The sequence below is a fragment of the Narcine bancroftii genome, chromosome 5, assembly GCF_036971445.1.
Source record: "Narcine bancroftii isolate sNarBan1 chromosome 5, sNarBan1.hap1, whole genome shotgun sequence".
Taxonomy (NCBI): Eukaryota; Metazoa; Chordata; class Chondrichthyes; order Torpediniformes; family Narcinidae; genus Narcine; species Narcine bancroftii.
In genome coordinates this window covers 210568885-210710696 of record NC_091473.1, presented here as the reverse complement: position 1 = coordinate 210710696, position 141812 = coordinate 210568885, and the positions used below count along the sequence as shown (strand labels likewise).

Below are 141812 nucleotides of genomic sequence, written 5' to 3'. Positions count from 1 at the left end.
TACATGAAATTCTTTAGCCTTGTCTACTGTAAGGAAGACAGAGTTACCACTTTGTCCAGTGCCTCCCACAGAAATGAGGCCCCAGCGACGAATGAACTCACGATCCCTAGTTTACAAGACCAGTGCCAGATGTGAAAAATATCTTTAGTCAGTGGAGCCTTTTGCTAGACAATTGTGAAACGAGGTCGTTGGGTATATTTAAGTCAGACATTGACATTTATTTGATTAGTCAGGGCATCAAGGATTACGGGGAGAAAGCCAGGGAGTTGGGCTGAGTAGGAGGATGGATCAGCCCATGATTAGAATGGTGGAGCAGACTTGATGGGACAATGGGCCTACTTCTCCTCCTATATTTTGTGATCTTGTGATTATGTCTTTCTACCATCCCAGCTGATGGTGGATAATAAATGAAAGACAATTTTTATAATTCCCACAATGTACCTGTAGGTTCAATTGCAAAATGAGACCCATTGTCACCACTTAAAGTCTGACACTTCAAACCTTGGCAAAATTCCTTTTGCAAGCTCTTTAGCCACTGTTTTGGTGTCCACATGCACAGTGGGAAATGCTTCAACCCACCTTGAAAACCTGTCAATTATTTTGAAGCAGCAGCATTTTACTTCTGCCCAGTCGACATATCTACGTAGTCCATTTGTAGGCAAGTAAAGACGTCGTGGTGGTCTGGAGCTTGGTGTACAAAACATCAATATAGGAATTCCTTTCTTTGTATTTCAGTTTCTGTGCTTTTCACACCTTAGAATAAATTTCAGGACCATAACCAGGTTAAAGTAACAGTTTATTGTTTTGCAAAACTTTTTTTAATTTTATTTTTCATTTGCCTCAATATATGTAGAGTATTTAATCCATATCATAAGAATAATAAAAACTACAATGCAAAAAGAATCCATTTTTTCCACAGAAAAAGAAAACCTTGTCTAACAAACATATAACTTTTTTAACTAATTAATTGTAAATTTACATAATAGCTTAAACCATTAACTAATTAAGGTGGGTTGGGTGAGGAAGTGGCAGATGCTGTAGGTCAAGTTGTAGCAATAAAATCCATATAGGGTTTCCAAATCTTATCAGATTTTTCTGGTTGGTTGTGTAAATTGTTATTTTCTCTAATGGTATACAATATGGCGAGCTCTCCACTGGCCACCGTGACAGAGGTGCACCAAAGAAAAGGTACAAGGACTGCCTAAAGAAATCTCTTGGTGCCTGCCACATTGACCACCGCCAGTGGGCTGATATCGCCTCAAACCGTGCATCTTGGCGCCTCACAGTTTGGCGCGCAGCAACCTCCTTTGAAGAAGACCGCAGAGCCCACCTCACTGACAAAAGGCAAAGGAGGAAAAACCCAACCCCAACCAACCAATTTTCCCCTGCAGCCGCTGCAACCGTGTCTGCCTGTCCCGCGTCGGACTCGTCAGCCACAAACGAGCCTGCAGCTGACGTGGACATTTACCCCCTCCATAAATCTTCGTCCGCGAAGCCAAGCCAAAGAAATATAATTGATGTAAAAAATTAAATTGTATCAATTGATATCTAACATTAATTGTATTAGTTACACTTTCATAACATAATTTTGACTATACTTCTTCCTGAATCTGAATATTTAAATCTTTTTCTCATTTCAGTTTAGATTTAAATAAATCCTTTTTCTGGATAGTCTCTTGTAATTTTATATACATATTAGTAATGAATCTTTTTTTTTTTTTACCCCCTCCATAAATCTTCGTCCGCGAAGCCAAGCCAAAGAAGAAAGTAATGAATCTTTTAATAAATGTATCTGTTATTAAATATTCAAATGGACTCTGTTCTGGTCGTTTAAAATTCCTCCCTAACTTTCTTTTTAAATATGATTCAAGTTGATAATAGGAGAAAATATTATTATTTGATATATTTGTCCTTCAGTTGGGCAAAAGTAAACAAAAATCAATCCCTTATCCTTTTTATTCCACAATTATACCAAACATCAAAATAGGGATTATTATCCATAAAAGGAATTAAAGAATTTTGATTTAATATAATTTTAGCCAACTGCTAATTCTTCATTCCTCTTTCTATATGTAGTCCATTCCATATCTTAAGCATATGCCTCAAAATTGGTGTATCTAATTGTCCTTTTAATAATCCTTCATGTCATTTATACAAAATATGCTCAAAATTACTTTCTCCTATTTTACTCATTTCAATTTGTACCCACGCTGTCTTTTCATCGGTCTGATAACAAGACAAAATCTAAATTGAGTTGTTTTATAATAATATTTAAAATTAGGCAGTCTAAGTCCCCCCCGATCAAATTTCCATGTTAATTTTTCCAATGCCATTTAAGGCATTGTATCTCGCCAAATAAATATTTTTACACTTTTATTTAAATCTCGAAAAAATATTGTTGGTAATGAAATTGGTGAAGATCGAAAAATATATTGTATTCTAGGAAATATATTCATCTTCACACAATTTATCCTTCCTATTAAAGAAATTGGCAAATCTTTCCATCTTAATAAATCTTCTTTAATTTTCTTCAATAAAGGTATATAATTTAATTTAAATAAATTATTTAAATTCTTATAAACATTAATTCCTAAATATTTAATTTCCCCATTTTGCCATTTAAATTTTGTCCTTTTTCAAACTTGAACATAAACTATCTCAGTCATAGGCATCACTTCACTCTTACCAACATTTACTTAATAACCTGATATCAACCCATACCCTGCCAACTGATCATTTACATTTTTTTTAATGAGACACAAGGGTGTGCAATCACACGTAGTTTTTATTAACACACAATTTGTAGAAGAATGTGGTAAAATGTTTAAAAAGTACACAATTTCTGCTGCTCCTATGTCTTATAAATGTGCTGAATACAATTAGCCTTAGCCTGCCCTTGAAACAGCTGATTGAAATTGGCAGGAAAAACATATCTCATGCATTATTTCAGATTACAATTTGATTTCCTATAATATCAACAATGGAACATTTATAGACACAATATTTGGGGAAAGGCGGCAGGGGGATGAAGAAGAGGGAGTTGTGGGCCAATTAACACCTTTTGTTGGTCTGGACTCCTCTCCCAGCCAGTCTTGTCTTTATTCTGACGTCTTCCTGTTATTTGCTTATACCTTGAAGAAGGGCTGAGGGTCATACGGCTTTTCCTCGTCTGGACGCTGCGAGACCGGCTGACTTGCTCCAACATTCTTATGTGCCTTGCCTGGAATCGCAGCGACTCAATCATTTACATTTTTTAATGAACTTTCAGGGTTTGTAAGCTATAATATTACATCATCTGCAAAAAGGCTAATTTTGTGCTTTCTGTCATTTATCTTAAAGCCCTCAATCTCATTATCTCTTCTAATCACCTCAGCTAAAGGTTCTATAGCCAATGCAAATAAAAAAGGAGATAATGGATAATCTAGTCTAAATGATCTTTCCAACAAGAAAAAAATTTGATATTTGTCTATTTGTAATCACTCTAGCCTTTGGACAATTATATAATGCTCTTATCCAATTTATAAAATTTGTTGGAATCACAAAAATCTTCAAAACTTTAAATAAATAATCCCATTCTAATCTGCCAAACACCTTTACTGCATCTAAAGCTAAAGCCACTGATGGCATTTTTCTTCTCTGTGCCATGTTTAATAAACTTAAAAATGTAATGATATTATCCATGATCTTCTATTTTTATTAAAGCCTGTTTGGTCCATTTTAATCAGTTTAGGTAAACATTTAGCTAATCTGTTAGCTATTAATTTTGACAAAATTTTATAATCTGTATTCAATAATGAAATTGGCTTCTATGAAGATGGAAGCAAAAGGTCCTTCCCTTTTTTTGGAATAACTGTTTTTAGCGCAGTTTTAAATGACTCAGGTAAGTCCCAAGGATCTTCCATTTGATCTAACAATCCCATAAATATCAGGATTAATAACTCTTTAAATTCTTTATAAAATTCTGGAGAGAAATAATCTTCTCCTGGAGCCTTATTGTTTGGTAGAGACATCAATATACAATTAAGCTTTATGTACAGCACAGAATGAACCTTCAGCCCCTGCGCTGACCTATATAAAACTTTATAAGGGACCGTGGGAAAGTGCGAGCAATAAATAGCAAAACCAGATAATTTTTAAACGGTGTGTGAAAATTGGTAGTGCTATCGCAAACAATTTAATAAATACCATGGGAAAGCGATGGTGGACCTGACCTCCCAGAACTCCATGCAGCAAAGATGGAGCATTCGTAGAGGGGTATCTCTGCCACACGGCATTCTGGGAAGTCAGGTCCACCATTGCTTTTTTCCCCACACTCTTTATAAATTGTGCACTTTAGTCCTACCAATTTCCCTATGCTGTTTAAAAATTGTCTGTATTGCTGTTTATTGCTATTTATTTCTGCTCCCCCCCTCTCTTTTTCTGGGTTATTTCAATCCCACGATGCAGTTACCCCTTTCAGACTTACCTCATTGCAACACCAGTGTCTGCAGACACCAGAGATTGTACTAGAGATCGAGGCCATCTATCCCTGGCGTGAGATGACATCATCTGACACCAGCATTGAGGTGATTTTGCTTTCACACTTGCCACTTTAAAGACCGATTGGTGTTTGATTCCTGGGATCAAGCGTGAAAGGGATTTCAGGATCAGCTGCACGATGGAAGCGCACTCTGTATTAACTGTTTTGCAAAACTAATAAACTGACTTTTAACAAGGGTGTGGTCTTGAAATTTGTTCCAAGGTTTGAAAGGTGCAGAAAAGTTAACATCTGCTGCTGCGAGCAGGGTCTCAAGACTAAAGTCACAGAGCAGAAGTGGGCTGAATAAGTGGCCAATGCCAGACTGAGGAGAAAGACCGAGGGCCCACGATGTAAAATTACCTCTGTTATCCTCGGCACAGTGTAGCCCCTCACCCCTATCTAACCCAGGCTTCCTTGACGAGACCCACATTGTAGGAAAAGTTGGGTTCCAGTTCCACCAGGTGTTGATTACAGGAAGGTAAAAGTTAAATAAGGGCAGGTTTCAGTCCTACTGGGTAAAGGTTAAATAAATGTAAATTTCAGTTCTTTTGGGTAAAGGTTAAATAAGAGTAAGTTTCAGTTCTTTCGGGTAAAGGTTAAATCAGGGTAAGTTTCAGTCCTACTGGGTAAAGATTAAATAAGGGTTGATTTCAGTCCTACCAGGTAAAGGTTAAATAGGGCTTAGATGGGGGTTTTAAGAGTTCTTGGAATAAAGAGAATTGGCTCATGTAAAGTCTGAGTCGTTCAATCCTCAGGAAGGGAAACTGCTGATTGGGACCTTACCTGAGTCCAAGGGGAAGCTGTCAAACTGCAGGTTTCTCTGATCGATAATTGGCCAAGTTAGGATAAGGTAAGTAGACGCCTTTTTCATAAAACTCGATGAAGAAGGATCCACGCAGTCTGGCAGCTCCGGATACAGTATCGTGGGGATGGGTGAGGGTAGAAATGAGAATTTAACAAACAGTAGTTGAATTGAGGAGTGAACGGCTGAGAGATATACATTAAAATTTAAGGGGTTTTAAGCATGAAAAGTGGAAGATGTGATGTGGAATGAATGAAGAATAAGAGAACAAGTGAAGGATAAAAAAGAGAAGTTGACAGATGGTAAAAAGTACGAGAAGAGTAGATGGGAAAGGGTGACATTAGAGTTTAAGGGGCCTTGCAGAATCGGCTGTAGGTTCGAGCTGGTGAAATAAGAAACATGCCGGCCAATTGCAGCCATCAGATTGAACGATATTCAGATCAATGTTTTGCTGAACATTTTTCTCTGGTTATTAGATTAATCATGATTACTTTCTTTCATTTGAGGTCATTCTGTACCTAAACAAACTTCTGAATCGAAACATTCTGTTAAACTCGGCAAGATCTGGGCAGAATGTTAGAAAAATGAGAGAAACCATTTTGGACCACGAGAAGTGTGTCAGCAGACATGGAGTTTCCCCAGCATGGGGATGCAGTCAGCTCATTCTCCAACCCAACTGCAGATCCAGAATCTGAATTTATTATCATGAACAAGTCATGAAATTCAGTGTTTTGCAGCAGTATCATCATAGTGCAAACTTTCATATTCTAGCAACAATAAATATATTTAAAAATATATAAATAATCGTGCATGAACAAGTAAGGGAGTGTCTTTGGTTCAGGATTCTGATGACAGGACCATTTGGAATCCTGGCAACTGATTGTGAGGGTGGTCGGGTGAAATGTCTAAAGACTTTTCAAGGGACTCCAGGTAAGTGCGTGAGGAACTCAGGAGGTCTCTCAGAGGAGTGCAGACTCACAGACAAAAGATGATCATTGGATATAGAGAATAGGGCAGGAGAAAGGAAAGGTGAGAATAGATGGGGAGTAAATGAGACAGGGAAAAGGGGAAGGAGAGAAAAACTGGCAGGAAAGGAGACGTAGGGAAAGTTGGGGGAGTGGCATCTAGCAGAAACCAGAAAAGTCTATGTTAATGCCATTCAGTTGGAGGGTGCCGAGATGGAATATGAAGTTTTGTTCCTCCATTTTGAGTCTGTTCTCCATATCCAATTATCACTTCTTTTTCTGTTGGTCTGTACTCCTCTCCCTGCCATTTATTTTATTCAGGTGCCCACCTACTTTTTCTGGTGCCTTGAACATGGGCTCAGGGCCGAAACATTGGTCGCTGTGAGACCTACTGAGTTCTTCCTGTGTTTTTAGTACAATGATTGCGTCTGTAGACTTTGTGTTTTATTCCAGTGGACATGATTAACACAATGTGGGCGATGTCGTGCGGCGAGATCAGTGGTTGTGTGACAGGTGTCTAATGTGACTGTTGGTGGGGCTGGTGGTTGTGATTGGTTGAAAGTTGCCCATCCTACAGACATCAAAATGGAAAGCTGATGCAGTTTACATGTATGCTATTGTGGCTGGTTTGGTAGTGGTTTCTGGATTGTTAAGGATTCTGGGTAATAATGTGGTCATCGATTTCTGAAACAAAAGCTGCATAAAAATCTGAAATATTATCACGTTTACTAAAATGTGGTTCACATCTCCAGTATGGGTCACCTCTCCTTCTTTCCATGAAAACATATCACGTGTTTCTCTGTGCTACATTTCACCCACCGTCTGTCTTTGGTGATCCTCCTCACAGTTTCAGACACTCCTACAGTTTGTCATGTTGCTGGCCATTGCCTCCACAGTATGTCATCCTGGAATATTGGCTGCAGAGAATGCCTTGTTCCCTCTTATTCCACTATCTTCTCTTCACAGGGTTAAGAAACCGGTGCGTTTCCAGGCAGGAAGGATCAGACAATGGCTCATGGTCTGACACTCTGACTGGATTACTCAGGATTGTAGTATCAGCCAGCTTCATCGGTGGATTAGGAGCGCGTGGATCACCACTTGGAGAAACCCTACACCTGTTGAGTGTGTGAACTGGACTTAAGCTGATTGGCCCATAATGCAGCATCAGGTCACCAGTGATGCCACAGATAAAACTCTCCAAAATGAATCGGGCAGTGAGGAGGGACTTTCTTTGGACATGGTGGAGAGACTGTTCCCCTGTTCCAAGTGTGGGGAGAGATTCGCCATCTCTGATGCACTGCTGCAACACCAGTGTGTCCCCACTAGGGGGAGTCCATGCCCCTGCTCTCTCTGTGGGAAGAGCTTCCAAACCTCCAAGGATCTGGAAGAGCACGGGTGTGTTTCCCCTGGGGAGAGTCTGTTCACCTGCCGCGTGTGTGAGAAGGGGTTCACCCAGTCCTCCAGCCTCCTGCAGCACCAGAACAATCACTCCAGGGAGAGGGCCTTTAAATGGTGTGTGCGTGAGAAAGGGTTCTCTCAATCCTCGCAGCTGCGACAAGGCCAGAGAATTCATCCCGGAGAGAGACCATTCAGTTGTTTGCTGTGTGGGAAGGGATTCACTCAGTCCTTCCACCTGCTAAGGCACCAGAGTGTTCACACCAGGGAGAAAAGATTCACCTGCTCCTTGTGCGGGAAGGGGTTTGCTCAGCCTTCTGGCCTTCAGGTACACCAGCGGGTTCACACTGGGGAGAAACCCTTCACCTGCTCCCTGTGCGGGAAGGGGTTCTCTCAGCTCTCCGGCCTGCAGGCACACCAGCCTGTTCACACTGGGGAGAGGCCGTTCACCTGCTCTCTGTGCAGGAAGGGGTTCTCTCGTTCCTCTGCCCTGCTGAGTCACCAGAGAGTTCACACCAGGGAGAAACAATTCTCTTGCAGCAAGTGCGGGAAGGAATTCACCCATTCCTCCTCTCTGCAGGTCCACTGGAGAAGTCATACCGGGCAGACACCATTCACTTGCTCCCTCTGTGCTAAGGGGTTCTCTCAATCTTCTGCCCTGCTAAGGCACCATAGAATTCACACTGGGGAGAAACCATTCACCTGCTCCCTGTGTGGGAAAGGGTTCTCTCAGCCCACCGACCTGCGGGTTCACCAGCGGGTTCACACTGGGGAGAAACCATTCACCTGTTCCCTGTGCGGGAAGGGGTTCTCACAGCCTTCTGGCCTGCGGGCACATCAGCGAGTTCACACCGGGGAGAAACCGTTCTCCTGCTCCATGTGCGGGAAAGAATTCACTCAGCCTTATGGACTGTGGAGACACCAGCGAATTCACACTGGGGAAAAACCATTCACCTGCTCCCTGTGTGGGAAGGGGTTTTCTCAGTCCTCTGCCCTGCTGAGGCACCAGAGAGTTCACACCAGGGAGAAGCAGTTGTCTCACAGCAAGTGCGGAAAGTGATTCACCCATTCTTCCTCTGTGTAGGACCACTGTGAATTCACCAGCTCCCTGTTCACTTAGCCCTCCTGTCTCTGGGGACAACAACAGGTTCACACAGGGAGAGAGAGCATTCACCATGGGCAGTTAGCATCTTTTCTCCCCGGTAAAAGCGCCATTTGCTAAAGGTCATGTGTTTATGGTGATGGGGAGGGAAGAATGTGAAGTGAGATGTTCGGACCAAATATTTTACTCATAGAGTGGTGAACTCCTGGAATGAGCTACCTGCTGATGGTTCTTCACAGACCTATGAATATGGAGGGAGGTGGCTCATGTAAGGCGAGCAGCTTAGTTTAACTTAGGCATCCTGTTCAGTACAGACACATGGGCTGAAGAGTCGATGTTTCAGAGGCCACAGGTTTAAGGATTGTTGTGTTGATGGGATTTTCCTTGTAGCCTGAGCTCCTCCCTGTCTCACTCTCACCACTATTATTTGGGCTTCTGCCCTCTTTCCCTGTTATTCTGAGTGTGAGGTTCCTGCCGTCTATTGCCTTCCATTGATGCTGCCTGACCTACTGTGTTGCTCCAGGATTTTGTGTTTCGCTGCTGTGGTGACCTCTGACCTGGTGCCTTTGATGAGATCATAAACCAGCCAGGAGACGTCAGCATTGTTAACTGCTGGACAAGACATACCTGTGCAAGTTCTCTTTGGTGTTTGCAATTGATTAAGTTTGTAACTCGACACTGCAACCTCTGGATTTTCAGATGATGACGGTGTGCAGATGCTGGGATCTAATGCAGAACACTGGAGAAACTCAGAAGGTCACACAGCATCCACAGTAAAAGGCAGTTGACATTTTAGGTCTGAGCACTTAACCCAGGAGAGCCAAAAATTAGACTGACATCTGAATAAAGATTTGATGGGAAAGTGGGGGGTGCATGGGCTTTCAGCTGGATACTGGACATCGGGTAGAAGAGGGAAACTTAGAAGTGATAGAGGGAGAGGGTTTAGAAGGATCGCTGAGGAGAGAAGGAAGTGAAGAGGTGGGGAGTTGGAGGAGAGGGAACAGGGATAACAAACTGGAGGTTGACATTGATGCCACCTGGTTGGAGAGGGTCGGGACGGAATATAAGATACAATGCACAATAGTGCTGGAGAAACTCAGTAGGACACACAGCGGCCACAGGAAGGGAAAGGTAGTCGGCATTTCGGATTTGGGCCCTTTGTCGGGAATGTGGAAAAACAGGCAGTTGCCCGAAGAGAAAAATAACTGGAGGGGTGGGGGCAGCAGCACTGGTGAACTGGTAGATGTTATAAGTGGATACAGCTGGGAGGGGAGAAGAGAAAGGAACTGAGAAGTGACAGGGGAGAGGGCATGGGGTTTCTCTCTAACTGGAGAAGGCAGGGACATAGGTGGGGAGCTGGAGGAAAGACTCAGAAGGGGTTTGTGTAAATTGGAAGTCAATGTTCATGCCATCTGGTTGGAGACTGAGGGGATGGAAAATAAGATGTTGCCCCTCTGGTTTGCGGGTTGTGTTGACGATTGGGGTCCAGATTGTTCTGATGGGATCTTTCCTTGCAGCTCATGTGTCGGCCTGCTGCACCTGTTCATCGGATTTCACTTTGTACTGGCTGGTATGGACACTGTCTGATCTGTACCTTGATGGACATTGAATAAAAATCGCTGTGTCCAGAAGATTTTGGCCTCGTTCTTGACTTCTGAAACACCTTCTGGTGACATTAACTCTACACCCAACATCATGTCATTCCCTGAATATCCTTTACAATGCCCCAATCTGCAAATATAATGCTGATATTTGGTGTCCTGTGGACTACTACCAGTGATTTATGTCCCCTTAATCTCTATCCAGATTGATTCAACATTCTGCTCCTAAGAAACTATATCATTTCTCTGTCACCTTGATCTCATCCTGAATCAACAGTGCTTCCCTGTCTATCCTTCCAAATTACCTGATACCCCTGGATATTTATTCCCCAATCATCTCCCACCTGCAACCATGTTTGCATCATGGCCACTAAGTCACACCCTTTAGACTGATTTGTGCCAACAGTTTATTACACATGTTTCCAATGCTCTGAGCATTCAGCCCTCACACTTTTCAATCAAGTTACAATTTGGCCTTTTTTTTTAATCTATTGCATTGAAGTTTTTCTGTTTCCACTTTGACTTTCCCCTTTTCTACCTTTTGTCTCTGTCTATATTTTACTTCCTTCTGTCATCCTGCAGATAATACCATTTTCCTGTCACAGTTGTCTCACTCTACCCAACCGCATTGGCAAGCAATCCCCTGGGACATTCACAGTGCAAATATTTATATAAACCACCTTCAAAATAAATAAAAAATAGTGCAAGGAAAAGTCAAAGTGAGGTAGTGTCAGTGGTTAATTATTCATTTACGAATGATGGCAGAGGGGAAGAAGCTGGTCACTGAGAGCTCATCTTCAGGCTCCTGTACCTACTTCCTAATGGTAGTGTGAAGAGAGCATGGCCAAAGGTAATGAGGGTCTTTGAGGATAGAGGCTGCTTTCTTAAGACACCACCTCTTGTAGATGTCCTTGAAATAAAGACTGGTGACTGATGAAACATGCAAAGTTAATAACCCTTTGGAGTTTGTTTCTTGTCCTGTATGTTAACACGTCTGTACCAGACAGTGATGCAACCAGCCAGTGATGCAACCAGCCAGTGTGCTCTCCACAGTACACGTGTAGAGGTTTTCAAGAGTTTTTGGTGATGTACTGAATCTCCTTAAACACCTTACAAAGTATATCTGCTGGTGAGCCTTCTTTGTAATTGCATCATCGTGGAGGCTCCAGAACAGGTTGCATTGGCTCCAGGAATTTGAAATACTTGACCCTCTCCACTGCTGAGCTCTCGATGAGGACTGTATCAAATTCTCCTTTCTTCCTCCTGAAGTCCATATCATCTTGGTTTGCTGATGTTGAGCACAAGGTGGTTGTTGTGACACCACTCAACGAGCTGATCAATCTCCCTCCTGTACGCTTTCTCATTGCCGTTTGTGATTATGCCAGTAACCATGGTGTCATTGCAAATTTGTAGATAGCATTGGAGTTATGCCTGGCCCCACAGTTATGGTGTGTAGTGAATTGAGCAGTGGGCTACGCATGAATCCTTGGGGTGCGTCTGTGTTGATCATCAGCGAGGAGACATCGTTTCCAATTCGTACTGACCAGTCTTGCAATGAGGAAGTCAAGGATCCAGTTGCAGAGGGGTGTGGAGGCCCAGGGTTTGGAGCTTGTCGACTAGCACTGAGGGAATAATGGTATTGAAGGCTGAGCTGTAGTCAATAAAGAGCAACCATATGTATGAGTTGCTGTTTTCGATGTGATCCAGAGCTGAGTGGAGAGCCAGCGATATTGCATCTGCTGTGGAGCAATTGTGACCATAGGCAAATTGCATTGGGTCCAGTCCTCTGCTTCAGTGCGTGTTCCAGCCATGACCAGCCTCTCAAAGTATTAATCACAGTAGATGTTAGTGCTACTGGGCGCTAGTCATTGAGGCAGCTCATTCTGCTCTTAGGCATTGGGATGATTGAAATTGAATCAGGTGGGAACCTCCAACTGCAGCAGTGAGATTGAAAATGTCTGTGAACACTCCTGCTAGCTGGTTGACACAGATTTTCATTATGCCGTCAGGGCCTGGCGCCTTGCGAGGGTTCACCCTCTTGAAAAGTGTTCTGACATTGGCCTCAGAGACAGACATCACATGGTCCTCAGCCTTTGCAGGGATTCTTTCAGGCACTGTTAGGTTCTCCTCAAAGAATGATGAAGCACGGTCCACATCCCGCAGTGCATCGGGACCTCTCAAACTGCAGGTCCCTTGGTGCCTCCTTCTCCTGGTAGCTCTGCTAAAGGAGCGACTCCTCAGTGGTCAGCTCCAGCTGAGAGTCCAAGTCGAGCAGCTCCTCTCCAGCCACTCAAACTCGGACACACAGTCTTTGGTGGATCTTCATGTACACCTGGTGGAACAGACTTTCTTGGCCTTGCCCATGTTCCACTAGAGCCTGAGGGAGGTGAAACTCCCCTGTTCCCACCTCCAATTTGCTCAGGGAAGGGAGAAATGTGGTGAGTTTCCTGCAAGAGACAAGTACTGTTCCAGGAGATAAATCCACCTGGCTTCTGGAGTGATGCAGGGGAGTCGACGTGAGTCGCTCCACTCTACTGGTTGGACGCGACCTTCCAGGCCGAGATCCTGAAGGTTCAGGAACTTGTGCCTGGCCGTCTGCTTCATCTTGCCTTGCGTCTGGATGGCATCCCGTTGCACCTCGTCAACGTTTATCCCCCTGAGACTGGCCCGGTGCAAGTACACCTGTTTCAGGATGTGTCTGTCCTACTGGCTTCCATCAGCCAGGGTGAGTGTGTCATTCTTGGGTGTGATTTCAACTGCACCCTCGAGGACAGGGATCGTTCCAGCCCTCAGGCCATCTGAACCTCAATGAGGGAGCTGGTGAGATTCTTTGATCTGGTCGATGTGTGGCAGAACCTTCATCCAGACTCCTGTGCCTACTGAGGAAGTCCGGAGGAGGGGGGAACCTTGTGGATCAACCGGATGTACATCTGGAGTGTGGACATCTCCCGCCTGTCGGCTGCATCCATGGAGCCAGTGACAGACATGCTCAGACCACTGCCTGGTGTGGGTGGCACTCAGTCCGCTGCCCGCACTGCTGGGGTCCATGTGCTGGCATTTTAACAATGAGCTGCTGGACAAACATCATTCTGGGATTTGTGCTGTCATTTCTGGTTTACTTGGAGGAGGGAACAGGGTCGTTTCACTTCCCTCAGGCTCTGGTAGGATACGGGCAAGGGCCATGAAAGGCTGTTCTGCCAAGAGTTCATGTGAGGGTCCACCAAAGACCATATGTCCAAGATCAAATGGCTGGACAAGAAGCTGCTCAATGGAGTCTCAGCTGGGGCCGACTGCTGAGGACTCGCTCCTTTGGCAAAGCTACCAGGACAGGAAGGAGGCACTGAGGGACCTGCAGTTTGAAAGGTCCAGAGGCTCGTATGAGATTTTGCATGCAGATGCTGCGGGATGTGGAATACCTTTCTTTTCTATTTACTGGAGCAAAGGGCTAGAGCTGCTGGCAGAAGAGGGTTCCTCCATCATGGATCCAGCGAGAATAGTCTGTTCCTTTTACATGACTGTTCTCGCCGGATCTGTCCAGTGCGGACCCAGTTGTACCCTGTGGCAGGACCTGTTGCAGATCAGCCCCGAGTAGCTGGAAGCTCCCCTGTTACTGGAGGAGCTGACCGGTTCCCTCTAGCTCTGGAGAGGTAAGTCTGCAGGGCAGGGTAGGAAGTTTCTGGGATATCATGGGTGCAGACTTTTCCAGAGTCCTCTGTGAGAGCCTGGCAGTAGCAGAGATGCTCCACTCTTGGCTCAGGGCAGTCGTAGTCCTGATGCCGAAGAAGGGAGATATCTGCTGCCTGAGGGATTGGTGCTCAGTCTCTCTCCTCAGTCTGAATGTAAGATCTTTGCCCGGGCGATAGCTAATTGGCTGGGCACTGTGCTGGCCCAAGTGATCCATCCTAACCACTCTTACATGACCCCTGGCTGGTCCATTCAGGACAACATCCTCCTACTCCGGGGTCTAGCTCAACTGTCCTGAGATGTTGCTCTGCCAGTTGCTGTACTCTAGGAGAAGGCCTTCAACGGGTGGTTCATGGTTACTGCCTCGGGTCCCTGAGCCCATTTGAACTGGGGCCCTATTTCACACACCATGTCTGACTGTTCCACTCCACAGCAGAGTGTATCGTCAAGCTCAATGAATCCTTGATGGTGCCTTTTCGCTTCAGCAGGGATGTGCATCTCGGGTGTCTCATGTTAGGGCAGCTGTACTCCGTCTGCACGGAGGCATTCTTGTTCCTGGTCTGGAAGCAGTTGATGGGTCTAGTGCTCTGTGAGCTGGAAAGGAAGGATGTCCTCTCAACTTGCACTGACCACGTCATCCTCATATCAGTGTCCCTGTTGACATGCAGAGGACGTGCAAGTGCCAGATGGTCTTCTCGGTTGCATCATCTGCCAGGGTCAACTGGGCGAAGAGCTCCGGCCTTCTGGTGGGACAGTGGGGGGTGAACACCCTGCCAGTGGAGATGTGACCCTTTGAGTTGAGCACCACCCATCTCCTGAACCTGGGGTCTGTCTACCTGAGTGCCACTGGGAAATTCTGGCTGGCCACTGGAGGGACCTAGAGCTGAAGGTCTATGACTTATTTAGTGTGCTTGTCTGGTCTTCCCCATGCCATCTGCCAGCTGGTGATCCTGATCATCAACTGGTTGGTCACCCTGCTCCTGCCCATGTTTTTTGTCACCACGACCCAGAGGAAATGTTGGTGGACTTCCTCTGAAGAAAAAGGATGCACTGGGTCTCCGCAGCAGTCCTGAGTCTGTGGATAGAGGAGGGCGGTGATTCGCTGCTGTGCGTCCGTACCCACCTGGCAGCCTTCCGACTCAGGATCCTACACAGATACATGTACACAACACCTCCGCGATGGCACGTGCTGGCGACATATTTACTTCACCAGGGATATTGCCTTCAAGAGGGCCCGTGGCTCCCAGCGTCGAATATCAGCCGTGCCGCTCTGCGGGAGCTGCCTACGTTTTATCGCGAGCTGTTGCGGGGTCTGGGGTGTGGTCTCTTCCGGCGATGGGTTGGGGGAGGGGGACTCGGGGTTGGGTGGGGGTGGGAGCGATCCAGGCTGTGCTGAACCCTGATCAGCCGAGGTTGTATGTTGGACCCAATGCCTGACGTACCGTTCCCAGCTGCACTGAAGCGGTTCCTGTACAGGCTATTTCCGCACTTTCCACTTTCTCACCCTTGTCAGCAATCCAGACACGCCCTGCTAGTCATTTACCATCCAGCAATGAAGGGGCACCCCAAGTGGAGGTCTCTACGCTGGAATCCTCCCCCTTTACATCAGGGTCCTGGGATGGAGAGTGTTGCTCATGAAACCACTTTCTGACACCCGGTCAGGAAGGGTTGTTGGACCACGGATATGTGGAGTGCGGTAGGTTGTAGCCCCACTTCGCCTATCTGAAGGGGCCGCACTTCAAGTTCTGGCTGCACTTCAGCCCCACGCTTCTGATCTATGGTCGCCCGGTATGGAAGCCGGGGGGGGGGGGGGGTGGTCAGGTCCTTGAAGGATCAACGTGGGGTGGTTGTTTGGCAGGCCAAGCTGGCTATTCACAGGTCGACGAGGAGGGCAGTCAAGGGTTGAGGGCGAGCTGACTGCCTGCTCCTCTTTCGGGGTTATGTCTGGGCACGTGCGGGATAACGCGGTATCCAAGGGGATGGTGGGTGAGTTCCGGGAACGGTGGGCTCTTCATGGCACTGTTGTTGGTAGTGATAACCAGATTTTAATCTGAACCTGCAAAGTGTACGTAATAGAGGGGCGCTATTGATTTACCTCTTATCGCAAATGTACAATGTAAGCAATGTGTTTAGATGTGGATGGGAGTTCAGGGTGGAGAGAGGGGACCGGACTGAAGACGAGAGAATTCCGGGACAGTGGAGTGAGGGTTCATGCCGGAATCCCATGAGGAAGTTGCTGTTAATATGGGCTGAAACTTGAAATGTAAGGTTCACCGTTACCTTAAGTTTAAATAGTGCCACTGTCAGGGTAAACCTCAGCCCCCGCTCTCTGCGAACCGTTATGTTGTGGGTCTGATAGTTTTGTGGTGGCATTTGCGAGTTCCCTGAGTGGCAGGTAACATGCAACGTTTCACTGTATCTCTGTCCACAAGGCAATAAACAATGCATTCACCTCCTCATGTGTGATATGGATCTGTTTCCACACGTTACTGTTCATTGCCCTGCATACCCAGCTTCCAAGACTCTACAACATGGAACATTACAGCACAGTGCAGGCCCCTCAGCCCATGAAGTTATGTCAACCGATGTAAACCTACTCAACAACAATCTAACCCTTCCCTCCCTCACCACGTAACCCTCAACTTTTCTTTCGACTGCCCCTATTGCATCAACTTCCTCCACCAACCCCAGCAATGCATTCCAGGCACTCACCGCTCTGTATAAAAGAACTTACCTCTGACATCTCCCCTAAACTTCCCTCCAATCGGTTAAATGGATTTTCTCTGGTATTGACCATTGCTCTGCTGGCTGTCCACCCTATCTATGCCCCTTACATTCTTGCATACCTCTGAAGTCTCCTCACCTCTTCAGTCTCCTCCCATCCTTAATCAGTTCAGACAAAAATCCCTTGCTGCCAGTCTTGCTTCTTATGACACGTTAAACAATCAGACAACATTCTGGTAAATCACCTCTGCATCCTCTGAAGCATTGATATCTTTCCATAAATGAGACAATTACAGGTGGTCTAACCACACTTGAACATTATCTCAATCCCCCAACTTATAAAGGTCAGCTCCCCACTCATCTCCGGAGTAAATACGATTGCTTTAACCCTTATCCTGACTCCTGTTCCTCAACACAACACCACATTTACCCAAAGTGACTTCATTCTCTTCCCAATTGAAGTTCAACTTCATTATCATCTGACTGTAGATGTACACCCCGATGAAACTCTGAACCACAGCACTGACACACAGACACATAATGCACAGCACAGAATAATCATGTATAAAAATAAATAGTTTGGAATAATTGTTAAATGAGATCTGTCACAAATTGATACATGGCAAATCTCAATTGGTCAAATGAATTGAATTGTTTTGACATTTTAACAAGAAGGTTAATGAAGAGAATGTAGAGGATTTTTAGAAGGCACTTGACAAAACCCCACTCAGGTGGGAAGTTAACAGAACTGAGCTCCATGGCCCAGGGATCTTCTCAGCTGCTTCGATGATCCTCGTATTGATTTCAGGTTTGAGGTTTTGCAGGTACTGTACCACACAATGATGCCAAATAGGACACTCAGGTAGAATAGGGACATTCAAAAGATTCTTGGACAGGCACATGGATTCAGGAACAATAGTGTTATGGGTATGAGGTTTGGGAGGGTTTGATTGTGGAGTAGGGGTATATAGGTCGGCACAATATTGTGAACCTGGACTGTGCTGGAATGTTCTATATTTGATCTTGTGGAGTCTCACTCAGAGAAACGGGCTCTTTCAGCCCAACGTCAACTTGCCTGCATTCTACCCAGACCCGCCAACCACTTACTATCCATGTACTGGTCTGAATGTCAGTAAAATTCTGTAATTGTCCCCCCAGCATCTGGCAGCTCGTTCCACAGACCCATCACCCCCAGTGTGGAGATCCCTTTCAAATCTTCACCCTCTAACGTCACACATATACCCCCCACCACCATCAGCTCTCTACATCTTGACCTTGAGACTGGGGGCTTGAGTAACAGAGAGGTGGGACAGTTGGCTTTTTTTTATCCCTGTGAGAGGAGGAGACTGAGGGTGCGAAAACTGCACAGGAAATCAGGGGGAAGCTTGGATAAGGAGGGGGGTCACAGTGTTTCCACCGGTGTAGATGATTCTAGAACTCATCCAGGTGCAGGTTGAAGCTGAGAGAATGAAGATTTAAGAGGAACCAGAGCAGCAATATTTTCACCCAGAGGGTGGTCTGCATCTGTATCAGCTGCTAGAGAAGCTGTAGAAGTGGGTCCCTGCCATGATTCCAGGCTGCAACTGTAGTTTTTAATACCACACACCATTCTTTCATCGACATGCCTATGAAAGCTGTCTTAATACTCGCACTGCTGGTGTGGTTATTGTCAGTACAATTTAATAAACAAATATGTACACTAAGAGGTCTTATCTCTCTGCAAGACAAACCTGGAAGGCTAGACTGTAGCTCTGGACTGCTTTATATACAAGGTCACTGGGATGACAAATAGACATCTCGTTCATAGCACAACAAGACACAGTGCACAAGTGAAAAATGCAGAGTTACAGAAGGATCAGTTTATTCGGGACAAAAGCATCATAATTTGGGGATTTGTTCATAAGTCTGATGATGGTGGGAACTGTCCTTGAACCTGGTGGTGGGTGTGATAGTACAGATTCTATCACCAATGTGTATATGTACAGATTGTAGTGTAGGAATCGCGCAAACAGAGGAACCACTGACATGGTCTTTGCCCTCAGACAGCTCCAAGAAAAGTGCAGAGAACAAAACAAAGGACTCTACATCACCTTTGTTGACCTCACCAAAGCCTTCGACACCGTGAGCAGGAAAGGGCTTTGGCAAATACTAGAGCGCATCGGATGTCCCCCAAAGTTCCTCAACATGATTATCCAACTGCACGAAAACCAACAAGGTCGGGTCAGATACAGCAATGAGCTCTCTGAACCCTTCTCCATTAACAATGGCGTGAAGCAAGGCTGTGTTCTCGCACCAACCCTCTTTTCAATCTTCTTCAGCATGATGCTGAACCAAGCCATGAAAGACCCCAACAATGAAGACGCTGTTTACATCCGGTACCGCACGGATGGCAGTCTCTTCAATCTGAGGCGCCTGCAAGCTCACACCAAGACACAAGAGAAACTTGTCCGTGAACTACTCTTTGCAGATGATGCCGCTTTAGTTGCCCATTCAGAGCCAGCTCTTCAGCGCTTGACGTCCTGCTTTGCGGAAACTGCCAAAATGTTTGGCCTGGAAGTCAGCCTGAAGAAAACTGAGGTCCTCCATCAGCCAGCTCCCCACCATGACTACCAGCCCCCCCACATCTCCATCGGGCACACAAAACTCAAAACGGTCAACCAGTTTACCTATCTCGGCTGCACCATTTCATCAGATGCAAGGATCGACAATGAGATAGACAACAGACTCGCCAAGGCAAATAGCGCCTTTGGAAGACTACACAAAAGAGTCTGGAAAAACAACCAACTGAAAAACCTCACAAAGATAAGCGTATACAGAGCCGTTGTCATACCCACACTCCTGTTCGGCTCCGAATCATGGGTCCTCTACCGGCACCACCTACGGCTCCTAGAACGCTTCCACCAGCGTTGTCTCCGCTCCATCCTCAACATCCATTGGAGCGCTCACACCCCTAACGTCGAGGTACTCGAGATGGCAGAGGTCGACAGCATCGAGTCCACGCTGCTGAAGATCCAGCTGCGCTGGATGGGTCACGTCTCCAGAATGGAGGACCATCGCCTTCCCAAGATCGTATTATATGGCGAGCTCTCCACTGGCCACCGTGACAGAGGTGCACCAAAGAAAAGGTACAAGGACTGCCTAAAGAAATCTCTTGGTGCCTGCCACATTGACCACCGCCAGTGGGCTGATAACGCCTCAAACCGTGCATCTTGGCGCCTCACAGTTTGGCGGGCAGCAGCCTCCTTTGAAGAAGACCGCAGAGCCCACCTCACTGACAAAAGGCAAAGGAGGAAAAACCCAACACCCAACCCCAACCAACCAATTTTCCCTTGCAACCGCTGCAATCGTGTCTGCCTGTCCCGCATCGGACTGGTCAGCCACAAACGAGCCTGCAGCTGACGTGGACTTTTTACCCCCTCCATAAATCTTCGTCCGCGAAGCCAAGCCAAAGAAGTGTAGGATGACTGTGATTGGCTGAGTCTGTAGCCACACCTACTGGCAGGTATTTTAGTTAATAAAATTAAAGAGTGCGTCAAAAGAACTAAAGACTTGTTGATCCAAACCAAGGCTTTTATTAACTAAAAGACTGGAGCATATCACATGTAGGTCAACCAGTCCAGAATGACCTGGTCTGGCTAGGAGCAATCCTTTAAGAACTGCCAGTGGTGTGGCTATGCTCTCAGCCAATCACAGTCATCCTACACTACAATCTGTATACACATTGGTGACGGACGTTGTTTTGTGAGGGAGGGTGGATGTCATTGCAGTGAGGATGGGTGTACCTTCCGTGCTCAGCATCTGCCCCGTGATGTCAGGTGCTGCTGCGCAGCGGAGCCCTCACTCTCATTGGATGAGAGCTCTGAGGAAGAATTGTTTGAATGGGAGGGCGGCGATTGGGCTTCACACGAGGCACTGTTTGATGGCAGCCATTTTGGAGTGACAGACTACAGCAAAGTGGCCAATTTTAAGGCACTTCTGGCACCTGGCTTTTCTCGCCAGGCACTGGGACCTGCTGTGCTTGTTCCTCCCGCAGAAATAACATTTTGGGGTTGCATTGGGCAGCGTAGCGGCAGCTGACAGGCCATCGGTGTGCTGGGGGTAGTAGGGTAGAGGGAGGAACCTACTCACATCAGAGTGTGGGGTCCAGCCCTGAGAGTACACGTCCATCCTTAAGGCTGCAGCTTCCATTGACTCTGCTATCTGGATCACGTCCTCTAGGTTTTCTCCCCCGTGCTCTAGCAGGCACTGCCTCACCTCATTTGATCAAACCCTGGCCACATAGGCATCCCGAATGAGATCGTCTATGGTCTCTGCAGCAGTTTTATCTGTGCAGGCACAGTTCCTGCCCATTGCCCTTAGTGCCTGAATATAAGCTCTACAGAACTCACCGGGCAGTTGCCTCCTTATTGCAAGTTTGTACTGAGCATAGACCCTGTTCACCGGATGCTCATAGAGCCCTTTCAGCACCTTCATGGCTGCTGCATAAGTAGTCACGTCCTGGATGCATACCCCCTTCCACGGATCATGGATGTGGTGAATCTGATCGCCCAATACTGCGTATTTTCCACCATTGACTTACGTTCGGCCTATCATCAGCTCCCAATCCGCTGAGTAGACCGACCTTTCACGGTCTTCGAAGCGTATGGATGGCTTTATCAATTCCTCAGGGTGACCTCTGGGGTCGCGGTCTTCCAGCGGGAAATGGACTGGATGGTGGACCAGAACGGGCTAACTGCTACTTTCCCGTATCTGGACAATGTCACCATCTGCGGCCATGACATGGAGGATCATGATCCCAACCTTGAGAATTTTTTTCAGACTGTAATTCGGCTGAACTTGACCTACAATTTTGACAAATGTGTCTTCCGGACCACTTGGCTCACAATTGTAGGTTGTGTGGTGGAGAATGGGGTGGTCATGCGTCCCCTCATGGACTTGGCCCCCCCCTCCAAACCCAGAAGGCACTCAGACGCTGCCCAATGTGTTCCACACTATGCTGACAAGGCACAGCCACTCATCAAAACCACCTCCTTCCCCCTGTCAACTGAAGCCAGAGTGGCCTTTGACCGCATCAAATCAGACATTGCTGTTGCAACACTGCACACCATCAACGAGTCCATCCCATTCCAAGTCGAGAGCGATTCATCCGACTTTGCACTGGCAGCCACTTTGAATCAGGCCGGCCAGCCGGTAGCCTTCTTCTCCAAAACCTTCCAGGGTCCTCTGATGAGAAGGAGGCCCAGGTCAGAATCGAAGCAGTTAATTGCTGGAGACACTACCTCACTGGCAGGTGCTTTACACTGCTGACTGACCAATGCGTGGTCTCCTTCATGTTTAGCAATATCCAGCAAGGTAGGATCAAGAATGACAAAAACGAGCTCTCCACCTTTAATTATGACATACTGTATCAGCCTGGTAAACTCAACGACCTTCCAGATGTGCTCTCCAGGGGACTTGCGCCAACATACAACTGGACAGGCTGCAGAGACTCCACGAGGAGCTCTGTCATCCAGGGGTCACTAGGTTCACGCACTTTGTCAAGGCTTGCACCCTGCCCTACATTGTCGAGGAGATTCGCTCCATGACCTGAGCCTGCCCAGTGTGCGTTGAGTGTAAGCCCCACTTCTTCTGTCCGGAGAACACCCACGTCATCAAAGCCACCCGCCCCTTTGAGCGTCTCAGCGTAGACTTCAAGGGGCCCCTACCATCGACCAATCGTAATACCTACATCCTTATGGCCATCAACGAGTACTCCCGCTTCCCTTACACTGTGCCCTGCTCGGACATGACTGCCTCCTCAGTCACAGAAGCCCTGCACAGCATCTTTGCCATCTTCGGGTACCCCAGTTACATTCACGGTGACAGCGGGTCCTCATTTATGTGCGCAGAGCTGTGGCAGTACCTTCTGGAGCATGGTATTGCTTCAAGCAGAAGCAATAACCTACGCAGTAATGGGCAAGTCGAAAGAGAGAACGCCACTGTCTGGAAAACGGTTACGCTTCCCCTCCGGTCCAAAGGTCTCCCCACCTCTCACTGGCAGGATGAGCTCCCTCCTATGCACTGCAACCAATGCCATCCCTCATTAAAGGATGTTCTCTTTCCCCGAGGAGATCCGAATCGGGAACAACCATACCGGTGTGGGTCACAGTTCCTGGGCTGGTCCTCCTACAACGTCACATCCGTTACTCAAAGAATGACCCTTTGGTTGACCGAGTGACTCTGCTCCATGTGAACCTGCATTATGGCTACATTGAGTACCAGGACGGGTGGGAGGACACAGTCTCGGTAAGGGACCTAGCCCAAGCTGGATCAGGCACAGCAGTGCCTTTAACCCAACCTCCCCAATTCCTTCTCCCCCCAGGTCATGTGCTTGAACAGAGGGACCAGCACCACCCTACCAGCTCAGGCCAGACTGTCGACAACGCTGTTGGGGAATTGAGCGAAGCAGTGGTTGCACCCTACAAGCCTGCCGACGACACGACTCCAGTGATCCCAATCCCGGCACAACGGCGATCATGCTGGATGGTCAGGCCCCCTGATTGGTACAGCCCCTAACCTCCAAAGCCCCTAACCTCCAACCACCCCGGGGTCAGTTCTCAAAGAAAGGGTGAATGTGATAGTACAGATTCTATCACCAATGTGTATATGTACAGATTGTAGTGTAGGATGACTGTGATTGGCTGAGAGTGTAGCCACACCTACTGGCAGGTCTTAAAGGATTGCTCCAAGCCAGACCAGGTCATTCTAGACTGGTCGACCTACTTGTGATATGCTCCAGTCTTTTAGTTAATAAAAGCCTTGGTTTGGATCAATAAGTCTTTGGTTCTTTTGACGCACTCTACAATGGGTGATGTCAAACTTCTTCTGAATGGCCTGGGTGGGAAATATTTAATTCTAAATATTTCTACAGATCCAGGCACCACAGAACCTCTCCAGGTTTTCGTGCTTCTGTCCCCTAGCCCACAGAAACACAAACAGCCCCAAAAAGGCCCCAGCAGCCCCTGACACCCCCCAACCACCACACCCCCCAACCACCACACCCCCCAACCCCCTACAACACCCGGGAAACATCAGCAACCTCCCAATACTGAACCTTCCCAGGTCCAAAACCTGTTTCCACAACCAGGCTCCGCACACAACCCCAACTCATTCCACACACACACCTTGAATGATGACAAGAGTTTATAATCATACACAGAAGTGTCATGTACAGAGGCACTGAAATTTCTGCTTGCTGCCTCCACACAGGATGCAAGATGCAAATGAAGTAATGGAGACAAAGTGCCCCCCAATTACAGCCAAATTAACCTTCAACCCATACAGTTTGGGAGTGTGGAAAGAATCTGTAGTACCCAGGGAAAACCCACAGACACGGAGAAAATGTATAAAATCCTTACAAACAGCGCTGGGTTCAAATTCACATCATGCTAACAGTTACGCCAACCATGCCACTGCATTTAGGGACCATGTCCCCAAAGTATGTGGCCCCTAATGTAAAGTCAAGGCCTTCTGAACATTTCTTATTACTCCCTCGCTGCTGTAACCAGTGCCTCTTCATAACATCCACAATCTTTGATTTCTTTAACTCCCCCTCAAGTCTCCTTTTCTCTGCACCATGTGCTCTCCAGGTGAAATTTGCCTCTCACTTTCTTCCCAACAAAATAGTTCCCCTGAGGTTTCTGTAATGTGCTGATCAAGGAAGTGAGCACAGATACATTCCATCAACCCCTCATCAGGGCTTCTCAGACTGTATTTCTCTGCATTCACCTCCATGTTTCATCCCCCACGTGTCTGACCCTTCCACTGTCTGGATGGCCTACATCTGGCAGCACTAGGATCAATGTCTCAGTGAGATGGTTTGCCAATGTTGTTGCAGAGGGTGAGACGACTATGGCAGGGGAATGACATTATCTACAGGATGACAGAAGGAAGAAAAATAGAGACAGAATGAAAAGGTAGAAAAGGGGAAAGTCAAAGTGGAGACAGAAAAAAAATCAATGCCATAGACAAAAAAGGTCACATTGCAACTTGATTGAAAAAGTCACTGAGTGGGAGGGCACTTACATTGGCACAGGTAATAAACTGTTGGCACAAATCAGTTGAAAGGGGTGAAATTTAGTGGGCATTACACTGCATGTTTGCAGATTGGAGATGATTGGGAATTAAATAACCAGAGCATCAGGGAATTCTTAAGGTTAAGATGGAAGATGCATGAGGTGGAATGACTCTTTTGATTCAGGATGAGATCAGGGTGATGGTGAGAGATGATATAGTTTCTGAGGAGCAGAATATTTAATGGATCTGGGTAGAGATTAGGAATAATAATGGGATTGCAGTGACTACTTCCCATTATAGTGGCTTGGATGATAAAAGAATCTTGTTGTCTATGAGTTGTTCACACAAATTTGTACTAAAGTTAAGTTGACTTTCCAAAGTTTATTAAATGATATCAAACATTTGTTAACATTATTACAAGTTGTTAAATGCTGTTAAAGTTGCTAAATGGTCAGTATACAAAGTCAGAAGAAGCTTTTTTTAACCATTCATTTTGCAGAACAAAAGAAACTAAAAACCCTCATCTCGCAAGTAAGCAGAGAAAAACTAGTTATGAACCTGAAGTAAATATGGTGCTAGGAAACACTGGAAAAATAAGCAAAACAAAAAAACCCCACAAACAGACAAGTGGTGAGCATGAAACAGATTTTCACCCCTACAGGGACAAAAATCACTGGTGGGAGTAGTCAGGTCACCAAATAACATTACAGTGGCACACACACTGGTCAATGAGTTCAGGCAGCTCTCTTTTTTTTTTTTTTTTTCTTTGGCTTGGCTTCGCGGACGAAGATTTATGGAGGGGGTAAAAAGTCCACGTCAGCTGCAGGCTCGTTTGTGGCTGACCAGTCCGATGCGGGACAGGCAGACACGATTGCAGCGGTTGCAAGGGAAAATTGGTTGGTTGGGGTTGGGTGTTGGGTTTTTCCTCCTTTGCCTTTTGTCAGTGAGGTGGGCTCTGCGGTCTTCTTCAAAGGAGGCTGCTGCCCGCCAAACTGTGAGGCGCCAAGATGCACGGTTTGAGGCGTTATCAGCCCACTGGCGGTGGTCAATGTGGCAGGCACCAAGAGATTTCTTTAGGCAGTCCTTGTACCTTTTCTTTGGTGCACCTCTGTCACGGTGGCCAGTGGAGAGCTCGCCATATAATACGATCTTGGGAAGGCGATGGTCCTCCATTCTGGAGACGTGACCCATCCAGCGCAGCTGGATCTTCAGCAGCGTGGACTCGATGCTGTCGACCTCTGCAATCTCGAGTACCTCGACGTTAGGGGTGTGAGCGCTCCAATGGATGTTGAGGATGGAGCGGAGACAACGCTGGTGGAAGCGTTCTAGGAGCCGTAGGTGGTGCCGGTAGAGGACCCATGATTCGGAGCCGAACAGGAGTGTGGGTATGACAACGGCTCTGTATACGCTTATCTTTGTGAGGTTTTTCAGTTGGTTGTTTTTCCAGACTCTTTTGTGTAGTCTTCCAAAGGCGCTATTTGCCTTGGCGAGTCTGTTGTCTATCTCATTGTCGATCCTTGCATCTGATGAAATGGTGCAGCCGAGATAGGTAAACTGGTTGACCGTTTTGAGTTTTGTGTGCCCGATGGAGATGTGGGGGGGCTGGTAGTCATGGTGGGGAGCTGGCTGATGGAGGACCTCAGTTTTCTTCAGGCTGACTTCCAGGCCAAACATTTTGGCAGTTTCCGCAAAGCAGGACGTCAAGCGCTGAAGAGCTGGCTCTGAATGGGCAACTAAAGCGGCATCATCTGCAAAGAGTAGTTCACGGACAAGTTTCTCTTGTGTCTTGGTGTGAGCTTGCAGGCGCCTCAGATTGAAGAGACTGCCATCCGTGCGGTACCGGATGTAAACAGCGTCTTCATTGTTGGGGTCTTTCATGGCTTGGTTCAGCATCATGCTGAAGAAGGTTGAAAAGAGGGTTGGTGCGAGAACACAGCCTTGCTTCACGCCATTGTTAATGGAGAAGGGTTCAGAGAGCTCATTGCTGTATCTGACCCGACCTTGTTGGTTTTCGTGCAGTTGGATAATCATGTTGAGGAACTTTGGGGGACATCCGATGCGCTCTAGTATTTGCCAAAGCCCTTTCCTGCTCACGGTGTCGAAGGCTTTGGTGAGGTCAACAAAGGTGATGTAGAGTCCTTTGTTTTGTTCTCTGCACTTTTCTTGGAGCTGTCTGAGGGCAAAGACCATGTCAGTGGTTCCTCTGTTTGCGCGAAAGCCGCACTGTGATTCTGGGAGAATATTCTCAGCGACACTAGGTATTATTCTATTTAGTAGAATCCTAGCGAAGATTTTGCCTGCAATGGAGAGCAACGTGATTCCCCTGTAGTTTGAGCAGTCTGATTTCTCGCCTTTGTTTTTGTACAGGGTGATGATGGTGGCATCACGAAGATCCTGAGGCAGTTTACCTTGGTCCCAACAAAGCTTGAAAAACTCATGCAGTTTGGCATGCAGAGTTTTGCCGCCAGCCTTCCAGACTTCTGGGGGGATTCCATCCATACCTGCTGCTTTGCCACTTTTCAGTTGTTCGATTGCCTTATATGTCTCATCCAGGGTGGGAACCTCATCCAGCTCTAGCCTTAGGGGCTGTTGAGGGAGCTGGAGCAGGGCGGAATCTTGGACTGAGCGGTTGGTACTGAAAAGAGATTGGAAGTGTTCTGACCATCGGTTGAGGATGGAGATCTTGTCGCTGAGGAGGACTTTGCCGTCTGGGCTGCGCAGCGGGCTTTGGACTTGGGGTGAGGGGCCGTACACAGCCTTTAGAGCCTCGTAGAAACCCCTGAAGTCGCCAATGTCCGCGCTGAGCTGTGTTCATTTGGCGAGGCTAGTCCACCACTCATTTTGGATCTCCCAGAGTTTGCGCTGAAGATGGCTGCATGCGCGACGGAAGGCTTGTTTCTTCTCTGGACAGGACGGCTTTGTAAGGTGAGCCTGGTGGGCAGCTCGCTTCTTTGCCAGCAGCTCCTGGATTTCCTGGCTGTTTTCGTCAAACCAGTCCTTGTTTTTCCTGGAGGAGAAGCCCAGTACCTCTTCAGTGGATTGCAGTATGGTAGTCTTCAACTGATCCCAGAGGGTTTCAGGGGACGGGTCCGTGAGGCGGGTTGCAACGTCGAGCTTTGCTTTGAGGTTTGCCTGGAAGTTTCCTCTCGCTTCGTCTGACTGCAGTTTTCCAACATTGAACCTCTTTCTGGGGGCTTTATTGTTCCTGGGCTTTGGCTTGAAGTGAAGGTTGAGCTTGCAGCGAACCAGCCGGTGGTCAGTGTGGCATTCCGCGCTAGGCATGACCCTGGTGTGGAGCACATCTTGTTTGTCACTTTCTCACACCAGGATGTAGTCCAGGAGGTGCCAGTGTTTGGATCGGGGATGCATCCAGGTGGTCTTAAGGCTGTCCCTCTGCTGAAAAAGGGTGTTTGTAATGACAAGCCGCTGTTCTGCGCAGAGCTCCAACAGGAGGCGCCCATTGTCGTTGCACTTGCCGACGCCATGCTTGCCCAGGATTCCTGGCCAGGTTTCTGAGTCTTTGCCGACACGAGCGTTGAAGTCGCCCAGGATGACAACCTTGTCGGCTGTAGGGGTACGTTGGATGAGGTTGCGCAGGTCGGTGTAGAACTTGTTCTTTTCTGCTGGTTCCGCCTGGAGGGTTGGAGCATAGACACTGATGAGGGTGATGTGATGCTTGTTTTGAAGTGGGAGTCGCATGGACATGATTCGGTCCGAGAGGCCTGTCGGAAGGTTTTCGAGTTTGGAGGCAATGAAGCTCTTGACCATGAAGCCTACACCAGATAGGCGTCGTTCATCCGAAGGCTTGCCAGACCAGTAGAGTGTGTAGCCCGCGCCGCGTTCTTGGAGGCTGCCTACATCTGCCAGGCGGACTTCACTGAGAGCGGCTATGTCGATGTCAAGTCTGAGGAGTTCATGTGCAATGAGGGCAGACCGACGTTCAGGTCGGTGGCTGTCAGTCTTGTCTAGCATGGTTCTGATGTTCCAGCATGCTAGCTTGAGTTTGTGAGCATCTTTTGAGGGGGAGGACGTGGAGGGGGAGGACGTGGAGGGGGAGGACGTTGAGGGGGAGGACGTGGACCTGTCCTCGGGCCTGCGCAAAGGAGCTTTTAGGTGGAGTGCAGTGCGCGCAGTACTGGCCCCACCCTTTACACCCATGGTTCGTGTGCCGTGGCCAAGCAAGCTGGGACGTGGCAGCGAGGTCCTTGGGTCTTAGGTTTTATATCGGAGTGGCCTTCTCCTATGCAGGTTTCTTACCCGGGCTGGAGGGGCCTGCCTCCCCTCCTAGGTCGGTCCATACTGCCCGGACCGGGGCCGAGGCCGCCGCAGTTCACCCTGTGCCTGGACTGGGGCCACCGCCTCCCACTCCCTGCCCGGACCGGGGCCTCCGCCTGCCTCACTCGACCGAGGCCGGGGCCGCCGTCTCCCCCTTGCTCCTGCCCGTATCGGGGCCGCCGCCGTCTACCCTTCGCCCGGACCGGGGCCGGGGCCGCTGCTGCTCTCCCTGTGCCTGGACTGGGGCCGCCGCCTCCCACTCCCTGTCCGGACCGGGGCCTCCGCCTGCCTCACTCAACCGAGGCCGGGGCCGCCGTCTCCCCCTTGCTCCTGCCCGTATCGTGGCCGCCGCCGTCTACCCTTCGCCCGGACCGGGGCCGGGGCCGCTGCTGCTCTCCCTGTGCCCGGACTGGGGCCGCCGTCTCCCCCTTGCTCCTGCCCGGATCGGGGCCGCCGCCGTCTACCCTTCGCCCGGACCGGGGCCGGGGCCGGCAGCTCTATGCTGGAGATAATATCCATCAAGAATGAGGCCAAAATCTTCTGGTTGCCGCCATTTTTATTCAATTTCCATCAAGGTACAGGCTAGACAGGGCCCATCCTTACCAGCCAGCCCAGCAAATACAAAGGGGAAGTGGCCAGGAGATCTGATGCAGTTTAGATGAAAAATCCGATGAACAGGGGCAGCAGGCTGACTGGGGATTATACAAACACACAGAGCTAGAGCTGCCAAGGAAAAACCCCATTGGAACAACAACCTACAAACTGGAGGAACAACACCTTATATTCCATCTCCGCAGCCTTCAACCAGACGGCGTGAACAATGACTTCACATTTCCATTAACCCCCTTTCTCGGAGTCTCTCCTTTCCTGCAGCTTCCACCCACTTCCTTGCCTTCTCCTGACAGAGAGAAACCCTCTGCCCTCTCCCCTGTCACTTCTTGGCTTCTTTCTCTTCTCCCCTCCCACTGTATCCCCTAAAACCTCTTACCAGTTCACCTGTGCTGCTCCCCCTGCCCCTCCCTCCTTCTCAATTGGGCGACTACCTATTTTTCCACATTCCTGACGAAGGGCCCAAATCCAAATCGTTGACTGCCTTTCCCTTCCTGTGGCTGCTGTGTGTCCTGCTGAGTTTCTCCAGCACTATTGTGCATTGTATCTTGTATTCCGTCCCGACCCTCTCCAACCAGGTGGCATCAATAGCAACCTCCAGTTTCTTTTTTCCCTGTTCCCTCTCCTCCAGCTCCCCACCCCCTTCACTTCCTTCTCCCATCAGATGTCCTTAACCCACTCTCCTGCACTTCTCAGCTTCTCTCTCTTCTACCCTCCCACCAGTGTCCACATTTAAGCGTCTGCTACCCCCTTTCGCTTCACCTTTTATTCGGGCATCTTTGGCATTCCTGGCGAAGGGCCCAGGCCCAAAATATCAATGGCCTTTTACTTTCTATGGATGTTGTGTATCCTTCCCTAATCATCTGAAAATCAGAGGGCTGACTCAACACCTCCCCACACAGGGAGAAGATGAATGGTCTTTCCCTGATGGAAATTCAACAGTGAGCCTGCAAAGAGGAGGAACTGGTGAATCCCTTTCCACACTTGCTGGGAGAGAAGGGTCTCTCCCTGGTGTGTGACCTCTCTTCTGCCTCCTCAGGTTGCTGGAATGAGTGAATCCAATCCCACACAGGGAGCAGGTGTACAGTTCTTCCCCGATGTGAGCATGATGATGTCGCTGCAGGTCGGATTGCCGAGAGAACCCCTTCCTGCAGAGAGCAGGTGAACAGTTTCTCCCTAGTGTGAACTCTGGTGGACTCGCAGGAGGTAGGACTGAGTGAATGTTATCCCACACAGGGAACAGATGAATAGTTTCTCCCCAGTGTGAATCTGCCGGTGTGCCCGCAGGCCAGAGGACTGAGAGAACCCTTTCCCACCCTGGCCATGTGCTTACAGTATGCAGTCCAGGAGCTGGAGGGTGGTCTTATTTGCACAGCCAATTCTTGTCCAGCAGTTAATGATGCTGACAACTCCTGGCTGGTTTATGATCTAGTTACAAAAGCCCAGACAAGCAGTCACCAGGTCAGAGGTCACTACCACTCACCTCAGCAGTGACGCACAAAATACCGGAGCAACTCAGCAGGTCAGGCAGCATCCACGGAAGGCAACAGACGGCAGGAACCCCACACTCAGAACAGCAGGGAAAGAGGGCAGAAGCCCATCTAATAGAATGGGGAGAATGAGACGGGGAGGAGTTCAAGCTGCAGGGAAAATCCCCATCAACACAACAATCCTTAAACCTGTGGCCTCTGAAACATCGACCCTTCGGCCCACATGTCTGAAGATAAACTAAACTGCTGCTAGCACATGATCCACCTCCATCCATATTCATGGATCTGTCAAGAACCAACTCCACCTGATTGTCCGTTCCAGGCGCTCATTACTCTCTGGGTAAAATATTTGCCCTGACCATTTCCATCAACTTTCCTCCTTCCCCCTCACCTGAACCACACACCCTGTAACGTGTGACATTTTCACTAGAGAGAAAAGATGCTGATTGTCTGTGTTGAACACACTATCTCCCCATGTCAATTCACTGGTGTCCCCACAGACCAGAGGGCTGAGGAACTCCCTAGTGTGAATACTCTGGTGGCTTAGTAGGTCAGAGGACTGAATGAATCCGATCCCACACAGGGAGCAGGTGAATGGATTCTCCCCAATGTGAACCCTCTAGTGTGCCTGCTGAGAGAACTCCTTCCTGCACAGGAAGGAGTGAACAATTACCTACGGGTGTGAACCCTTTGGTGCCTCAGTAGGTTGGAGGATCTAGCGAATCCAATCCCACACAGGGAGCAAGTGAATGGTTTCTCCCCGGTGTGAACCCGCTGGTGAACCCGTAGGCCGGAGGGCTGAGAGAAACCCTTTCCGCACAGGGAGCAGGTGAATGGTCTTTCCCCAGTGTGAATCCGCTGGTGTACCTGCAGGCCGGAAGGACGAGAGAACCCCTTCCCACACAGGGAGCAGGTGAATGGTTTCTCCCCAGTATGAACCCGCCGGTGTGCCCGCAGGCCAGAGGGCCGAGAGAACCGCTTCCCGCACAGACAGCAAGTGAATAGTTTCTCCCCAGTATGAACTCTCTGGTGCCTCAGAAGGTATGAGGACCGGATGAATCCAAGCCCACACAACGAGCAGGTGAACAGCCTCTCCCCAGTGTGAATTCTTCGGTGGCTCTCCAGAGAAGAGGAATCAGCGAATCCCTTCCCACACATGCTGCAAGAGAATGGCTTCTCCCCAGTGTGAACTCTCTGGTGCCTTAGTAGGGCAGGGGAGTGAGAGAAGCCCTTCCCACACAGGGAGCAAGTGAACAGTTTCTCCCCAGTGTGAATTATCTGGTGCCTCAGCAGGGTGGAGGACTGAGTGAATCCGATTCCACACAGGGAGCAGGTGAACGATTTTTCCCCAGTGTGAATTCTCTGGTGCCTCAGCAGGTGTGAGGATCGAGTGAACCCCTTCCCACATAGTGAGCAGGTGAACGGTCTCTCACCGGTGTGAATTGTCTGGTGTTGTAGCAGATTGGAGGATCGAGAGAATCCCTTCCCGCACACACTACATTTAAAGGCCCTCTCCCCGGAATGATTGTTCTGATGTTGCAGGAGGCTGGAGGACTGGGTGAACCCCTTCCCACACATGCGGCAGGTGAACGGACGCTCCCCAGGGGGAACACACCTGTGATCCTCCAGGTCCTTGGAGGTTTGGAAGTTCTTCCCACAGACAGAGCAGTGTAATGGGCTCCCACCAGTGGGGACACACTGGTGTTGCAGCAGTGCATCAGAGCTGGCGAATCCCTCCCCACACTCAGAACAGGGGAATGTTCTTTCCCCAGTGTGAGCACAGGGATGTGTTTCCAGCAAGTCCACAGAACGTTCCTCCTTGCCACACGCTTCACTTTGGAGTGTTTTATCTGCCTTATCACTGGTCATCTCATCCTCCATGTCGGCCAATCTGCTGCAGTCCAGTTCATGCACTCAACGGGTGAAGGGTTTCTCTGTGTGGTGATCTCCACGCTCCTAATCCACTAATAAATCTTGCTGATACTACAGACCCGAGCAATCCAGTCTAGAGTCAGACCACAACTTGGCATTGTCTGAAGCTTCCTGTCTGGAAATGCATCGATTTCTTCACCCTGTAAAGAGAAGATAGTGGAGTGAGAGGCAGTAAGACATTCTCTGCAGCCAATGTTCGAGGTCAACACACTCTGGAGGCATCGCCAGCAAGACAACAAATCGTGGAAGTGTCCTGAACTGTGAGGAGGATCATCACGGACAGGTAGACCATGGTGGGTGAGATTTACACAGAGAAACAAGGGTGATATATTTTGATGGAAAGGAGAGAGGCAATAAACACTGGAAAGCAAGGAACCCAGGATTTACCATTATATGGGGTCTCATTTTGCAAATGATATTTTAGGAAACACGAGATGGTCTGAGGGAACGTACAGGAAACTGCTCTGACCAATGAGCCACAATAGCGCACATGTAAACTGCATCCCCAGTCAACTTTCCACTGTGACATCTAAAGGATCGCCAACGTCTAACCAATCTCAACCACCCGGCACACATTAGAGACCTGTCACTCAGCTGTTAACACCCCATGTGTCCAAGTGTCAACAAAGTTCTCAACTGTGCACAGTGATCCCTCAGTACCAATGGTGGGAAGGAAGAGGGGGTTCCTTTGCAAAAGTAAAACACAAAATTCTGCAGACACTATGGTTGAAGTAAAAACACAATGCTGGAGAAACTCAGCTGGTCAAATAGTGTCCGTTATGTAGCAAAGATAAAAATACATAACTGTGGCGGCTCACCACAAGGCAGGCGCACCGGCCCCGCTTGTAAGCCACATGGTGGGGTAGCCGGCCAAAATGGCGCCGTCGGGGGGGGTTCCCTTCCTTCCAGCACGAGGCTCAGAAACCCGCACTTGGGGACCACGTGATGCCCAGGTGATGTCAGCGCCCTCCAGCGCAGTCCTCAGCCAGGTCTGGGCTGGGAGTATAAGTGGAGCCCAGCAGCCTGCAATAAAGTAGTCTGCTCACTGAACTCAACCCATCTCATTTTGTGTGTTATTGCAGGAGCAGTGTAGCCGCCGCTAAAATTGGTGACCCCGACTAGTTCAAACATCTTTGAACCCATCATGACCGAGCCTGGGATCAGCGCTATAGCCGTAAAACTGCCTGAATTCTGGGTTCAGGAGCCAGAGACCTGGTTCGTCCACACAGAGGCCCAGTTTCACCCCCGCCAGATTTAGTATGACACCACAAAATTCTACCATGTGGTCACTGCCCTGGACTAGGCCACCGCCAGATGCGTGCTGCACCTACTTCAACACCCACCCGCCAAGGACAAATACGAGACCATCAAGCAAGTGCTTACCGGGTCCCTCGAACTATCTGGATACCAGCTACACCTTGACACCCTGGGGGACATGTCCCCGATGGAGCTGATGGACGAGATGCTTGCGCTCATGTGTGAGCACACTAACTGCCCACTCTTCGAGCGCATCTTCCTCAACCATATGCCCGGGGACATTCGGCCGCTGCTGGTCCAGGAGAGCTTCACTGACCTGAGGAAGATTGCCCAGAAGGCCCAAGAGCTATGGCTTGCACGATTTCCAGAGGGCTCAGTGGTCCAGCAGGTCACGAGGCACGGGCACGACCACGCCAAGCCTGCCCCTAGCACTGCAGTAGAGGATCTAGCCCCTGCAGGGGCCCCCAAGAGCATAACCAAGGCCACAGCATCCGTTTCAGGCCTCTGCTTCTACCACCAGCACTGGGGAGCCAAGACTCGGAAATGTCGTCAGCCCTGCTCATTCCAGGGAAACAACCAGGCCAGCCGCTGTTAATGGCTGCTGCGGCTGTCCAAGGATACAGCCTCCTCTACCTGCGGGACTCAGTCAGCGGCTGGCAGTTCCTCATTGACACTGGAGCCCAGATCAGTGTCATCCCGGCCACAGCCGTCGAGTCCAGGAACCGACCTCGTGGACCTCCCCTCCGTGCGGCCAACGCAACGGCAATACGGACGTATGGAGACAAGACAGTCCACTTCCAGATAGGCCAATGGAATTTTGCATGGAGGTTCACCGTTTCGTCCCTCCTGACTGCCATCCTGGGTGCAGACTTCCTCCTCGCTCACAAGCTTCTGATGGACATTCGAGGTAAGCGCCTGGTGGATGCCTGTACCTTTCAGGCCGTTCGCCTCGATACTTCCCACTCGGAGTAACCTCAGATGGCCACAATCAGTATGCACAGAGACGAGTTCCAGCCTGACAAGTTCCAGGTAGCAAAGGAGGAGTTTTCGCACCTGTTGGAGCGGGGTTCTTTGGCTTGGCTTCGCGGACGAAGATTTATGGAGGGGGTAAAAAGTCCACGTCAGCTGCAGGCTCGTTTGTGGCTGACAAGTCCGATGCGGGACAGGCAGACACGATTGCAGCGGTTGCAGGGGAAAATTGGTTGGTTGGGGTTGGGTGTTGGGTTTTTCCTCCTTTGCCTTTTGTCAGTGAGGTGGGCTCTGTGGTCTTCTTCAAAGGAGGTTGCTGCCCGCCAAACTGTGAGGCGCCAAGATGCACAGTTTGAGGCGTTATCAGCCCACTGGCGGTGGTCAATGTGGCAGGCACCAAGAGATTTCTTTAGGCAGTCCTTGTACCTTTTCTTTGGTGCACCTCTGTCACGGTGGCCAGTGGAGAGCTCGCCATATAACACGATCTTGGGAAGGCGATGGTCCTCCATTCTGGAGACGTGACCCATCCAGCGCAGCTGGATCTTCAGCAGCGTGGACTCGATGCTGTCGACCTCTGCCATCTCGAGTACTTCGACGTTAAGGATGTAAGCGCTCCAATGGATGTTGAGGATGGAGCGGAGACAACGCTGGTGGAAGCGTTCTAGGAGCCGTAGGTGGTGCCGGTAGAGGACCCATGATTCGGAGCCGAACAGGAGTGTGGGTATGACAACGGCTCTTGTATACGCTTATCTTTGTGAGGTTTTTCAGTTGGTTGTTTTTCCAGACTCTTTTGTGTAGTCTTCCAAAGGCTCTATTTGCCTTGGCGAGTCTGTTGTCTATCTCATTGTCGATCCTTGCATCTGATGAAATGGTGCAGCCGAGATAGGTAAACTGGTTGACTGTTTTGAGTTTTGTGTGCCCGATGGAGATGTGGGGGGGGCTGGTAGTCATGGTGGGGAGCTGGCTGATGGAGGACCTCAGTTTTCTTCAGGCTGACTTCCAGGCCAAACATTTTGGCAGTTTCCGCAAAGCAGGACGTCAAGCGCTGAAGAGCTGGCTCTGAATGGGCAACTAAAGCGGCATCGTCTGCGGGGTATCATTTGGCTATCTGACAGCCGTGGGCCTCGCCGCTCCACCTGGTCCTGAAAGCCTCCGGCAGCTATCGTCCCTGCGGAGACTATTGACGGCTCAACAAAGCAACCACTCTTGACCGTTACCCCATCCCTCACATCCAAGACTTTATGGCTAACCTGCACAGTGCGAGAGTCTTCTCCAAGGTTGACCTGGTGTGCAGATATCACCAGATCCTGGTGCACCCTGAGGACATACCCAAGACGGCCATCATCACCCCCTTTGGCTTGTTTGAATTCCTGCACATGCCATTCAGACTTAAGAACGCCGCTCAGACCTTCCAGCGCCTCATGGACTCTGTGGGCAGGGACTTGGATTTTGTCTTTATTTATTTGAAATCCTCATCGCCAGTAAGGACTGGGCGCAACACAAGGCCCACCTGCGTGCCCTTTTCTCCCGGCTGGCTGACTTCGGCCTTACCATCAAGCCAGCCAAGTGCCAGTTCAGGCAAGAATCCATGCAGTTCCTGGGCCATACCATCACGACCGAAGGAGCCACACCTGCCGCTGCGAAGGTCGCCACTATCAGGGAGTTCCCACGCCTGAACAGCCTCAAGGGGCTGCAGGAGTTCGCAGGTATGGTCAACTTTTTCAACCGTTTCATCCTGGGTGCTGCGCGCATCATGCAGCCACTGTTCACCCTCATCGCAGCCAAGCACAAGACGCTCGCTTGGAACCCAGAAGACTGCATCACATTCAAGGCCACCAAGGACGCCTTCACGAAGGCTGCCATGCTTGCCCACCCACACACCGACCTGCATATGGCACTCTCTGTCGATGCCTCTGCCACAGCCATCGGTGCCGTCCTGGAGCAGCAGGTGAATGTACATTGGAAGCTGCTGGCATTCTTCAGCCGCCTGCTCTGCCCGCCTGATCGCAAGTATCGTGCCTTCGACCGTGAGTTACTGGGCATGTACCTGGCGGTGCGGCATTTTCGCTATTTTTTGGAGGGGAAGACTTTTACCATTTTCACTGACCACAAACCCCTCACCGAGGCGGTCGCAATGGCAAAGTATCCCTGGTCAGCCCGCCAGCAGCATCACCTCTCCTTCGTGTCGGAGTTTACCACTGACATTCGGCACAAGGCGGGGAAGGACAACGTGGTTGCCGATGCACTCTCACCACCGGCCATCTGCGCGCTGACGCCCAGCCTCAACTTTGGCCAGCTCACCTGGGACCAGGAATCTGATGAGGAGACGAGGGCCTTCAAGACCGCCATCACGGGCCTACGGTTCCGAGACCTCCCGACTTCAAGCGGCAAAGGCACCATCCTGTGCAATATCTCCTTGGGCACCCCACGGCCAGTGGTTCTCCAGCAGTGGCGCATGCAGGTCTTTCGTCACATCCAAGAACTTTCATGTCTGTCCGGCAGGTCTATGGTCTGGATGATGGCAGAACGGTTCATATGGCATGGGCTGTGGAAGCAGATCGCGGGCTGGGCCAGAACATGCAGCCATTGCCAGACATCAAAGGTGCACAGGCACACCAGGGTGCCCGTTCAGGAGTTCAAGCACGTCTGAGAACGGTTAAGCCACATTCACATGGACATCGTCGGGCCCTTACTCATTTCCCGGGGCAACCGTTACCTGATTACAGTGCTGGACTGCACCACTCGCTGACCCGAGTCAATCCCGATGCCAGACGCCTCCACCAGCTCCTGCATGGTTGGGTTGCCCGGTTCGGCATCCCTGGTCACCTCACCAGCGATTGGGGAACCCAGTTCACATCTGCGCTCTGAGCACAGCTCGCCAACAGGTTGGGGATCCAGCTACACCGCATCATGGCCTACCACCCGCAGGCCAATGGACTGGTCGAAAGTCTGCACCACCACCTTGAGTCGGTGCTCATGGCCCGCCTCACCGGCCCCGACTGGTTGGACGAACTGCCTTGGGTGCTCCTGGGCATCTGCTCCACTCCCAAGGAAGATCTGCAGGCGTCATCAGCTGAGCTGGTCTACAGTGTGCCGCAGGCACTACCTGGTGAGTTCGTCAATGCACCTCACAATGCCAAGCAGTCGCCACTTGTTTGATCCCCCACCACCGCCCAGGCATGGCATCCACCCATCTCACGTTCCCGGTGAACTGCTTTTCGCGGAGTAAGTTTTTGCTCAGCAGGGCACAACCGCGGTACCTCTGCAGCGACTGTGCGAGGGGGAGTAGAGGGTTGGGCAGCATTCCGGCTTGACGTTCACGCTGTACATTGGCGGCAGGCGGGAGCGGTTTACCATGGACAGGCTGAAGCCAGCGCATCTCGATCCCACCAAGCCCATGGTTGTTGCCCAGCCCAAGAAGCGAGGCTGCCTGGCGAAAAGGACATTGGCGCCAGTTCTGGGGGGGTGGGCGCTGTGTGGTGGCTCAGCACAAGGCAGGCGAACCAGCCCCACTTGTAAGAAACACGGCGAGGCAGCCGGCCAAAATGGCGCCATCAGGGATTTCCCTTCCTTCCAGCATGGGGCTCAGAAACCTGCGCCAGAGGACCACGAGACACCCGGGTGACGTCAGCGCTCTCCAGCGCAGTTCTCAGCCAAGTCCGGGCTGGGAGTATAAGTGCAGCCTAGCAGCCTGCAATAAAGTAGTCTGCTCACTGAGCTCAACCCGTCTGGTTGTGTGTGTTATTGCAGGAGCAGTGTAGCCGCTGCTACATAACTAACGTTTTGGGCTTGAGCCCTTCATCGAGGTATGGGAAAATGTGGGTAGGTATCTGAATAAAAGGGAAAGGGAGGTGTGGTCGTACAGGCAGGAGGTGGAGAAGGGATGGAGGACACAGCAGCAAGCAAGGGGAGGATGGATGGATCAGTGAATAGAGAGGGAAGGGGGTGGAGAGCTGACAGGGGGAAGGGAAAGGAGGAGAAAGGAGGACAGGTGAGCAGAAACCAAAAAAAGTTAACGTTAATGGCATCCGGCTGGAGAGGGCCCAGGGGAAATCAGGTGTTGTCCCACCAATTAGAGGGTGGTCTTCGTGGGAGAGTACGAGGCCATAGATAGACATGTGAGCGTGACGTAGAAATGAAATGGATGGCCACTGGGAGGTTCCCTGTCACTGGTGTGGACAGATCGAGAAGACGGTGCTGGTGGCAGGAATTCAGCCTAATCCAAGAGCTGAGTAGGTCAGAGGCTGGTAATCGAGGAGAGGATGGGCAAGGGTCAAGGAGAGCGCACAGACCTGGTTGTTGGCACCTCTGGCTACGAAGACGAATATCTCTCTGTGCCCTGTTCCCCAGCTCTGCTTCCACACAGCCAACCCCCTCCCCCATCAATCCTCCCCTTCCCTCTCGCCTGTCCTTCCATCCACATCCCATTGACACCTTTTGTCTGTCGCTCTGTTCTCCTCCCCCTGCCGTTTCTCCCCTGCCTTTTAATTCAGGCGCTGCCGGCTTTTGACAGCCCCTGAAGAAGGGCTCAGGCCCGGCCCGTCGGGGATAGATCTTTACCTCCTGTGGACGCTGAGGGACCTGCTGAGATCCTCCAGCTTTTCCGTGCACACCTTTGCGCAGAACCCCAACTCCGCTTCCCTTCCTCAGGGCGCCCACCGCGCAGGTGCGAGGGTGCATGATTGACACTTTCCATTGGCGAATCCGACGGGGTGAATGGGACACGTGGCGGTGATTGGCCTGGAGGCGGGTCCGAGAGTGTGTCAGGCTTCCGAAAAGTCGGGAATTGGTGAAAGATGGGGAGCGGGAGGGTGTACATGATGACGTCATAAATACAGATCACGTGCTTTAATTGCAATTTTGTTTTCTTTCTCAGGCGGGTGAAATGGAACGGTGTCTGGCGCCCGTTGCATTATGGGTGAAAACGCCGACATCTCTCGCCGTGCCCCATGTTCAGAATTCTGCTCTATTTTATATTGTTTCTCCTCCTTCTTGCCTCCCCATGTCTTTATGCTGCCTTCTCCGTGAGACTCCCGGAGCAACATCCTGTTCTGCGCATCCCCCACCCTCGGGCCTTGCTCGGTTCCCGTGTGGGAATTCCCACCACCGTCTGCAACAGAGGCGCCTCCACCCTCCTCCGCCACTGAGTGACCAGTACGCCGAAACTAGCAATCTGATTGGTTCCCATGGTGACCAGCCGGCGAGCCTGGAGCACGTGGGCAGAATATTTCTTTGAATTCGATCATTGGTGGAGGTAACATTGGTTTCCTATGATGTCATAGACGAAGGTTCATTGCCTGACGCACAGTCTGGGTCCTGTCAGTTCGCGTCGGGGGAAGCATTTTTTTGGACTGCGAGGCCTTCTGGGTAATATAATCACCATTGACTACCTGGGAAGTAGTATAAACTTTTTTTTCCCAATTAAAAATTATTATTCTGAATGATACCTGCCCTCTCTCAAGACCTTCATGACCTCCAGAAAGTATGTTTCTCAGAGTGAAACCAGGTTCTCCTAAACATTTTTTTCCAAGTATCATCTATACTTGGAAAAGCTTTTTCTTTTTCTTTTTCTCTGATCCATGTGAAGAATTCGAGTCTAGTTTGAATAATCTCTCTTTATTTCCTATCAAAATACATCACGAGTGTTTCTCTGTTCTAAATTTCATCCACCACGTGTTTGCCACTTCTATCAGGTCGTCCATGACAATTCGTCCCACAGTTCAGGAGACGGTCTGTGGGGTTATTGACTATGCTTCCAGGGTTTATGTCATCCTGTAACCTTGGCTGCAGAGAAAATCTTACTCTCCCTCACTGTGGCCATCTTCCCTTTATAGGAATAGAGTTTTTGAAGGCAGGAAGCTGCGGACAAACACCACATATATTTTTCAGATTTACTGTCAGAGTCCATACATGACATCACATACAACTCTGAGATTCAGCTGTGAGGCGGAATTACCACTTATTCGTAGTGCAAAAAACTGTGCACAGTGTACACACGTAAACAAACCGACTGCAATACAAAGAGAAAAAAAAACAGTAAAGTGCACAAGTAAGAGCCCTTAAACAAGTCCCTGGTTGAGTTTATTGTTGAGGAGTCTGATGGTGGAGGGGTACCAGCTGTTCCTAAACTTGGTGGTGTGAGTCTTGTGGCACCTGTACCTCTTTCTTGATGGCAGCAGCAAGAATAGAGCGTGTGCTGGATGGTGTGGATCCTTGAAGATTGAGCTGTTCTTTGATGGCAGTGTTCCCTGTAGATGTTCTTGATAGTAGGGAGAGTGATGTCCTGGGCTGTGTCCATTACCTTTTGGAGGGCTTTACGCTCAGGGGTATTGGCGCAGCCGGTCAGCACATTTTTACCTCACAATTGTAGAAATTTGCCAGGGTTTCTGGTGTCATATCAAACTTCTGCAAACTCCTGAGGAAGTAGAGGCACTGACCTGCTTTCTGCTCAATCCCTTTAACTCCCAAGAAGTTAAATTTGCTTACCCACTCCACCCCTGATTCCCAATGATCTCTGAATTGTACACCTCTGGCTTTCCCTTCCTGAAGTCAACAATCGGCTTGACTGACTGGATCTATCAGGACCGGTGTATCATCGCACTTTATCCATAGATTGTGAATGCCGGGAAACCCCATACCTGTTGATTGCGTAGACTGGGCTTCAGCTGATTGGCTGACATGGAGGGTCAGGTGATCAGTGATACTGCAGAGAAGACACTCCAATATGTTGGGTGAGATGGGGCTCTCTCCAAAATTACTGGAAACACATCACCGTGATGCTTTTCTCCTGTTCCTAGAGTGAGAGAAATTCACCAGCTTGATGCACTCCTTCTTCAAACACATGGTTTTCCCTCTACCATCATCAACTCAGCACTCACCTGCATATCCTTCATTACCCACACATCTGCCCTGGTCTCCTCTGCCCCCACGCACAACAAGGACAGGATTCCTCATCCTCACCTACCACCCAGCAGCCTCTGCAGCCAACACACCCTTCCCACCATTTCTGCCACTTACTACGTGATCCCACCACTAGACACATATTCCCCTTTCCTCCCCTATCTCTACCTCCGTGACCCCCTTGTCCACTCCTCCCTCCCAACCAATCGTCCCCTTGGGACCTAACCTGTGACCACAGGAGATGTTCCACTTGTGCCCACACCTCCTCCCTCACAGTGCCCCAAACAGTTCTTCTAAGTGAAATGGTTGCATCGTTAATCCAGTTACAGTCTCTCTATTTTCTGCTCAAGTTTTTTTTAATGGTGTCCCACTTCAGTTCCAAGTATTCATGAGAAACTTTGAAGGTAGTATTGAAAGTAAGAGCCAAAACTCAGAGCATTGATTATATTATTTGGAACAGTTCACGAGTGGACAACCACGAGAACTTGAAAGGAGTTGCCATCATGTGCCCCAAAATGAAGGATTTGAAAGGGCTAAGTCTTTACTAAAGAACCATTTTGGCAACAAGCAATAAATTGCTGCAGCTTACGTACAGAAGGCTCTTTCATGGTCGTCAATAAAACAGATGATAGTCCTATAAGATTACATCCTCTTTCTAAGAGGATGCTGCAATTCCATGACCGAGATCGACTATCTACATGTCCACTAATATGTGAATCATTTTAAATAAATTACCCTACCAGATGAGAGAACTATCGAGAAATGTAGTTGTTAAATACCAGAAAAAATATGATCAAAGGGCTACTTTTAAGGATCTGGTGGAGTTAATTAGAGAACAAGAGGACATTGTCACAGATCCAATGTATGGAAATATCAAAGGGACTCAAACAGTAAGCAAAGATGTTGAGAGGTCAAAATAATACCCTCAACCAAAACTGAAAAAAAGTATATTTGCTACACAGTTGCAGATAAGAAAATTGATTTTTTTTTAAAACACTAAGGAAAAGGAGAGTTTGCCTGCTGTAAAGAAATGTTTGTTCTGCAAAGAGATACGTGCTTTGGAAAAGTGTGGATACTTGGAAGATACTTAGTGAGAATATCACTTTTCTGAAGGAAAGTGGAATATGTTTTGGCTGTCTGTGTAAAGGAAAATTATTAGGGTTTTTTCTCTTTCCTTTCTTTTTTTTATTGGTAGAGATAAACTAGGTAAAGATGGGTTTAACTGTGGATTATTAATATTGATCATATCACAGAATAAGATGAAACCAAGGAGATGACTGTGGACTTCAGGAGGGAGTCAGGAGAACACATCCCAGTCCTCACCAAGGCCTCAGTAGTGAAGAGGGTCAATAACTTCAAATTCCTGGGTGACCGAGGATCTGTCCTGGAGCCTCCACGTTGATGTAATCACAAAGAAGGCTCAACAGCGGCTATATTTGGTGAGGTGTCTGAAGAGATTCGATATGTCACCGAAAGCTCTCGAAAACTATCATGGAGAGCATTCTGGCCAGTTGCATCCCTGCCTGGTATGGAGGCGCCAAGTCTCAGGACAAGAATAAACTCCAGAGGGTTGTTCAGTCAGCCTGCGACATCACAGGCATCAGACTTCCCTCCATTGAGGACACCTATATGAGGTGGTGTCTTAAAAAAGTGGCCTCTATCCTCAAAGGACCCCCCCCCCCCACACCACCTGACCTTGCCCTCTTCACTCTGCCACCATCAGGAAAAAGGTATAGGAGCCTGAAGATGAGCACTCAATGGGACAAGGACAGCTCTTCCCCGCTGCCAGCAGATTCCTGAACAATCAATGAACCAAAGACACCGCCTGACTTTTGTGCATTATATATTTTTTATATAGTAATGTTGTAAGATGGTTATAATATAATCTGTGATACTGCCAAAAAACACCAAATTTCATGACTTGTTCATGACAATAAATCCTGATTCTGAAATACCTGAGAAGTATAAAATCCCTTTTTTTGTATATATAAAGGAATCTTAATTATATCTTATCTATTTTTTATGTGACATTAATTATAAGGAATGGATTAACTCAATATAATCATGGAATTTGATGTTTTAGATGGGATAGGTTAAGTAAATAATTATGGTTATACTTCAGATTTACAATTTTCGTGTGATATGTACATGATATGATTTGATTTGTCATTAATGAGAAGACCAAGTATTAAAGGAGTTTTTCTATTAAACTCAATAAAAAAATATGTTAAAAAGAAAGTAAAGGCCACATCAGCAAAAAATCAAAAAAGTGACTCAGGTGTGTCATTTGCAGTCAAAAGCATCCCCAAAATGGCCCACATCTTCTGGGAGATGAAGAATACGGAAAAGGAGCAAACAGCAAGAAAAGAAGCCTCAGTGTTGACAAATGGTCTCACTGGGGCCGGAGAGAACAACCTGTGCAAGTCAAGGCCAGGAAGGGGGTGCAATAGTACATATTTATGCATTTTTTGACCAGGTAGCACTGTCATTTTTCACTGAGGGAGGCTAACAAATAAGCTTCACGTTAAAACAAGTCAAAAATTCTATTGAAATGATTTTTGAGAACTTCCAAGCATATACACTAAGAAAACTATGCCTGGGCATAAAGAGAACACTGGACATCAGACGATATTGAACTGTGGATGCATTTGAAAAAAATGTTTATGCAAAATCATCTCTGGGATAGAATTCAGATGTACCAAGAGCGACAACTACTACTAGATATGATAAGGAGTGTGGGAGATACACCTTGCACTGTGAAAACTGTGCTTGGTTAAATGATTAATTAGGAAGAAGAGGTTCAAAACCAGTCGGCCATAAGTGTTGACAAGATGTCGATTGTCAAGCTTGATAGGCTGTTGGAGCAGCAGTTCAAGAACAACTTTCCTGAGAGCCTCAACTTTCCTGAGAGCCTCAACTTTCCTGAGAGCCTCAGGGACAACCAAGAACCTTCAAAGGAAGACCAGCAGTTCTTAGAATTGGTGATAAAATCAATGGATTTCCTTTAAAGGAAATGTATGCCTGATAATAGAAGCTTTATCGAAGACAACGTACATTGAATTTAAAGAAGAGGATTCTTCCTTTCATTCAGACTACACCAACTGCATGCCTGACATGATATTTAAAGGTTATGCAGAGAAAGTCCCAGATAATATGTTGGACATGGTGATGGCAAAAAATGGTACTTGCATCCACAGAAGAAAAATACTCTGGGTGGTGTTTGATCATGGAGTGACCTTTCGGAGAGTTTCATTAAATTTTAAACTCTTACAGGGTCCTGATTTGACCAGTACATTGACAGGAGTCAACTAGATTCCGGAAAGAACCTGCCATCATTGAAGCAATGTTCCATCAGGTGAAAGTACCGAATGATGACCGTGACTTGTTACGATTCTTTTGGTGGCCTGATGGAGACTACGGTCAGAACATGGTGGAATACAGAATGACAGAGCATCTATTGGGACCAACTTCATCACCAAGTTGTGTGAATTTTGCCCTTAGGAAGTGTGCTGAGGACAATATGGAACTGTTTAGCTCTCAAGCTATAAGCTCCATCAAGTATAACTTCGACGTGGATGACTGTCTTACTTCTGCAGCTGCAGTAAAAGAAGCAATAGCTCTTTATCATGAGTTGAGAATGATCTGTTTCAAAGGAGGATTTCTACTAACTAAATGGATAAGTAACAGTCGGCAGGTATTGGCTGCTATAGCTGAAATAGAGAGGGGAAAGAAATGAAGAATCTGGACTTAGACCATGACAACCTTCCTGTGAAGAGGGTGTTAGGTGAACAATGGTGTGTTCAGTGATACTTTTTTAGGTTCAAAATCATTTTGAAGGACCGACCTCTCACAAGAAGGGGGATTCTATCAACTGTCAGTTTGATATATGAACCTCTATATTGGCATCAGTTGTTCTGACTGCTAAGAAGATCCTACAAGATTTGTGTAGGAAGAAGATTGGTTGGGATGATGAGATACCAGAATCCATTGTCCAAGAATGGACATGTTGGATACAGGATCTTCATGTGCTGGAAGACTTTAAGATTGACAGATGCTTCAAACCCACAAATTTTGGAACTGTGACATCTGCTCGATTGCATCATTTTACTGAAGCACGTGAAGATAGTTACATAACTGTTATTTACCTGTTACTGCACGATAACCAGGATCAGGTACATTGTGAATTTGTAGTGGGAAAGGCCAGAGTGGCTCCATTAAAACCAACCATTATCTCTCGAATGGAGTTGATGGTGGCCACCACAGTGACACAAGATTGAAAGAGAGTTGGTGATGAAACTAACAAATTCCATACTTTGGACTCTGCTCAAATACATTAACAATAAAACCACAAGGTTTCGAACTTCTGTGGCTAACAAAATCACTGAAATTGTCACCACTGGAGATAGTTAACACAGTTAACAATCCAGTTGATCTAGCTTCCAGAGGATTGAAAGTCCAGTCTTTTCTGAAGAATTAAATGTGGATATCAGGACCTCGATTTCTTCTACAGCCTCAGGAAGAGTGGCCTCAAAATCTTGATGAACTAAAAGAAATTTTACCAGAGGACCCTGAAATCAGGAGTGAGACTGCAAATGCAGTTCAGATATTGTCTGAATAAATGGACCCAGTTACCCGCTTAATCCATTACATCTTATCCTGAAATCATTTCAAAAAGGCTACAGCATGGATGCTCAGATTTAAGAGTTTCTGAATTGTAGCAGACAAGACAAACAAGTGATGTTCCTGCTCAATTTCAATCGAATAACATCCATCAAAGAGACAGGAGATCCTGAGACTCAAGAAGAAGGTTTCACAGTTGAAGAATTGATTAATGGGGATTAATGAGGAAGAGACTTGAAGATGAAATTTCAAGTCTGAGAAAGGGAATGAATATTAAAAGGACTAGCCACATTTGTAAGCTCAACCCCACATGGTGTATTAAGAGTAGTGGTGGGGGGGCGAGGGTGACTTAGCAGAGCAGCAATCCCAGGAGAGAAATCATCCTGTCATACAGGCCAAGGATCTTTTCATCTCCGATTTGAAATTTTGGCATATTTCGAAGAGTTGGGCCATCGTGGTCACAACCATATATTATCTAATCTATGCCAAAAATATTGGATTCCTGGTGCCACTGGGTCAAATAGAAAAATTATGTGGAAATGTGTTGTTTGTCGGCATGTAAATACTCCTCCTAGACAACAGCAGATGGTAGGTTTTCCCCTGGGCAGAGTCTTTCCTGATGAACCTCCATTCACATATGTTGGAGATGATTATTCTGGACCCTTTGGAGTAAAGTGTGGAATGAGTGACGTGAAATGCTATGGGGTTATTTTCACATTTAACCATAAAAGCAATTCACATTGAAGTGGCATCATCACTTGACACAGATTGTTTCATTAATACCCTTCAGTTTTATTGCCAGGCGTGGTCCAGGTGAAAAAAAAACGACGATGGTATTAACTTTGTGGGGGCTCGACACAAATTGCTGATGGACTGGAGTCAGGATCATATCCATGATGAAGTAGGCCAGAAAGGAAAGAATTGGATCTTCCATCCTCCTTCTGATTCACACCATGGAGGTGTAAGGGGATCGATTAGATCAGTGCGAAAGGTTCTCAATTCCATCCTAGATGGACAAAATCTTAACGAGGAGGGTCTTCATACAGTGATATGTGAAGTTGAAGCTATCCTCAATAGTCGTCCAATCAATCACTAGGGCTTCTACAGATCCAAATGATCTTGAGGCATTTACCCCAAACTACCTTTTGCTTCTTAAGACTAAGTTTTTGATGCCACTGGGCCAGTTTCAGAAAGAAGACAAGGTGGAAACAGGTGCAATTTATATCAGATTTGTCCTGGAAAAGATGGGTGAAAGCAGGAGTGACAGAAATGATCAGGCACAACTTCATGTGTGGAGATGATGTGATCATCGTGGACAATTCAACACCTCAAAATTCCTGGTTGATGGGGAAGATTGTTGATACCATTGAGGACAAAAGGGGGCCTGTACGTCAAGTTCAGATCAAGACTAAAACCAGCACGATCCACCTCCCTTCATGTTCAAGAACCAACTATACCTGGTTGCCCGTTCCAGGAGCTCACTGCCCTCTGGGTAAAATATTTGTCCCAAACATCTCCCTTAACCTTCCTCCCTCCACCCTCACCTTAAACACATGCCCTTTACTGTATGACCCTTTTACCCAGGAGAAAAGATGCTGACTGTCCATGCTCTCCCTGTGTGAACTCATTGGTGTCCCCACAGACAGCAGAGGTAAGCGAACTTCTTCCCGAGTTCAGGTGAATGGTCACTTCCCGGTGTGAATCCGCTGGTGTGCCAGAAGGCTGGAGGGCTCTGAGAACCCCTTGGTGCACAGAGCTTAAGTTGTCAGACAAGTACTTACACGAACCAGGAGGAGCCGGTCACAACCGTATCTGGAGTGATGTGCGGGAATAATACTGCGCATGCACGGGTCAGAACAGGGGCAGTGTACACAATGATGAATCGTGTGTGTGTTCGGGGTCGCAGGCGAAGGAGATTAGGAACATCGTGGTCACCTGTATGGCGAAGAGCCAATGAAAAGAGCAGGGGGAGGGGCTTGGCTGGATGGTGCTTGAGGGGAGGAAGAAACTGTTGTCGTGCAAAGAAGAAAAAAAAAATTTGATGCCATTTTGAAGTGATGTACGAATGAGTGAGTTCTTTTAATTGTAGATTGTACAACTTGCAAGCACTACAAGGTGAACGGTTTCTCCCCAGTGTGAACACTCTGGTGCCTCAGCAGGTTAAATGACTGAGTGAATCTGATCCCACACAGGATGCAGGTGAATGGTTTCTCCCCACTGTGAACTCGCTGGTGTGCCTTTAGGCCGGAGGGCTGAGAGAACCCTTTCCCGCACAAGGAGCAGTCGAAAGGCTTCTCCCCAGTGTGAACTCGTTGGTGTGCCTGCAGGCCAGAAGGCTGAGAGAACCCTTTCCCACACAGGGAGCAGGTGAATGGTCTCTCTCCAGTGTGAACCCGCTGGTGTGCCTGCAGGCCAGATGGCTGAGAGAATCCTTTACCACAAAGAGAGCAGGTGAACGGTCTCTCCCCGGTGTGAATTCTCCAGTGTCCCTGCAGAGAGGAGGATTGGGCAAATCCCTTTCCACACTTGCTGCATGAGAACGGTTTTTCACCACTGTGAACTCTCTGGTGCCTCAGCAGAGTGGAGGACTGAGTGAATCCGATCCCACACAGGGAGCAGCAGAATGGTTTCTCCCCAGTGTGAACCCGCTGGTGTACCCGCAGGCTAGTGGGCTGAGAGAACCCCTTCCCACACAGGGAGCAGGTGAATGGTCTCTCCCCCGTGTGAACACGCTGGTGTGCCTGAAGGCCAGAGGGCTGAGTGAACCCCTTCCCACACAGGGAGCAGGTGAACGGTCTCTCCCCAGTGTGAATTCTCTGGTGTTGTAGCAGGTGCGAAGATCGAGAGAACTCCTTCCCGCACTCACAGCATTTAAAAGCTCTCTCCCCAGAGCGCGTGTTCTGGTGCTGCAGGAGGATGGAGGACTGGGTGAACCCCTTCCCACACACGCGGCAGGTGAACGGACTCTCCACAGGGGGAACACACGCGTGCTCTTCCAGGTCCTTGGAGATTTGAAAGCTCTTCCCACAGTCAGAGCAGGGGAATGGGCTCCCCATAGTGGGGACACACTGGTGTTGCAGCAATACCTCAGAGCTGGCGAATCCCTCCCCACACTCATTACAGGGGAACGGTCTCTCCCCAGTGTGAGTGCAGGAATGTGTTTCCAGCAAGTCCAAAGAAAGCCCCTCCTCACCGCACACTTCACTTTGGAATGTTTTATCTGTGGTATCATTGGTCACCTGACCCTCCATTATGGCCAATGGGCTGAAGTCCAGTTCATGCACTCAACGTGCAGTGATTTCCGTGCTACTAATCCATCGAGAAATCTGGCTGATACTACGGTCCCGAGGAATCCAGTCAGAGTGTCAGACCACAACGTGGCGTTGTCTGAAGCTTCCTGCCTGGAAACGCACTGTTTTCTTAACCCTGTGAAGAGATGATGGTGGAGTGAGAGGGAGAAAGACATTCTCTGCAGCCAATGTTCCAGGACAACAAACTCTGGAGGCATGGCCAGTAACACAACAAACCGTGGAAGTGTCCTGATCTGTGAGAAGAATCACCATGAACAGGTAGACACATGGAGGGTGAAATTTAGTACAGAGAAGCAAGTGTGATATGTTTTAATAGAAAGGAAAAGGGGCAACAAACATTAAGAGCAAGAAACTCGTTATGAACCCAGGAATTACTGATATACGAGGTCTAGTTGTGTGAACCACATTTTAATAAACACGTGACTATCTGAGGGCGAGAGCAGGAATTATTTTAGATTTTTATGTCAAAGGCTCATGGCAACTTTTGTTTCAGAAGTCAATAATTGCAGTATTACTAATGATCCCCAAACAGTCCAGAAACCGCTCCGTCCAATGAGCCTCAACAGCGCATACGTAAACTGTATCCCCACACATCAACCTTCCACTGTGATGTCGAAAGGATCACCAACTTTCAACCAATCGCATCCACCCAACCCGCATTGGAGATCTGCCACTCAACCGCTATCATCCCATGTGACACTGTCCCAGAATAAGTCACCTTCACTCACAACTGAATACATGCAGCAGTTTTGAGGGGATGGGAATGGGGGGTTCCTTGCAAAGATGGCACTGGTGGCAGGAATTCAGCTGCATCTGAGAGCTGAATAAGGTCAGTAATTGGGACAGGGAAGAATGCACAGACCTGGCTGTTGGCACTTCTCTCTACAAACGTGGAATCTCTCTCTCTTACTTCTGTCTCCCCCAACCACACAGCCATCCCCCCTCCCCCACTAATTCTCCCCTTCCCTCTCTCCTCTCCTCCGATCCACATCCCATTAACACTTTTTGTCTGTTGCTCTGTTCTCCCCACCCTCTCCCCACATATTTCTCCTCCTGAGCCTTTTAATTCAGACAGCTGCCTACATTTTACTCATATCCTGAAGAAGGGCTCAGACCCAAAATCTCCGGTGACCAGTGAGGCTGCACACTGGGGAGGTTACCTGAGTAACTAGACCTCCTCTGGGATTCCACCTCGCTGCTGGGTGGTAAAACAGGCCGCCATGGCCTGTCTGGAAGGCTTATGAGGGTGAGGAGGTGGAATGTGTTCAGGAGCAACCTGTATCGGAACCATGAGGCGGCTCATGTAGAACCACAGAACTAGAGAATAGAAAACAGGCCGTTCAGCCCTTCTAGGCTATGACAAAACAGTATTCTGCTAGTCCCACTGACCTGCACCCAGTTCATAACCCTCCAGACCTCTCCGATCCATCAAATTTATTCTTAAAAGGCAAGAGTTGCCCACAATCACCACGACAGATGACAGCTTGTTCCACACTCCCACCACTCTCTGAGTGAAGAAGTTCCCCCTAAACCTGTCCCCTTTCACCCTAGAGCCATGTCCTCTTGTACTTATCTCTCCTAATCTAAGTGGAAAGAGCCCTACTCGCATCCACTCTCTGTATTCCCCTCATAATTGTGTAAACCTCTATCAAATCCCCCTCATTCTTTACACCTACGTTGTGCCAGACCGGCTCCCGAAAAAGATGTTGGGTCTTGGGATCAGGGTTCAACACAGCCGGGATCGCTTCACCTGCCCCCCCCCCCCCCACCCCGAGGCCCCCTCTCCCACCCCGATACCCATCGCAACATTTCGAGGACCTGCCCCTCCAGAAGAGACTGCGCCCCAGACCGACAACAGCTCAGTATAAAACGTGGGCAGCTCCTGCAGAGCGACACGGCTTGATAGTCGACGCTGGGAGCCGCAGGGATCATCTCCCCAGTCGCCAGGTTTTCCCCTAGGACCCTGGAAAAGACAGAACCCAGGATGTCCCAGAATGTTCTGATGAATTGTAAGTCCTGCAGACTTACCTCTTCCGAACTGAGTTCCTGCAGCATTTCGGTGTTTTTACAATCGCGCTGTCTGCAGACTTCAGTGTCTCAGTAACAGCGACTTCCCCGGAGTCTGTCACCCTCCCTCCCTCTCCATCTATCCCCATGTCCCCTTTCCTCTACATCCCTCTCCCCCCTGGTCCCCCAGTTCTGCTTCCACACAGCCAACTCCCTCCCCCACCAGTCCTCCCCTTCCCTCTCTCCTGTCCTCCCGTCCACATCCCATTAACACCTTTTGTCTGTCGCTCTGTTCACCTCCCCCTGTCGTTTCTCCCTAGCCTTTTAATTCAGGCGCTGTCGGCTTTTGACAGCCCCTGAAGAAGGGCTCAGGCCCGCCCCGTCAGGGATAGATCTTTACCTCCTGTGGACGCTGCGGGACCTGCTGAGATCCTCCAGCCCTTCCATGTATTTACTGAGCAAAAGAAACGCTGCCCCTCAAGGCGCCCAGCACGCAGGTGCGAGGGAGCATGATTGACATTTTCCGTTGGCGAATCCGACGGGCAGAATGGGACACGTGGTGATGTGGTACCCGTCTGGAGGCGGGTCCGAAGGAGTGGTCGGGCGCTGTGTATGAGGACGCCATAAAAGTGATCACGTGCTTTCGTTGGCGTTTGCGTATTTTTTAAGGCAGACGAGATGGAACGGTTTCTGGTGCCTGTTGCATTATGGGTAGAAACACTGACATCGCTCTTGCTGTGCGCAATGTTACGGATTCTGCTCCAAACTTTGTTATCTCCTACTCTTCGATGTGCGTTGCCCATCAGGAAATGACGTCATATATAACACCGCCAACCGCCCGTTGCCGTTAGCCCCGCCCTGTGAGCAGATTGACAGTTACAGCAGTGCAACAGCGTGCGGGCGGGTGTCAATCAGAGGAACAAGCAGCTGCAGTCACTGGAACCTGAAGCGCCGGAGAAACTCACGGAGCATCCAGAGGGAGTGAAGGGAACCGACGTCCCGGAACGTTCTCTCTCTTTCCCTCCTCCTCCTCCGACTCCTTCCCTCCAATTCCCCACCCCCTTCCCTCCCGTCTCCTGTCAGCTCTACCCTCCGTGGTCCCTCTGTCCTCGCCCCATCACTTCTCAGCTTCTTTCTCTTCTCCCCTTCCACGTGGATCCACCTATTACCCCTGACGTTTTATCCTGTGCTCCTCCCTTCGCCTTTTTATTCAGGCCTTTACCTGTTTGTGCAGATTCGTGACGAAGGGCTCAGGCCCGTAACGTGGTTCAGCTTTTACTTTTCCTGTAGATGCTGCGTGACCTGCTGAGTTTCCCCAGCACTTTGGTGAACTGCGCTCGACGCCAGCATCTGCAGGTTTTCTTGTTTAACTCCGGCGGGCGTTGCTTTGCATTTTACTGAATGCAATCACTTTGTGGAGACGAACAGACAAAAAGTGTTAATTGGATAAGGATGGGAAGACAGTTAAGAATTGTAAGGGCTCTTTGTGTGGGAAGGGGTGTCTTGGTTGAGTGAAAACAGACTTTGGGGAAAGGAAAGAAATTCCCTTTTGTAGCCAATATCCAGGTCTGTGTGCCCTCCCCGTTCCTTGCCCGTCCCCGCCCCTCTGACCTTACTCAGCCCTTGAATGCGGATGAATTACTGTTCATAATCAGTTCCTTGCTCTCTAGAGTTTGTTGCCTCTCCTCTTTTCCATCAAAATATATCATGTTTGTTTCTCTGTGCTAAATTTCACCCTCCATTTGGCTACTTGTCCGTGATGATCCTCCTCACAGTTCAGGACACTTCTACGGTTTGTCGTGTTACTGGCCATGCCTCCAGCCTGTGTCGTCCTAGAACATTGGCTGCAGGAAATGTCTTTCTCCCTCTCATTCCACCATCTTCTCTTCACAGGGTTAAGAAAACAGTGCGTTTCCAGGCAGGAATCTTCAGACAACGCCACTTGAGGTCTGACACTCCGACTGGATTCCTCGGGACCGTAGTATCAGCCAGATTTCTCGGTGGATTAGAAGCACGGAGATCACTGCATGGAGAAACCCTTCAACTGCTGAGTGCATGAACTGGACTTCAATCGAATGGACTGCATGGAGGCTCAGGTGTTGAATGATATGGCAGATGAAACACTCCAAAGTGAAGTGTGCGGTGAGGCGGGGCTTTCTGTGGACTTGCTGGAAACACATCCCTGGACTCACACTGAGGAGAGACCATTCCCCTGTTCTGAGTGTGGGGAGGGATTCGCCAGCTATGAGGCACTGCTGCAACACCAGGGTGTCCCCACTAGTGGGAGCCCATTCCACTGCTCTGTCTGTGGGAAGAGCTTCCAAACCTCCAAGGACCTGAAGGAGTATGGGTGTGTTCCCCCTGGGGAGTTTCCGTTCACCTGCCGCGTGTGTGGGAAGGGGTTTGCCCAGTCCTCCAGCCTCCTGCAACACCAGAACAATCATTCCGGGGAGAGAGCCTTTAAATGCTGTGTGTGCGGGAAGGGGTTCTCTTGATCCTCACACCTGCTGATGCACCAGAGACTTCACACCGGGGAGAAACCGTTTACCTGTTCCTTGTGCGGAAAGGGCTTCTTTTGGCATTCTGGCTTGCAAGTACACCAGCAAGTTCACTCCGGCGAGAGACTGTTCATCTGCTCTCTGTGCGGTAAAGGGTTCTCTTGGCCCTTTGCCCTGAAAGCACACCAACGGGTTCACAGCAGGGAGAGACCGTTCACCTGCTCTTTGTGTGGGAAGGGGTTCTCTCAGTCCTCCACCCTGCGGAGGCACCAGGGAGTTCACACTGGGGAGAAACGATTCTCTTGCACCAAGTGCGGAAAGGGATTTGCCCATTCCTCCTCTCTGCGGGGCCACCAGAGAATTCACACTGGGGTAAGACTATTCACCTGCTCTGTGTGTGGGCTCAGATTCACCCGGTCCTCGTACCTCCTGAGGCACCAGAGAGTTCACACAGGTGAAAAATCTTTCACTTGCTCTCTATGTGTGATCAGATTCTCTCAGTCCTCCCACCTGTAGGCCCACCAGCGGGTTCACACTGGGGAGAAGCCGTTCACTTGTCCCCTGAAGTGATTCCACCAAGCTGCTGAAGCATCAGAGGATTCACATTGGGGAGAACGTTCTTTTCCAGCAAGTGTGGAGAGGGATTCGCCAACTCCTCCTCTCTGCAGGCCCGCTGTTGAATTTGCACTGGAGAAAGACCATTGACCTTCTCCCTGTGTGGGGAGGTCTGTGGCTGGGATTTTTGTGTTGAGATTATAAACCAGACAGAAGATGTCAGTGTCATTAACTGCTGGACGAGACTTAGCTGTGTAAGTTCCCTTTGAAATTGAAGTTTGAAACTTGATGCTGCAAACTCTGGATTTTCAGATAATGAGGATGTGCAGATGCTGGGATCTAATACAGGTCACAAGTGCTGGAGAAACTCAGAAGATCACGCAGCATCCATAGGAAGTAAAAAGCAGTCAGCATTTTGGGCCTGAGCCCTTCGCAGGAGTGCCGAAAATGAGACAGACATCCACATTAAAAGGTGAAGGGAAAGGGAGTAGCAGACGATTCATTGTGGACACTGGTAGAAGAGAGAGAAGCTGAGAAGTGCAGGAGAGAGGGTTAAGGACATCTGATGGGAGAAGGAAGTGAAGGGGGTGGGGAGCTGGAGGAGAGGGAACAGGGATAACAGAAACTGGAGGTTGATATTGATGCCACCTGGTTGGAGAGGGTTGGGACTGAATATAAGATGCAATGCACAATAGTGCTGGAGAAACTCAGCAGGGCACACAGCAGCCACAGGGAGTGAAAGGCGGTCAACGTATTGGACCTGGGCCCTTCGTCAGACAGTCGGTCTAATGAAAAGCAGGGAGGGGCAGGGGGAGCAGCCCTACCATGTAAGAGGCCATACATGGATGGAGAAGAGAGGGGAGAAGAAAAAGAAGCTGTGAAGTGTCAGGGGAGAGGGCAGAGGGTTTCTCTATGACAAGAGAAGGCAGAGAGGAGATAGAGAGATGAGGAAAAGGGAGATGGAAAAGGGGTTAACAGAAATGTGGTCAACGTTTACGCCATCTGGTTGGAGGCTGAGGAGATGGAATATAAGGTGTCCCTCCAGTTTCCAGGTGATGTCGATGAGTGTGGTCCAGATTGTTGTTTCAATGGGGTTTTCCTTGCAGTTCCAGCTCCCCGTGTGTTTGTACAATCCCCAGTTGGCCTGCTGCCCTTGTTCATTGGATTTTTCATCTAAGGTCACTTTCCCTTTGAACTTGCTGGGCTGGCTGGTACAGACAGATCCTGTTTGACCTGTACCTTGATGAACATCAAAAAAAGGTGACAGTGACCAGAAGATTTTTGCTTCATTCTTAATTTCCAAACCACCTTCTGAGTGATATTATCTTCACACCTAGTATGGAGCAGCCTGAATGTCCTTTCAAACACGTCGACCAGTGCTTGTGCCACTGTAATGCTGTTATTTGGTGAACTGTGGATAACTCCCACCTTGATTTATGTCCCCTTATTATTCCTACTTTCTACCCAGATTATTTCAACCTTCTGCTCTTTCGAATTCCCTGAAACCCCTGGGTATTTAATTTCCAATCATCTCCAACCTGCAACTACATTTGTGTAAATTACACCTCTTTGCCCTGATTTGTACCAACAGTTTATTAACCTAGTTTCCAATTCTCTGATCATTCAGATAAAGTCTCCTCACACTTTTCTCAGTCAAGTTGTGATGTGGCTTTTTGATGAATGTTGATTTTTTTTTTCTGTCTCCACTTTGATTTTCCCCTTTTCTACCTTTTGTCTCTATTTTACTTCCTTCTGTCATCCTGCAGATATTGCCAGTCCCCTGCCATAGTTGTTTCACCCTTCCCTACAGCACTGGTAAACAATCCCCCTGGGACATTGATCACAGATTTGCCCAGGTGTAGACCATCCGGATGGACTGGTGAAACGGGCAGACACATGGTGGATGCAGAGAGCTACAGTCTGAGGAGCCCTGACGAGGGGTTGATGGAATGTCCCTGTGCACATTTCCTTGATCAGCACATTACAGAATCCACAGGGAACGATTTTGCTGGGAAGAAAGTGGAGAGGAAGATTTCAGCTGGAGAGCAGAATTCATAACATGGTGCAGAGAAAAGGAGAGACCCAAGAGGGAGTTAAAGAAAACAAAGGTGGTGAGCAGATTACAGGAGCAATGGAGTAATGATAAATGTTCAGAAGGCCATGGTTTTACACTGGGGACCACACTTTTGGGGACATGGCGAAGGTCTTGGGGAGAGTGAAGGAATCATTTATCAAAATAATAATCATTTTTTTTATGGGGAAAAAATGTTTTCCCACATCCAATGAGTTTGATGGTGACTTTTTGAAAAACCCGCAATACATCACAGTCCAGATAACACTACGCCTGACTCAGCTCACCATGTGAACTGTTGTTATGTCATCTTTAACCTCACCTTTGCACCCAACCCCGCCTCCATCTTCCTCGAATTCGAAGGCCTTCCTGGACCAGCCTGCTGCCGTCTCTTCTGTGGGTTCCCATGGTAACTGTCAATCACCCATCTCCTGCATCTGCACACTGAACTCACAAGTTCGAATTTATTTTCAGAGCACAGACGTGACATCACATACAACCCTGAGATTCTTTTTCCTGTGACCCAGGGAGAATCTCTGCGTGTTGGCAGTGCAAAAAAATCTGTACTCGCAATTTGTTTACCTAAAGAGAGAAATGTAAACCAGTAGGAAATGCAAACAATCTGTAATGCAGAAAATAAATATTCAATCACAAAGTACAAAGTCAGAGTCCTTAAATGAAACTCTGATTGAGTTTGCTGTTCCTAACATGAAATTCGTTTTGTGGCAACATTGTGGGTGCAAATATTGCTGAAATTAAATTTTTAAATAATTAATGCGAAAGAAGAGAAAGTGAGGTCATGTCTGTGATTTATTTTCCCTATGTAAATCTGATGGCAGAGGGGAAAAGCTGTTTTTGTACCACTGGGTGTCAAGGTTCCTGTATCTCCTTTCTGTTGGCAAAGAGGGCATGGCCTGGGTGCTGGTGGGGAGGGGGGTGGGGTGGTCCTTGAGGCTAGAGACTGCTTTCTTAAGACACAGAAAATAAATATTCAATAACAAAGTGCAAAGTAAGAGTCTGTAAATTAGTATTTGAGTTTGTTGTTTAGGAGTCTGATGTTAGGGGGAGGGTGGTAGCCACTGTTCCTGAATCTGGTGGTACAAGTCTTGTGAATCCTATTCCTCTTTCCTGATGGCGCTAAGAAAAAACTGCATGTTCTGGGTGGTGTGGATCCTTGATGCTTGCCCCTGCTCTCCGATAGCAGTGCTCCTTCTAGATTTTCTCGATGGGGGGATGAGTTTTGTCTGTGATGTACTGGGCTCTGGTACATTGCAGACCAGCAGCAATGGAAATTCACCATGGCAGCGTTATTTTTAAAACACTATTTATTAATAACTATTAATACTATAACACATTAGAGTGTGTGTGTGAAAGTATGTGTTTGTGGAGCTGTGTATAATTGGAGGAGTGTGTGAGAGTGTATGAGTGAGTGTATATTTGGTTTTGAATATGTATGTGTGCATGTGTGGGTGTATGTTGGGGATGTGTGTGTTGTGGGATAGTGGGAGTGCGTGAGAGGTGTGAAGGATTTTGTGTGGAGGTGCGTGTGCATGCATGTGTGTGTATGGAGGTGTGAACTTTAACCTTTAAATGGTCCTACACCAAGGTGGTTTGATTTTTCTTTTAAGATTGTGAAGGACCAATTTACTTATCTTGATATTACAATTCTTTCTTTTCTTTGGCTTGGCTTCGTGGACGAAGATTTATGGAAAGGTAATGTCCACGTCAGCTGCAGGCTCGTTTGTGGCTGACAAGTCCGATGCGGGACAGGCAGACACGGTTGCAAGGGAAAATTGGTTGGTTGGGGTTGGGTGTTGGGTTTTTCCTCCTTTGTCTTTTGTCAGTGAGGTGGGCTCTGCGGTCTTCTTCAAAGGAGGTTGCTGCCCGCTCCCCACCATGACTACCAGCCCCCACCACATCTCCATCGGGCACACAAAACTCAAAATGGTCAACCAGTTTACCTATCTCGGCTGCACCATTTCATCGGATGCAAGGATCGACAACGAGACTTGCCAAGGCAAATAGAGCCTTTGGAAGACTACACAAAAGAGTCTGAAAAAATAACCAACTGAAAAACCTCTCAAAGATTAGCATATTACAATTACTAGGAGTTATAAACACCTTTTTAAGGAAAACCTATTTTATTTAATCATGTAAAATTGCTGTTAATGATATGGTCACCTTTATCTATTTCTATGACTGTTTCAAATTAATTCTGTTAAACTGAACATTTCAAGTAAAGTTTGTATCTTTTCCAATCCATACCAATTTTCATTCTTAAATATTTTTTTGATTCACATGATTCGCTTTTACCTTCTCATACATGGCAAGAAAAATGCCCCCACTTAAGTAGAGTTCACCTTTAGAAAGCCAAAAGGAGTGGGGGATTGGCATTTTCTGATTTTAGATTTTATTACTGGATCCTTTTGCTACAATTTGATAATCGAGTTGAGTGCTGCACATGGGTAGAAATGGAACTAAACTTTGTTAAGAATACTTCCATGTTGGCAATTCTGGGGTCCTCTATCTTTTTCTCTATATAAATTAACTGATAATCCGATAATTAAACAAAGTTTGAGAATGTGGGCACAATTTAGGTGTTTTTTTTTTTGTGGATTTCTTTTGCCAGCCTTGTATCCAATCACCTTTTTCAATCCTCTGCAAGTCTCTGTCTGTAATGACTGGTACAGATTGGGTACTGAACGTTTTAAAGACATTTTTACTGACGATGATTTTGCATTTTTTTGAATAATTGGTGGTAAAATTAACTTGCCTAAATTTATTTTTTCAGATATTTACAAATTAGACCTTTTGTTCAATCTCAGATTTCTGAATTTCCTGCAATCGATGCATTTTTCAAACTACAACCTCCTAATGGCTTAATATCTCTTACCTATGACAAAGTGGTTAATTTAAGACAAGCCTCCTTAGCTGAAGGAGCAGGGTTTGAACGTTTCGTTCTCCACTGAGATTTGGGATTCTAGCTTTAATTTAATGAACACAACTTCCTTTTGTGCATGGCATATTTTTGCTGCAATTTAAAGTGGTCCATAGAGCACATATGTCTAAAGTTAAATTGTCTCGTTTTTATTCGGATATGACAAATGTAAAACAGGTGATGCGTCTTTAATCCATATATTCTTAGAAAAATGTTGGAAGGATGTATTTCAAACATATGGGTGATTTTAAATTTAAAATTGGAGCTTTGCCCTTTATTTGATCTTTTTGGAATATCTCAAGAGGACCATGTATACTGACCTCCATTCCGAGCCGAGTTTTATCTTTTATATCATTGTTAGCCAGCCATGCAATTCCGATTAAATGGAAAAATATTACTCCACCTACACATGCACAATGGCTAAGGGATATTATGGCTTGTTTAACTCTAGAAAAAAAGTTAGATATGCTCTCAAGGATTCAAATGTTAAATTCCAAAAGGCACGGCCCATTTATGGACGATGACGGTAACGTGATGATTTAAGGAATCTTGGTGCCGTGTGATCCCTCACCAAGGAGGTTTCACTTCAATCATACATGTCAACTTGAAACCTTGCTCAGAGGAAGGGGGTTTTGAAATTTTAATTTTTCTTTCTTTTTCTTGTGTTGATTTTTTTTGTTGTTATGCTTTATTACTAAGAATGTTCTCTGGATTTTTAAATTATGGCCATGTTTGTAATTTTTTTCCTAATTTTGTTGCACATTGTATAATTGTTCTGTTCAATTGTTTATACTTTAAATACCAATAAAAATATTGTAAAAAGAGTGATTGTGTGTGTTTGCATGAGTGTGTGTGTGAGGGAGCGGAGAGGGGTGCGTGGGGAGAGGGGTGCTTGGGGGGAGGTGTGCGTGGGGGGAGGGGTGCGTGTTGGAGTGTATGGGTGTAGAGGTGTGTATGTATATGGAGGGGTGTTTGTGTGTGTGTGTGGAAGGGTGTGTGAATGTAGAGGTGAGTGTGGAGGGGTGTGTAAATGTAGAGGTGAGTATGGAGATGTGTGTGGGCGGGGGTGTGTGATAGATGGACATAACCGTGTGTGGAGGTCCACTGCCGGAACGTTGTCGACCCCCTTCTCTGTGGACACATAGCTTCCACCTCGGGAAGACCCAGCCCGGGACTGCGGGGCATCAGCGACCCGATTGCGGGGAACCAGACACCAGCGGTTGGTGCCGAGTGCCAAAGTCCATTCCCGCTCGGCGCTGCGAGTGGACGAGGCGAGAGAGCGGCTCCAATTACCACCCCCAGTCAGCTCGAGGTGTGCACGCCATCCCCCAGAGCCCCCGCTGGAGCAGCCACGCCTCACTTCGCCCTGCTCCCCCGGCCCGCGCACTCGCCGCCCTGCCGCTCCAGGAGTGGGATCCCAGAAGGCGGCCCACGGAACTGATCCATCCGGCACCTCTTCGTCCAGTTCCGTGAGCATTGGCAAGGTGGGTAATCTTGGCTCTGGGGAATTGCCCCTGAAATCCGCGCCGCGTTGGAAAGTTTGTCGCGTGTCTCATCCAGTTGACTCGGAATATTCGCCCACCCATCTGTACATATTCACTGATTGACTTCTTTTTAATCGACCGTCAAATGTTCTTGTGATGCAAAAATAGACCACGCTCTCGTGTTACTATCTTTAAACTTTCCTGGTGTTCCACAAGTAAATAGACCCTGGCGTTTTCAGTACAACGTTTGCTATCTGATGAGGAATTTTTAAAGTTTTTGGAGAAAGAAAATACTGTGGGAGAGACTTCTCGTCTTATTGTGTGGTGGGACGCTATTCGGGCTTTTAGTAGGGGATAAATTTTTTCTTTCTACTACGAGCATTAGGAAAAAATGGTAATCTGGAGAAAATGCGCAGCCTCCCGACCCCGCTCTGCATCGACCGCCTATTGAAAGTTTAAAACTTTCTTTTCATGTATCTGATTAAAGCCCAACTTTTAAAAGCAAACGTTATATCTGCGGAGGAAGTTGGTCGCTGTCTTTCTCAGGGGGCGAAAGCTCGAGGTGGGGGGGGTGGGGGGGGGTTTAAAAAAAAGGTTCCAAGGCGAACGTTTCGGGTTTGCGAGAGGGGACGGAGGCTTCGCTCTGCGCTCGGAAGCATAAGCCGAGGTCGGTCGGGAGCCGCGTTCGGTTCGGCTTGGCGCGGGCAATGAGTGGGGAAGCAACAGCGGGAGCCCGGGTTTCGCGACGTGGGGCAATTCAAGCGCGTTGATTCGGGGTGGCCGTGGTGGGAGGGGGCTTCACTGCGCGTCGGGTCAAAGGGGTGGGGTGGCCAAAGCGCTGCTCGCCAACCGCATGTGGCTCTTTGACATGATGTGCAGCTCGGGGGAAAGACGCTGGCTGAGCCGGGAATGGTAAGAGCTGGTGCTCGCCCCGCCGTGGACCTCCACCCCATGCAGAATCCTTAATGACGTTTTATGCACGAATGTTACTGGTCACTTGTAATCCCCGTAATATCGCTTAATTTAAGGGCAATAGGAGATTCAAGTTATTCTCATGGTAATGAAACAGTGTCATGTTACATGAAATTTCTCTTTGCCTGCTGCAAGGTAGACAGATTTGCTACCGGCAGCAATTGCCCTGAGAGCCTCTTACAGTCAGAGAGAAGCAAAAGAGAGTCCCTCCCCCACCCCCACCCGAGTGCCCGCAGATTCGCCCCTAGCCCCCACAGAGTCCAGTCCAACCCATCTCGGTGACCCGAGCTCCCGATTCGAACGGTCAGTGCCCTCCACATCTGGCGGGGAGAGACACAACGAGCAACATTAAAATTGCGCCTTTAAACTCCAATATCAGACACACGGCCTTAAATCCATTTACTGGTCTCATGTGGTGAAAGTGAAAATTCGGTTAGAATTGAAACACGTTTAAGAACTACATCAAAATCATGTTGATTTTAAAGTTAGATTTTGATTGTTACACGAGACTCATTAATATATTACGTTTGTATAATCAATAATGGCCCAAATAATGTCGAAGTTGTAGCTAAATGTACGAGGAAACATATTCATAAATGAAATAAAACCATGAAAATTCACAGGAATAAATACACAAGCATCTCAGCCCTGAGTGAACTTCGCGACTCATTCCGAACTTTCCGAGCCTTCAAATCTACGAACTTGTGAATCACTTCATCGAAATCAATGCCTTTCACCAATTCACTTTCAATTGATAATTGAATCACCACATTATTAGTCACTGAGCTGAAGCCTTTTTTTGATTTCTCTCCTTTAAGACTCCTTTGAGTCTCAAAAAAAGTTATTGATCTAGGTTCACAAATACTAATGACCACAATATTGTAGCTAAAACACCAGAAAAATTGACAAAAGCAGCGACTAGAAAAACACTAGCAGCAACGAAAACAACAGGGCTTGCTTGTTTTGACTGGCAGACGAAACCCCGTGATCCAACAACTCCAACCGGAGCGCATGAGAAAGTTCAAAAAGCAAATTAGACCTGAAGGGGTATTGGTACATGCAAGCTGGGCTTACAAAGAATGTTTTTGCTTTATAACTAACTACAGGGATATTTTTATTTAAAAAATAAATAAATTTCTGCTGAAAAACTGCACAAAAAAATTTATGGACAGTCATTTTGGTGTCACCCACTCTGGTAATGTCATCTGGTGTGGTTTGCAACACCCTGCACCCCCTCCCCCGCCCCCCCAGTGATGCTAATGCTTACCACCCATCCTGCCACCTGCCCATCCATCGGAGCTCCCAACCCACAGACTTACCACCCGTTCCCAGCCATCCACCCACCTAATGGAGCTCCTGACGCCCTGACCGTTGACTTACCACTCTGTCCCACCACTCGCCTGCCGATTGGAGCTCCCCAATGCCCCGAAGGACCAGGAGCACAGTGCTAATTTTTTAGGTGCAGGAGCTCAACAAAATCGGTGACAAGCAGGTGCTGGAACTGCCCCTTGAACTTCCAGAGCTGCCCCCTTGAGGTGCCGGAGCTGCTCCCTGAGGTGCCGTCGTGCTCCTGTGAACTCCGGCAGCACTGCACCCCTGCGAAGAACATATAGTCTTACCGCTGTCAACAGTAGAATACCTGTAATAGTTAACCCCCTAAATGTTACCCTAAATTTGGTCCACAAAATTCAACTATTACACACTTAATGTGTACCTTATCTTGCCTGGTCTTCAGGAGTTGAGTGACTGGGAAAGATTAAACAGGTTAGGACTACACTCCTTGGAACAAAGAAGAATGAGGGGAGGCTTAATCGAGGTTTATAAGAGGTTTAGATTGGGGGAGATGTCACCACTTTAGGCTGAAAGGGGAGAGGTAGAAGAGGAACATTAGGGGAAGGTTTTTCACTCAGAGAGCGGCAGGAGAGTGGAATGAGCTACCGCCTGATGTAGTGAATGCAGAATCAATCTTGAGTTTTAAAAATAAATTGGATAAGTACACGAATGGGAGAAGTCTGGAGGGTTGTGGAATAAGAGCAGATCAGTGGGACTAGCTAGTTTTATTGGTTGGCACAGACCTGTTTTCCTGTGCTATAACATTTCTATGGTTTGAATACATATTAGCAGTTTAAAAACTACATACATATTATGTAAATGTATTTTAAAAAATATTTAAATAAAACAATTATAAACCATGTAAGAGTAAAAAGGTGTATTTTTATTGGAACAGCATGGTAACAGCCCCTTCCGGTCCAAGAACCCATGAAGCCCAATTTACACCAAATTAACCTACACCCCTGGTAGGTTTCAAACGGTGGGAGGAAATCAGAGCCTCTGGGGAAAACCCACGCAGACACGAGGAGAACGCACAAACTCCTCACAGGCAGCGTGGGATTTGATCCCCGGTCCCAATAGCTGGCGCTGCAACAGCATTGCACTAACCTGCACCGCCAGTGATCCTCTCTGCCACTCTTATGGTCCTATAGATTGGCCTCTGATCCATTTCTCTGCAGTAACCATACCACACTGTGATGCAGCCGGCCAGGACAGTCTCGATAGGAGGCTGACACAATGGTGGCCGGTAGCCTTTCCCGCTTCAATCTTCTCAGGAAGTCCAGTCACTGATGCACCTTCCTGACAAGTGAGGAGATGCTGTATGTCCATGAAAGGTCACTAATTCAGTGAACTCCATCTCTCTCTCTCTCTCTCTCTCTCTCTCTCTCTCTGTACTACAGAGTTGCTGATATGTAGTGGAGGGTGGTCATTCCTGATCCTCTTGAAGTCCACATTCATCTCCTTCATCTTGTCCACATTGAGACACAGGTTGTTACTCTCGCACCAGTTCACGAGATCTTCCACCTCTTCTCTGTAGAGCGACTCATCATTGTTGCTGACGCGGCTGTCACTAAGCTGTCCTTATGCTCCTGAGTGCTTGTCTTCAAGCTCCTGTACCTCCCCCCCATCCCCCGATGGTAGCAAACAGAGGGCATGGCATAGGTGGTGGGACTCCTTGAAGATAGAGGCTGCGGAGGAGTCACGTGATGGAGTAGTGGCCGATCAGGGAACTCCAGCCCTCTCCGGAAAAGTTTTTAAAAAACACAGAAAACACAAAGGCACAAACACAAAAATTAAAATAAAGTGAAAGTAAAGGTGGGAAGAAAATGGCAGCGAAGAAAGAAAAGTCGAAAGCAATGGGAAAAAGAGAAGAAGAAAAGACATCGGAAGAAGAAGGTGAAGGCCTTACCTGTCCGAGGAGGCCCGCTGTGGAGAGAGAAGCCCGCTCCCTCAGGTCAGTCGAAGTCCTGAGCTCGGGACTACAAAAATGGCTCGCGGAGCTAAGCAAAAGTGCGCAAACGCGCATGCGCGAGGAGTCGCGCATGCACGATGCGGAAGACAAAAAAAACACTGACGGGAGGGGGGACCAGCTGAGGAGTCGATCTCCACAGCTGAGAATGACAGCCACAGCACAGCAGCAAGAAGAGAACATAGAAAACAATGAGAACAAGAAAGAGGAGAGTAAAAAGAAATCAAGGAAACAACAGATGACCAACCCAGAGGAAGAAGAAGAAGAAGAAGAACACAGAGAAATGGAAGAAGAAGGGAAAGGCAAGACAATGGATATATATTTTTAAAAAGAATATATAGAATCAGTAAAAGAATGGCAATCACAAGAATTTAGTGAAATAAAAAGAAGAATTAAAAGTACAGAAGAAAAAATGAATAGATTAGAGATGGTCATGTCAGATATAGGAAAAAGAGTGGACAAGGTGGAAGAACGAGAAACAGCCGTAGAAATGGAAGTAGAGGGCTTAAAATAGAAATTAGAAGAATCTAATAAAAAAAGTTGAAGAGACACAAGAGCTGTTAGCTCAGAAGATGAATATAATGGAAAATTATAATAGAAGAAATAATATAAAGATAGTGGGCCTTAAGGAAGGTGAAGAAGGCAAGAATATGAGAGAATTTATAAAAGATTGGATCCCCAGGGTCCTAGGAAGACCAGAATTACAGGAAGAAATGGACATTAGCCCCTAAACCACAGCCACAACAAAAACCAAGATCCATTTTAGTAAAATTCCTAAGATATACAACGAGAGAAAATATATTGGAGAAAGCAATGAAGAAAATAAGAGAAGACAAAAAGCCACTGGAATACAAAGGTCAAAAAAATTTTTTCTATCCAGACATAAGTTTTGAACTCCTGAAGAAGAGAAAGGAGTTTAATACAGCAAAAGCGATCCTATGGAAAAAAGGATATAAATTTATGGTAAAGTACCCAGCGGTACTTAAAATAGTTATTCCAGGGCAGCAAAACAGACTATTCTCAAATCCAGAGGAAGCACAAAAATTTGCAGAACAACTACAAGACAGACAGAGAGATGAAGACATGTATAGAGAGCAAAAATGACCACAAACTATATGTATGTGTGTATATGAGTATATATATATATGGATATATTTATATATGTGTGTGTGTATGTATATATGTGTGTACTTGAGTGTATGCGTATTTAAAGGAAAATATATAGAGTATAGATAAGAATTAATAAGGGAAAGAAAGGGAAGAGAGGAAGTAAGGAGGGAATTAAGAGAGTGACCTTTGTTGTATATGAAAATTGGAATCTTTTCTGGGGGGGCTGGGTGGGGAGGAGTTACAGTCACTGCAAAATCAGTTGACGCTTGCGAGTGAATTCGCAAATCCAAATGGAGAGGGGAGATGTGGTTGCCCGACAAGGGATAAAGGGCAACTCAGGAAGGGGAGGGGTTAAAGAAATTTTAATGAATGTTTGATGTTTTAGAAATGTTGTCTTATAAAGTGTTCAAAACAAGAAAGCTGAAATGGATAAGAAGGAAAAGTGATGATGAGGAAACGGAAAGGAAAGATAAACAAAGTATGAAATGGCTATGTTGAACTATATGACTTTAAATATTAACGGAATACATAACCAAATCAAAAGGAAGAAACTGCTAAATTTACTGAAAAAAAATTGATATAGCATTCGTGCAAGAAACACACTTAACTGAAATGGAGCACAAGAAATTAAAGAGAGATTGGATAGGACATGTAACAGCAGCGTCGTATAATTCAAAAGCTAGAGGAGTAGCTATATTAATCAGTAAAAATGTACCAATTAAAATAGAAGAGGAAATAATAGATCCAGCAGGGAGATATATATTGATAAAATGTCAAATATATTGGGAGTTTTGGAATTTACTCAATGTATATTCACCTAACGAAGAAGATCAAAAATTTATGCAAGATATTTTTTTAAAGATAGCAGACACACAAGGGAACATACTAATAGGAGGGGATTTCAACCTTAATTTGGATTCAAACATGGATAAAACTGGGAAAAAAAATTAACAGAAAGAACAAAGTAACCAAATTTATAATTAAATCGATGCAAGAAATGCAACTTTTGGATATATGGAGGAAACAACACCCAAAGGAAAAGGAATATTCATATTATTCGGGTAGACATAAAACATACTCAAGAATAGACCTATTCCTGTTATCAGCTCGCATGCAAGACAGAGTTAGAAAAACAGAATATAAAGCTAGAATATTATTGGACCACTCACCCCTGATATTGACAATAGAGTTAGAGGACATCCCTCCAAGAATGTGTAGATGGAGATTAAACTCCATGCTGCTTAAAAGGCAGGATTTTAGAGAATTAATTGAAAGACAAATTAAAATGTACTTTGAAATAAATACGGAATCAGTGAAAGATAAGTTTATACTATGGGATGCAATGAAAGCGTTCATCAGAGGGCAAATAATAAGTTATGTAACCAAGATGAAGAAGGACTACAATCAGGAAACAGAGCAGTTGGAAAGGGAAATAGCAAATATAGAAAAAGAATTAGCAATGAAGGAAGACACAACTAAAAGAAGAGAATTGGCAGATAAAAAAGTAAAATATGAAACACTACAAACATATAAGGTGGAGAAGAACATAATGAAGACAAAACAGAAATATTATGAACTAGGAGAAAAAACGCACAAAATTCTAGCATGGCAGCTTAAGACAGAACAAACTAAGAAAATGGTATTGGCATCAAGGAAAGAAGACAAACAAATCACATATAATCCAACGGAGATTAATGAAAACTTCAGAGAATTCTACGAACAATTATACCAAACTGAAAACGAAGGGAAAGAAGACAAAATAGATGAATTTTTAACTAAAATTGAACTACCAAAATTACAAATAGAGGAACAAAATAAATTAACAGATCCATTTGAAATAGTAGAAATACAAGAGATAATAAAAAAACTACCGAATAATAAAACACCAGGAGAGGATGGATTCCCAATAGAATTCTATAAAACATTTAAATATTTATTAATTCCTCCCCTCCTGGAAGTAATCAACCAGATTGATAAAACACAAAGCTTACCAGACTCATGCAAAACAGCAATAATTACAGTAATACCAAAGACAGGGAAAGATCCACTCGCACCAGCGTCATATAGACCAATACCTTTACTTAACACAGATTATAAGATAATAGCTAAACTATTAGCAAACAGATTAGCTGACTATGTACCAAAAATAGTAAATCTAGACCAAACTGGATTTATTAAAAAAAGATGAACAACAGACAATATTTGTAAATTTATTAACTTAATTCATGCAGTAGAAGGAAATAAAGCTCCAACAGTAGCAGTGGCTTTAGACGCAGAGAAGGCCTTTGACAGAATAGAATGGAATTATTTATTCAAAGTACTACAAAAATTCAGTTTACCAGAGAAATATATTAATTGGATTAAAGCATTATATAAGGGGCCATTGGTGAAAGTGACAGTAAATGGATATATATCAAAACAATTTAAATTAAGGAGATCAACCAGGCAGGGATGCCCACTATCGCCCTTATTGTTCGCATAAGCCATAGAACCACTAGCAGAACTGATAAGAACAGAAAATAAAATAAAAGGGATAAAAATAAAAGACAAGGAATATAAAATCAGTTTATTTGCAGATGACGTTATAGTATACTTAACAGAACCAGAAATATCAATAAAATAATTACATAAGAAATTGAAGGAATATGGAGAAGTGTCGGGATACAAGATTAACGCAAATAAAAGTGAAACAATGCCAATGAATAATGTGGATTTCTCAAAATTTAAGAAAGAATCACCATTCAGATGGCAAATGCAAGCAATACGATACCTAGGTACACAAATAAGTAAAAACCTTGGCCATATATATAAACTCAATTATTATCCACTAATGAAAAAATTACAGGACGACTTAGAGCATTGGAAAGACTTACCACTAACACTAATAGGAAGGATAAACTGTATTAAAATGAACATTTTCCCAAGGATACAATACCTATTTCAGGCATTGCCAATACACTTGACGGAGAAATTCTTCAAGGAGTTAAAGAAAATAATAAGGAAATTTTAATGGAAAGGGGGGAAACCGAGGATAGCACTAGATAAATTAACAGAATGATATAAACAAGGAGGCTTACAACTGCCAAACTTTAAAAATTATTATAGAGCCGCACAATTAAGATACCTATCAGATTTTTATCAAACAAGGGAAAAGCCAGATTGGACTAGATTAGAACTAGATAAAATAGGGGAGAAGATACCCGAACATATATTATATAAATGGGATGAAAAATTGGTACAATGTAGGAATTCTCCAGTATTAAATCATCTGCTCAATATTTGGAAGAAGATTCATGTAGAAAGAAATAAAACAAATTACCAACTACCAAAACTAATACTGACGCAAAATCAGCTAATCCCTTTTACAATAGATAACCTTTCCTTTAGAGAATGGGAGAAAAAAGGGATCAAAAGAATAGAAAATTGCTTTTCAGGAAATAAATTATTATCCTTTGAACAAATGAAGGATAAATATAATATAACTCACGATACAGTGTTGGCATACTACCAACTGAAATCCTACTTGAAGGACAAATTGGGAAGCAGTCTGAGGTTACCAGAGGGAAGTAATTTTGAATATGTGATTACAGACACAATGATAATCAAAAAATTTATAACAAACATGTATATTAAACTGCAATAAAAGCAGAACGAGGAAACAAATGGTAAAACTAAACAAAAATGGGAACAAGATCTAAACATAAAGATAATGAAGAAAACATGGGAGAAGTTATGCTCAGGAACTATGAGAAATACAATAAATACGAGGTTACATATGATACAATATAACTGGATACACAGGCTATATATTACACCTCAAAAGTTAAATAAATGGGACCCAACAGTATCTGACAGATGTTTTCGCTGTAAAAAGGAAATGGGAACAACAATTCATGCAATCTGGACATGTGAGAAAGTGAAAAAATTTTGGGAAGATCTAAACCAGATATTAAATAAAATCACAAAAAGCAATATACCAGAAAACCCAGAGATCTTCCTCCTAAGTAACATAAAAAACAAAGAATTTGGACTTGATTTGGATGGAGCACAAAAAAGATTTGTTAGGATAGCCCTAGCTGTAGCAAAAAAATGTATTATGTCAGCCTGGAAATTAGAAGATAACTTGAGAATACAACAATGGTATATAGAAATGAATAAATGTATTGCATTAGAAAAAATAACATATAATTTAAGAAATAATATTACAATATTTGAACAAATATGGGAGCCATACATGAAACACAATAGAGAAAACCTACCGGGGACATCTACCACCTAAAATGACAGAAGGAGAAGGGAATGAAAAGAATTGACTCAGTTGAAATTCTTGTTTGTTTTTATTGAGTGACAACATTGTTTGACGGGTTTAATGTATCTTAGATTCTGAACTTTAAATGAATGGGAGGGGAGGTAGGGAGGGAGGGGAAGAGGGATGGGGGGGGGAGAAAACAACACTGTATATATTTGAAAAGGAAAATGTATATATCTTGATCAATGTGGTTTATAGTGTCAAAAATAAAAACTTTTTAAAAAAATTTTAAAAAAAAGATAGAGGCTGCTTTCTCTAGATGCCGCCTGAATGCACTAGGCTCACTTCCATTCACAGCTCCCGATTGTTTGCTCAGTTTGAGTTCCACAACTGTCGTGGCAGATTTAAATTCCGGGTTCTGTTTTGAATGAGGTCTTTGGACCACAAGCCCAATCACACCCACAGATCAAAAGGTATTGTGTTCTTTGGTAGGAAAAAATAATTAATAGGCAGACTATTTTCACAATGGGGAGAAAATTAAAAATACCCAGATGCAAAGGGACCTGGGAATCCTCGTGCAGGATCGGCTGAAGGTAAACCTGCAGGTTGAGTTGGTAGTGAAGAGGGGTGAATGCAATACTGGTGTTCATTTCAAGAGGAATAGAAGAGCAGGGATGTGACATCGAGGCTTTATAAGGCACTGGTGAGACCTCACTTTGAGTACTGTAAGCAGTTTTGCCTCCACATTTAAGAAAAGACATGCTGACGTTGGAGAGGGTTCCAAGGAGGTTTACTAGGATAATTGTGGGAATGAAAGGGTTACCATATGAGGAGCATTTGAGAGCTCTTCGCCTGTACTCGATGGAATTTGGGAGAATGAAGGGGGATCTCATTGAAACATTTTGAATGTCGAAAGGCATGGGAAGAGTAGATTTAGAAAGGTTGTTTCCCACAGTGGGAGAGTCTAGGACAAGAGCACAGAAGTTCAGGATTGGCGGGCGCTTGCTTAGATCAGAGATGCGGAGGAACTTCTTCAGCCGCAGGGTGGTGAATCTGTTGTCGCAGGCAGTCGTGGAGACCAAATCATTGGGTGTATTTAAGGCAGCGGTTGACAGGTTCCTGATTAGCCAGGGCATCAAAGGTTATCGGGGTGGGGAGGCTGGGCAGTGGGGCTGAGTGGATCAGCTCATGATTGAATGACAGGGAAGAATTGATGGGCTGAATATCCTGTTTCTGCTCCTAGGTCTTTAGGTCTGAAGATCACAGTGCAACAGTGGCAATTCCTCGTGGTAAAACTGGGATAATTTCTCTGGGGAAAATGCAATGAGTGGGAAGAACAGTCAGGTGGGGTCAGGCCTTGAGGTGGTTGATGAAGGTTGGGGGGGAGGGTCGATGAAGTGGGCTGCTTTGTCCTGGATGGTGGCAGGCTTCTTGCGGGTTGCTGGGTTAAGTGCAGGGTGTTCCACTTCACTTCTGACTGCCTTATAGATAGAATATAGAAACCTACAGCACAGTACAGGCCCTTCGGCCCGCTGTGTGGTAACAACCCAATAACCCACTCTAACCACTGCCGAGAATTTCCCCACTGCATAATCCTCCATTTGCCTCTGCTCCATCCACCTGTCTAAAAGTCTTCTAAATGATCCTCTTGTCCCTGCCTCCACCACCGTTACCAGCAGCACATTCCATGTACTCATCCCTCTCTGTGTGAAGAGCATCCCCCCCCTTTATTAACTCTGAAGCACCTTAAAATGACACTCCCTCGCGTTAGCCATTTCAATCCCGGGGAAAAAGCCTCTGGCCAACCGTAGGATCAATGTGTCTCATCATCTCGTACACCTCTATCAGTTCATCCCTCATCCTCGATTACTCCAAGGAGAAAATACCTCTCCTCATGAGGTGATGTGTCCAATCCAGGCCATGTCTTTATAACTCTGCGCCTTCAGAATCAGAAGTTATTGTCATGAGCAAATCATGAAATTCGTCATTTTGTGCAGCATCACAAGGCAAATGTTCATATAAACCACCTTCCAACAATAAGTAAAACTAGTGCACGAAAAATCCAAGTGAGGCAGTGTCTTTGGTTCATTGATCATTCAGGAATCTGATGGCAGGGGGTAGAAGCTACCCTTGTGCCATTGAGTGCTCGTCTTCAGGCTCCTGTACCTTTTTCCTGATTGCCTGAGGGGGGGGGTGGGGTCCTTGAGGATAGAGGTCACTTTCTTAAGACACCTCCTCATGTAGATGTCCTCGATGGAGTGAAGTCTAGTGCCTGTGATGACCCAGGCCGAGTTAACAACCCTCTGGAGTTTTTTCTTGTCCTGAGCATTGACACCTCCATACCAGACAGTGATGTAACCAGCCAGGATGCTCTTCATGGTACATCTGCAGAGGATTTTGAAAGTCTTTGGTGACATACCGAATCTCCTCAAACACCTCACAAATATAGCAGGTGGCGAGCCTTCTTCATGATTGCATTGACGTGGAGGCTCCGAGGTAGATCTTCAGAGATGTTCACACACAGCAAATTTGAAGTTCTTGACCCTCTCTGCTACCGAGTGTCTCCATAGCATCCACATCCTTCCTGTAATGAGGTGACCAGAACTGAAGTGGATATTCCAAGTGGGGTCTGGTATTGCTGCAGCATTATATAGTGCAGTAAGATGCTGGACAGATCTAAGGTCCTGTCAGCCAGTTCCAATCACTGCAAGGGAGGTGTACCATGAAGACCACTGCATGGTACAGAGGTGTCAACTCTCAGGACAAGGAAAAAACTCCAGAGGGTTGTTCACTTGGCCTGGGACATCACAGGCACAGACTTCACTCCATTGAGGACATCTGCAAGTGGCAGAATCTTAAAAAAGCAGCCTCTATCCTCAAGGACCCCCACCCCCCAGGCCATGCCCTCTTCACTCTGCTGCCATTGGGGAAAAAGGTACAGGAGCCTGAAAATGAGCACTCAGCGGCACAAGGACAGCTTCTTTGAACGATCAATGAAGCAAAGACACGGCTTGACTTTGACTTTTCGTCCACTAGTTTTATTTATTGTTGGAAGGAAGTTTATATGAACGTTTGCCCTCTGACGCAGCCTCAAAATGATGAATTCCGTGACTTGTTCCCGGTGATAAATTCTGATTCTGATCCTGAGCTAGGAGGTGCCATACTGGAGTGGAGTGTCCGATTCCCAAAGCAGTTTATCTATTTATAGTGATATCACCTGTCTCTGCCCTGCTAGTGTTGGAGAGAAACAGCTGCTCTAATTCCACTCCCGCCTCTGTGGCCTCACGTCCCACCGCGAAATGTCAGCATACAGTGGGTATTTTGCACGTCATCAGCGATGACAAATCTCAAAAATGTTCCACTCTTAATCAGGCAGCCCAATTCCCAAATGAGGAGGGTAGAGACAGAGAGAACACGGGGCCCCACGGTTATTGTAGTGCAGGGGTGGCCAAACTTCCTTACCTAAACATCAGATATCTGAGAGCCACAAGAAATGAGATAAATATTTCAAAAAATTTTTACTCTTGCATTCACATTTTATTTTTAAGGTTTTATTTACATATTAAGAAATACATGCACGTAATAATATTTATTGATGTATTGCTGGCAGTGTATCACTATTTTCAGTGATCTCCTGGAGCTTTGCCATAAGGGAGTCGGGGAGGATTTTACCAAAGTAATTGGCTGCAGGTCCTTTTCTTTCATATTTTGGCCTCCCCCAGGAGCCAGACTCCCAGCATAAATAGGCGGAGGGTGGTGGTGGTCTTGTGGTGATAGTGCATAAGGAAAGAAGGGAAACAAACAGAAGTGTCATGGAATAGATGGAGATTAAGGAGAAAGAGGTGATTGCTGCCTTACAGCGAATAAAGGTCGATAAATCACCTGGGCCAGACATGATATTCCCTCGGATCTTGAGGGAGACTAGTGTAGAAATTGCAGGGACCTTGGCAGAGAAATTCGAAACATTCTTGGCCACAAGTGAGGTGCTGGAGGGTAGTTCATGGTGTCTCATTGTTTAAAAAACACTTCAAAATTAAACCAAGTAATTATAGGCTGGTGAGCCTGATGTCAGTAGTAGGTAAATTATTGGAAGGAGTTCTGAGACAGGATATATAGGTATTTGGACGGTCATGGGCTGATTACGGATAGTCAGCATGGCTTTGTGCATGGTAGGCCATGTTTAACAAATCTCGTAGAGTTCTTCAAGAAGGTTACTAAGAAGGGGATGAAGGAAAGGCTGTGGATGTTGTCTACGTGGACTTTAGTAAAGCCTTTGACAGTGTACCACATGGGAGGTTAATTCGGAAGGTTATTACACTAGGTATACATAGAGGAGTTGTAAACTGGATTCAGAATTGGCTGTGTGGGTGAAAACAGAGGGTGTTAGTGAGTGGTTGCTTCTCAGATTGGAGGCCTGTGATTAGTGGTGTGCTTCAGGGATCCGTGTTGGGACCATTGTTGTTTGTTGTATTTTTCTATGGTCTGGATAGTAATGTGGTGAATTGATCAGCAAGTTTGCTGACAACACAAGGATAGGAGATGTTGTGGACAGTGAGGAAGATTTTTAAAGCTTGCAGAGGGATCTGGACCAGCTAGGAGAAGGGGCCAAAAAAATGGCAGATGGAGTTTAATGCAGACAAGTGTGAGGTGATGCATTTTGGAAGGACGAACCAAGGTAGGAGATAGACAGTAATGGTCCGGCAGTGAGGAGTGTGGAGGAGCAGAGACATCTGAGAATACAGATACATTATACCCTGAAGGTGGCGTCACATGTGGACAGGGTTGTGGAGAAAGTTTATGGTATCTCAGCCTTTATAAATCATGTATTGAGTACAGGAGTTGAGATGCTATGTCGAAGTTGTTTAAGATATTGGTGAGGCCATATTTGGAGTATTGTGTGTAGTTCTGGGCACCTAACTTCAGAAAGAGTGCAGACAAGATTTACTAGGTCTTCAGGAGTTGAGTTACAGGGCAAGATTAAACAAGTTAGGACTTTATTCCCTGGAGCAAGGAAGAATGAGGGGAGATTTGGTAGAGGTTTACAAGATTTTGAGAGGTATAGACAGATTGGATGTGAGTAGGCTTTTTCCACTTAGATTGGGGGAGATTAATACGAGAGGTACTGAATGGGGGAAAGGTTTAGGGGGAAGTTCTTCACTCAGAGAATGATGGGAGTGTGGGATGAGCTGCCATCTGATGTGGTGAAAGCAGGCTCGATCGTGTGTTTTAGGAATTAATTGGATAGGTACGTGGATGGGAGAGGCTTGGGGGGGGTTGATGGAATGGGAGCAGGTCAGTCGGCACCAGACTAGAGGGGCTGACTGGCCTGTTTTCCATGCTGTAGCACTCTATATTCTATGTTGTTTTTAAATTGCTAATTTGTATTATTTTCAATAAGCAAATAGTACACATCCCGTATATAAGTTATGGGGAGAACATACAATCTCCTTACAGACACCGTGGGATTCAAACTCTGGTCCCGGTTGCTGTAACAGCGTTGAGCTAACCGTGCCACCCCTTTCATTAAATCAAATAGAAAACATTCCCTTCGGCCATCCAGCTGAGGCTCAAATTGATTGTTCATCATCCCTCACACCAACACACAAATCAAGAGCAGGGCACTCGGCCTTCAAGTAATATGGTTGAACACAACCTCTGATCTATCCCATCACCCTTTTGCTTATTAACAGCCAAGTATACAGCAACAGCTTCTACTGCCTTGTGAGGAAGCGGCCCAAAGACTTGCTTTGCTTGTAGATTTATACAATTTGTTCTCTCCCATTCAATCTCCTGTCATTTCTTATGACATTTACTCATCCTGACAGTGGAGGGGAAATGTCTGTAAAGTTATCCCCCCCCAAATTCTATCCATCTGTCCTTACCTAAAATTTGTTCCACAAAATTCAGCTATTACATGCTTGGGCATGGGATGTGTACTTTTCGATTATGGAAAATAATAAAAATTAACAGTTTAAAAATGACATGAAAAAAATATTATTACATACATGTATTTCTTCATATGTTTCTTAAAAATTCATTGTTTTTGAAAATTTAGACATACAGCACAGTAACAGACCATTCGGCCCACCAGTCTGTGCCACCCAATTTACACCCCATTAACCAACACCCACCCCCTCCCCCCCGGTACGTTTCGAACAGTGGGAGGAAATCAGAGGCCCACCTCCCCGGGAGAACCCACGCAGACATGGGGAGAACATACAGACAGCGTGGGATTCAGACCCTGGTCCCGATCACTGGCGCTGTGACAGCATTGTGCTAACCACTACACCAACCGTGCTGCCCTAAATAAAAATGTTCTAACAAAATGTGGATGGAAGAGTAAAAACGTGAATGTAATTTTTTTGTTTCATGTCTTGTGGCTGTGAAACATCTGAACTTTATCGTATGTGGCTCTTACCTTAAATAAGTTTGGCCTTCAGTGTGGAATATTACAGAATAAATATAAATATATCATATATATAATTATAAATAGAAGATGTATAATATAAAAACAATGATGATGACGATGATGCTGACGATGATGGTTGATGATGATGATGATGAAGGTGATGATGAAAACAATGATGATGACAACAACGATGATGATGCCGACGATGATGGTTGATGATGATGATGATGAAGGTGATGATGAAAACAATGATGATGATGACGATGATGATGATGAAGGTGATGATGAAAACAATGATGATGATAATGCTGATGCCGACAATTCACTTTATTGTCATTGTACCTGTAAACCAGCCAATGAAATACAATCAGCATCGAGCTGAAGTTAAAAAAATTGCTGTGAAATGTGAAATTAAAACCGACAATGACACTATTCTCCCATGACTGTAACAAAGTCCTGATTTGACAACGTGAGTGCTGTACCACTCAGTGCCGTGATTCGGTGTTCAACAGCTTGGTTCAAAAAACCTCTTCCTGATCGAAGGCTCCTGTTGCATCTCACCCTGCCCAGACATTGTTCCCTGGAGATGTTTTTGATGGTAGGCAATTGAATTCCAACAATCCCTTGGGAAGTTTTCACTCCCCGCTGGAGTCCCTCGCGATCTTGTGCCATACCACACTGAAATACCATATGTTGGTAGATGCATTGTGCATCTACAGAAGTCCAATAGTATCCTGGTTTCTCAAAAAATAAAGACGCTATCCCTTAAACTAATGAAGAAAGAAAAAGATAAAGACGCTGTTGTGCCTTTTAAAATTGGAATTGAAGAATTCAGGGACCAAGTGAGATTTTGAGAGATGTGGACGCCAAGGAATCTAAAGGTCGGTAAATGCTCCAACACCCACTTCCACACAATGCAGAACCTAACTCGACTTGATGCTGCTGATCGCTCAATGTGTCCTTCCTCGGACACCCCTGGCGATCTCCATTTGATCATATCCACAGGCTGTTGTCAGAAGGCATTATTGCCAAGTTTGCCTTGCCTCTGAAAGGGAGAGATGTTCCCAAATGGAGCTTGTTAGTTCTTTCCAAACAATTTGCACTTCAGTTTCACGATGCAATTTGTTCCTTCTCTTGCAGAATGAGAGAGAGAGAAGCTCTGAACAATTCTAACTCAGCTCAACGCAAGGAGCAGCCTGCACCTCAGGTAAAAGTGAATACGCCCTCTTGTTGGATGTGGGAGAAGAGGAGACTAGCTCGAATTCTACATGAGGTGTGGGCTGAGGATCTGATGGATTGGGAGTGTGTGTGTTTGGATTGGGCCTGTTTGGAAGATGCTGCTATAAACGTCTCCACACTCAGAATCAGAATTCATTGTCATGAACAAGTCACCAAATTTGTTATTTTGCTGCAGCGTCACAAGGCAAAAGTTCATATAAACCACCTTACAATGATAAACAAAAACTGCACGAAAAGTCAAAGTCAGGCAGCGTCTTCAGTTCATTGATGGTTCAGGAATCTGACAGCAGCTGGGAAGAAGGTGTCCTTGTGCCACTGAGTGCTCATCTTCAGGCTCCTGTACCTTTTCCCCAATGGTAGTAGAGTGAAAAGAGCATGACCTGGGTAGTAGGGGGTCTTTGAGGATAGATACTGCTTTCTTAAGACACCACCTCATGTTGATGGCCTCAATGGAGTGAAGTCTGGTGCCTGTGATGTCTTAGGCCAAGTTAACAGCCCACTGGAATTTTTTCCTGTCCTGACCATACCAGATGGTGATGTAACCAGCCAGAATGATCTCCATGTACACCTGTGGAAGATTTTGAGAGTCTTCATTGATGTATTGAATCTTCACAGACACCTCACAGAGTATAGCTGCTGGCGGACATGGAGGCTCCAGGACAGATCCTCGGAGATGTTGTCACCTAGGAATTTAAAGTTCTGGACCCTCTCCACTGCTGACTGGGTCTTTTTCTCCTCATTTATTCCTGAAGTCCCCAAGCATCTACTTGGTTTTGCTGATGTTTAGTGCAAGGTTCTTGGTGTCACCCCCTCATCGAGTTGATTCATCTCCCTCCTGTACGCTTCCCCATTGCCATTAGCGATTCTGCCGATGATCATGGCGTCATCATGCCGATGATCATGGCATTGGTATTGTGCCTGGTCACTCAGCCATGGGTAGATAGTGTATAAAGTGTGGCGGGGAGAGGTGAGTGTGGCGGGGAGAGGTGAGAGTGTGACGGGGAGATGTGAGTGTGGCGGGGAAACGTGAGACTGGCGGGGAGAGGAGTGAGTGTGGCAGGGAGAGGTGTGAGCATGACAGGGAGATGTGAGCGTGGCGGGGAGAGGTGTGAGTGTGACGGGGAGATGTGAGTGTGGCGGGGAAACGTGAGACTGGCGGGGAGAGGAGTGAGTGTGGCGGGGAGATGTGAGCGAGGCGGGGAGAGGTGTGAGTGTGACGGGGAGACGTGAGTGTGGCAGGGAGAGGTGAGACTGGCGGGGAGAGGAGTGAGTGTGGCGGGGAGAGGTGTGAGCGTGACGGGGAGACGTGAGCGTGACGGGGAGAGGTGAGTGTGGCGGGGAGAGGTGTGAGCGTGACGGGGAGAGGTGAGTGTGGCGGGGAGACGTGAGTGTGGCGGGGTGACGTGAGTGTGGCGGGGTGTCGTGAGTGTGGCGGGGAGACGCGAGTGTGGCGGGGAGACGCGAGTGTGGCGGGGAGACGCGAGTGTGGCGGGAAGACGTGAGTGTGGCGGGAAGACGTGAGTGTGGCGGGAAGACGTGAGTGTGGCGGGAAGACGTGAGTGTGGCAGTGAGAGGTGTGAGTGTGACGGGGAGATGTGAGTGTTGCGGGGAGATGAGAGTGTGGCGTACTCTCCTTACAGACAGTGTGGGATTCGAACCCCGGTCCCGATCGCTGGCACTGTAAGTGATTTGCATTAACCACTCCGCCTGCCCAGATTTTGTGCAGACATTGATGAAGAGCTCAAGCCTGAAACGTTGGTGATATATCTCTGCCTTTACTGCATACAAGGACACTATTTGACCTGCTGAGTTTCTCCTGTGTTGTGCTTTTACTGAGTTATAGTGGACCTTTGTCCACAGACGCTGGCCTGACCTGTTGCATTTCCCAGACTGTGACTTTCTCTCGATGCGTGCAAGCTGACATCACGCCCCTCCACTAACGTTCCCCACTTTTTTGTTGTGTCTACGGCCCTCTGCACAGTTAGCTCACACACTGGGCAATATAACAGCCAAGGCGCTTCCCAGGTTAACCCCCCCACCTCCTCGCCACTGGAGTAGCACTAGCAATCCTTCCCACACCACATTTAATTAGTTTAATTAGACATACAGCAGAGTAACAGGGCATTTTGGCCCATGAGTCGGTGCCGCCCAATTTACACCCAACCAACCTGCAACCCCCTGCTACGTTTGGAACGGTGGATGGAATCTGGAGCCACTGGGGGAAACCCCACACAGACGTGGAGAGAGTGTACAAACTCTTTACAGACAAGGCAGGATTCGAGCCTTGGTCCCGATCAGTTTCTCAAGGGAGAGTCTCCAATGCTCGTTCCCTTCGCTGATTCTCCGTCAAACTGTTCCTGCCTGTCAAATAACAAAGTAGATAATCCGTTTGTCAGTTATTTTTGTCCCTGCAATGTGTCTGACGTGCCCTTTGGAGCGGGCACCTGTCACATCTCAACGAGTCCCCGCTAATAAAATGGGCTTGTGAGGTGGAGGGTTCAGTGGATGGCGACTGAAGGCCTATGCTCAGCTCTGGTCAATGGCAGATGAACACTGATCGCTGGACAGGAAAGTTCTGGACGGCTGTCGGGCACGGGGGGAGGATTGCAGGCAGGTGGGAGCACCATGAAAAGCATGTTTCAGGTAAAGCGTGGGTCTGGGAAAGGAGAGGGGGGCACTGCGCTCGCCTTTCTGAAGAGTTAGCATGGACACGTTGGGCCAACGGGCCATTCCTCACTTTGGTTGTTAATGCCTTTCATCCACTTCCTTGGTTTCACTGGGTGGTCTCTGCAGCTGCGGTGCGGGCCCCTGATTGAAGTGTGGTTGCTGCCTCGCTGGGAGCCTTTGGCACAATTCTTGTTCATCACTCCCAACAGTTGGGCAGCAGATGGTGACTTGTCTGATGGGTGACCCTTTTGGCAGACTGTGGGGAAACAGCCTGTATTCCATTGACAAAGGCAGATTATGTTCAGCCTATCTGCAGGCATTTGTCAAGATGAAATGTCTCTTTCGTTTAGAGGAAGGAACGAGGAGCTGACTGTGTGTTGCGGCAGGGACATTTGTCATGGGTGGGGTTTAACACAGCGAGTGGTGTATAGTCTGACAATGAGTGTGTAACAGGGAGAGATGTGCAACTTTGTATGACACTGAGAGTGTAACAGAGAGTGGTGTAATAAAGAATGGTGCTGAGTGTGTAATGGAGTGAGTGGTGTAACAGAGACTGACAGTGAATGTGCAACAGAGGGAGTAGTGCAACAGAGACTGACACTGAGTGTGTAACAGAGGGAGTGGTGTAAGAGACTGACACTGAGTGTGTAATGGAGGGAGTGGTGAAACAGTGGCTGACTCTGAGTGAGTGTGTAATGGAGGGAGTGGTGTAACAGTGTCTGACAGTGAGTGTGTAATGGAGGGAGTGGTGTTAGTACTGAAGTTTGGTGACATGTCTCACGCTATCCTAACTACTCCTCCAACTCTTCTGAAGCCGATGCCACTCCTCCGTGGACACACATGATGCCAGCTTTGGTATCACTGCCCCTTCCACACCTTCATTATGAACACAGGAAGACACGCTGACACTTGTAACAGATCAGACTTAAGGTCTTGACTGAAGTTTAGAACTCAAGAACAGATACAATCAATCTCAATGCAACATTTTCACTGTTACAGCACTCCCTCTGTTACACAGTCAGTGTCAGAGACTGTTACACTTCCTCTGTAACACACTCAGTTCAGATACTGTTACACGACTCCCTCTGTTACACACTGTGTCAGATTCTGTTACACCACTCCTTCTGTTACACACTCAAGTGTCAGACTCTGTTACACCATACTCAGTGTCACACTCTGTTACACTACTCTCTCTACTACACACAGTGTCAGACTCTTTTTTACACATTCAGTGCCACACTCTGCTACACTCAGTGTTGGACTCTTACACCACTCTCTCTCTGTTACACATTCAGTGTCAAACTATTACAGCACATTCAGTGTTGCCCTCTGCTACAACATTATTACACAGTGTCCCGAGTAGATATTGATTCAGATGGATATTAGTCACCCTCCATGCAGACTGCCCTCGGGACGGCTTCAATGGAGTGGAGACTGTTGCCCACCTCTTTGCTGAAATGCAGATTTGCAAAGATTGTGTGGAGAAGGATGCAGGGGGCTTTGTCATCCCCTGTGGCAATGTGACAGAGGACTCTCTGATCTATGGCCTGTTCCTGGAGACACACTCTGAGTCTGACATCCAGAACTGTTGGAAGACCATCAAATTGGTGAAAGACATCCTTTGGTTGGCCCGAGACCTGTTGGTCTTTCAGCCCACAGAGATGTGGTGAGGAAATGCTGCCGACTGGCACATTCCAGGCTACAGGAGTATGTGCTGAAGGACATACTGAGGCTGGGTACAGCCAACATGAGGGGACTCTGGGGAAGGACCCCAGTCTAGAATCCTCCCATTACCGGGCCCTGAGGGGAAGTACCCCAGTCTCGAGTCCTCCCATTACTGGGCCCGGAGGGAAAGGACCCCAGCCTAGAGTCCTCCCATTACTGCCGGGGTCCTCCCATTACCGGGGCCTGTGGGGAAGTACCCCAGTCTAGAGTCCTCCCATTACCAGGCTCTGTGGGGAAGAACCCAGTCTAGAATCATTTCATTACCGGGCCCTGAGGGAAAGGACCCAGTAGAATCCTCCCATTACTGCCAGGGTCTTCCCATTACCGGGCCCTGTGGGGAAGGACCCCAGTCTAGAGTCCTCCCATTACCAAACTCTGCGGGGAAGGATCCTAGTCTAGAGTCCTCCCACTTCCGGGCCCTGAGGGGCTGAGACTGAGGGGAAGCCCCTCAACCAATAGAGGGAGGTATAGAAAAATAAGTTGCCATAGTGGTGCTAATGGAGTACAGTATTAGAACATAGAACATCAAACACCACAGCACAGTACAGGCCCTTCAGCCCTCAATGTCATGCTGACCCATATATTCCTTTGTTTGTGGTTCAGAAGCAAATGAGTCCAGACACAGGAATTTATTAAGACTGAAACAAACAGGCTGGCTTGCTCAGCCACACAGCGGGCAGATCAGGAGCAATTAACAGCGTAATTAGCAATTTGCAAGCAGTTGGAACCTCGACCCAGCACCAGGAGCAGTTCCAGGAGAGAGGAGGGGGCAAACGCGAACCGGCTTCCAACCCCAGAATACACCTGTGAGGAAAGGGGGATTCTGACTACAGACGGTACCTGCAGGTGGGCTACTTACAGAGGTATACACACTCCCATACCCCGAATCAATGGGAGCGTGGCTACAATGCCAGGCTGTGTCTACAGTGATATCCTGGTTAGGTTAAGGGGTTGCTAGTCCCTTACCTGCAACCACATGGCAAAGAGATAGTGAAACTGAGGTGCTGCAGTTTTAGAACCTGCTCTGCTCAGCAGGGGCTGTGAGGTATGGGGCTGGCCAATGGGAGTGCATGCTCTGGCTGGTGGGCTCACACCTGATTGACAGGCTGGGCGGTGCCTCAATGTTGATGGGCAGCTGGATGTGGCTTCAGACCTAACAGGAAATGGTTACTAGGCCCTTTCAAACTGCCATGTAAAATGGGGTTAACCGTTACATGGCAGTTAGAAAGTTCCAACCCAGTCATCCTCCTTCAGAACCCAACCGGGTCCCTGACCGACCTCAGAGCTGGTCAGGGAACCTAGTTGAACTTACCTAGGTCACGTCCACAGGCGTTTTGAAAATGAAAATGGTCGACCCGCTTATTTTGGTGCTTTCTAGCGTGCATGGCCGGGCAGCCAGCATCCGAACATATGGCAGTACTTCCGGTGAGTACGTGACATGCCATTGCAGGGGTGAGATCCCCCTTAAATTGCCAGGTCAATACCCCACAATTCCAGCACCTTTGCCCCAGGAATCGCACTCGGGTCCCAGGAGGGCGACCCAAGTGCTGCAGCTTTTAAAGGGCTACTGTCTATGTAACAACCTCCCTACCTTGTAATCCTCTATTTTTCTTCCATCTTTGTGCCTGAGTCTCTTAAATGCCCCTCATGTTTCAGTCTCTACCACCACCCCTAGCAAGGCAACTCAGGCACCCACTACTCTCTACATTAAAAAAAAGTACCCCTAAACTTCCCTCCCTTCAATGTGCTCACATTTCCTGTGGTGTTTGCTATTCTTGCCCAGGGGTATAAAGGCGCTGACTGTCTGCCCTATCCCTGCCTCTTTCTTTTTCATTCTTTTTATTAGTCATATTATAGGTAAACAATACATGAGAAGAATAAGAGTTAATATTAGAAAAGAGAAAACTATCACTACATGACATCCCGTGATAAAACGTATTGTATTACCCTGTGGCTACTGGAATCGCAGAGGACACGATGAAATAACCACACAAGGTGTTTCTAGAGTGAATCAAAAGGATTTACTTTGCATCTTCCATGCAATCTTTTAAAAGCCCAAATCATGCGCCCGACAAATGCTGACATCATCATGCACTGTCACATGGCCGATTTGATGCCTTCTGGGAGTTGTAGTGCCACCATAGCACTGCTACACGCCACCCCCACCCCAAGAACTGGCAGAAAGGTTTGTCTTGCCTTTTAGGTTGCCAACCTCTGTGACAGCCTGGTCCAGGGCACTGACGAGATGGTAATAATGAGTGGTGCCCAATTTGATTTGCGAAGGTGAAATTGTGCCTCAGCCTGTCGGAGCCATGGTTCAGGCTTAGCTATCCAGAAAGATGGCAGCTTCACAGCAATGGCTGCACAGCCTATCTTTGTCCAAAAATACATTTTTGGACTCGTCGGCGTCACCAATTGTGGCCACTGGAATCGCAGAGGACATGACAAAATGAGCACACAAGCATTTCCTGAGTGAATCAAACAGATTTACTCTTCATCACCCGTGCAACCTATTAAAAGCCAAAATCACGCGCTTGACACACACTGACATCATCACACGCTGACATCATCACGCACTATAGTGCCGCTACAACACCACAATTAACAAATATGTTCTCTTCTCCTTAAACTGAAATCTTCAAACAAAAGAAACATTCTTATTGTATCAAACCTTACCTAATCTGAGAAAAAATGAAAAAGACTGGGCAGCCTTTCCTGAAAATGTATTAATAAAAATTAATCAGCTGATTTTCACCAACAAAGAGAAAGGAAGTAAAATTAAATATAGTCCAGAAGGGAAAATAATTATACTGACTAAGTCATGTGGAAATAATTTATAATTTGCCAAGTCTTTTAAAATTTAACAGAAGTATCAAATGTACGACTTCTAACTTTCTCTAAACTTGAACATGACACAATTTGAGAGAGCCATTGAGTCAAAGTAGGTGGATTAGAATCTTTCCATTTAAATTAGACAGCTCTTCTTGACAACAATGTAGAAAAGACTACAACCTGATGTGTGGAAGTGGAAACTCATTCTACTTCTGGAACTATAATTCCAAAAAGAGCAGTTAAAGGGTTAGGTTGCAAACTGATATCCAGTAGAGCTGACAAAGTCTTAAAAAAAATACCTATCCAATACCCCTCCAACATTCTTCTTCTGGTTATCCATCCCATAGGACGATGATGGCTCCTTTCAGTCAGTTTGTGGGGTTTGATACGAGGATACTCCACTCCTCAGAAAGGAGCAGTGTGTGCATGAATGGATTTATGTGAGTAGGGATTACACAGGTCCAGACCCACCCTCTTGACATCCCCTCCAGGATCCAATGGCATGGAGAGGTCCAAGATGGCTGGGGGAGGTTCTGTTGCAAGCTTCAATGCAAAGGATGCCCTTGCCCTGCTTTACGGCACGTGTTTGCTAGATGACCATTGACCCGAAAAGAGGGTTCATCCGCCTTTTCACAGGTCTTGCTTTTCATACTGCAGGGTGTCCAGCTACCCTTCGCACCAGGCAAGCCTGGTGGGGAGCCAGTTTAGTCGCTGACCACCCGACCACGAGACAGTTTGGCGACTGGGATAGCTCCCCGACGAGTGACCAAAACATATGAGATAAAGAAGCCACTTCTGATTTACATCTATCACAAATAGGACTAGTGTTAGAATAAATATGGGCCAAATGGTCTTTCAGCACATGAACCTGATGTATCACTTTAAAATGGATCAAAGAATGATGAGCACATATCGAAGAGGTATTAGCCCATCCAAAAATCTTTTCCCATAATTCCTCTGGAAGATGTACCTGAAGTTCTCTTTCCCAGGCCCTTTTAATTTTGTCGTTAGAACTTGATTGCAATCTTAGTAACGTATTATAAATGTTACCTATTGAACCCTTATAAGAAGGGTTCAAATGGAAATCAACTAAATCCCTTTGCTATGATGTTGGAAAGTCAGGCAGTAAAGTAGTGGTTCTCAAACATTTTTGGACTGCCATTCCCTTGGCTCAGAGACCACATCCCTAACAACCTCTCCCCCCATCCATACAATGAACACACACCCCTTCCTTAGTATTAGGTCTTCTACAAATGTCAAAAAACAACTAATCCAACAAGTGTATGTATTCCACAGATAGATCTTTTCCTAAACCAATTTATTTAGCAATATTAAAGAGTAAATTTACATCTCTACATTGTCTTTGGGCTGTCAGGGTGAGGAGTGGCTGTCGGGGGCTCAATGGGTGGGTGGTCAGGGTAAGGATCAAACATAGGGGGCTTGACGGGTGGGTGGTCGGGGCCAAAATTAAGGGGGGGGGGGTGTTCAGTGTGTTTAGATGTAATTTAAAAATACATTACTACCTGAAGATAATTTGAAATCCTTACAAGCCTGGAGCTTTGGCCCTTGCAGATCTGAAGGTGGTGCATGTCCTTCCTGGACCACAGAAATAAACAAATATTCATCACCCCCCCCCCCCACTTCTCCTCACCACCCCCTTGGATTTTTACACCACCCCCAGGGGAGCGGCAGTGCCCATTTTGGGAATCACTGCAGTAAGGTATTCAGAAAATTTCTAATTTGAAAATATCTAAAAAAATGTGAGTTAGGTATATTGATTAGATAATTGTTCAAAAGACATTAAACTACCATCTATAAACAAATCTGAAAAAGAGAATTCCGTTAACTTTACAAAACAAAATGAAGGCTTGATCAATTGTAGATGTTTGAAAAAAGTAATTAAGAGAAATGGGTCGAACTCTTATCAAGTCTCCTCTCATCCTTCCTCTCTCCACAGAGAAAAGTCCCAGATCTGCTGATCTTGTGTGGTGCCCTGTGGTGCAGCAAGCAACACAAAACTCGAAAGACTGTACAACAGGCTTTAATCAGCTTAAAATAGTCTTTATATGGGCCAGTGATCGACAGCGAGCAGGTGGGGACAGTTTCCCAGGTTGCCTGCCGCAGGTACAATGGTTGCCCCCTGCAGTAGGCTGGTGGGAGTGCGGCTATGGTGGTGGTCATATCACCACACCTTGCCTCATAAATTATTTCTCAATCCAGGCAACATCCTGGTCAATCTCCTCCGCACCCTCTCCACAGCTTCTGCGTCCTTCCTGTAATGAGGTGACCAGAACCGAACACAACACTCCAAGCGTGGTCTCACCAGGCATTGGTAGAGTTGCAACATGATCTCTCTATTAAGAGAAAAATGTAAGATGTACAACGATGAGAAGGTATCAATATGACTTACACTATGAACGTTAAAAAAGTCTTGAAGGGTTTTCTTGCATTGTAGACCATTTATTGTGAATAAAGCACATTTTTCACAAAAGAATATAGTGACCTTGGTCATCATCTCCCTTTCAGATCCAGAAGCTGAAGTCCCTCTTTCGGAAGCAGCAGAAGGAAGCCAGTAAAGAGGAGATTCTTCCGCAGCGGACAAACGGCGAGATGGTAAACCCCGGGGGAGGGGTGATCTACTATTACTATGAGGAGGAGGAGGAAGAGGAAGAAGAGGTGAAGGAGGAGCTGCCTCTCCCGGAGCCCCCAACGCCGGTCAATGACAAGCCCCACAAGTTCAAGGATCACTACTTCAAGAAGCCCAAGTTCTGCGATGTCTGTGCACGGATGATCGTCCGTAAGTGGCTAATTTAAACATTTCTGTAGATGCAGGCATGCAACAGAGGAACGGGCCATTTCGGCCCACGGGTCCGTGCCGCCCAATTTGACCTCGAACCCCCGGTATGTTTCGAACGATGGGAGGAATCCGGAGCGCCCAGGGGGAAAGCCCACACAGACACGGAGAGAACGTACAACGGGGATTCGAGCCCCGGTCCCGATCGCTGGCGCTGCCACGGCGTGGGCTGGGCTCTCGGCCCTTCGACGCGGACCAAGATGCAGTGAAAAGCTTTCTTTTTTGGCTCTGTACAGGCAAGTCGACCTATGCTTCATCACGGCAGGTCGCACAATGGTCACTCCCGCGGCCGGGAGGAGACGGTGAACCTCGGCTTTGCGGAGTATGTGAGATTTGCCTACGTGAAGAACATGCTCCTCAACTCCTCAAATTCGACATTTATTTGTCATGTAATAAAAAAGTGTAATCTTACATGAAATTGGTTTCTCCTGCCTTAAGGGCAGACGGATTCGCCATCAGCAGAAATTGCCTGAAGCGTCTCTTACAGACAGAGAAAGGGAAACAAAAAAGCATCCCTCCCTCCCCCGGCGTCACCGAGTGTCCGTGGATTCGCCTCCAGCGCTCCCGCAGCCTCCACAGCCACCCAGAGTTCAGTCCAAATCAGCGACAACCCGAGCTCCGATACGATCAGTGACCCTTCAGCTCCCTCTCGCATCCCGGTTCTGTTCCCTGGTCCCCATTCGGCCAGGTTCCAGCTAGTCTCTAGCAGCCTGATGCGAACCTCCTGCAGCCTCCGTGGGTTGCTCGCCTCGAGTCACCAGCAGCCCCGCCGCCTGTGTGGTTCCTTCAGTCGCGGGGCCCCTCACTAGTCCGGTGCCGTGGTCACCGACCCCTTCTCTGCTTCTCCTTCTCAGATGGCGGAGTGGTCTCCCCGTTTTCTGGTGCCCTGTGCCAGTCCTGGAGGCTGCAACGCCTCGTGGTTGCTGCCGACCGTAGACGTCGCCATCTCAGGCACAGACCCCGTGGCCGCGGGATTTTAAGTACGGAGCTGACAGCAGTCGGACCAATTGATTGGACCATGCGGGAGAACGCCGCGCCTCCGCACCCCACTCTCCGTAGGTCCGCAGCAGCGGGGAGCAGCTCTGCAATTTTGGCTGCACTCCAGCCCCACGCTCACGATTTACGGCCGTCCAAGGCGGAGGGAGGGAGGGGGATGTCGGGTCGGGTACTCGGAGGATCACCTCGCGGGGGTGCCGGTGGAAAGCTGGCCATCCACAGGTCGAGGCGGCGGGCAGTCGAGGGTGCGGGGCGAGCTGCCTGCCTGTCCCTCTTTCGGGGTTACGTCCGGACCTGTGTAATGTTGGAGCAAGAACGCTGTATAGCGCTCAAAAAAGAAAGCTTTTCACTGCATCTTGGTTCAGGAACGGTGAGCCCCCCCAGGGGATGGTGTGTGGAGTCGATGGGGGAAAATCATGTTTTAATTTGATGTGAAATAATGTGTAATAGAGAGGCGGAAGAGATTACTGTTTCTCATTGATATTTTGCATAATACAGGCCCTTGTTCCCTTGAAGTTGTGCCGACCCATATATTCCCTAAAAAAAACATACTAAACCAACATGACTTCTCTACTCCTGAACTCAGTCCCCCTATTAAAAATCCCAGCATCCCATAGGCCTTCTTAACTATCCTATCAATCTGTGCGGTGACCTTGAGGGATGCACTGAACTCATCCTTCTGGTTAACCCAGTGGTTCTCAACCTTTTTATTTCCACTCACATCCCACTTTAAGTCATCCTTATGCCATAGGTGCTCTGTGATTAGTAAGGGATTGCTTAAGGTTGTATGTGGGTGGAAAGAAAAAGGTTGAAAACCACTGTTTTAATCGTACCTCATTGACTCATTATGTGGACAGTTTCATAACTCCAAAGGAAATGGGCCAATGACAATTTTTCTCAGGCAAAATATTTCAGTGACAATTGGGCCTAAAGCGGTGATTTTTCAACCTTCCCTTCCCACCCACAGACCACCTTAAGCAATCCCTTACTAATCACAGAGCACTGATGGCTTAGGGATGATTTAAACTGGGATGTGAGTGGAAAGAAAAAAGTTGAGAGCCACTGGATTAGTCCTTCCAAAATGCTCACACTTCACTGGATTGAACGCTATCTGCCACTTTTCCGCACAACTGTCTACATCCTCTTGTAACCTTTAGCACCGTCCACAACTCCTGAAGGAGTTTTGCTACATGTTAATGGTGGTTGTTAGTTGTAGCTCCCTCATAAAGTACAGTGTCTGGAAAGCCTTCTTTGTGATTGCATCAACAAGGAGGTTCCAGGACAGATCCTTGGAGATGTTCACACCCAAGAATTTGAGGTTCATGACCCTCTCCACTACTGAGCCCTCAATGAGGACTGGATCGTGTTCTCCTGACTTTCTCCTGAAGTCTACAATAATCTCCTTGGTTTTGCTGACGTTGAGCGCAATGTTGTTGGTGAGAAACTGATCAATGAGCTGATCTATCTCCCTCCTTTATGTTTCCTCATTGCCGTTTGTGATTCTGCCAACAACTATGGTGTCATCGGCAAACTTGTAGATGGCATTGGAATTGTGACTGGCCACACTGTCATGTGTATAATGAGTAGGGCAGAGGGCTGAGCACAACTTGGGGTGCATCTGAATTATTGATCAGTGGAGACGTTGTTTCTAATTTGTACTGACTGTGGTCTTCCGATAAGGAAGTTGCTGAAGCGGTGGGGGGGGGGGGGGGGGGGTGGGGAGTGCAGAGGCCAGCGTTTGGAGCTTCTTGACCATCACTGAGGGAATAATGTTGAAGGCAGAGCTGTAGTCTATGAAGAGCAGCCATATGTATGAGTTGTTGTTTTCATGGTGATCTAATGGAGAGCCAGTGATATTGCGTCTACTGTGGACTGATTGTGATGGTAGTCACATTGCAGTGGGTCCAAACCTTTGCTTAAGTATGTGTTAATTCTGGTCATGGGTTATATATGGATTGTGGAGAAACATGTGGCCTTCCTGCCTGTCTGGAATATTGTGGGATTGCAGGTGGTCACATATCTTCCCTGTCTGAAACTTATTTTGAAGTCACATCACCTGTTAATCAATGTTGGACTCCAGCCACCCATTAGTGCACACCTTGCCATTGGCTTGTTTAAATTACCTCGGGTCATTTTTGGCTAGGCGCCCAGATCAGAACTGTATATAGCATCAACACATACCACATTCTTGCTTTATTTCTGCCTTGTGGTCCAAGCCCTGGATATCGCTCCATGCCAGGTCACCACTGTAGACATCGCTGGAAGTATCATGGGTAAGGTGTGCACTACACTTAAGCTGAGTCATACTACTGCAATAAATCAGTACTTGCAGAGAGCTGCAGCCCCATTGGTACAGAGTGAAAGTCCTGTCTATAGAGTGCGTACATGTGTGTGACCGTGTAGAGTATAGACAGCCACTGGTATCAGAGTCCAACTTAGGACCGATGTGAAAGTCTATATGGTTGTTTAGTAATATAGTAATTGAGTATTGTTTGACTTTCTCCTGTTTATCCCCTGTGTGTTCATTAAAGTTACATGTGATTGTAACACTTGTGCCCAGACTTCTCTCTCTGTGAACCCACTGAACCAGATACTCTTCCAAACACGGCACCATGACCAACATCTCAAAGCATTTCATCACAGTAGTTACTGCTACTGGGTAATAGTCGTTGAGGCAGCCCACGCTACTCTTCTTGGGCACCGGGATGATTGATACCCTTTTGAAGCAAGTGGGGAACCTCCGACTGCAGCAATCATTACACCTTCTTCTCCATCAAAAATATTTGGCCTCCGGGGGCGTGGCAAGATGGCGTAGGGAACAGACGTGCCTTCCAGACCTCTCCTGACTCTGATTTATTGTTTTGTCTTTAAGTGCCCGTTAAAGTTCTTTTAAAAGTTTATAAATAATAAGAGGTGTTGGATTAGTGCCTAATGGTTTATATGCAAAAAAGAGGTAAAAGAAAACATCAACAGACTGTTAAAAAATTACATTTTCCGAAATTGTCTGAGTCTACTTGTTTACAAGAAGCCAGGACTCAGCGTAGAATGGATCCAGAGGAGGACGTGCAGAGTTCGGCATTGAAGCTCCGTTTTAAGCCGGTGAGGCTCTTTGAAGGTCGCATTCAACAGCTTTCGGACCAAGGAGCTGGACGGGTGCCAATATTTCACACAACGGCCACTGTGAGTGATGTTACTCAGTCTTTGACAGTTGAATCAGCTGGGGCGCCACCAGCTGGAGAGTTAAAGAGCTGTCATTCGACTGCTACAGTGGTGGCACTGCAAAATGCATCTTCAATTACAACGGTTTTTCCAGACATCGATTCAGTGAAGATGATTAAAGAGATTTGGCTTAAAGATAACCCTGATCTTCAGTCTCCTGGCATTGCTGGGGGGACTTTGAGAGGGATTTTTATACGAAGTAAAACTGCTACAAAAGATACTAAATTAAGGGAAGGGACAGAAGATCCCGTGGTCTCTAAGGAACAGCAAGACCCCATTATGCCTGAATCTACTTCTGTTGAAATGTCTGTTAAGGATCTTGAAGATAAGATATATTCTGTATCGAATCACTTAGCTAATTTTGTGAACCTGTTTATTTCCAAGATTAATGCGATGGCGGAAGTCATTAATGGAGCTTTTAAGCTTGAAACCATTGAAAGATTTGAAATGTGTGATCAAGGTTTAGTTGATGCACAGGATCAACTGCAAGATGAAAATAGAATAATTGAAACATTGCAGATCCAAAATAAAAATTTAGCAAAAAAGGTTGATTATTTGGAGAATCAATCTAGACGGAACAACGTGAAAATTGTTGGTTTGCCAGAAGGCATAGAAGGACCAGATCCAAGAAAAATTTTTACTGAATGGATTCCACGAGTGTTAGGACAGGATAAATTCCCTGAAGGTTTAATACTGGAACATGCTTATAGAATTTTAAGAAGAAAATCTTTTTCAGGACAGAATCCAAGATCTGTTTTGATCCGTTGTTTAAACTATTGTGACAGAGAGACAATTTTACGTACGGTTACTGGAAATGCCCAGCAAAATGGATCGCCTTTGATGGTTCAGAATAATCCTGTTTTCTTCTATCAAGATTTGAGTCAAGAAATTATGTTTCAACGACGCAAATTTAATTCTGTGAAAGAACGGTTGTGGAAAAAAAGACATAAGGCAACATTCAGGTATTCTGCGGTACTGAAGATTTTTTAGGATGGAAATTAGCCAAAGTTCTTTGGCAATCCTAAAGAGGTTATGGACTTTGCTCAGTCTCTACCAATCATGCAGTTTCAGGAACGATTTAGTCCTTCAAGGTCTCCAAAGAGAGTAGAGATGTAAGGTGGGATCCAGATTTTTAAAAGAAATGGAAGCAATGGTGACTGAAGTGGTAACGTTGATTTAAAAAAATAAATCTTTTATTTTTTTTTGAGAAGAGTTTAAATAGTTTAAATAATGATGATAGTTTAATGAAATGGGAGTTGGGAGAGGGAACTGAGTGGGCACTAGTTTCCAGAAGTCATCAGCTACCTGTGAGTTATCTCACACCCAATATTTTGGGGGAGTTACCGCTTTGGGCGGTTTAAACAGGAGGAGGTAGTTGTGACCTCCAACCTGTTTTTTTTCTTTTTAATTTTTGGGTTAAGAAGTGAAGGTTTTTTTAATTATTTTTTTAAATAAATAATTTTTTTTAAAACTCTTTTTGTTTTCTGATTGTAATTGAGAGGGAATTAGGAGGTTCTTTTTTCTCTCCTTTTTTTCTCTTTTCTTTGGGGGGGGGTTTCTCTTTTTTCTTTCTTTTTTAAGAGGATGATGTCACAGAAGATAATAAGTCAAAAATTGAGGATGTTGAATTAGATGAAGAGGAAGATGAGGGGAAAGGTGATAAGAAGAAAAAGAAGAAAATTAAGTACAAATACATTGAGGGAGAAGAGTTTAATAAAATTAAGTTAATTTTGAGAGAGAATTTTGAAGATGTTATAAATGAAGAATTATGGAGAATTTTATAAGAGTTTGAACTTTTTTTTCTTTTCTTTTATATAAGAGGAGGGGAAGGGAAGGGAATAAAAAGTTTATCTGATTGTTTTTCTAAGGGATGTTTTTGTTCTCTCGATGAATTATAAAGGAAACGGTATTAATGGAAATTCTGTATTTATGTATTATTAATTATGATTTTTTGTATAACAGATATGTGGTTGATATATGATTTTAATATTTGAACTTAGTTTTACAGTGGATTTCATTTGTTAAATACATGTATTATGTTTGATTTAAATATATGTTTAAGGGTATTATTTTAGTATTGATATTTTTTTTGTTGTTAGTAATTTTTTTTGTTGTTAAGTTTTATCCTTTTTTTTGTAAGTGGGGTTTTTTCTATTTTATTTACAACATTGTTAATTCACTCTTTATTTTGGGGGGGAGGGTTGGACTAATTTTAAATTAGATGATTAATGTTGTGTTATAATTATTGGGGAGGTTAATTTGTGTAGTTTAATAATGTAGTATTCTAATTTTTATTATCTTATTTTTTATTATTTCTTTAAATGTCATTTTTATTTTATTCATGTCATAAAATTTTAAATAAAGTTTAAAAAAAAAAAAAATTTGGCCTCCCACTCTCTTAGAGTCAGTTGTGTGTGAGACAGACAAATGCATATCATTATGCCAGATGAAAATGGCTTCATGCTTGTCTGACAAAGGTCCAATGCTCCTTACGATCAGCTCATTCTTCAATAGTCAGGTTTTCCCTCATCCCTGCTTTCTGTGTTAATTGTCGAACAATTCCTGTCTTGCAGTGAATAACAAGTTTGGCTTGAGATGCAAAAATTGCAAAACCAACATCCATCACCACTGCCAGTCTTATGTGGAGTTCCAGAGATGTTTCGGCAAGATTGTAAGTCTTCTTCCTCCCTGGTGTTTGAACTCTTCAGAGGGGATATTCTCTTAGCAATCAGTTGTAGGGTATAATTGGTGATGTGGGTCTCAATGGCCAGCATTGACTTCTACTGTGTTGTAAATAAAATGCTTAAAAAAGTTAAAAATATAATATTGTACAAGCAGCAATCGTGCGCAATGGGCAATTATTTTTTTTTAATTTTAAATTTAAATTTAAACATGCAGCATGGTAACAGGCCCTTTTGGCCCACGAGCCTGTGCCGCCCAATAACACCCAAATGACCTACAACCCACGGTATGTTTTGAAGGATGGAAGGAAACTGGAGCCCCTCCCTGGAGGAAACCCATGCAGGTCATGGGGAGAACGTACAAATTCCTCATAGACAGCGCAGGATTTGCACCCCAGTCCTGAGCACTGGCGCTGTAATGGCGTTGCGCGAACTGCCATGCGACCTCAACCGTGCTGCCCCAATGTTGTGCAGTAGACCATGCTTTGCTTGCAGCCATTGTGTAGAAAGGGAAATGGTATTCTCTGGGCAATTGCGTACGAGGGGCGATTGCACACAGTGAGCAATAGTGTGCTGCAGCAGTTGTGCACAGAGGGCAGTTGTGTACAAGATGCAGTGGTGAGAGAGGGGGGAATTGTGTCCAATGGGCAACTGTGTACAACAGGATCACCATTGACAGGTGGCTACTGAGAGCCTGATGTGACCCTGCCCTTTATACGCCATTCCCCAAAGTTAAAACAAGCCCGTCCCACGGGTGTAAAGGTTAAAACCTTGTGTTTTTGATTCTTGGTTAATTTTGTGCCTGTCTCTTTAAGAGAACTATTGTTTGTAGTGTTACCATAGTGACTATGATGTAATATGTCATAATATCCACCCAGGCTAATGGCTTGCCTCTCACTTAGAAGATGTGAAGGAAGCGAGGGCACGAGAAATTTTTCTTTGTATTTTTGTATCTCTCTATATCTTTGTATATCTATTATACAGTAAATGCTTTGTTATTCATTGTTATGAAAGGCTTGTGGCAAAGCTTTGCAAAAATGTTTATCCATTCTTATCAACAAATTAAAACTACATAAAGTAACATCCACAGAGTTTGATTTATTGAATTAAAAAGATCTACATTTGGGATATTGCAGCTCATGCTTTGGAAGATGATAACTTTGAAATTAGGACATATTAGAATAAGGAAGGAATCATCTGCACCAGGGGTTGTAGGACAACTGGGGTAATTGGGCAGCATGAGCTGTGGGGCGGGATGGCCTGCTACTGTGCTGTATGTCTAAATAATAAAAGTGTAAATTTTAAAAATAGCAATGAGAACATAGAACAGGCCCTTCAGCCCACAAGTGCTGTGTCAACCCAACAGCCCACTCTAACAACTGCCTAGAATCTCTCCGCTGTGTAACCCTCCCTTTTTCTCAGTTCCATGTACCAGTTTAATGGTTTCATAAATGATCCTCTTGTCCCTGTCTCCACCACCATTGCTGGCAGTGCATTCCAAGCACCTGCCCCTTTCAGTGTGAAGAACATCCCCCCCCCACCGTATTAACTCCCAAGCACCTTAAAACGATGCCCCCTTGTGTTAGTCACTTCAGCCCCGAGGAAAAAGCCTCTGGCCGTTGGTACCGTCAATGCCTCTCTTCATCTTGTATACTTATATCGGTTCACTCCTCACCCTCCGTCGCTCCAAGGAGGAAAGACCAAGTTCACTCAACCTCTCCTCATAAGGTATTCTCTCCGATCCAGGCAGTCTCCTTGTGAATCTCTTCTGCCCCCTTTCTATAGTGACCACATTTTTACTGTGATGCACTGAACTCAATACTCCAAGTGGGGCCTAACTGAGGTCTAATATTTGACACCTCAGCTCTTGAATTCTATCTCAAGGTTAATGAAGCCAACACACCATAGACCTTCTTCACCACACTGTCAAACTGTGCAGCAGCTTTGAGTGTTCTGTGGACACAAACCCCAAGATCTCTCAGTTTGTCCGTGCTACTCAAAGTCCTTCCATTAACATTGTACTCTATGTTAAAATTTGACTGACCAAAATGATCCAGTTCACACTTCTCTGGGTTAAACTCCATCTGCCACTTCTCAGCCCAACTCTGCATTCCTTCAATTACCCTCTGTAACCTCCAGCGACCCTCCAGATCAGCATCAACACCACCCACTATCGTGTCACCCACAAACTTACTAACTCACCCTTCCACTTCCTCATCCAGGCCATTTATAAAAAGCACAAAGTCCCAGAACAGATCTCAGCGTGAAGAACATTCTTCTCGTACTTAATCCCAAATACCTTAAAACGATGCCTCCTCATGTTAACCATTTCAACCCCAGGAGAAAAGCCTCTGGACTTTCATATAATCAATGCCTCTGATCATCTTGTACACCTCTATCAGGTCAACGCTCATCCTCTGTCACTCCAAGGAGGAGAAAAATAAAACAAGATTCTTCAAAGTAACTTTCTTATTAAGGACCAACAGCTGAAGAATTAACCTGTGTGAGAATTCTGAGACAGGGAAGGTAGCACATTTATCTTAGAACTGTGGAACATGGCAGCACAGAAACAGGCCCCTTCAGCCCTTCTAGTCTGCGCTGAACCATTTTTCTTCCTCGTCTCGCTGACCTGCACCCAGTCCACAGTGCTCCATACCCCTCCCATCCATGTACCTGTCCAAATTCCTCTTAAATGTTAACATTGAGCCCGCATTCACCACTTCAGCTGGCAGCTCGTTCCACACCCCCACCACTCTGTATGAAGAAGTTCCCCCTCATGTTCCTCCTAAACCAATGGTTCTCAACCTTTTTCTTTCCACTCACATACCACTTTAAGTAATCCCTATGCCATTGGTGCTTTGAGGTAAGGGATTGCTTAAGGTGATATGTGAATGGGAAGGGAAGGTTGAGAATCACTGCTCTAGACCCAATTGTCACTGAAATATTTTGCTTGAGAAAAATTGTCATTGGCCCATTTCCTTTGGAGTTATGAAACTGTGCACATAACGAGTCAATGAGGTACGATTAAAACAGTGGTTTTCAACCTTTTTCTTTCCACCCACATCCCATCTTAACCAATCCGTTACTAATCGGAGAGCACTGATGGTATAGGGATCACTGAAAGTGGGATGTGAGTGGAAAGAAAAAAGTTCAGAACCACTGACCTAAACTTTTCCCCTTTCACTCTTAACGCATGTTCTCTGGTTTGTATCTCACCTAACTTCAGTGGAAAAAAGCCCACCTACAGTTACTCTGTCTATCCCCCTCATAATTTTAAATATCAAATCTCACTTCATTCTTTTACACTCCAGGGAATAAAGTCCTAACCTGATTAATCTTTCCCTGTACAGTAACCCAGTTCCTGAAGTCTGGGCAACATCTTGGTAAATCTTCTCTGCCCTCTTTCCATCTTATTGATATCATTCCTGTAGTTAGGTGACCAAATCTGCACACAAGACTCCAAATTTGGCCTCACCAATGCCTAATACAACTTTACCATCACGTCACTGGCTGACCCACAGCAGTGCCAGTCTGCTGACATTCTCCCAGTGTCCGCGTGAATTTCCTCTGGGGGCTCCAGTTTTCCCCAACCATTCGATATGTACTGGGTGGGGGGGGTTGTAGGTCAACTGGGTGTAATTTGTCAGCACAGGGTTCTAAATTATTTTTAAAAATTAAATTTAAGATTTTTTCCATGTAACTTTCTCATTAAAGGTGCAACAACTGAAGAGTTAACCTGGTGTGAGAATTCAAGGCAGGAGGGGGAGGGTAAAGGATTTATCACTGGCTGCCCCACAGTGGAGTCGATCTGCTGAAGGATTGTTAACTGGCCTTGTGACTTCATATTTCTTTTGCACCCAGCCACCTGGTTTCCGCCGGGCCTACAGCTCTCCCCTCTACAGTAACCAACAGTTTGCCTGCATCAAGGAGCTGCTCCCTTTCTGTAAGTGGAACGATGGAGTCGTTAGAACATTGAGTGTGCTTGTGCACAAGCTCATGGGGCATCCAGAACAGTCCCGCGCATTGCAGTGGTTCAAAAGGTCTAAACATCTGTGGCAGCAGCTGGTGAGAGGGAATTACGTGCCAAACTCCCCATCTGCCATGTATTCTGTAGTGTTGCTGCGTTGGGATAACTATCAGTTTTGGTGAGTTCACATAGAGACTCAATCACAATCAGAGATTTAGAACATAGAATATGACAGCACAATGCAGGCCTTTCGGCCCTTGCTGTTGTGCCGATCCATATATTCCTTAAAAAAATTAAATCCTCCTAACCAGTAATCTTCCATCCATGTGCCTAACACTCTTAAAGGCCCCTAATGCTCCAACATCCATCATCATTCACGGCAAGGCATTCCAGGCACCCAGAACTCTCTGTGTTTAAAAAAAAAACCCTGATGTTTCCCCTAAACTACCCTCCCTTCACTTCCTTCCAAAATGCATTACCTCACACTTATCCAGATTGAACTCCATCTACCACTTTTCCGCCCAACTCTGCATCCAGTCTATATCCTTTTGTAACCTACGACAGCCTTCAGCACCATGCACAACGCCTCCAACCTTCGTATCATCCACAAACTTAATGACCCATTCTACTACCTCTTCATCTAGGTCATCTAGGGTGGCGGGGGAGGGGGGGGGATAATGGATATGCGGTGGTTGTCTAAATGGACTTTAGTAAGGCCTTTGACAAGGTCCCATATGGGAGGAAAGTCAGGAAGGTTCAGGTACTAGGTACTCATAGTGAAGTAGTGAACTTCATTCATCAAGGGCAAGACAGAGAAGCCAGAGAGTAGTGGTGGATGAATGCTTCTCAGAATGGAGGCCTGTGACTAGTGTTGCACCTCAGGGATCGCTGCTGGGACCATTGTTGCTTGTCACCTCGATCAATGATCTGGAAGATAAATTGGATCTGCAAGTTTGCAAATGACACTAAGATTTGAGGCGTTGTGGACAGTGAAGAATCTTGCAGAGAGATCTGGATCAGCTGTAAATATGGGCTGAAAAATGCAGATGGAATTTAATGCGGATAAGTGTGAGGTGTTGCATTTTGGAAGGACAAACCAAGAAAGGGATGTACATGGTAAATGGTGAGCACTGAGGGGTGAGGTAGAACAGAGAGATCTGGAAATACTGAAATTGGCGTTGCAGATGGATAGGGTTATAAAGAGAGTTTTTGGCATCTTGGCCTTCATCAATCAAAGTATTGAGTACAGGAACTGGGATGTTATATTAAAGTTGTATAAGACATTGGTGAGTCCAATTTTGGAATGCTGTTTGCAAGTTTGGTCACCTAACTACAGGAAAGATACCAATAAGATAGAAAGAGTGCAGAGAAGATTTACTAGGATGTTGCCCAGACTTCAGGAACTGAGTGACAGGGAAAGGTTAAACAGGTTAGAGTGTAGAAGAATGAGGGGAGATTTGATAGAGGTATTTAAAATTATGAGGGGGATAGACAGAGTAGATGTAGGTGGGATTTTTTCACTGAGGGTTGGTGAGATACAAACCAGAGAACATGTGTTAAGGGTGAAAGGGGAAAAGTTTAGGGGGAGCACAAGAAGGAACTTCATCATACAGAGAGCGGTGGGAGTGTTTGGAATGATCTTCCAGCTGAAGTGCTGAACGTGGGGCCCAATTTTTATATTTAAAAAGAATTTGGACAGGCACATGGATGGGAGAGGAAAGGAGAGCTGAGGATTTGGCAGGTCAGTGGGACTATGCAAAAAAAAAGGTTCAACGTGGACTAGAAGGGCCAAAGGAGCCCATTTCTGAGCTGTAATGTTCCATGGATGGCTGGTTAACTGCCATGAACTGCATGGAAGAGGGGATAGGTGGGGGGCAGGGAGGAAAGGGGTTGTGGGGTGAAGAAACTCCAAATGGACCCGTTGGTTGGGAAAATCAGTCACTCAGTGCTGTGGGTGGAGGGGGGTGGTGGGGAAATTGGTTTAATTTCCATCCGTTCTGCCTCAGCTGTTGCAAACCGGTCGGACCCCGTGTATGAAACTCTCAGGACAGGAGTGGTGATGGCCAACCGTGAGAGGAAGAAGAACTCAGAGGACAAAAAGAACGTGAGTGTCAAACCTCATGATTGGGATGGCACAGGGGAATGAGAGGTGGGATGGGTGGTGGGGTTGTGATGGGGTGGGGGGGGAGTTACTGAAATTGTGCTCCCTCTCACGGGCCTGCATCAAGGGAACTAGAAGTCAGAGCCTCCGAGAGAGAGCCCTGTGCTTTCTGAAGCCTGGGGTAGAGTGGGAGAGCAGCCGAGGACAGGGGCAAGGGCGGCTGCTTCTGCTCTGAGGAACCTGCTGCATGAGGAGGAGATCCTAGGCACCACAGAGACCTGTGTTCTCTCTACATCCGAGCCGGAAGCTCGTTGATTGCTCTGAACAACAGATTCTTTTCAGAAGTTTGCTTCCTGAAAAAAAAAATTGGGGATTATAATAGATAACTTCAAGCTGAACACAAAGGTGATTTTTAGATTTACTGTATCTCATATGTAGTTGAAGAAATGTTAAATTAACTTTTATTGAGTTTAGCATAATGATGCTGTCTCATCGCATCCCTTCAACTGATCTAAAAATGCTTTGCCACTGATTTTCGTTTGTACTCAGCATCTGATGCCTCTCATGTCAGTGTCCAGCAATAGTCGGCTGGCATTGATGGATTCCAGTTGCCCTGATACTGCTTTTCCATGGCCGCAATGTCCTGGTGAAACCTTTCTCCAAGTTTGTCGTTAACTGAATCAAGATCATAGAACCATTGAACCATAGAACATGACAGCACAGAAACAGGACAGCTTCAGACTTTCTAGCCTGTGCCCAACCATTTCTCTGCCTTGTCCCACAGACCTGCACCCAGTCCACAGCCTTCTATACCCCTCCCATCTGTGTACCTGTCCAAATTCTATTTAAAAGTTAAAATTGATCCCACATTCACTACTTCATCTGGCAGCTCGTTCCACACTCTCACCACTCTCTGTGTGAAGAAGTCCCCCTCATGTTCCACCTAACTTTTCCCCTTTCAAACTTAACCCATGTCCTTTGGTTTCTATCTCACCTATCCTCAGTGGAAAAAACCAACCTACATTTACTCTGTCTATCCCCCTCATAATTTCAAATACCTCTGTCTAATCTCCCCTCATTCCTCTAAGCTCCAGGAAACAAGACTTGTTTAAACATTCCCTGTAACTCACTTCCTGAAGTCCAGGCAACGTCCTAGTAAATCTCTTCACTCTTTCCATCTTATTGATATCTTTCCTGTAGTTAGGTGACCAAACCTGCATAATACTCCAAATTTGGCCTCACTATCATCTTAAACAACTTTACTATAACATCTCAACTCCGATACTTAAAATTTGATAGATGAAGGCCCAGAGCCAAAAGCTCTCTTTATAACCCGATCCACCTGCAATGCCACTTTCAGTATTTCCAGATCCCTCTGTTCTACCTCACTCTTCAAAATGCAACACCTCACACTTGTCCACATTAAATTCCATCTCCATTTTTCAGACCATATTTTCAGCTAGTCCAGACTCACTGTCCACAATCTTAGTGTCATCTGCAAACTTGCAGATCCAATTTATCTTCCAGATCACTGATCGAGGTGACAAGCAACAATGGTCCCAGCAACGATCCCTGAGGTGCAACACTAGTCACAGGCCTCCATTCTGAGAAGCATTCATCCACCACTACTCTCTGGCTTCTCTGTCTTGCCCTTGATGAATGAAGTTCACTACTTCACTATGAGTACCTAGTACCTGAACCTTCCTGACTTTCCTCCCATATGGGACCTTGTCAAAGGCCTTACTAAAGTCCATGTAGACAACCACTTAATATCCATTATCCCCCCCTACCCCGCCCTGGATGATCTAGATGAAGAGGCAGTAGAATGGTCAATAAGTTTGTGGATGATACGAAGGTTGGAGGTATTGTGAATGGTGCTGAAGGCTGTGGTAGGTTACAAAAGGATTTTGACTGGATGCAGAGTTGGGCAGAAAAGTGGCAGATGGAGTTCAATCTGGATAAGTGTGAGGTGATGCATTTTGGAAGGACAAGCCAGAAGGCTGAGACCTGAGTTAATGGTTGGTTAGTTAAGAGTGTGGATGGAGGGACCTTGGAGTCTAAATTCATACAAGCCTCAAGGTTGTCACGCAATTTGATAGGATAGTTAAGAAAGTCTATGGGATGCTGGGCCTCATTAATAGGGGGATTGAGTTTAAGAGTCGAGAGGTCATGTTGCAACTCCACAAATCTCTGGTGAGACCCACTTGGAGAATTGTGTTCAGTTCTGGTCACCTCATTACAGGAAGGATGTGGAAGCTGTGGAAAGGGTGTGGAGGAGATTGACCAGGATGATGCCTGGATTAGGAAATAAGTCTTATGAGGTAAGGTTAGCAGAGCTGGGACTTTGGAGTGAAGAAGAATGAGAGAAGACTTGATGGAGGTCGACAAGATTATGAGGCATAGATAGGGTGGACAGCCAGCACCTGTTTCCCAGGGCAGGATCAGCAAACATCAGAGGACATATATACAAAGTGATGTTTAAGGGAGATATCAGGAGTAAGTTTTCTTACATAGGGAGTTGTGGGTACCTGGAATGCCTTGCCGGGGATGGTGGTGGAGGCTGAAACATTAGGGGGCATTTAAGAGATTCTTGGATAGACATAGGTTAGGTTAAAAGGAGGGGCAAAAGGTTTGAGAGAGCCGTGGTTTTCAAGGAATATTGGAAACTTGGTTCGAAGAAAAAGGGAGGCGTACATTAGATATAAGAAGCATGGAGTTAAGGAGATGTTTGAAAGATACATTGAATGTAAGAGGAATCTTAAGAGAGGAATTAGGAAAGCTAAAAGAAGGTACGAGGAAACTATGGCAAGCAGGGTGAAAACTAATCCAAAAGAGTTCTACAAATATGTTAATGGTAAAAGGAAAGCTAGAGACAAAATTGGTCCCTTAGAAAATCAGAGCGGAAAACTGTGTGTGGAGCCTAGAGAAATGGGGGAGATATTGAACAGATTCTTTTCTTCGGTATTCACTAAGGAGAAGGATATTGGGAGATGTGAGATTAAAAAAAAGCAAATTGGGTAAATATGGGGAATATAGAGATTACAAAAGGTGTAGTTTTAGGGCTTTTGAAGAATATAAAGGTGGATAAGTCTCCAGGACCAGACGGGATCTTCCCCAGGACATTGAGAGAAGTGAAGGAGGAAATAGCAGAGGCTCTGGCGGTAATTTTCCAAATGTCATTAGATATGGGGATAGTGCCGGAGGATTGGCGCATTGCGCATGTGGTTCCGTTATTTAAAAAGGGTTCAAGGAGCAAGCCTGGCAACTATCGGCCTGTAAGTTTGACGTCTGTGGTAGGTAAGTTAATGGAGAAAATTCTTAGAGATAGTACTTATAAACATCTGGATAGACAGGGTCTGATCAGGAGCACTCAACATGGATTTGTGGGAGGAAGGTCATGTTTGACCAATCTGATTGAATTTTTTGAAGAGGTGACTAGGAATGTGGATGAGGGTATGTTATGTTATGTTATGGATGAAAGAATAATAGAGGATTATGGGTAGGGAGGATTTGGTACTTTTTTAAGGAATATATGGGTCAACAGAACATCGAGGGCCAAAGAGCCTGTTCTGTGTTGTCGTATTCTATGTTCTATGTTAACTGCGAAACTTGCCACTCAAAGAGGATTCACACTGTCCTTTTCAGCAAAGAACCTTGTGCATCGCTTTGTTGAGCACCTTCGCTCCATCCGCACCAGTGACAAGGACTTCCAAGAGGCCAACCATTTCAGTTCCGTGCCCTACTCCCACACTCATGTGTCCACCTATGGCCTCGTGCTCTCCCATCTGGACCACCCACAAATTAGAGGAATAACACCCGATTCTCCACCCAGCCAGACAGCATTAACATTGACCTCCGGTTCTTGCTCACCTGCTCTCCTTTCCCCCTCCAGTGCTTCCCTTCCCCCTGTCAGCTCTCCACCCCCTTCCCTCTCTATTCACCCAGCCATCCCTCCTCCCCCAGCTCAATGCTGTGCCCTCCCTCCCTTCTCCACCTATTACCTGCTGCCTTTAGGACTGTGCTGCACCCTCAACCCCTCCTGCCTTTACCTTTTTGTTCAGACGCCTGCTGACATTTTGCCCATATCATGGTGAAGGGCTCAAGCCCGAAACGTCAGTGACGTATCTTTACCTTTGCTACATGAAGGACACTGTTTGATTGGCTGAGTTTCTCCAGCCTTGTGTTTTTTCCCGTTTACATTAAACCCATTTTACTTTACCCGAGTCACCATCAACTCTCCCCCCCGATACTAGTCCTCACCCAACACACGGGGACAATTGACCCACTGAACTGTACATCTTGGGAGCATGGATAAGGATAAAAGCAGACAAAATGGGAGAGTGTTTCATTGGGGAAGGGCTAATTATGATGGGATGAGGCTGGAACCGGCGAGAGTAAACTGGAAACAGGTGTTCAAAGGTGAAAGTACAGAGCTCATGTGGAGGATGTTTAGGGACCACTTCTGCTGGGTTCAGGATAGGTTTGTCCCACTGGGACAAGGAAAAAAAGGTAGGAAAGGGGAGCCATGGTTGACAAAGCAGGTGAGACAGGTAGTGAAGAGGATGTAGGGAGCATAGGTTAGATATAGGAAGCAGGAAACAGGAAGGGCTCATGAGAAGTATATGATAGCCAGGAAAGAGCTTATGGAAGGACTTGGATGAGCTTGAAGGGGGCATGAGAAGGCCTTGGATTAAGGAGAACCCCAAGGCATTCTATAACGTATGTGAAGAACAGAAGGATGTTGAGAATGAAGGTGGGGCTGCTAAAGGATAAAGGAGGCAGCATGTGGCTGGAGGTGGAGGAAGCTGGGGAGGGCCTAAATGAATACTTTGATTCTGTATTCACAAGAGAAAAGGACTTGGATCAGGGTGAGTTCTAATAGATTAGGCCTGTGTGCTGGGTGATGTTGAGGAAGTGGAAGTGTTGGATCTCCTTAAAAACATTGATATAATGTTGGCTATGTCTCTTTACCTTTGTTATATAAAGGATACGTTCTGACCTGCTGACTTTCTCCAGCTTTGTGATTTTACTTCAACCGTGACCTCTGCAGACTTTCGCGTTTCACTTGTGCATCCTTTATTCTCAGTTTCTCCAAACCCCTGGCCTGCCCTTCCCTTCAACGCCCCCGGTGAGGCCCGATCCACTCCCTCCCCGCAGGTGATGGTGACGCTGCTCCAGATCCCATCAGCGGGTCCGCACGCACCAGTTTTCACCCTCAACACCACATCAGTGTCTGTGGGTTTACCCCGGTACTTCCACAGCCCCTGCATTCACACAGTCCAAACCGTCGGTGACCCCAAGCTCCAGATCCGATCCTCTGATACGATCAGGAAACCTTTTTGGGATTTTAAATAAAAACCACCGGCAGGCCTGTTCGGAATCGATGGCAGTTGGGCTGGGTGGTTGGACCCTGCAGGGGAAGCGCTATGTCTCCACTTCGCGCTCTCCGTGGGTTCTCACCAGTGACAGCGGTGCCATTACAACAGCTCCATCAGCATGGAGGGGGTCCCCTCCCAGTATTCGGGGAATGGAGGGGTGGGGGTTCTGCCCTGAGATCGCAGTGGACACCTCAACCCACAAAACATTGTCGTGGGAACGCAATTTCAGCCCCAGGGCTGTGTCAGGTCGGGATAACTTCAGGAGGAAGTTGGGAGGGCTCGATCCAGTCCTCATCGAGGGTTCAGCAGTGGAGAGGGACAAGAACTTCAAATTCCTGGGTGTCAATAATTCCAAGGACTGGTTCTTCGTGTCCATGTAATTATGAAGAAACCTCATCAGCAGCTGTTCTTTGTGAGGTGTTTGTGGGGTTTCGGTATGTCACCGAAGACTCAGAAACTTCTACAGGTGTATCATGGAAAGCATTCTGGGCTGGTTGCATCACTGACTGGTACGGAGGTGCCAACTCTCATGACAAGAAAAATCTCCAGAGTTTGTTACATCAGCCTGCGACATCACAGGCACCAGACTTCACTCCATCAAGGGCATCTACATGAGGCGGTGTCTTAAGAAAGTGGCCTCTATTCTCAAGAACTCCCACCACTTAGGCCATGCCCTCTTCACACTGCCACCATCGGGGAAAAGATGAGCCTGAAGATGAGCACTCAGCGGCACAAGTACAGCTTCTTCCCCTCCGCCATCAGATTCCTGAACGATCAATGAACCACAGTTACCAGTTCGCTCTGACTTTCATGCGCTGTTTTTAAGGTGGTTTATATGATGGTTTTCACTTTGATTCTGTCACAAAACGATGAATTTTGTAACTGGTTCACGAGAATAAATTCTGATTCTGTTTCTGGTACTAACTCTGTACCTCTCTCCTGTGTTTTTCAGCCTATGCAAATGGTTGACGAAGAACTTGATAGTCCCACATCTGGGGAAGGGCACAGCTCAGGAGGTAGGTGACGGGGCTGGGGTGGGTAGCTTCACCCTGCCTGTTGTGACAAGTTTGATCAGTCTCAAATCCACCACCAGCTGGCGTGCGGCGTCTGCCTCAGAGTAAGAGAGCAAGAGATCGCTGACCTATCACCTGCTTGCGTTTCTCTGCAGCCTTCCCATTGGACCGCTGCCTTCCCAGCGACCTATCACCTGCTTGCATTTCCCTGCAGCCTTCCCATTAGACCGCTGCCTTCCCAGCTGACCTATCACCTGCTTGTGTTTCCCTGCAGCCTTCCCATTGGACTGCTGCCTTCCCAGCTGACCTATCACCTGCTTGTGTTTCCCTGCAGCCTTCCCATTGGACCACTGTCTTCCCAGCTGAAGCAGCTGGAAAAATTTAAGGCAGGTGGCTGGCGTGCAGAAATTATTACTTTTGGCCGCTTGCTTCGGCCTTGCATGCCCCATTCCGACTGTTCCGACTGATAGTGGGAACAGATATCAGATTTATATTCACAGTACATACAACCCTGAGATTCTTTTTCCTGTAGGCCAGGCAGAATTACCATTTACTGGCAATGCAAAAAGCTGAACACATGGAAACAAATATAGAACTGTAAACAAATTGACTGTGCAATACAGAGAGAAATAAAAGAAAATCAATAAAGTGCACAAGTAAAAGTCCTTAAATGAGTCCCTGATTGAGTTTGTTGTTGAGGAGTCTGATGGTGGAGGGGGAGCAGCTGTTCCTGAACCTGGTGGTGCGAGTCCTGTAGCACCCATACCCCTTTCCTGATGGCAACAGCGAGAACAGAGCGTGTGCTGGGTGGAATGGATCCTTGCTGCTCTCTGATGGCAGCGTTTTTGTAGATGTTTTCAACGGTGGGGTGGGATTTGTCTCTGATGTCCTGGGCTGTGTCCACTACCTTTTGCATTCTGGTCGATTGCATTACTGTCTGGTACGGAGGCACCAACACTCAGGATAAGAATAAACTCCACAGGGTTATTAACACAGCCTGTGACATCATGGGCACCAGACTCCACTCCATCAAGGACATCTACAGGAGGTGGTGTCTTAAAAAGCAGCCTCTATCCTCAAGGACTCCACCCTCCCAGGCCATGCCCTTTTCACTCTACTACCATCAGGGAAAAGGTACAGGAGCCTGAAGACGAGCCCTCAGCAGCACAAGGACAGCTTCTTCCCTGCTGCAGATTCCTGAACCATCGATGAACCGAAGACAATGCCTCACTTTGACGTTTCAAGCACTAGTTTTATTTATGTTGGAAGGTGGTTTATATGAACATTTGCCCTGTGACATTGCCACAAAACGATGAATTTCGTGACTTGTTCATGACAATAAATTCTGATTACATTTTAATTTAAATGTAGGCATACAGCACGGAAATAGGCCCTTTTGTCCCACGAGCCTGTTCCACCCAATTGACCTACAAACCCCAATAAATTTTGAACAGCGGGAGGAAATCAGAGACTCTAAATTAAATTTAAAATGCAAAATTTAAATTTAGATGTTCAGCGCAGTAATAGGCCATTTCGGCCCACAAGACTGTGCTGCCCAATTATACCCAATTGACCTACACTCCCGGGTATATTTTGAATGGTGGGAGGGAACTGGAGCTCCGGGAAAAACCCACGCAGACACAGTGAGAACGTACAAACTCCTGACAGACAGTGCGGAATTTAAATCCTGGTCTTGATCACTGGCGCTGTAAAGGCGCTGCACTAACCGCTGCACCAACCGTATCACTCCTGATTCTGATTCAGGAAACAGTAACTCGCATCCAGCGGAATGTTCTATCCATCCAACAGTGCTGGGAAATTTTCCGAGAGCAAGTTCGATCTGATTTCTTTGGGCCACCTTGTTTCCTCAGTGACCATCTCTCCCCCCCACCCCCCACTGACTGCCTCCCTTGAACAGGGTTTATCCCCTGGACTACCCAAGAGGAGTTGGTTTGGGGGCCCTTCTCACGAGACATGCTTCTGCGGACGATCGGATCTTTTGGAAGTGACGGAGTCCACTTTTTTTGCTTCTGCAGGTGAACCAGCGGCAGACAAAAAGGAGAAGAATGACTCAGATGAGGCGAAGGTGAGGCTAGGGCCTGGGCAAGTGGGTGAGGTCAGTAGCAGCCAATGCTGAGGTCGTTTTCACAGCTCAGAAGCAGTCGAAAAAATCCTCCTGGATGGCAGAGAGGGAAATGGCCTCCCTCCTGGTTCCTCGATATCGCCTTTGCACGGCGGATGAGCAAGAGATCCCCGGCAATCAACCCTGACTATGGATGCTGTCTGCATGGAGTTTGCATGTGCTCCCCTTGATCCAAGCAATCAAGCAATCCAAGCTCTCCATCTCCTCCTGGTTGTTCTGATCTCCAGTGGAGATTATGGACAGTGTCCATAATGTTTGGGACAAAGACACTTTTTCCCCCCTTTTTTTAAACCCTGTGCTCCACAGTTTTAATTTTGCAGTTAAACAATTCATAATCCAGATTTTATTTGAGGTTTATTTGTATACAATTTGGTTTGACCTTGTAGAAATTACAATACTTTTTATACATAGTTCTCTCATTTCAGGGCAACGATGTTTGGGACATTTGGCTTTACAGGTGTTTGTGAGTATTCGGGTACGTTTAATTACTTCATTAGTGCAGGTATAAGAGAGCTATGCTTGCTTCTAAGCTTTTGATCCCCTTTGGAGTCTGCATTTGCCAGAGTCAAAGAAGCCATCGTGAGGCTGACAAACAAGAATAAAACAGTGAGAGACATCGTCCAAACCTCAGGATTATCGACGTCAACAGTTTGGAACATCATTAAGAAGAAAGAGCGGACTGGGTGAGCTCAGTAACCACAAAGGGACTGGTATTCTAAGGAAGACCTCCACTACTGATGACAGAAGCACGTCAGACGCATGTTGGACAGATCAGAAACACTCTTCAGGAGGCGGGCGTGTCAATGGCGACTGTCCACAGAAGACTTCCTGAACAGAAATGCAGAGGCTGCTCTGCAAGATGCAAGCCCCATGGCAAAGGTGGTGGATTTTGGATCTTGGGCCGTTCCTTTCTGCCTCCAACACTTGGCTCAAGCCATTACATCTGACACAGGTTCATCTTGGGCTCATCCATCCACAAGACCTTTTCCAGTATTCCAAGGCTCTTATATACTTCTTGCCAAACTGTAATCCTTTCTGTGGCTAACTAGTGGTTTGCATCTTGCCTCTATATTTCTTTTCATGAGGTTTTTTGCATCGACACATCCACACCTGCCTCCTGAAGCGTGTTTCTGATCTGTCCAACATGCGTCTGATGTGCTTCTGTCATCAGTAGTGGAGGGCTTCCTTGGAATACCAGTCCCTTTGTGGTTACTGAGCTCACCCAGTCCGCTCTTTCTTCTTAATGATGTTCCAAACAGTTGACGTCGATAATCCTGAGGTTTGGGCGATGTCTCTCACTGTTTCATTCTTGTTTTTCAGCCTCATAATGGTTTCTTTGACTTTCATTGCCATAACTCTGGTCCTCATGTTGAACAATGTCAACTGCAGACTCCAAAGGGGATCAAAAGCTTAGAAGCAAGCATAGCTCTCATACCTGCACTAATGAAGTAATTAAACGTACCCGAATACTCACAAACACCTGTGAAGCCAAATGTCCCAAACATCGTTGCCCTGAAATGAGAGAACTATGTATAAAAAGTGCTGTAATTTTTACAAGGTCAAACCAAAATGTACACAAATAACCTCAAATAAAATCTGGAATGTGCACTTTAATGGCATGTGAATTGTTTGATTACAAATTTAAAATTGTGGAGCAAAGGGGCAAAGAAAGGAAAAAAGTGTCTGCCCAAAACATCATGGAGGGCACTGAACATTTCAGTGGGTCAATTGTCCCTGTGTGTTGGGTGAGGGCAAGAATATGAAGGAGTTGATGGTGACAAGGGTAGACTAAAATGGTTTGAATGTCAGTGGGTAAAAACACAATGCTGGAGAAACTCAGCAGGTCAAACAGTGTCCTTCATGTAGCATACATCGCCAACGTTTTGAGCTTGAGCCCTTCACCAGGGTACAGAAATGAGTCAGGGTGAGTACGCAGTCGTGGAGCTCAAGAGCAGCAGGGATTACGGACGGGTGGAGCTCGAGAGCAGCAGGGATTACGGATGGGGAGCAGTGAGGGAGAATCCCACAGGCCTCCCTTCGGAGAGCAGAGGAGAACTTCTTTAGGGCAGGGCTATCCCTCAAAGAGATTTTGCAGAGTTTTGCAGCAGTCAGAGGTAAAACACAAAAGTCTGCAGACACCACTGTTAAAGTGAAAATATAGCAATGGAGAAACTCAGCAGGTCAACAGCGTCCTCTATGTAGCAAAGATAAAGATACATCACCGACGTTTTGGGCTTAAGCCCTCTAACAAGGTGTGGAAAACTATCGACAGGCATCCGAACAAAAAGAATGGCCGGATAAAAGGTACCTTTGCTTTGTCCACACCAGTGATGGGGACCTCCCAGTGGCCAACCATTTCAGTTCTGCACTCCACGCCCACACTCACGTGTCTGTTCATGGTCTCATGCTCTCCCATCCAGACCACCCACAAATTGGAGGGGCAACACCTGATTTTCCGTCTGGACCCTGTCCAGCCGGACGGCATCAACATCGACTTTTCTGGTTTCTGCTCACCTGCCCTCCTTTCCCCCTCCCTTCCCTTCCCTCTGTCAGCCCTCCACCCCCTTCCCTCTCTATTCACCGAGCCATCCCTCCTCCCCCTGCTTGCTGCTGTGCCCTCCTTCTTTTCTCCACCTATTATCTCCTGCCTTTGGGACCATTTTCCTCTCCCCCTCGCCTTCCCATTTACCTTTTCACTTTGGCACCTGCTGACATTTTTCCGTACCTTGACAAAGGGCTCAAGCCCAAAACGTCAGTGATATATCTTTATCCTTTCTACATAAAGGACCCTGTTTGACCTGCTGAGTTTCTCCAGCATTGTGTTTTTACTTCGACCATGGTGTCTGCAGACTTTAGTGTTTTATTTCTTTGCCTTAACCTTTTGACCCTCGACTTCTCTTTGGACAGAACAAAAAGCCACAGCCCGGCATGAGAGGCGGCTTTTCCCAGACTCACTATTTTGTGGCACTGTACAGATACAAAGCCCAGGAGAAGGATGATCTCGATTTTCAGTAAGTCACACCCCAGAACGAGTCGGGGAGCGGCAGACAGATGTGATCCCGCGGTGTTTACTGTCATGCTTACAATACACAGACCAGACTAGGGGTGGCCAAACCACAGCTCGTCAGCCAAGCACGGCTCATTGACATATAACGTGCCGGCTGGCGGAGGTACGTTGGCTGAGATGGGAATCATGTGAGCCTGTGCTCGGCCGCGGACTCACCATCTGCCCACCAATCCGAGCTCCCTGAAGCCCTAAACAATGCAGGTACTTACCGTGGTCAAAAGCAGTATGGTGTGCAGCAAGCAAGCACAATAAAGGCTGTACAACAGGCTTTATTCCAGTAAAAGTCTAATCATCAATTCAAGCCTTAGTGGCGTGACTGGCTCAGGAGGGGCCGGCTCAGGTTTATATTCAGGTCAGCTGATTGACAGCCGGCCAGGTGGAGTCAGCCCCTTAGATGGTCTATTCAGATCAGCTGATTGACAGCCAGCCAGGCAGAGTCAGCTCCCTAGGTGGTCTATTCAGGTCAGCTGATTGACAGTCGGCCATGTGGAGTCAGCCTCTTAGGTGGTCTTCTTGCAGGTACAGAGATCGCCCCCCTGCAGTCGGCTGGTGGTTCTAAAACCACAGTGTATTAGCAACCCCCTAAATTTTAGCCTTAAATTTGTTCCACAAAATTTGACTATTACATGCATGGATGCAGTAAGTGTACTTTTTGATTTTTGAAACTAATACAAATTAGCAGTTTAAAAATTACTAACATGAATTAATATGATGAGATACACGTGTTCTTAATATTTAAATGAAAAATTTCTAACAAAATGTACATATAAGAGTAAAATCGAGCATTCTCAGACATACAGCATAGTAACAGGCTCTTTTGGCCCACGAGTCCAAACCGCCCAATTTACACCCAAATGACCGACAACCCCCAGTACGTTTTGAACGGTGGGAGGAAGCTGGAGACCCCGGGGAAAAACTGACACAGACACAGGGAGAACATACAAACACCATACAGAGAGCGCGGGATTCGAACCCCGGTCCCGATCGCCAGTGCTGGAACAGTTACTACACCAACTGCACTACCCTGGCAAATTAGAGGCTTAAAAACTACATACATGAATAATTATTATTAAATACATGTTTTTATTAATATTTCAATCAACATTTTATAACAAAATGCATGTCTGTGCAAAAACGTGAAGGTAATATTTTTTCATGCCTTGTGGCTCTCAAAAGATGTTATGTGACTCTTACGTTAAACATGTTTGGCCATTCCCTGGACTAAATGGTGGGTTGTTGGGTGGGGGGTGGGTGGGTGGGTGGAGGTGAAAGAGGTTTGTATTTTTTAAAGAATGAAGTCTGGAATAAGAGCAGGGAATGTTGGCGATGCTCGGGAGTTTGGGCAGTGTCCATGGAGAGACAGATACTATGGGGGTGGGGTGGGGTGTTGACCTCATTGGGTGACACCATCAGAGGGGGTGACACCAAAATTAATCACGTGGTTTTGTCTGCATGCGCTGCAAGGTTACCACCACCCTGCCCCCAGTCAGCACCATTGCCACTAAACACCCCCCCCACTTAGTCAACACCACCATCCCCCCCTCCCGGTCAGCACCATCACTGCCACACCCCCACATCCCACTCAGCGCCGTCGCTGCAACCCCTGGGGGCATTGACACCAGGAATTACTGCACTAGGTGACACCAACCCTAGTGACGCCACTGGAGACCAATGCAATCAATGCATCCTGCCATGACCTCTCGTTACAATCACCATCTGTCCCATATGCATGCGTGAAAGCAGCCACACACTGTCCTCACCTCGTCTAACACCAAGCTGTGGGAGGTTCATCAGAGCAGAGTTCTGGCAGGAATGAGAGTCCACACCTGGTTCCCAGCCAAGTGGGGCACTGGTTTGAAAGTTTTCTTCTTTTATTTTAAATTGAGTTGTACTGCACGGTGACAGGCCCTCCAGTCCACAAATTCATACCATCCAATATCAAAGTGAGAAAAAATCCAGGGAAGATTTACTAGGATGTTGCCCAGTCTTCCGGAACTGAGTGACAGATTAGGACTTTCTTCCCTATAGCATAGAAGAATGAGGGGAGATTTGAGATTTAAAACTACAAGGGGGGATAGACAGGGTTATTGTGGGTTGGTTTTTTTTCCCCACTGAGGGTCAGTGAGATACAAACCAGAGGACATGGGTTAAGGGTGAAAGGGGAAAGGTTTAGAGGGAACATTTTGGGAAACTTCTACACACAGAGAGGGGTGGGAGTGTGGAATGAGCTGAAGTGGTGAATGTGGAGTCAATTTCAGCATTTAAGAAGAATCTGAACAGGTACATGGATGGGAGAGGCATGGCAGGCTATGGACTGGGTGCAGGTCAGTGGGGCAAGGCAGAAAAACGGTCAGCACAGACTGAAGGGTCGAAGGGGCCTGTTTCTGTGCTGTAATGATCTATGGTTGTATCTGTGGTTCTACGCCCGATCGACCTTTGTACGTTTTGGGAGGGTGGGAGGAAACCGGAGAAAATCCACGTGGACATGGGAGAAGATACAAACTCCTTACAGATAGCGCGGGATTCAAACCCAGTCACAGTGTTGCGCTATGCTAAACATGCCGCCAGTTTTGTTTGTTTCATTAATGAATTCTTCAGTAGGTTTGCAGGTAGAATTAAATTGGTGAGAGAATGAACATGGAAGGAGTTCAGCTACATATTATAATTTTAAAAAACTTATTTTAGACATACAGCACGGTTACAGGCCCCATTGGCCTACGAGCCCATGCTGCCCAATTACACCCAACTAGCCTACAACCCCCGGTATGTATTGAAGGGTGGGAGGAAGCTATAGGTCCCTCTACAGCCAAGTTTTTGTGACCTTTCCGGGCACGTGTTTCATCTGGTGAGGGCTGAGTTCAGGGTCTCCACCCTGTCTGTCTCCCCACAGAAGCTGCCCAGTCCGCCGAGTCTTGCCGGCGGTCTCTGTTTTCAGTTTGGGATTTGTAGCATCTGCGGCGCTTTGCTTTTTGTCGGAGGAGGGTGTGCGTTCATGTTCTTCCGCCATCTGTGTGCTGTTGAGGGAAGATTAAACCAACAGCTTCTTCCTGCTGGGTGACTTTTTGTCTTTTAAGCTGTTTATTCTTAGTGCAGGCACATTAGTTAGGCAAAGTAAGAGTGCATCTCAGAAACCGGGGTTTGACTAGACTTCGTTTGGGGCTGACTATCCAGTGTCCCCCAGCCCTGCCTGAGTCCTGGAGTTGCAGTGGGTTGTGGGATTTGCCCAGTCTCATGTGAGTGGGCCATGGGATATCTGGCTAAGTTGGAAACAATGTCTCCTCTCACTGACTATTAGCACAGGTGCACATCGAGGATGCGAGCTTCACCCACTGCTCCATACACTATACACCCATGGCTGTGTGACTAGGCACAATACCAATGCTATGATCATCGGCAGAATCACGAACGACAGTGAGGAAGCGTGCAGGAGGTAGATAGATCTGCTGGGTGAGGGGGTGACGCCGAGAACCTTGCACTAAACATCAGCAAAACCAAGGAGATGCTTGTGGACTTAAGGAGAAAGTGAGGAGAACAAGACCCAGTCGTCATCGAGGGCTCAGTAGTAGAAGGGGTCAAGAACTTCAAATTACCAGGTGATAATATTTCCAAGGATCCATCCTGGAACCTCCATATCAATAGATATCTCCATATCTAGTGCCACATGCTAGAGAGGATGTGGAGGATGAATGTATGGCTAAAGATCTGGTGCAGGGGGCAGGGGATAAGATTTTTGGATCATTGGGATCTCTTCTGGGGAAAGTCGGACTTGTACAAAAGGGACAGACTCCACTTGAACTGGAAGGGGACCAATATCCTGGCAAGCAGATTTGCTAGAGCTGTGGGGGAGGGTTTAAACTAGTTTGGCAGGGGGGTGGGGAGCAGAGTTTGCGAACAGTGTCTGGGGTGCATGGCCACCTAGTTAAGAATGATAAAGATAACAAAGGAAGGATGGAGGTTAAGGTAAAAGGTAGAAAAGGGAATATATGTGAGGGTCATTCTCTGAGATGCATGTGAACAAGGTAGATGAGCTTAGAGCATGGATTGGTACTTGGAATCATGATGTTGTGGCAATTAGTGAGACCTGGTTACAGGAGGGACACGACTGGCAACTAAATATTCCAGAATACAAATGTTTTAGATGTGATAGAACAGGGGGTAAAAAAGGGGGAGGAGTTGCTCTGCTTGTTAAGGAGGAAATTACTGCCGTGAGGTGGTAGGATGATTTGGAGGGATCATCCAGTGAGGCTGTTTGAGTGGAATTGAGGGGTGGAGGAGGCATGAGGGCACTAATAGGAGTGTATTATAAACCACCAAATGGGCCAAGAAAATTGGAAGAACAAAATTTTAAGGAAATAGCATATATGTGTGATAAACTTAAGGTAGTGATCATGGGAGATTTTAACTTCCCTCACATTGATTGGGATACCCATACAGTAAGAGGGCAGGATGGGCTAGAGTTTGTCAAATGTGTACAAGATAGTTTTCTTAATCAATACATAGAGGAACCGACTCAGGACGGTGTAATACTGGATCTCCTGTTAGGGAATGAGATAGGTCAGGTGTCTGAGGTTAATGTTGGAGAACAAATTGGGTCTAGTGATCACAACTCTATTAGTTTTAGGGTAGTTTTATGGAAGAGCAAAGAAGGGCCTAAAGTTAAGGTTCTGGATTGGAGAAAAGCAAATTTCGAAGGAATAAGAATGGCTTTGGGGAGTATTGAGTGGGACATGATTTTTTTTTCAGGGAAAAATGGAGAATATTCAAAGAAGAAATTTTGAGAGTACAGAGTAGATATGTCCCAGTGAGGATCAAAGGAAAGGCTGGAAGTCATAAGGAGCCTTGGTTTTCGAGGAATATTAGAAATTTGGTTAGGAGAAAGAGGGAGGTGTACAAGAGGTATAAACAGCAGGGTGCTGAGAAATTGAAAGAGGACTACAAGGAGTGTAGAAAAAATATTAAGAAAGAAATTAGAAAGGCCAAAAACAGGCACGAAGAGGCTGTGGCAGGCAGAGTAAGAATAAATCCAAAGGGTTTCTATAGGTACATTAAAAGTAAAAGTTTAGTGAGGGATAGAATTGGACCCCTTGTAGATAGGGAGGGTAGGCTGTGTGAGAAGTCAGAGGAGATGGGGGAAATTTTAAATGATTTCTTTTCCTCGGTATTCACTGGGGAAAAAAATATTGCACCAGTTGAAGTAAAGAAAAATAGTGGGGAGTCATGAATCATATAAAGATAATCAAGGAGGTAGTGATGGCAGTGTTAAAAAAGATAAAGGTGGACAAATCTCCGGGTCTGGACAAAGTATTCCCAAGAACGCTCAGGGAGACTAGTGTACAGATAGTGGGACCATTAACAGAGATATTTAGGATGTCACTGGTCACGGGGGTAGTGCCAGAGGATTGAGGGTGGCTCATGTTGTTCCGCTGTTTAATAAGAAAGGGTCCAAGTGTAAGCCTGGAAATTATAGACCTATGAGTCTGATGTCTGTGGTGGGTAAGTTGATGGAAAGTGTTCTGAGGGATGGCATTTACAAATATTTGGAAGAACAGGGATTGATAGGTAGTAGTCAGCATGGTTTTGTCAGGGGTAGATCATGCTTATCAAACCTTATAGAGTTTTTTGAGGGGGTTACAAAAAAGATTGATGAAGGGAAGGCTGTGGATGTTGTCTATTTAGACTTCAGTAAAGCTTTTGACAAAGTTCCCCACAGGAGGTTAGGAAAGAAGGTGGAGGCATTAGGTATAAATAAGGAGGTAGTGAAATGGATTCAGCAATGGTTGGATGGGAGGTGTCAGAGAGGACTGGTAGAAAATTGTTTGTCAAATTGGAGGCCAGTGACTAGTGGAGTTCCTCAGGGATCGGTCCTGGGCCCACTATTGTTTGTTATATATATTAACGATCTGGAAGAAGGGGTGGTGAATTGGATAAGTAAGTTTGCAGATGATAAAAAGATTAGTGATATTGTGGACAGTGAGGAAGATTACCATAGCTTAAAAAGAGATATAGGAAAGCTAGAGGAGTGGGCTGAGAAATGGCTAATGGAATTTAATTCGGATAAGTGTGAAGTGTTGCATTTTGGAAAGGCAAATCTAAATAGGTCATATACATTGAATGGTAGACAATTGAGGAGTGCAGAGCAACAAAGGGATTTAGGAGTTATGGTAAATAGTACCCTCAAAGTTGATACTCAGGTAGATGGTGTGGTGAAGAAGGTATTTGGAATGTTGGCCTTCATAAATAGGAGTATTGAATTCAAGAGTTGGGATGTTATGATGAAATTGTACAAAGCATTGGTGAGGCCAAGTTTGGAATACTGTATGCAGTTTTGGTCACCAAATTATAGGAAGGATATAAACAAAATAGAGAGAGTGCAGAGAAGGTTCACGAGAATGTTGACAGGATGTCAGGGTTTGAGTTACAGAGAAAGGTTGAGCAGACTGGGGCTTTTTTATCTGGAGTGTAGAAGATTGAGGGGGGATTTGATGGAGGTGTTCAAGATTTTAAAAGGGACAAGACAGTCAACGTGGATAGGCTTTTTCAATTGAGAGTGGGGGATATTCAAACCAGAGGCCAGGGTTTGAGATTGCAGGGGGAAAATTATAAGGGGAACATGAGGGGAAATTTCTTCACGCAAAGGGTGGTTGGGATGTGGAATAAGCTTCCGGCAGAGGTGGTTAAAGCAAGGACGCTATTTACATTTAAGGAAAGACTGGATAATTACATAGAGGGGAGAGGATTGGAGGGATATGGACCAGGTGCTGGTCAGTGGGACTAGGAGGGTAGGGATTTGTTCTGGCATGGACTAGTAGGGCCAAACTGGCCTGTTCTGTGCTGTATATGGTTATATGGTTATATGCAATCACAAAGAAGACTCGCCAGCAGCTATAATCTGTGAGGTGTCTGAGGAGACACTCGAAAACTTCTACAGGTGTCCCGTGGAGAGCATTCTGGATGGTTGCATCACTGTCTGATATGGAGGCGCCACCACTCAGGACAAGAATAATGATAAATTCCAGAGGATTGTTAACTCGGTTTGTGACATAATGGGCACCAGACTTTACTCCAACAAGGGCATAGACATGAGGCAGTGGGTGTCTCAAGAAAGTGACTTCTATCCTCAAGGACCCACACCACCCAGACCATGCCCTCTTCACTCTGCTACCATTGGCGGGAAAAGGTACAGGAACCTGAAGACGAAGACTCAGCTGCATCGGATTTCTGAATGGACAATGAACCAAATTCACTGGCTCACTCTGAATTTATGTGCACGGTATTTATTTGTTATTACAAGGTGGTTTATATGAATGTACTGCAAAATACCATATTTCATGATTTGTTTCTGACAATAAATTCTGATTCTGATTCTAACACAAGCTTTTCTCCCTTTACAGTGCAGGCGACAGGGTAGTGGTCTTTGATGATTCTAACGAGGAGTGGTGGAAGGTGAGTAATGGAGAGGGGTTGAAGAGTGAGTCTTCACCACCCCAATCCACCTAAATGAATGTGACAACCCTGAGCTGTATAAGCTTTTGGCAATGAACGTAATGATGCCATTGTGGAAGTTTACGACAAATACTATCATACACCATCCACCCTGTCTCTCTCTCTAGTATTTTACACCATCCAACCTGTCTCTCTCCCTAGTATTTTACACCATCCACCCTGTCTCTCTCCCTCCAGTACAGGGGTTCCCAACCTTTTTGTTTCTCTGTACCTCTTTGGCATTTTTATAGGTTCCCGTGTACCCCTAAAAATTAAGGATATAAAAAACACGACATCGTGCAATCTGACTGAAGATTACACCATGTATTGTTCAGTAGTGGTTATTCTCTCAGACCCAAAGTACACTCTGAAAAGTGTAAATGTACCACTGGGGGTACTTGTACCCCAGGTTGGGAATCACTGCTCTAGTATTTTACATCACCTAGTATTTTACATCACCACCCTGTCCCTCTCCCTAGTGTTTTGCACCATCCACCCTGTCTCTCTCTGTAGTATATTACACCATCCACCCTTTCTGCCTCTCCAGTATTTTACACCATCCACCAAGTCTCTCTCCCTAGTATTTTATACCATCCAGCCTGTTTCTCTCCCTAGTGATTTTCAGCATTTACCCTGTCTCTCTCCCTCTAGTATTTAACAATATCCATCCTGTCTCTCTCCCCAGTTTTTTTTATCCCATCCACCCTGTCACCCTCCCTAGTATTTTACACCATCCACCCTGTCTCACTCCCAAGTATTTTACACAATCCACCTTGTGTCTCTCCCTAGTGTTTTACACAATCCACCCTCTCTATCTCCCTCTAGTATTCTACACCATCCACCTTGTCTTTGTCTCTTGTATTTTAGACCATCCACCCTGTCTCTCTCCCTAGTATTTTATAGCCTCCATTCTTTCACTCTCCCTAGTGTTTAACACCATCCACCCTGCCTTTGTCCCTAGTATTTTAAACCATCCACCCTATCTCTCTCGGTCCATTACTTTACACCATCCACCCTGTCTATCTCCCTAGTATTTTACACCATCCATCCAGTCTCTCTAGTATTTTACACAACACACCCTGCCTCTCTCCTTCTAGTATTTTACACCATCCCCCCATCTCTCTATCTAGTATTTTACACCATTCACCCTCTCTCTCTTCCTCGTATTTTACACCATTCACCCTATCTTTCTCCCTTGTATTTTACATCACCCAACCTGTCTCTTTCCCTTGTGTTTTAAACCATCCACCCTGTCACTCTCCCTAGTATTTTACAGCAACCACCCTGTCTCTCTCCCTCTAGTATTTAACAATATCCACCCTGTCTCTCTCCCCAGTTTTTTTTACCCCATCCACCCTGTCTCTCTCTCTAGTATTTTACACCATCCACCCTGTCACTCTCCCTAGTATTTTACACCATCCACCCTGTCTCTCTCCTTCTAGTATTTTATACCATCCACCCTGTCTCTCTCCCTCCAGTACAGGGGTTTCCAACACTCCCTAATTTTTTACATCATCCACCCTGTCTCACACGCTAGTGATTTACATATTCCACCCTCTCTGTCCTCTAGTATTTACACCATCCATCCTGTCTCTCTCCCAAGTGGTTTACACCATCCAACCTGTCTCTCTCCCTCTAGTATTTTAAGACCATCCACCTTCTCTCTCTCTTGTATTTTAGACCATCCACCCTGTCTTTCTCCCTCTAGTATTTTACATGATCCAGTCTGTCTCTCTCCCGTGTTTTACACAATCCTCCCTTTCTCTCTCCCTAGTATTTTATAGCATCCACCCTGTCACTCTCCCTAGTGTTTAACACCATCTACCCAGTCTCTGTCCCCAGTATTTTACACCATCCAGCCTGTCTCTCTCCCTAGTATTTTACACAATCTACCGTCTCTCTCCCATGTGATTTAAACCATGCAATGTCTCTCTCCCAAGTATTTTACATCATCCACCCTGTGACTCTCCCTACTGTTTTAAACAATCCACCCTGTTTCTCTCATTCTAATATTTTACACCATCCACCCTGCCTCTCTCCCTAGTATTTTACACCATCCACCCTGCCTCCCTCCCTAGTATTTTACACCATCCACCCTGTTTCTCTCCCTCTAGTATTTTAGAGCATCCATTCTGTCTCTCCCTAGTGATTTACACCATCCACCCCATCTCTCTCCGTAGTATTTGACACCATCCACACTGTTTCTCTCCGTCTAGTATTTTACACCAAACACCCTGTCTCTCTCCCTCTAGTAATTTACACCATCCACTGTCTCTCTCCCTCATGTATTGTACACCATCCACCCTGTATTACTGCTTCAAATTTTACACCATCCACACTGTCTCTCTCCCGAGTATTTTATACAGTTGTAATGCGCGTCAAAACTCAAAACGGTCAACCAGTTTACCTATCTCGGCTGCACCATTTCATCAGATGCAAGGATCGACAATGAGATAGACAACAGACTCGCCAAGGCAAATAGCGCCTTTGGAAGACTACACAAAAGAGTCTGGAAAAACAACCAACTGAAAAACCTCACAAAGATAAGCGTATACAGAGCCGTTGTCATACCCACACTCCTGTTCGGCTCCGAATCATGGGTCCTCTACCGGCACCACCTACGGCTCCTATAACGCTTCCACCAGCGTTGTCTCCGCTCCATCCTCAACATCCATTGGAGCGCTTTCATCCCTAACGTCGAAGTACTCGAGATGGCAGAGGTCGACAGCATCGAGTCCATGCTGCTGAAGATCCAGCTGCGCTGGATGGGTCACGTCTCCAGAATGGAGGACCATTGCCTTCCCAAGATCGTGTTATATGGCGAGCTCTCCACTGGCCACCGTGACAGAGGTGCACCAAAGAAAAGGTACTAGGACTGCCTAAAGAAATCTCTTGGTGCCTGCCACATTGACCACCGCCAGTGGGCTGATATCGCCTCAAACCGTGCATCTTGGCGCCTCACAGTTTGGCGGGCAGCAACCTCCTTTGAAGAAGACCGCAGAGACCACCTCACTGACAAAAGGCAAAGGAGGAAAAACCCAACACCCAACCCCAACCAACCAATTTTCCCCTGCAACCGCTGCAACCGTGTCTGCCTGTCCCGCATCGGACTTGTCAGCCACAAACGAGCCTGCAGCTGACGTGGACTTTTTACCCCCTCCATAAATCTTCGTCCGCGAAGCCAAGCCAAAGAAAAAAAAATGCGCGTCAAAAGAATCAAAGGCTTGTTGATCCAAACCAAGGCTTTTATTAACTAAAAGACTGGAGCATATCACAAGTAGTTCGACCAGTCTAGAATGGCCTGGGAGCAATCCTTTAATCCACACCAATAGGTGTGGCTACACTCTCAGCCAATCACAGACATCCTACACTACAATCTGTACATATGCACATATACACAATGGTGATAGAATCTGTACTATCACAACTGTTCACTCTGTCTCTTTCCCCAGTTTTTACACCATCCACCCTGTCTCTCTCCCTAGTATTTTATAGCATCCACCCTCTCTCTATCGCTCGAGTGTTTTACACCATCCACCCTGTCTCTCTCCCTTGTATTTTATAGAATCCACCTTGTCTCTCTCCTCAGTGTTTCACACCATCCACCAAGTCTCTCTCCCTAGTATTTTATATCATCCACCCAGTATCTTTCCCCTGTATTTTACACCATCCGCCCTGTCAGTCTCCTTAGTCTTTACACCATCTTCCCTGTCTCACTCACCAGTATTTTACACCATCCACACTGTCTCGCTCCTGTACTTTATACCATCCACACAGGCCCTCTCCCGTGTATTTTATTCCGTTCACCCTGTCTTTCTCCTCAGTGTTTTATACCATCCACCCAAGTCTTTGTTCCCAGTATTTTACACCATCCACCCTGTCTCACTCCCAAGTATTGTACACAATCCACCTTGTATCTCTCCCTAGTGTTTTACAGAATCCTCCCTCTCTATCTCCCTCTAGTATTTTAGACCATCTACCCTGTCTCTCTCCCTCTAGTATTTTACACAATCCAGTCTGTCTCTCTCCCGAGTGTTTTACACCATCCACCCTCTCTCTCTCCCTACTATTTTACACCATCCACCCTGTCACCCTCCCTTGTATTTTATACCATCCACCCTGTCTCTCTCCTTCTAGTATTTTATACCATCCACCCTGTCTCTCTCCCTCTAGTATTTTACACGATCCAGTCTGTCTCTCTCCCTAGTGTTTAACACCATCCATCCTGCCTTTCTCCCTAGTGTTTTACACCATCCACCCTGTCTCTCTCCCTCTAGTAATTTACACCATCCACTCTGTCTCTCTCCCTCATGTATTTTACACCATCCACCCTGTCTTACTGCTTCGTATTTTACACGATCCACACTTTCTCTCTCCCGAGTATTTTATACCGTTGTAATGTGTGCCGAAAGAATGAAAGACTTGTTGATCCAAACCAAGGCTTTTATTGACTAAAAGACTGGAGCATATCACAAGTAGGTCGACCAGTCAGATTGACCTGGTCTGGCTAGGAGCAATCCTTTAATACCTGCCAGTAGGTGTGGCTACACTCTCAACCAATCACTGTCATCCTACACTACCATCTGTACATATGTACATATAAACAATGGTGATAGAATCTGTACTATCACAACTGTTCTTTTCTTCTTCTTTGGCTTGGCTTTGCGGTCGAAGATTTATGGAGGGGTATGTCCACGTCTGCTGCAGGCTCGTGGGTGACTGACAAGTCCGATGCGGCCAGGCAGGCACGGTTGCAGCGGTTGCAAGGGAAAATTGGTTGGTTGGGGTTGGGTGTTGGGTTTTTCCTCCTTTGTCTTTTGTCAGTGAGGTGGGCTCTGTGGTCTTCTTCAAAGGAAGTTGCTGCCCGCCGAACTGTGAGGCACCAAGATGCATGGTTGGAGGCGATATGAGCCCACTGGCGGTGGTCAATGTGGCAGGCACCAAGAGATTTCTTTATGCAGTCCTTGTACCTCTTCTTTGGTGCACTTCTGTCTCGGTGGCCAGTGGATAGCTCGCCATATAACACAATCATGGGAAGGCGATGGTCCTCCATTCTGGAGACGTGACCCACCCAGCGTAGTTGGGTCTTCAAAAGCATGGATTCGATGCTTGTGGACTCTGCCAGCTTGAGTACTTCGATGTTGGAGTTGAAGTCACTCCAATGAATGTTGAGGATGGAGCGGAGACAGCACTGATGGAAGCGTTCTAGGAGACGTAGGTGATGCCCGTAGAGGACCCATGATTCGGAGCCGAACAGGAGCGTGGGTATGACAACAGCTCTGTACACGCTGATCTTTGTGTGTTTCTTCAGGTGGTTGTTTTTCCAGACTCTTTTGTGTAGTCTTCCAAAGGCGCTATTTGCCTTGGCGAGTCTGTTGAAAGAGCCATGAAAGACCTCAATAATAAAGATGCTCTTTACATCCGGTACCGCACGGATGGCAGTCTCTTCAATCTGATGCGTCTGAAAGCTCACACCAAGACACGAGCAACTTGTCCGTGAACTACTCTTTGCAGACGATGCTGCTTTAGTTGCCCATTCAGAGCCATCTCTCCAGCACATGACGTCCTGTTTTGGGGAAACTGCCAAAATGTTTGGCCTGGAAGTCAACCTGAAGAAAACTGAGGTCCTCCATCAGCCAGCTCCCACCATGACTACAAGCCCTCCCCACATCTCCATCGGGCACACAGAACTCAATACGGTCAACCAGTTTACCTACCTTGGCTGCACCATTTCATTTGATGCAAGGATCGACAACGAGATAGACAACAGACTCGCCAAGGCAAATAGCGCCTTTGGAAGACTACACAAAAGAGTCTGGAAAAACAACCACCTGAAGAAACAACTGTTCACTCTGTCTCTTTCCCCAGTATTTTACACCATCCACCCTGTCTCTGTCCCCAGTATTTTACACCATCCACCCTGTCTCTCTCCCTAGTATTTTATACCATCCACCCTGTCTCTCTCCTTCTAGTATTTTACACCATCCACCCTGTCACCCTCCCTAGTATTTTATACCATCCACCCTGTCTCTCTCCTTCTAGTATTTTATACCATCCACCCTGTCTCTCTCCCTCCAGTACAGGGGTTTCCAACACTCCCTAATTTTTTACATTATCCACCCTGTCTCACACGCTAGTGATTTACATATTCCACCCTCTCTGTCCTCTAGTATTTACACCATCCATCCTGTCTCTCTCCCAAGTGTTTTACACCATCCAGTCTGTCTCTCTCCCTAGTATTTTACACCATCCATCCTGTCTCTCTCCCTCTAGTATTTACACCATCCACACTGTCTTTCTCTCTCTTGTATTTTACACCATCCACCCTGTCTCTCTCACTCTTGTATTTTACACCATCCACCCTGTCTCTCTCCCTCTAGTATTTACACCATCCACCCTGTCTTTCTCACTCTTGTATTTTACACCATCCACCCTGTCTCTCTCTCTTTGTTTCTATGTATTTTATGTTAGTGAATCCACTGACACTCAGTGACTTTGTTTGGACTCACATTTGTTTCTTGTTCTCTCACTTAGTTGGGAGCTGGGCAACAATCCCAGAGTCAAAAAATGCTATTGTGCAATATGGTGCACTCAGGTAGTGGCAAGGAAGCAGAAACTCAGAAAAGGCTGTACAACAGGTTTTATCCCTGTAAAAGTCTGAACACCAGTGCACGCCTTGTTGGCTACCCGTGTGACTGGCTCTGGAGAGACCATCTCAGGTTTATATTCAGGTCGGCTGATTGACAGCTGGCCAGGTGGAGTCAGCCCCCTAGATAGTCTTCCTGCAGGTACAGAGATCACCCTCTCCATTCGGCTGGTGGTCGTTTGACCACAGGCAACACAGTCGAGATGTATCACTTCACTCATTGAAGGGGGAGCTGTACCATTCTGGTCACAAATTGGCCTGCACGTTGTGGGCGAGAAAATAGCAGAGGACTTTATTAATAAATGGGTCGCTAAATTGTTATCTGAGAAAGCAGGCAGCCCTACACAAAAACAAATTGTCAAATTATCCTCATTTGGAATAAAATTAAACAATATCTGGACTGTCCCCAAAAACACCCCTGACTCCAAATAGATGAATACCATTGATGGTGGGCAACAAGATCCTGGACAACTGGAGTTGTAATGGCATCAGGTGCCTTTAGGATTGTTATGAGCACTGGTGGCTAATGTCACTCGAACAACTCAGTCATGGATATGTTTTTATCAAACAAGACATTCCACTGCTACTTTCAGATAAGATCTTTTCAACAGGACAAATTAGGTCCAACCATGGCCCTACCAGAATGCAGCGACATAGACCCCATGATTCGAAGGGGGACCACACGTAGTTCATCTCGGCAACTTATTTCTTGGTCCAAGTGGGAGGACCCAAACCAGGCTTTCACGAATCAAGGAAGAGGTGTGAGTCATACTTAGGGATAGTGATTGACAAGCGGTGCTGGTCTGACCTGTGCCAAACCAGCATGACTGCAGCCATCAACACGCGGTACAGGCTGGTGCAGTACAATGTTCTGCACCAGCTGTACCTGACGCCCCAAAAGTTGAGCAGATCTGAAGCAGAACTGTGAGACCAGCGCTTCAGATACAGCATTGAGACAGGAACCCTTGTGCACGCAATCTGGACATGTACCAAGGTGAGGCCCTTCTGGGTGGAGCTAGTCCAAGTCCCATGAAAAATCACACGCAAAGAATTCACGCAGGACCCTGAATTGTTCCTGTTGGGAAATATAATGGACATAAGACCTGCAATGAAACTGTCCAAATTCCAAATTCAGTTTGTGATGCTTGCATTGGCAGTGACCATGAAGTGTCTAGCGGTTACCTGGAAATCTGACTCCTGCCTGAACATTATGCGTTGGAACATGGATATACAAAGCTGTTCCCCTGGAAAAAATCGCTTACAACTTAAGAAAGAAGTATGACACTTAAAAAAAAATTGTCAACCATATTTAAATTCCATAGGAGCACGACTGTAGTGTGGACCATCGTTTCTTCCCGCCCTACCTTCCCCGTCTATCCCTCAATCAGTCGGCGGGGGGTCCATCCCATCCCAACCAGGTAAAGGCAAGAGAAGGAAGCAATCCTGAGCACTGGCTGCTGGGCTGCGACAAATCCATAAACCCCCCGATACATGTTTCACACCTTTGTTGTGAGTGTCTTCAATGTTGTGCATAACTATGGTTGGTTCCGTATTAAATGCTGAGGTGGTGGGGGCCAGAAAGAGCTTGAACTCTACATAGAACTTTGTCTAGAAATGATAACTGAAAATTGTAGTCGGTGCTGATCCTGTTCACATTGACGTTGATAAACGTTGATAGCTGTTTGAGTTTGGAAAATCATAAATAAAATGTTCAAAAAAAAATCATTGTTTGCCTTACGACAGACAAAAGGAAATTTTATGTACATTAAATTTTTTTGTATTGCTACCCGGCAGAAAATGGAATCTGAATTCTCTGCGAAACTTCATCAAGTGCCTTTTGAAAATATTTAAATGCACACCAACACACCCATAAATTTCGGCATGCAGCGTGATAGCAGGCCCTCAAATCCATGCCACCCAATTAACCTACAACCCCGGCTCATTTTGAAGGGCGGAGGAAACCCACTCCCACTCCCACCCTGGGGGAAAACCCACACAGACACTGGGAGAACATACAAGCTTTTTACATCAGTGCGGGATTCGAGCCCTGGTCCCGATTGGTGGTGCTGTGAAGGCGTGGTGCTAGCCACTGCACCAATCCTACACCTGCAAAAGAATCTGTCCGCTTACTGACCATATGTTTCCAAGAGCCAATTAAGCTTAAGTTTTTATTCCCTAAAGGTTCTCGTCATTTTTCTATTGTAAGTGGTGCCAGGCTGTTATGTTTTGAACCTCTCTCCTGTCCTCCCTGGTCCTATCATTTCCTTCCTCAGCTGTCATTCCTCTGCTATGTTCTCCAGCTGTTATGAGAAAAAATGTGGTCACAAATCCCATCAATATTCCCTTTTCACTACATTTTTGTGTATTATATTCAGAAATTAAGATTCAGGATCAAGATTCAATTTATTGTCGGGTAATAAAACAGGTTCATCTTACATGAAACTCTCTTTTGCCTGCTGTAAGGTAGACAGATTCGCCATCACTGGAAATTGCCTGAAACACCTCTTATGGTCAGAGAGAGAGAATCAAAAGGGAGTCCCTCCAGAGTCACTGAGTATCCATAGATTTGCCTTCAGCACTTCTGCAGCCCCTGTGGCTGCCCAGAGTCTGGTCCAAACCATTGGCAACCCGAGCCCCAGATCTGAACCTCCGACACGGTCAGGAACTCTTCAGTGCTTTTGGCACCTCCTCCTTGCGTCGCGGTTCCGATATCTGGGTACCCCTCCGGCCGGTTCCGAGTCAGTCTCCCGCAGTCCGCCATCCAAGTGCGAGTCCCCCCTGACCACAGACTCCAGAAAGCCCCCAGCCTCTACGGGTTCATCACCTCAAGTCGCCAGCAGCCTCGCCGTCTGTGAGGGCCCTTCAGCCACGGAACCCTCTTGCTGGTCCACCACCTTGGCCACCAAGATGCGTCATCTCTTCTGCTTCTCTATCTTGGGCTGGTGGGGGTCTCCTCTTGTGTCCTTCCCCCACCCCACATTTCCTTTCTCAATTCACCTCTGTACGCACAGAGACTTGGGGGTTTTTGAACAGTGTGGTCATGAGATGCTCTCCTCTGTGTCCAGAACATGCACATAGCTTTTTCCATTGAGGTTGGGTGAGGCAAGAACTCAAGGACATGGGTTAAGTGGGAAAAGGGAAACATTTAAAGGGATCCTTTGGGAGTGCGGTTGGAGTGTGGAATGAGCTGAATTGGTGAATGTGTGTCAATTTTAACATTTAAGAAAAATTTGGAGTGGAGGGACCCAGTCTGTGTGCAGGTCTGTGAGACTGGGCAGAATAATAGTTTATCACTGACTCGAAGGGTCGAATTCTGTGCTGCCATGCATGCATGCTGGTGTACTTGGGCACTGCAAGCGGTTCAAAGAGAATACATCGGTCTCATGCGGATCAGCTGGTTGGTAACCACTCTCCCATGTTTCTAACCTAGACCCTAATCCATTTCAGGGCCATATTGGAGAAAAGTCTGGCTACTTCCCTGCAAACTACATCATCAGAGTCCGTGCGGGTGAGCGAGTCCATAAAGTCATCCGGTCTTTTGTCGGCAACAAAGAGATGGGCCAGATCACCCTGAAGAAGGATCAGGTGCGTGGAGGAGGGAGTGTGTCAGCTCTTCCTGTTTGATGGTGACGTCAGAGATAGGAGCAGGAGTCGGCCACCCGGCCCGTCGAGCCTGTCCCACCATTCACTGAGGACACAGCTGATCTGATGATTGACTCATGTTCACCTCCCTGCCTTTTCCCCACATCCCTTCATTCCCCAACTAGGTGAAAATCTATCCAACCTTGACTGAGGCCAACTCCACTGCCTCAATGGGCAGCGATTTCTAAAGATTCACTGCCCTCTGGGAAAAGCAGCTCAGAATCAGAACCAGAATTTATTGTCATTAACAAGTCACCAAATTCATTGTTTTGTGGCAACTTCACAGGGCAAGCATTCATATAAACCACCTTCCAACAATAAATAAAAATAGTACACGAAAAGTCAAAGTGAGGCAGGGTCTTTGGTTCATTGATGGTTCAGGAATTCAATGGCAGTGGGGAAGAAGCTGTCCTTGTGCCACTGAGTGCTTGTCTTCAGGCTCCTGTACCTTTTCCCCGATGGTAGCAGAGTGAAGAAGACATGGCATGGGGGGTAGGGGGTCCTTGAGGATAGAGGCCACTTTTTTAAGACATCATATCTTGTGGATGTCCTTGATGGAGTGAGGTCCAGTGCCCTTGATATGGCAGGCTGAGTTAACAACCCTCTGGGGTTTATTCTTGTCCTGAGAGTTGTCACCTCAATACCAGACAGTGATGTAACTAGACAGAATGCTCTCCACAGTTCACCTGTAGAAGTTTTCGAGAGTCTTTGGTGAAGTACTGAATCTCTGCAAACACCTCCACAAGTCCCTCCTCATCTCCATCCTAAATCTACTACCCTGAATCTTGAGGCCGTGACCCCGAGGTCTCCCCCACCAATGGAAACAACTTACCTCCCTCTATCTTATCTATGCCCTTCATAATTTGATACATTTCTATAAGATCCGTCCCCTCATTCTTCTAAATTCCAGCGAGCACAGCCCCAGTCGACTCAATCTCTACTCATGGGCCAACCCCCCCCCACCATTTCTGGAAGCTGCACCACCTCCAAGGCCAGTACATCCTTCCTCGAGTAAGGAGACCAGAACAGCAAACCTCTGCAGCAGTTGGCATGTTGATATGCGGGAAACTTTCCGGTGGGTGTGTGGCACCCTGAGGTGTTAAACTGCCCTTTGACCTGAATTTCAATTCTTTTTAAGCTCGCTGAACAATTTCTTCAACAGATTGATAAAAGGTCAGGGTATTTTCTTGTGCTTTAAACTACAAGATCAATAAGAACAGAAGCTCCAATGAACAGCAGATTTTACATCTTCCAGTAATGGGGAAATGTCGGTCCTTACCAATCACTACAAATCTCTGGTGAGACCACACTTAGAGTATTGTGTTCAGTTCTGGTCACCTCACTACCAGAAGGATGTGGAAACTACAGAGAGAAGATTTACCTGGATGATGCCCAGATTGGAAAATAAGTCTTATGAAGCAAGGTTAGCAGAGCCTGGACTTTTTCTCTTTGGCATGTTGAAGGATGAGAGGAGACTTGATGGAGGTCTACAAGGTATTGATAGGGTGGACAGACAACACCTTTTTCCCAGGGCAGGATCAGCAAACACCAGAGGAAATGTGTACAAAGTGAAGGGAGGGGATATGTCAGGGGTAGATTTTTTATGCAGAGAGTTGTGGGGACCTGGAATGATTATGGAGGCTGGAACATTAGGAGGCATTTAAGAGTCCCTTAGACAGGTCCATAGATGGAAGAAAAACACAGGGTTACAGGGTAGGGAGGGTTTAATACATTTTTTAAGGAATATATGCGTTGGAACAATATCGAGGGCCGAAGGGCCTGTACGGTGCTGGAGTGTTTGATGTCCTAAACAAAAAGCTGATGGGAGAAAATATTGCTGTGCGGTGGATGGGGAGTGAGATAGGATTACATCCTGAAAATGTGCTGCAGCTTTTCTGGACCGGGGTAACACGTCCAGTCTTGGATCCTCTGTCAAACCTGGAATAAAGTGAACGCAGCCATAACACATCTGTAACGCGAGAAACAAAACCGTGCAAGGTAGACATCCAATGCAGGAACAGGCTATCTCGGCCCACAATCCCGTGCTGCGCTGGTGCTCCCAATTGACTTACAGCCTGGAGGGTGGGAGGCAACCAGAGCCTCCCGGTGGTGTGGTGGGGGGGGGGGGGGAGAATCCCTTGCAAACATGGGGAGAATGTACCAACTCCTCACAGACAGCATGGGATTCGAACCCCAGTCCTGGCTGTGCCAACCGCTACGCTAACCGTGTTGCCCCATGGTGAGGTTTACAGGGCATCAGGTCATTTTTAGCTACCCCTTAAAATGCCACCTTGTCCCCCAGTCTCGCTGTATCAGAGATACTTCTTTTGTTCTATTCATCACGGTTAGCGGAACGGAGCAGCACGGTTGGCCTAGTCATTACCGCCATGCCTTTACAGCGCCAGCAATTGGGTCCAGGGTTTGAATCCTGCACTGTCTGTAAGGAGTTTGTACGTTCTCCACGTGTCTGTTTGGGTTTTCCCTGGGGGCTCCGGTTTCCTCCCACCGTTCGAAACATATCGGGGGTGTAGGTTAATGGGGTGTAAATTGAGCGGCACGCACTTGGTGGGGGGGCGGGGAGGTAGTCAAATGGCCTGTTACTGTGCTGTATGTCTAAATTTAATTTTTTTTAAATTTTAATTGAGACAGGCCCCTTCAGCCCTTCTAGTCTGTGCCAAACCATTTCTCTGCCTAGTCCCACTAACCAGTCTACAGCCCTTCATTCCTCTCCCATCCATGTACCTGGCCAAATTCCTATTAAATGTTAACATTGAGCCCACATTCACCACTTCAGCTGGCAGCTCATTCCACACTCCCACCACTCTCTGTGTGAAGAAATTCCCCCTCATGTTCCCCCTAAACTTTTCCCCTTTCACCCTTAACTCATGTCCTCTGGTTTGTATCTCACCTCCCCTCAGTGGAAAAAGCCTTCCTACCTCTCCATTTCAACCCCCTCTGTTTCAACCGCTCTGTTCCACTCCCCATTTCACCTCCTCTGTTTCACCCTCTGTTCCTATCATCTGTTTCACCCCCTCAGTTTCAACCCCCTCTGTCTGGCCTTCTCTGTTTCAAACTCCTTCATTTCCACTCTCCGTTTCTATCCCTCCATTACCACCCCTCCGTTTCCATCCATCTGTTTTAACCCTCTCTCCTTCCGTCCCCGGCAGATTGTCGTGCAGAAAGGAGAGGAAGTCAATGGCTACATCAAGGTCTTCACTGGCAGGAAGGTGGGAATGTTTCCCATCGACTTCCTGGAGGAGATCTGAGCACGTCAGACAACCAGCAGAAGCTGCCCAGAGACAGCTACTCCAAGACTGCCCGAGTGCCCAGCCTTGTCCCTCTATGCGTGTGGAAGGAACTCACCTCGCGGTGGTGTCTGAACCAGTTGGATTGAACCTGCTTCACAAAAAGCGGAGGACGGTAGCTGTGGAGATCTCAGTGCACCTTGTCTTGGGTGGGGGGGGGGGGGGCACTTTATTTTGAAGAGAGCAGTGGAATTTATTTGTGTGCTTGTGCCTTGTGTGAGGCTTGTTGGTGTTAAGCTTATATTTGCAGGAATTTCAATGAAAGCGCTTGCAACAACAGGGTAACTGCGCGATGGCATACTACAGGCGTGGCTAAACCGCGGATCACGAGCCACACGTGGCTCCTTGATGTATAACGTTCTGGCTCACCGAAATAGGTTGGCTGAAATGGGAATTGTATGAGCCGGTGCTGAACTGTGCAATTAGCACCCATTCCCGACCACCCGCCTGCCATTGCAAGGTCCCCAAAGGCCTGAAGGATGCAGGTTCTTACCGCAGTGTCCCCCTAAATTTTGGTCTGCAAAATTTAACTATTATATGCATATGTGTACATATAGATTATTGAAAATTAGACAAATTAGCGGTTTAAAAATGACACACATGAATATATATTATTACATACATATATTTAAATAAAATTTTTATCATTAGAATGAGCAGCATGGTTAGGGTAGCCACTATTACTGTAACAGCACCAGAAATTGGGACCAGGGTTCAAATCTCGCGCTGTCAGTTTGTACGTTCTCCCCGTGTCTGCGTGGGTTTTCCCCAGTGCCTCTGGTTTCCTTCCACCCTTCAAAATGTGACTGTAATATTTCTTCATCTCTTATGGCTCTCAAACATCTGACATTTAGTGCACGTGGCTCTTGCATTAAGCAGGTTTGGTGACTCCTGGATCACAACTTGAGAGAGTCTCTGGAAGACTTTCATGGCTGGTACTAAATGACAAGATGGTGGATTTTTCAAGTCTGACTGGGAAAATGGCAGTGAGGGTTGGAGGGGGAGGGTGGGTAGAGCTGAAGACCGACAATGACAGGGCCCCCAAGCTAGGGTTGGAACTGGAGCGAGGGCCAGGAGATTTCATTCTGAGCCGAGTCTGTCGACTGTCAGGCCAACGTAAACTCTGGAAATTTTGCTACCTACCCAAAGAATTAAATTTCCATTTTGGCAATCTGAATGATTCTTGGCACCAGGGAAATGTTCCAGTCGTGATACTGACACCAAAACAGCTGCGGCAACAGTAGAGTGGGGGAATGTTTCTCGGTTGTGCACTGCCAGGGCTAGAGGGATGGCCTTTCCTCGCCCTTGCTCCAGGAATCTTTCCCCAGAAAGAAATGAAAAGAGATCTGTTGTCACGACTGTTTTGATAGCAGTAAACACACTGTTATACGGAATAGGGGGGTAGTTCTCTGGGCAGTCATGGGGACCTCAATGACTTCAATTTATGGCCTTCAGAACAGACTGGATTGAATGACACATTGAGGGAAATGGATACTGAAGTATCATGACAGGCATGTTTCTGTCAACGGGAGGTGGAGGCAGATCAGAGTCACTAATCAGAGCTCCATGTTGGGGTGGGTGTGTGTGTGAGTGGTGAATGAGAGAGAGAGAGAGAGTGTGTGTGTGTGTGTGTGTGTGTGTGTGTGTGTGTGTGTGTGTGTGTGTGTGTGTGTGTGTGTGTTTGTGAGAGAGAGAGCGTGTGTGTGTGGTTGATGTGTGTGTATGTGTGAGAGTGTGTGGAGTGTGTATGTGACAGAGTGCATGTGTGTGAGAGTGTGTGTGAATGTGTGAGTGAGTGTGTGTGGGTGAATATGTGTGTGTACTGTGTGAGAATATGTGTGTGTGAGAGTGTGTGGTGTGTTTGATTGAGAGAGAGTATGTGTGTGTGAGAGTGTGTGGTGGGTGTGTATGTGTGAGAGTGTATCTGTGTGTGTGTGTGGTGTGGGTATGTGAGAGTGTATATGTGAGTGAGTGTGTGTGTGGTGTGTGTGAGAGAGTGGGTGTATGTGTATGTGTGTGAGAGTTGGTGTATGTGTGTGGGTGTATGTGTGTGTGACATGCTGCAACTGTGTCTGCTTGCTGCGCATCGGACTTGTCAGCCACAAACGAGCCTGCAGCTGACGTGGACATTACCCCTCCATAAATCTTCGTCCGCGAAGCCAAGCCAAAGGAAGGAAAGGAAGGATGTGTGTGTGAGAGAGTGTGTCTGTGTGTGTATGTGAGGTGTGTGTGTGAGACAGTGGGTGCGTGTGTGTAGGTGAGTGTGGGTGTATGTGGGAGTATGTATGTGTGTGTGTGAGAATGGGTGTGTGTATGTGTGAGAGAGACCGTGTGTATATGTGTGTGTGAAAGTGGGTGTAAGTACATGTGGTTTGTGTGTGTAAGAGAGTGTGTATGTGTGTGAGATAGAGTGGATGTAGGTGTGTATGCGTGTGTGTGTGTAAGCATGTATGTGTTTGTGTGTGTGTGTATGTGTGTGTGTCAGTATGTGTGCATGTGAGTATGAGTGTATGTGTATGTGAGAGTGGGTGTGTATATATGTGTGTGTGTATGTCTTCTTCTTTGGCTTGGCTTCGCGGACGAAGATTTATGGAGGGGGTAAAAAGTCCACGTCAGCTGCAGGCTCGTTTGTGGCTGACAAGTCCGATGCGGGACAGGCAGACACGATTGCAGCGGTTGCAAGGGAAAATTGGTTGGTTGGGGTTGGGTATTGGGTTTTTCCTCCTTTGCCTTTTGTCAGTGAGGTGGGCTCTGCGGTCTTCTTCAAAGGAGGTTGCTGCCCGCCAAACTGTGAGGCGCCAAGATGCACGGTTTGAGGCGATATCAGCCCACTGGCGGTGGTCAATGTGGCAGGCACCAAGAGATTTCTTTAGGCAGTCCTTGTACCTTTTCTTTGGTGCACCTCTGTCACGGTGGCCAGTGGAGAGCTCGCCATATAACACGATCTTGGGAAGGCGATGGTCCTCCATTCTGGAGACGTGACCCATCCAGCGCAGCTGGATCTTCAGCAGCGTGGACTCGATGCTGTCGACCTCTGCCATCTCGAGTACTTCGACGTTAGGGGTGTAAGCGCTCCAATGGATGTTGAGGATGGAGCGGAGACAACGCTGGTGGAAGTGTTCTAGGAGCCGTAGGTGGTGCCGGTAGAGGACCCATGATTCGGAGCCGAACAGGAGTGTGGGTATGACAACGACTCTGTATACGCTTATCTTTGTGAGGTTTTTCAGTTGGTTGTTTTTCCAGACTCTTTTGTGTAGTCTTCCAAAGGCGCTATTTGCCTTGGCGAGTCTGTTGTCTATCTCATTGTCGATCCTTGCATCTGATGAAATGGTGCAGCCGAGATAGGTAAACTGGTTGACCGTTTTGAGTTTTGTGTGCCCGATGGAGATGTGGGGGTGCTGGTAGTCATGGTGGGGAGCTGGCTGATGGAGGACCTCAGTTTTCTTCAGGCTGACTTCCAGGCCAAACATTTTGGCAGTTTCCGCAAAGCAGGACGTCAAGCGCTGAAGAGCTGGCTCTGAATGGGCAACTAAAGCGGCATCATCTGCAAAGAGTAGTTCACGGACAAGTTTCTCTTGTGTCTTGGTGTGAGCTTGCAGGCGCCTCAGATTGAAGAGACTGCCATCCGTGCGGTACCGGATGTAAACAGCGTCTTCGCTAGGATTCTACTAAATAGAATAATACCTAGTGTCGCCGAGAATATTCTCCCAGAATCACAGTGCGGCTTTCGCGCAAACAGAGGAACCACTGACATGGTCTTTGCCCTCAGACAGCTCCAAGAAAAGTGCAGAGAACAAAACAAAGGACTCTACATCACCTTTGTTGACCTCACCAAAGCCTTCGACACCGTGAGCAGGAAAGGGCTTTGGCAAATACTAGAGCGCATCGGAAGTCCCCCAAAGTTCCTCAACATGATTATCCAACTGCACGAAAACCAACAAGGTCGGGTCAGATACAGCAATGAGCTCTCTGAACCCTTCTCCATTAACAATGGCGTGAAGCAAGGCTGTGTTCTCGCACCAACCCTCTTTTCAATGTGTGTATGTACCTCACTGACAAAAGGCAAAGGAGGAAAAACCCAACACCCAACCAACCAATTTTCCCCTGCAGCCGCTGCAACCGTGTCTGCCTGTCCCGCATCGGACTTGTCAGCCACAAAGGAGCCTGCAGCTGACGTGGACATTACCCCTCCATAAATCTTTGTCTGCGAAGCCAAGCCAAAGAGAAAGATGTGTGAGAGAGTGGGTGTATGCATGTGTGTATGTATATGTCTGTGTGTTGTGTGTATGTGTGTATTTGTGTGTGTATATGTGTGTATGTGTGTATGCATCTATGTATTTGAGTATATGTGTATGTGTACATTTGTGTACTTGTGTGTGTATGTGTGTGGGAGTTTGTGTGTGTGTATAAGAGAGTGTGTGTGTGAGAGAGTGTGTGTGTGAGAGAGTGTGTGTGTGAGAGAGTGTGTGTGTGTGAGAGTGTGTGTCTGTGTGGTGTATGTATGACTATGTATGTGTGTGTGAGAGAGAATTGGTGTATGTGTGTGCATGTGAGTGTGGGTGTATGTGTATATGTGTGTGTGAATGTGTGGGTACGTGTGTATATGTATATGTGAGTGTGTGTGTGTGTGTATGAGAGAATGGGTATATGTGTGTCGTTGTGTGTATGAATATATGTGTGTCTGTCTGTGTGTGTGTTTGTGCATGTATATGAGTGTTTGTGTGTCTTTGTGTGTTTATGTGTGTGTATCTGTTTGTATGTGTGTGTGTGTTTGTGTTTGCGTGTGTATGTGTCTGTGTATGTATGAGTGTGTATGTGCTTGTGGTGTGTGTGTGTGTATTTGTGTGTGTGTTTGTGTGTATCTATGTATATGTGTGTTTGTGGTGTGTATATGTGTTTGTGTGTGTTTCTGAGTGTATGTGTGCATATATGTGTGTGTGTATCTATGTTTGTGTGTATGTGAGAGTGGCTGTACGAGTGTGGGTGTGTATGTGTATATGTGTGTGTTTCTGTGCATATGTGAGAGAGTGGGTGCATGTGTGTGTGTAGGTGTGTGTATGTGTGTTTGTGTTTATGTTTGTTTGCATATATGTGTGTGTGTATGTATGTGTGTGCATCTGTATGTTTGCATGTGTGTGTGTGTTTGTGTGCGTACTTGTGGTGTGTATGTGTTTTTGTGTGTATGTGTTTATGTGTGTGTATTTGTGTGTGTGTGTATGTTTGTATGTATGTGTTTGTGTTTGTGTGTTTCTGTGTGTATATGTGTGTGTGTGTGTTTGTGCGTATATATGTTTGTGTGTGTGTGTGTATCTGTATGTTGTGTGTATGTGTGTGTGTATCTGTATGTTTTTGTGTGTTTGTGGTGTGTGTATGTGTTTGTGTGTGTGTGTATCTGTATGTTTGTGTGTGTGTGCATCTGTATGTGTGTGTGTGTATGTATATGTGTGTATCTGTATGTTTGTGTGTTTGTGCGTATATGTGTTTGTGTATCTGTATGCCAAACTGCATGGGTTTTTCAAGCTCTGCTGGGACCAAGGAAAGCTGCCTCAGGACCTTCGTGATGCCATCATCATCACCCTGTACAAAAACAAAGGCGAGAAATCAGACTGCTCAAACTACAGGGGAATCACGCTGCTCTCCATTGCAGGCAAAATCTTCGCTAGGATTCTCCTAAATAGAATAATACCTAGTGTCGCCGAGAATGTTCTCCAAGAATCACAGTGCGGCTTTCGCGCAAACAGAGGAACTACTGACATGGTCTTTGCCCTCAGACAGCTCCAAGAAAAGTGCAGAGAACAAAAAGGAGTCTACATCACCTTTGTTGACCTCACCAAAGTCTTCGACACCGTGAGTAGGAAAGGGCTTTGGCAAATACTAGAGCGCTTCGGATGCCCCCCAAAGTTCCTCAACATGGTTATCCAACTGCACAAAAACCATACAGCAATGAGCTCTCTGAACCCTTCTCCATTAACAATGGCGTGAAGCAAGGCTGCGTTCTCGCACCAACCCTCTTTTCAATCATCTTCAGCATGATGCTGAAACAAGCCATGAAAGACCTCAACAATGAAGACGCTGTTTACATCCGGTACCGCACAGATGGCAGTTTCTTCAATCTGAGGCGCCTGCAAGCTCACACCAAGACACAAGAGCAACTTGTCCGTGAACTACTCTTTGCAGACGATGCCGCTTTAGTTGCCCATTCAGAGCCAGCTCTTCAGCACTTGACGTCCTGTTTTGCGGAAACTGCCAAAATGTTTGGCCTGGAAGTCAGCCTGAAGAAAACTAAGGTCCTCCATCAGCCAGCCCCCCCACACAAAACTCAAAACGGTCAACCAGTTTACCTATCTTGGCTGCACCATTTCATTGGATGCAAGGATCGACAACGAGATAGACAACAGACTCGCCAAGGCAAATAGCGCCTTTGGAAGACTACACAAAAGAGTCTGGAAAAACCTCACAAAGATTAGCGTATACAGAGCCGTTGTCATACCCACACTCCTGTTCGGCTCCGAATCATGGGTCCTCTACCGGCATCACCTACGGCTCCTAGAACGCTTCCACCAGCGTTGTCTCCGCTCCATCCTCAACATTCATTGGAGCGACTTCAACTCCAACATCGAAGTACTCGAGATGGCAGAGGCCGACAGCATCGAATCCACGCTGCTGAAGATCAAACTGTGCTGGGTAGGTCACGTCTCCAGAATGGAGGACCATCGCCTTCCCAAGATTGTGTTATATGGCGAGCTCCCCACTGGCCACCGAGACAGAGGTGCACCAAAGAAGAGGTTCAAGGACTGCCTAAAGAAAGCTCTTGGTGCCTGCCACATTGACCACCGCCAGTGGGCTGATATCGCCTCAAACCGTGCATCTTGGCACCTCACAGTTCGACGGGCAGCAACCTCCTTTGAAGAAGACCGCAGAGCCCACCTCACTGTCAAAAGACAAAGGAGGAAAAACCCAACACCCAACCCCAACCAACCAATTTTCCCTTGCAACCACTGCAACCGTGTCTGCCTGTCCCGCATCGGCCTTGTCAGCCACAAACGAGCCT

At 46.5% G+C, this 141812-nt stretch overlaps 3 protein-coding genes and 1 pseudogene across 9 annotated transcripts; 2 read left to right on the top strand and 2 right to left on the bottom strand.

The window, feature by feature from the left end:
- Window positions 1-29085: 29085 nt before the first annotated feature.
- Window positions 29086-40156, bottom strand: LOC138764703 (zinc finger protein 229-like). The gene is made up of 2 exons (XM_069940951.1): window positions 39940-40156; window positions 29086-33293 (listed from the first exon to the last, which is right to left on the bottom strand). Exon 2 carries the CDS (start codon window positions 33100-33102, stop codon window positions 31891-31893), a length of 1212 nt encoding a protein of 403 aa, XP_069797052.1. The 5' UTR covers window positions 33103-33293; window positions 39940-40156; the 3' UTR covers window positions 29086-31890.
- Window positions 40157-48946: 8790 nt separating this feature from the next.
- LOC138764706 (zinc finger protein 235-like) lies at window positions 48947-53009 on the bottom strand. 2 transcript variants are annotated; one of them, XM_069940954.1, is made up of 2 exons: window positions 52618-53009; window positions 48947-50325 (listed from the first exon to the last, which is right to left on the bottom strand). In XM_069940954.1, exon 2 carries the CDS (start codon window positions 50148-50150, stop codon window positions 49008-49010), a length of 1143 nt encoding a protein of 380 aa, XP_069797055.1. In that variant the 5' UTR covers window positions 50151-50325; window positions 52618-53009; the 3' UTR covers window positions 48947-49007. The 2 variants fall into 2 exon arrangements, with proteins under 2 accessions (XP_069797055.1, XP_069797056.1); XM_069940955.1 differs by lacking the exon at window positions 52618-53009 and adding an exon at window positions 52029-52153.
- On the top strand, window positions 52812-58132 carry LOC138764708 (zinc finger protein 45-like; annotated as a pseudogene).
- A 3492-nt stretch (window positions 58133-61624) lies between these two features.
- stac3 (SH3 and cysteine rich domain 3) lies at window positions 61625-134900 on the top strand. 6 transcript variants are annotated; one of them, XM_069940958.1, is made up of 12 exons: window positions 61625-61763; window positions 78945-79011; window positions 88794-89064; window positions 95910-96007; window positions 99879-99960; window positions 101991-102088; window positions 108416-108479; window positions 110513-110562; window positions 113527-113630; window positions 121078-121129; window positions 131262-131399; window positions 134624-134900. In XM_069940958.1, the coding sequence occupies exons 2-12, from the start codon at window positions 78946-78948 to the stop codon at window positions 134720-134722; spliced, it is 1122 nt and encodes a 373-aa protein (XP_069797059.1). In that variant the 5' UTR covers window positions 61625-61763; window position 78945; the 3' UTR covers window positions 134723-134900. The 6 variants fall into 6 exon arrangements, with proteins under 6 accessions (XP_069797059.1, XP_069797060.1, XP_069797058.1 ...); XM_069940959.1 differs by lacking the exon at window positions 61625-61763 and adding an exon at window positions 78153-78273; XM_069940957.1 differs by lacking the exon at window positions 61625-61763 and adding an exon at window positions 78153-78402.
- Window positions 134901-141812: the final 6912 nt, after the last annotated feature.

What these genes read in the sequence shown, in the direction of transcription:
- LOC138764706 (XM_069940954.1), bottom strand. Translation starts at nt 50,150, where the DNA reads ATGGAGGGTCAGGTGACCAATGATACCACAGATAAAACATTCCAAAGT.
- stac3 (XM_069940958.1), top strand. Translation starts at nt 78,946, where the DNA reads ATGAGAGAGAGAGAAGCTCTGAACAATTCTAACTCAGCTCAACGCAAG. An exon ending in CAAGGAGCTGCTCCCTTTCT is followed by an intron (nt 99,961 to 101,990) that starts GTAAGTGGAACG and finishes GTTCTGCCTCAG; the next exon opens with CTGTTGCAAACCGGTCGGAC. An exon ending in GGAAGGGCACAGCTCAGGAG is followed by an intron (nt 108,480 to 110,512) that starts GTAGGTGACGGG and finishes TTGCTTCTGCAG; the next exon opens with GTGAACCAGCGGCAGACAAA.
- LOC138764703 (XM_069940951.1), bottom strand. Translation starts at nt 33,102, where the DNA reads ATGGAGGATGAGATGACCAGTGATAAGGCAGATAAAACACTCCAAAGT.